At 40.9% G+C, this 112,083-nt stretch overlaps 2 protein-coding genes across 3 annotated transcripts; one reads left to right on the forward strand and one right to left on the reverse strand.

Moving 5' to 3' along the window:
• Positions 1 to 264: 264 nt before the first annotated feature.
• rtca (RNA 3'-terminal phosphate cyclase) lies at positions 265 to 32,917 on the reverse strand. Its single transcript, XM_072274108.1, has 11 exons — positions 32,766 to 32,917; positions 25,819 to 25,919; positions 20,574 to 20,717; positions 17,617 to 17,740; positions 15,200 to 15,258; positions 6,372 to 6,513; positions 3,985 to 4,109; positions 3,716 to 3,774; positions 3,276 to 3,370; positions 2,068 to 2,172; positions 265 to 909 (listed from the first exon to the last, which is right to left on the reverse strand). Exons 1-11 carry the CDS (start codon positions 32,805 to 32,807, stop codon positions 811 to 813), a joined length of 1,095 nt encoding a protein of 364 aa, XP_072130209.1. The 5' UTR covers positions 32,808 to 32,917; the 3' UTR covers positions 265 to 810.
• An 18,283-nt stretch (positions 32,918 to 51,200) lies between these two features.
• dbt (dihydrolipoamide branched chain transacylase E2) lies at positions 51,201 to 99,227 on the forward strand. Of its 2 annotated transcripts, none has more exons than XM_072274109.1 (11): positions 51,201 to 51,317; positions 66,224 to 66,344; positions 66,438 to 66,513; positions 79,267 to 79,448; positions 87,975 to 88,102; positions 89,644 to 89,872; positions 91,640 to 91,806; positions 92,551 to 92,628; positions 93,891 to 94,082; positions 97,752 to 97,823; positions 98,771 to 99,227. In XM_072274109.1, exons 1-11 carry the CDS (start codon positions 51,216 to 51,218, stop codon positions 98,936 to 98,938), a joined length of 1,515 nt encoding a protein of 504 aa, XP_072130210.1. In that variant the 5' UTR covers positions 51,201 to 51,215; the 3' UTR covers positions 98,939 to 99,227. The 2 variants fall into 2 exon arrangements, with proteins under 2 accessions (XP_072130210.1, XP_072130211.1); XM_072274110.1 differs by lacking the exon at positions 98,771 to 99,227 and adding an exon at positions 94,213 to 94,289 and having other exon boundaries at positions 97,752 to 97,825.
• The last annotated feature ends 12,856 nt before the right edge of the window (positions 99,228 to 112,083 follow it).

Here is a 112,083-nt window from a genome sequence, read left to right on the forward strand (position 1 = left end):
TCAACCTCACACACACATTATTAAAGGTACTTTAGTCCTACAATCAGTTCCCCAGAATTCTGCATTATTTTTAACTCTTTGTCCCACCATTGTCACCTTTGTTCTGACACCAGGACTTGGTATTCTACATTCACCCTAATGCCCTCCTGTCACAACAGACATCCTCTTCCCCACCTCCTCAGAATGATGTGGAAATCCTAAGGCCAGTTGTAGCAAGTTAAATAAAAGATCAATAGGTGGAAGCATAAAAATGAAATCAAATTACCAATCAATTGATCCAAATGATGACTGCTCATTTTTATTCCTTAGCAAATTTGACGTTATTACTTATTGCAAATGAAAAATATATACAATTTAAATATATTATCTTTCATTAAAGTGCATTTGCTGTATTACAGTAGAGCCATGCACAAAACCGTTGAGATTTTAAGCTGTAATAATTATCATTAAAGTAGAATTATTGTTTTAAAATGTTATTTTATATAACAACATTTCTCTTGCTGGATCAGCAAACTAAACACAGGATTTTTTAAATAATCGATTAAAATGCTTTAAGGAATTCAAATTCTTTTCGCTTCCAAAAATTATTCTGTATTTCCCCTTGGTTTTGAGATCTTTCAAGGTTGCTGTTACCCAGTTAACTTCTCTTCCTTATATCAGTATATCAACAAGAAACCCTTGTATAGTAATGCAATGTTTATTTCTGTAAATTCAAGTCTTACATGATGCAGTTATGAGGATTAAGAACATCCAAGGTACTGAAAAATATACAGCTTCCATAACTTTTGGATGGCACGTACATTCCAAATATCAGAAGTTGGGATTTGCCATTCCTATCCCCTCACATTCTATGACACACGTTCCCGATCCAGATTCTTGATCATTTATTTTATTTATTGTAAACTTAGCCTGAAAGAAAATACAAAACAAAATGAAAACCTGTTTTAACACCTTACTTGTAGTACAAGAGACTGTGTCATTATAGAAACATCATGCATTTCCTGGGACCTGAATACCAACACAAAATGTAACTTCAGAAAGAAAGTTCAAGGAAGCATTTTAATTAGGCTTACTTTATTCAAATGAAAAGAGCTAAATTAGGATACTCCAGTACAGATTACAGCAAAAACTCATACTATAGCCAACTTATAATGTCATTCTCTAACCACCATTTTATTTACCAAAAAGCCTTAATTAATAACTTTTGGCCCTACCCCAAATGCTTGCATGTCCATATCCAGAGCACAACATTCACATACAGTAGATGCAGTTCTGCCTTTGATCAAAGTCAAATTAGATATATTGTTTGGCAAAGAATTAAGTATCACATCATGTTATCTTATTCTAATTGAGGTGAAAAAGGCATCAGGTAAAAATTGTCCCAAATCAAACATAACTTTTTATTTGTTAGTAGTGTTTTACAGACTGAAAACACATTATTCAGTATGGAGACTAGATATTTTATGGATACTTTGCATCTTTATTTACAAAACACCTACAGCATGATAAACTGAATATATTTTATTCATTTTGAGCTATCAAATCCTTCTACACCATCCCTCAAAGATTACAAACAGAAACAGAGTCAGAAGTTAAAGTTTACTGCAGACTAACAAAATGGATGACATTTACCTTTTTCCCCGCTTCATCTGAAAGATTGCTGTCTGCAACAAAATTATACATTTGACACCCAAGGTATGATATCCACATGGAGGATAGCAACACACTTACTAGGATTTCTGTAAAGTACTGCCATGGGGAAGTATTATTTAAAATTGGAAATTGAAATGCTGCACTTCAATTTCAGTCTCCGGAGACAGATGGGGAACATTGTAGTACAAAATTGTAGTGTGTTTGGCCTGAAAATTATTTAAGGTTAGCATAAAACTGATTTGCACTTAACCCTTCGGTATGAGCTGGTGACCCGTGATGGTCTTCAGGCATTCCAAAAAAAGACAAAATATTTCCAAAGATTTCATTTTAACTGCAAGGAAAATACCATAAAATAACATTGATTTAAAAACAATCATATTGCCAGAAATGATAATGGATAACAAACAAACTGACCTTAGTTAACAATTCTGCAAAGTGCATAGCAGTCTGCGTGTGAAGGGTCAATGGGCCAGTTCTTAGTCTGGAGACACCATTAGCGAGAGCCATGAAAATAATGAGCTAAGCAAAGAGATAAAAGTTCACGGCTATGTTACACTATCATTTCACCACTGACTATGACAATTCTCTATGCCTTTATTCAAGGCTACTTACTTACTTACTGTTCGTTACGCTGCTGGCATTTAGTGCAGCAATGAAAGTCCTCCATCTCTGTTGTCCATACCCTCGCATACAGACAGAGAAAGATTCTTCATTGCTGTTTCCGTAACAATTTTGTTTCTAATCAGTCAGGGTTGTTAACCCTGAGCTGAACTCCTGAACCTGGGGGACTGGTGGATCACTCTTAGTCTGGCCTCTACCCTTTGACCTGTGTGGCACAGGTGACCCTACGAAGAGCCACAGCATGAAGCCCTGACTCCACCCAACATAGCTCTCTGGCTCATTGAGGCACACAAGCCTCCAAATCCTACGACAAGGTTGTGGTCCTCTTGGAGGACACAGGCTACACGTGGAAGGAATTTGATTTTTAGAACATAGTATAAAGCACTGCTGTTCAACAGAACCACATTTTTATTAAAAATAACAGATTTCAATGATTACAACTGGCTACCAGGTCAAAACAGGCATTAAAACATCCCCCTCTTAACCCTGACCAAGTGAAACAGCATAGATAAATAATACATTAAATCTAATGCAATATACAACACATGCCTTAGTGTTGTCTTTACACATTTAAGTTTATGACCACACCTCTATATGTCCAGGCAAAATTTTATTTCTAGGAATCCAAGAAATTTTTGTATAAATTTACAGAAATATAGATAGACACTTAAATTGGATATGTGCTAAACCAAATAGAAGTTATTATGCTTTTGGTGAAATTACATTTAACCGTATGTAATTTTTATAAAGTTCAGAACAAGATTAGTGCAATGAAATACTTGAGATATTATTGCAATTCACCCCACCCCATAGCATGTGGACTATTTGACTGTGTACTTAACTATCAACATACAGCCAGCGTTAGAGAAGCCAATCGTAGAGGCTGCACAACTGAAATAAGGCAGGAGGAAATAATTTCAGGATTATAATAGAGATCAATACATTTTTACAAAAATATTTAAATTTTATAAATTATTGAAGTATCTCTTTATGCACTATACCTGATCCTGCAAGTATTGGTCCACACATCCACCATGTCGAAGATTCATCAACAACATCTCAGCAGCTTCAATTCCAACTCTGTCTGCAGAAACCCCTGTGTTTCAGAAACAATCAAAATATTGAGACAGGGCGATCTGCAAACCTTGTTTCTTTCCAGCTTTCATAAATCCCACCGGCAATGGTCACCACTATTGGCTCTATCTTTAGTCTTTTAACTTTACTATTATTACTCTCACTATTCCTAGTGGCTTTTCATCATTTCCACTGCTGAAACTATTCTAGTTTGCCAGCAGATTGGAAGCTCCCGTGAAGAGTCTTGGGATATATGACCATATTATAAGATGACATATAAACAAGTAGTTGTTATGGATTAATAGCAGCTCAGTACATTTATTTGCTGTTTATTCTTTTCTAATTTTATACAACATTACAATCTTACCTCTTTTACCAAGGGCAGATCCCGCAAGTATACACCCTGTAGAAGTTTCAGCAAAGACACTGGATAAGAAATTAGATCCAGAAGTTAGAAATTGTTTTGCAGATTTTTCTAAGGATGACACACAAATTAGTATTAAACATGGTTAGGTTTTGAATTCACTTAGTGGGATGGGGAGGAAAACAAATACCAAAAACTGCAAGAATAGTTCATGCTTTTAAAATAGAAGAAAATCTTTCATTCAAGTGCAATGGTAGATTTTTGCTTCTTACATAATTCCATTTCCATTTCCAAAAGCCTTATCCTTGGGTTCCTGCACAGGTACGATGTTTATATAAATGTCACGCAGTTCTTTCCTGATGCACCGAATGGCTGCAGATGTCATCTCAGATGCAAGCTAATTAAAAGGAAAAACAACATTACTTCACAATTAATCTCAGCATAAACACTTGCTTTATAATGTATTAATACAGTGAATTATTTTTAATGCTCAGAAATTAACATTTGCCACCTATGGTGGCATGCAAAAGTTTAGGCACCCCGGTCAAAATTTCTGTTACTATGAATAGCTAAGTGAGTAAAAGATGAACTGATTTCCAAAAGGCATAAAGTTAAAGATGACACATTTCTTTAATATTTTAAGCAAGAAAACTTTTTTTATTGTTAACGTTATTGTTATTCAAAATAACAATAACGGAAAAGGGCCCAAAGCAAAAGTTTGGGCACCCTGCATGGCAGTACTTAGTAACACCCCCTTTGGCAAGTATCACAGCTTGTAAACGCTTTCTGTAGCCAGCTAAGAGTCTTTCAATTCTTGTTTGGGGGATTTTCGCCCATTCTTCCTTGCAAAAGGCTTCTAGTTCTGTGAGATTCTTGGGCCGTCTTGCATGCACTGCTCTTTTGAGGTCTATCCACAGATTCTTGACGATGTTTAGGTCAGGGGAATGTGAGGGCCATGGCAAAACCTTCAGCTTGCACCTCTTGAGGTAGTCCATTGTGGATTTTGAGGTGTATTAAGGATCACTATCCTGTTGTAGAAGCCATCCTCTTTTCATCTTCGTCTTTTTTTTTTAACAGATGGTGTGTTGTTTGCTTCCAGAATTTGCTGGTATTTAATTGAGTTCATTTTTCCCTCTAACAATAAATGTTCCCTGTGCCACTGGCTGCAACACAAGCCCAAAGCATGATCGATCCACCCCCATGCTTAACAGTTGGAGAGGTGTTCTTTTCATGAAATTCTGCACCCTTTTTTCTCCAAAAATACCTTTGCTCATTGCAGCCAAAAAGTTCAATTCAAAAGGTACGAAAGGACATCTAAACAAGCCTGATGCATTTTGGAAACAAGTCCTGTGGACTGATGAAATTAAAATACAACTTTTTGGTCGCCATGAGCAAAGGTATGTTTGGAGGAAAAAAAGAGGGAAGAATGAATTCAATTAAATACCAGCAAATTCTGAAAGCAAACATCACACCGTCTGTAAAAAAGCCGAAGATGAAAAGAGGATGGCTTCTACAACAGGATAATGATCCGAAACACACCTCAAAATCCACAGTGGACTACCTCAAGAGGTGCAAGCTGAAGGTTTTGCCATGGCCTTCACAGTCCCCCGACCTGAACATCATCGAGAATCTGTGGATAGACCTCAAAAGAACAGTGCATGCAAGACAGCCCAAGAATCTCACAGAACTAGAAGCCTTTTGCAAGGAAGTATGGGCGAAAATCCCCCAAACAAGAATTGAAAGACTCTTAGCTGGCTACAGAAAGCGTTTACAAGCTCTGATACTTGCCAAAGGGGGTGTTACTAAGTACTGCCATGCAGGGTGCCCAAACCTTTTGCTTCGGGCCCTTTTCTGTTATTGTTAATTTGAATAACAATAACGTTAACAATAAAAAAATTTTCTTGCTTAAAATATTAAAGAAATGTGTCATCTTTAACTTTATGCCTTTTGGAAATCAGTTTATCTTTTACTCGCTTAGCTATTCACAGTAACAGAAATTTTGACCAGGGGTGCCCAAACTTTTGCATGCCACTACATAGAACAGAAATGTGCAGTTTTCTGCAGGAAGTTGGGCTACATCCAATAAAATATAGTCATTTAAGCTGTCAAGTTATCAAATAAGTACTTGATAAAAGAATAAGACATAGGGCCACGGGGAATGAGGAGTGGAGAACATAAAAGATAATTCCAGATCAGATGCTGGTCTGGAATATGTGACTACAGTATTAATTCTCCACAGTTGACCAGCACTGTCACACTGCCACAAGAATATTTGCGAATCCTACAGTGCTTTCACTGTATTGCCTACAAGCTCAGCTAATGCTCTGATAAGCAAAGTGCAACCCCAACAAAATTTAGTGTTTGCCCTTCAGAACAATTTCCTGATCAGAAGCATTTTTAAAACGGACAGCACTGCAGGCTTAGCAGATACAACCAATATCAACTGTACCCAATTAAGACGGCATACTTCATTTGACCAGGGGTTAGACTCTCTAGCTTTCAATTCCGCACACACTTTCTCTTTCTGTAACCATTGGATACAATATCCAAAGCAAAACCAAAAATTAAAATGCTCCATTGGAAGCAAAATAGTGCAAATGAAAATAAAAAAGCTATAATTACATAACATTCAAATATAATTGCAAGATTTATTACATACTTTGAATGGTAGGACTCCAGCTACAAAGGCTCTCCCGTAGATCTTTTTAATGGTTCCTCTTTCTGTCATGTTTATTGGAGTAAGTAGTTTTATTGGAGACATCTTCACTCTCACCTCACCTCCACCCTTTGGATAGTAACCTCTGCAAAACAAAACATTTAATTCAAACATGCCAATCTTCATCCTACATCAGACAACCCCAATAGGCGGGCCGCGAGAAGCGAATGTCTGGACCGCACTGACCCATTGGCACTTACGTGAACACACTTGTCTTAACATGTAAATAAACCGCGCGCTGCTCTAATTTACTTTAACCTCATCCCACACCATACACTTGACCTACGCCCCCGTACAGCGCGAATTTGGCCCTTGTGGAAAACTAATTGGGGAACCCTGCCCTACATAATTAATCTGAGGTGTCAGATGAAGTGGAATGGTAAAGTGGGTAAATCACCACGAGTCCCCAGTACAGATCATTACTCTAGTAGAAAATGTACACATCTGGATAAGTAATCACAACTTGCCTTTGATGGCTTCTGACTGAAGAATACATCAATGTTTGGCATCCTGATTTACTTATTTATTTACAAGAATGGGCATTTGAGCAAGCATCAACAAGGTGTCGTGTTGTATAGCAAATGTCTCTGCAAAACATGGTAAGAGCCAAGTTCTCCATGGTGTTTTGGCCAACGCCTATTCCACAGATTTATAAATGGTATTTAATCATTCCTTGATGAACAAAAAAAACTATACATACTTGGAATTCAAAATAAAAAAAACAAAATATTCTAAAAGCATTCAGATACAATTGGCAAACATTCACTGCCCTTTCTCAGCAGGCACTGACACCATCTGCCATTGCTTCTCATGATCCAACCTATCACAATCTATCTCTTTGTTCTTAGCAGATATTTCTCTTCTCTGCATCTTAAAACATTGCATATTTTCTATCTTCTTCAGGTTCTCATGAAATATCATTGACCTGAAGCATGAACTGATATTTATTTACAAATGCTGCTGAACCTGCCAAGTACAAAAAAGCCATTTAATCCAATAAATGGATCAGTTTCCTACCAGGTTCAGGTACCTACAGTATTTGCTCCACATAATCTTTTGCAGCAGAGGATATCATAGCTAGATCTGAAGGAATTTTTAAGAAAAGGGGTACATCACAATTCACTTAAATACTGCAACTTTATAAAACTCTGGTTAGGCCACATCTGGAGTACTGCATACAGTTCTGGTCGCCCCACTACAGGAAGAATATTGAGGCTTTGGAGAGGGTACAGAAGAGGTTTACCAGGATGCTGCCTGGTTTAGAAGGCTAACACGAGAGGCTGGTTAAACTTGGGTTGTTTCCTCTGGACCGGCAGAGGCTGAGGGGAGATCTGACAGAGGGTTACACGATTATGAGAGGCATAGATAGAGTGGACAAAAAGTGTGTTTTCCAGAGTTGAATTGTCTAATATCAGAGGACATGCATTGAAAGTGAGAGGGAGAAGGTTCAAATGGGGATGTGAGAGGTAAGTTTTTTTTAAACTTAGAGAGTTGTGAATGCCTAGTATTCTGGTGGAGACAAATACACTGGAGGCTTTTAAGAGACATTTGAATAAGCACATGGATGTAAGGAAGATGGAGGAATATGGACATGGTGTAGGTAGGAGGGATTAGTGTTTGGGTGTTTTTTCATTTGCTTCTTTTCTTAGCTGGTTTGGCACAACACTGCAGGCCAGATAGCCTGTTCCTGTGCTGTACTGCTCTTTGTTCTAAGTTCTGATGACAATTCTTGGGTCTGCCACTGACAGAAAACCCCAGACCACCTTTTACTGGTGGTGCAAAGATCCCTCTGGATCATTCTGATATTATGCTTCATCCATATACAGAAATAAATACCTGTATCACTTGTAAAGCAAAAATAGAGTGCCACTGGAAATCTAAAATTTTTAAGAAAAAAAACTTATCAAGTAACTGGAGAAAGAAAAATTAAGGCTGTTTTAGTGATTTAGAGAACTTAGAAAGTGAGGTGTTGTTTCATCAGAAAAGTCCCCTTGGATATATGGACATCATATATCCAAGGGGACCTAAAGAGGTTTGTGATTATATATACAAAACCCTAACATGCATTTTTCAGAAGTCATTGAAGACTGGTGAAATCCCCAAGAACCAGAAATGGGCTAACATTGTCCCAGTATATTAGAAGGGTGACTGCACTGACTCTGGTAACTATAGACCGGTAAGCTTAATGTGTATCACAGGCAAGATAATGGAAACAATAATAAAGAATGAGCTGGAAAACCAGCTGATAAGAACAGGCATGTTAGCAGAAGGCCAGCAAGGGTTCAGAAAGAGGAAATCATGTTTGACTAATATGTTGGAGTTCTATGAAGAGGCAAATAAAATTTATGATAATAGTAAGGCTGATATTATTTACTCGGACTTTCAAAAGGCTTTTGACAAGATAGCCCACAAGAGGTGAATAATCAAATTACAGGAGGTAGGGATTTCAAGGTAAGGTGTAAGAATGGGTACAGAATTGGCTCAAGAACAGAAAACGAGTTAAGGTAAGAGGATCATTTTCACATTTTAAGGCTACTGCTGTTTTTAATTTACATTAACGATTAAGCACGTAACAAACTAGTAAAGTTTGTTGATACACAAAATTAGGGGGACAGGCTGATAACCTTCAGGCAACAGAATCAATAGTTAGATCCAAACAAAATCTAAGATGGATGATCTTGTTGCACTATGACAGATGGCTGAAGGATGGTTGTAGTTCAGAGCCAAATGTTCACGGTTACACGTTGTATCAGAGGGATAGGAAGGTAGGCAGAGGGGCTGGTATAGCTCTGCTGGTAGAGAATGGCATCAAATCAGTTGGCTAGATATGACATAGGATCAGGGGATGTTGAATCTTTGTGGCTTGAGTTAAGAAACTACAAGGGTAAAAGGATCCTAATGGCAGTTATATACAGGCCTCCCAACAATAGCTGGAATGGGGACCAGAGGTTACAATGGGAAATAGAAAAGACATATCAAAAGGGCAAAGTTATGATAGTCATGGGAGATTTCAACTTGCAGATCGATTGCAAAAATCAGGTTGGTAATGGATGTCAAGATAGTGAGTTTGTTAAATGCCTACAAAAGATATGTAGTGGTAATTGGGGATAGTATAATCAGGGGAATAGACAGAGTTCTCTTGCAAGGATAGAGCACACCAAAGGCTGTGTTGCCTGTCTGGTGCCTGGGTTTGAGACATCTTATCTGACCTGCAGAGGAATTTGCAGTGGGAGGGACAAGATCCAGTTGTTGTGGTCCATGTGGTTACCATCAACATAGGTAGAATGAGGAAAGAGGTTCTGCTGAGGGAATTTGAGCAGCTAGAGACTAAATTAAAAAGCAAAACCAAAAAGGTAGTAATCTCTGGATTACTAACTGAGCCACGTGCAAATTGGCATAGGGTCAAGAAGATTAGAGAGTTAAATACATGGCTCAAGGATTGGTGTGGGAGAAGGGGGTTTGAGTTCATGGGAAATTGGCAGCAGTATTGGGGAAGTGAGGGAGCTGTACCAATGTGATGGGCTCCACCTGAACTGTGATAGGACCGGGATCCTATCAAATCACATAACTCGGGCTGTGGATAGGGCCTCAAACTAAATAGTGGGGGGGGGGGGGGGGCGGGTTGGGTTCAACAGATTTAGTGGCCATTACAGAAACGTGGTTGCAGGGTGCAGAGGATTGGGAATTAAATATCCAAGGGTATCAGGTAATACAGAAGGATAGGCAGGAAGGTAAGGGAGGTGGAGTAGCACTCCTAATTAAAGATGAGATCAGGGTGACAGTGAGGGACGATATAAAATCCAAGGAGCAGGATGTTGAATCCATCTGGGTAGAGATTAGCAATAGTAAAGTGGGGGAAAAAAAAATGACTGGTAGGAGATCCCTATCAGCCACCGAATCACAACGGACTTCAGAAAGGCCTTTGACAAGGTCCCACATGGAAGGTTGATTAAGAAGGTTCAATCGTTAGGCGTTAATATTGAAGTAGTAAAATGGATTCAGCAGTGGCTGGATGGGAGACGCCAGAGAGTGGTAGTGGAAAACTGTTTGTCAGATTGGAGGCCGGTGACTAGTGGTGTGCCTCAGGGATCTGTACTGAGTCCAATGTTATTTGTCATATACATTAATGATCTGGATGATGGGGTGGTAAATTGGATGAGTAAGTATGCAGATGATACTAAGATAGGTGGAGTTGTGGATAATGAAGTAGGTTTTCAAAGCTTGCAGAGAGATTTAGGCCAGTTAGAAGAGTGGGCTGAAAGATGGCAGACAGAGTTTAATGCTGATAAATGTGAGGTGCTACACTTTGGTAGGACTAATCAAAATAGGACATACATAGTAAATGGTAGGGCATTGAAGAATGCAGTAGAATAGAGGGATCTAGGAATAATGGTGCCTAGTTCCCTGAAGGTGGAATCTCATGTGGATAGGGTGGTGAAGAAAGCTTTTGGTATGCTGGCCCTTATAAATCAGAGCATTGAGTATAGGAGTTGGGATGTAATGTTGAAATTGTACAAGGCATTGGTGAGGCCAAATTTGGAGTATTGTGTACAGTTTTGGTCACCAAATTATAGGAAAGATGTCAACAAAATAGAGTACAGAGAAGGTTTACTAGAATGTTACCTGGGTTTCATCACAAGTTACAGAGAAAGGTTGAACAAGTTGTGTCTTTATTCTTTGGAACGTAGAAGGCCGAGGGGGGACTTGATAGAGGTATTTAAGATTATGAGAGGATAGATAGAGTTAACATGGATAGGCTTTTTCCATTAAGAGTGGGGGAGATTCAAACAAGAGGACATGAGTTGAGAGTTAAAGGGCAAAAGTTTAGGGGTAACATGAGGGGGAACTTCTTTACTCAGAGAATGGTGGGTGTGTGGAATAAGCTTCCAGCAGAACTGGTTGAGGCAGGTTCGATGTTGTCGTTTAAAGTTAAACTGCACAGCTATATGGACAGGAGAGGAATGGAGGGTTATGGGGTGACTGCAGGTCGGTGGGGCTAGGTGAGAGTAAGAGTTCGGCACAGACTAGAAGGGCCGAGATGGCCTGTTCCGTGCTGTAATTGTTATATGGTTATAACTAACAGTGGCACAGGCAATAAACAGAAATATCTGAGGCATGCAAGAATGGAACAGCAGTTATCATGGGGGCCTTTAACTTGGACATAGATTGGCTGAATCAAGTTGGTCGAGGCAGTCTTGAGGAGGGCTTTATAGAATGCATCCGTGATGGCTTTCTTGAACAGCATGTTACTGAACCTACAAGGGAACGTGTTATCTTAGATCTGGTCCTGTGCAATGAGACAGGTAAAATTAGTGATCTTTTAGTTAGGGATCCTCTTAGAAAGAGTGATCACAGTATGATTGAATTTCTCATAAAAATGGAGGGTGCAATAGTTCAATCTAAAACCAGTATATTACACCTAAACAGTGGAGACTACAATGGGATGAGGGAGGATTTAGCTAGTGTAGACTGGGAACACAAGCTATATGGTGGAACAGTTGAGGAACAGTGGAAGACTTTCAAAGAGATCTTTCATGGTGCTCAACCAAAGAATATTCCAATTAAAAGCAAGGACAGTAAGGGTGGGGAGAGCCAGCCTCGGCTAACTAAGGAAATAAAGGAAGGCATCAAACTAAAAGCTCATGCGTACAAAGTCGCCAAGAGTAGTGGGAAACTGGAAGATTGGGAAAACTTTAAAAAGCAACAAAGTACCACTAAGCGAGCAATAAAAGGGAAGCTAGATTATGAAAATAAACTAGTACAAAATATAAAAATGGATAGTAAAAGTTTTTATAATTATATAAAGCGGAAAAGGGTGGCTGAAGTGAATGTAGGTCCCTTGGAGGATGAGGAGGGAGAATTAATATTGGGGTAATGAGGAAATGGCTGAGCATTTGAATGACTATTTTGTGTTGGTCTTCACGGTGGAGGACACGTCTAACATGCCAAAGAGAGATGTCATGGATGTAATGGGAGGCGAGGACCTTGATACAATAGCTATTACTAAAGAAGTAGTGCTCAGCAAACTTGTGGGCCTGAAGATAGATAAGTCCCCCGGTCCTAATGGAATGCATCCCAGGGTACTGAAAGAAATGGAAGAAATTATAGACTAGGTTTTGATGATGATTTACCAAAATTCTCTGGATTCTGGGCAGGTCCCGGCAGATTGGAAATGTCACGCCACTGTTCAAAAAAGGATGTAGTCAAAAGGCAGGTAACAATAGGCCAGTTAGTTTAACATCTGTAGTTGGGAAAATGCTTGAAGCTATCATTAAGGAAGAAATAGCGAGGCATCTGGAAAGAAATGGACTCATCAGGCAGACGCAGCATGGGTTCACCACAGGCAGGCCCTGTTTGACAAACTTACTAGAGTTCTTTGAGGATATAACCAGCGCAGTGGATAGAGGGGAATAGATGGACGTTATTTACTTGGTTTTCCAGAAGGCGTTCGATAAGGTGCCACATAAAAGACTAAAATAAGAATGCATAGAGTTGGGGGTGATGTATTATCATGGATAGGAGATTGGTTAACTAATAGAAAGCAGAGAGTTTGGATACATGGATGTAACTCTAGTTGGCAATCAGTGGTGAGTGGTGTGCTGTAGGGGTCGGTGCTGGGCCCGCAACTGTTCATGATACACATTAATGATCTGGAAGAGGGGATCAAGTGTAGTGTATCTAAGTATGCTGATGATACTAAATTGAGTGGAAAAGCAAATTGTGCAGAAGAAACGGAGAGTCTGCAGAGAGATACAGATAGGTTAAATGAGTGGGCGAGGGTCTGGCAGATGGAGTACCAATGTTGCTAAATGGGAGGTCATCCATTTTGGAAGGAAAAAAGAAAGAGAAGATTACTATTTAAATGGTAAAAAATTGTAGCATGCTGCTTTGCAGAAGATCTTGGGAATGATTGTGCATAAATCACAAAAGGTTGGTTTGCAAGTGCAGTAGGCCATCAAGGCGGCAAATGGAATGTTGGCCTTCATTGCTACAGGGATTAAATTTAAGAGTAGGGAGGTTTGCTACAACTGTATAGGGTACTGGTGAGGCCATAACTGGAGTATTGTGTGCACTTCTGATCTCCTTACTTGAGGAAGCATATACTAGCTTTAGAGGTGGTGCACAGGAGGTTTACCAGGTTGATTCCAGAGATGAGGGGGTTAGACTATGAAGAGAGATTGAATCGCCTTGGGACTGTACTCGCTGGAATTCAGAATGAGAGGAGATCTTATAGAAATATAAAATTATGAAAGGGATAGACAAGACAGAGACAGGAAAGTTGTTTCTACTGGTAGGTGAGACTGGAACTAGGGGGACATAGCCTCAAGATTCAGGGGAGTAAGTTTAGGACGGAGATGAGGAGGAACTGCTTTTCCCACAAAGTGATGAATCTGTGGAATTCTCTTCCCAATGAAGCAGTGAAGGCTACTTCAGTAAATATATTTAAGACAGGGTTCGATAGATCTTTTCATAGTAAGGACATTAAGGGTCATGGGGAAAAGGCAGGTAGGTGGAGGTGAGCCCATGGCCAAATCAGCCATGATCTTATTGAATGGCGGAGCAGGCTCGATGAGCCAGACAGCCTACTCCTGCTCCTACTTCTTATGGAGGCCAAGTTGTTGGGTGTATTTAAGGCAGAGCTTGAAAGGTTCCTGATTGGACACGGCATCAAAGGTTAAAGGGAGAAGGTCAGGGAGTGGGGCTGAGGAGAGGAAGAAGGATCAGCCATGGTTAAATGGCGAAGCAGTCTTGATGGGCCAAATGGCCTAATTCTACTCCTATATCTTATGGTTTATGGTCTAAAATCCAGAGTTGGGCAGATAAATGGCAGATGAAATTTAATGTAAATAAGTGTAAAGCATTACATATAGGAAGTAGAAATATATGATATAAATGGGAGGTGTTGAGTTAGAAAGTGCACTGTATAAGAAGGATTTAGGTGTCCTAGTAGACTCATCACTAGATAATGCACAGGAGCGATTAGGAAGGCTAATAGAATGTTGGGCTATATAATAAGCTCAGTGGAGTTCAAGTCGAGACATTCTGCTTAAGCTTCTCAAGCCACACCTTGAGCACTGTGTACAATTTTGGTCTCCATCTCATGTGAGGGATGGGAAGGCACTGGAGAGTTCAGAGAAGGGTGACTAGACGCATTGCAGGTCTGCAGGGTATGAGCTATGGAGGAAGATTGGAAGAATTAAATCTTTTTAGCCTAAATAAATGTAGAATGAGAGGCAACATGACAGAAGTGTTTAAGATCATTAAGGGAGTGAGTAAAGTGGTTGCCAGTTCATATTTCAAATCTAATTCATCATTAAGGACACAGGGCCAGATGTGGAGACTGGTTAAGGGGAGATTTTAGACCAACATCAGGATGCGTGTCTTTACACAGCGAGTTGTGGATACATGGAACAAACTACCGGGTTGCGTAGGTGAGAGTAGTACCTTACAGACTTCCAAATCTAAACTCGATAGTCATTTCAACACACTGTGTGAATAGGAATTTGGCAAGCTTTGTTAGGCCAAATGGCCTGTTCTTGTCAAAAACTTTCTAGCTTCCAGGTTGATAACTTTTCCTCAGAACTGAGAAAAGTTAGAAAACAAAGAGAACAAAGGAATGTTTCTAATACTGTGAACATTCATTATATCAGTCTAATGCTTCTGGTATTCAAATTTGCGCTTACACAGTGTTTAGAAATCTGGAAGTCAATCCTGGTCCAATTTTGTATTTTTATGTTAGATGCAACTTTTGAACAGGGCTTAATACCCACCTCATTAACAAATCACAGTGGAACTTAAATCCAAACTTTTCTACGATTGGCTGAAATAGCTGCAAAACAGGAAAAATACAATTATTGCTTCTGATTTTTAAGATGACAAAATTAAAATTGCATTAATATAGCTACTTTGTCTCAACACAACTGAACAAAATTAGGCTAATTTGGGTCTTTAGTGTTGCAAGTTAAAGTTTGCAGTCAGAATTTTGTTTCTGGGCATTATTCATTCAGCATCATACAAGTATCTTACTTGAAAGCATTTCAGTCAAGTCAACAGTTGTTTTAAAATCCTGCTCACTTTTGATGTCTTTCAGGACCAGATGTCCTCTGAAAATTCCAATTTTGAATCACAATGGAATTGAATATTATTGGCTACCATGCAATATTGCTATATTTAGCAAAATCATTTTGCTGGTTATTTTATGTAATCACATCTCCTTTCATTTGTCCCCTTACTGGCAAACTACACTCCCAAATTGTGTTTCATACCTGCAGCAATCCTCAGCTTTCCCATTCTCTAGTCACTGTCAGACTGTGCAACTTAGGCAAGCTTTCCTTGGAATGTCTTTGCAATCACTGAAGAGCCCACAGATTCAACCAAGTTGTCCCACTGGTGGAACTCTGCATCTCCCTCCAAAATGTCCATTTACTTGTGAACTAGACACTCACATACACTGGATTACTATGGATGAGTATATTATCACTGTCTGTAGATAGAAACCTGGGTGACAAGCAAGATCATCTTCCTCTCTTAGATAGGCATGTGGACAAATAAAAAATGGAGTGCCACACGAGAGGAATACATGTCACTTACAGACTTGGGTTACTTACAATTATCTGTGTGACTGTATTTTTACTTCCTATCTAACATGTGCTAAATGTGCCTTTGCTGTATATGACTGTTGGTACTGTGTTTTACATCTTGGCCCCTGAGGAACACTATTTCATTTGGCTGTATTAATGGGTATTTACGTATGGCTGAATAATAGTTAAACATGAACGAGGGAAGCAATCTTGGAGTAGGTTAAAAGGTCAGTGCCACATCACTGTGCTGTATTGTTCTATGTTCTGATTTCAATGAAGCCTCCCTGCCTGGCTCTGTCTTTGATCACATGCCACAGATGTTCATGGTGGCAGTGCACATTTTGTCACTGAAATCATTTGACCTGACACTTCCCCACACCTGACACTTTTCTCTCAAGGATCTCAATTCTGCTACTATTAACATTTTATTAAGATGTTCTTTATCATCCCAAACAGGTACCATAAAAAAATTCTAATGAAAATACTTCTACTGACTTCTTCCCTTCAGCTAGTGGATCCTCCATCATACTCATCACTGCCTTAAAACAACCCCCCTCCCCCACCCCAGAACAAATTTGCCAATTCCATATTCACAGCCTTGCCAACTCAAATAGTCTCACAGCCTCTATGATTGATAAAAGGAACTATATATTTTGTGCATACATCTGTACTTATATCCTCAGAAACCCTTTAAAATTCATGTTGGTTCAGATCCCTCACTCCTCCATATCTCTTTATGGTCCTCTAGCCAAAATCATATCACATTACGATTTGTCTGCCAATGGCAACTGAAAGCATGGCATTCCCTCAGTAAACCTTATCCATCTGTCTTTCCACACTTTAAAGTGCTCAATATCTTTTAGTTCCCTTTCCAAGCTTTTTTTAATGCTCCTATAAAGATTTTGCAATTTTCAACTGACAGTAAAAGATGTTATGTAAATATTACTGTTATTTGTTATGTACTTTGAGTGCACAACCAGTCCTCATTTGAATTTTGCACACACACAAACCCAAAAAGATTAATTCAGTAATTAGTAGCATTAAGGATTAATATATAGCAGAAAACATTTATGAATTCTGAACAACACTAAATGTTTTCATGCACTGCCCCATCAATTTCAATCAGCTGTTGAAAAGGTTTTAAAGAAAATAATATACGTCTCATGCAGTGGCTGTTAAGTCAAATGTCTAAACCACTGAAGAGTGAAGTAAATATATAGTGGAGAGGATAGTTGTGAAAGAATGACAAAGTGAGGGCACATCTTTGTAAAACAAGGCTCAAATCCCAATCACTTTTTAACAGACACTAAATGAAATCAAAGATACCGTAGGTAGAAATCACAGAAACAGCTGCAACTGACAGGTGGTGGGCCATTTTCAAATGTTCTTTTGAGTAAACTTCTGTTAACCTTATGTTCACTGAATAATGAATCCAAAGAAACTAATCAAAATGGGGGGAGTTATTTAAACACATTTCTCAACATGGACACATGCAAATAAATTGAAAAATCACAAATTATTAGTTAATTAAGATAAAATACCATCCCTAGGAAAGTATGCACACACTATTTCCCTTGCAAATCATCGAGCACTATGCTGGCTCTTACTTCTAAGGTATAATCAATCTGTGGAGCCATCTCAGCATTAGTGCCTCCTCGTAAAATCAGTTCAGATGGAGAAGCAGCAAAGAGTACACACGGAATGGAGACCTGCATTAGTAGACAGACGCTCCTGGTAAACAAAACACAATTGACCTTCTAAGTTAATGGCATATCAAAATGGAAATACTGTTCATAACAAATGTCTTTCTGACAAAAATAAATCAGCAAGTTTTGAAAATTCACAGAAGTGTCCCACAAGCACAGCAGAGAGGTAAATTGGCTTATCAGTAATGCAAAGGCTCATCTGAAAATCTTCTCAGGAAAACAATGCAATGCTGAGTGATAGACTCTTGGTGTTGCACGTTAAAATTACTTATAGGTTCACTTTACAAAACCAAGGAACCTCCATCAAATTGATTTCTCTCTGAAAATAATATTCCAGGTAATTCAAAATCTATTCACAATACTTTTATATTTAAACTTTACTCAATTCTGAATACAAGTCCTGATCTTTTAAGCTTAAGTTACAATTTCCTGCCCTCAAACACAGATTGCTGATCAGTCTCACTTCATGTCTAATTAAGCCCAATTTCTGCTTCTTGTGCCATTATCCAGTTCATTACTGAGACTATTTATTTTTAATTGAACTTTCCCTTGATCTGCTCTTCGCTCATTTCACTCCTTCTTCTGGGAAACCCTTATGGTCTTGTTACCTCCAACAGCAATCACTGCAATTTTTTTTCCTGGCCCACCTCATATTTTCTAACTACCACAAGGTTCAGCTAGCAAGAAATTCTGTTGCTGTACCCCAGTCTAAAATTGCATTCACCATTAGTCACTATATTGCATTCATTCCCAATCTCCCATTGTACCTATTAAAATGGATGCAACAGTGCAACACAAGAATAAGCAAACAAAGGTAAATCTTGTAATTGCCAGATAGGCAGCTGAGAACACTGATAACAAAAAACTGAGCTTAAAAGTGAGGAGATACTTAATCTGCAGATGGTTAAACAACCACTCACAAGGAAATGTTTTCACACGCAGATGGCAGCTTTGAATCTTTGTAGTAATAGAGAAATAGTCAGCATTACAACGTCCAGGGAAAGCAAGTAATTATTTTAAGGGAGATATATTTATTCTAAACACAGCTTTTAACAGTTAAGAAGTGATCGACAGTCTGGGATTTTGAAAGCATTCAATGGTGACTGAAGCCCAATTTTGTTAACGTGGCATAACTGCATTTGGAGGCCTAAATCTGATAAAGATGACTGCAGTATACTCTCTCACTTCAGCACAGAACTGTTTGAGCATTAAAAAACTGGTTTATATATTGCGTATTAACTATAATTCAAAGGTTCATTTATTATCCAAGTATATTACTTGAAATTCTTCTTCTCCGGGTAGCCATGAAACCAAGAAAGAAAGGCAGCACGATCATCAACCCCCAAAATCCCTGCTCCACGCACATAAAAAACAACAAAAATGGAACATGCACGTCAACCCCCAAATCCCTCCTCCCGCACAAACAAAAAACACAAACCAAACAGAACAGGTACATCAAAACTTACTTACGGGGACCAAAACTTACCATTCTTGAGCAGACTGGCCAGAATTACTCTCACAAAGGCAACAAAATGTCATAGCTACCAATAACTGACAAAGTGCTTTTGTCAAAAGTTCCCAGTACAGCAACAATTAAATACATTTGCAAACAATGGTATTGAAGGACAGAGTCATTCATTTCTATGTCAGAAGAGTTAAACATAATTTATGCCTAAATTGAACAGACTAGCCAATGCAGTTGAACTTGGTAGTTGAAAGGTGGTACTTTTACAAGCATCTTCAGTGGAAAACTGTACATCATTTGTCTAATAGAGGCAATTACCTCCAATAAGCATAGGAAAGTTCCTATTCTAAATATCTCAAATTTAGGTTTAAACCCTCTTCACAGTTTCTATCCTCTTACACAATTCCTCCATCACCACCTTCCCTTTCTTCAAATATGATGATCCATGCGTTCTGCCGCATTGGAACGTTCTCCAGTTACTTTCCCAATTACTTCTTCACCTCACTCCTTTGGGTTACCCCTCTCAGTACCTCCCATTTGAGCTCAGTGCCCATTTTTAGTTGGGAGGTTCTTCTATATCAGAAGCACTATTCTAACATTGGCAGCGAATACCCCAAAGAAAAAAGCCAAGAAAAAAAGGTGACTTGTGATGTAAACTTTAAAAAAAACTTAAAGATATTTTCATTTTCTGTAGTGTTAGTCATCCATAAAATACAATATACCATAATAGACTTTACAATATTAAATAAGGTTCACACAGATTTGTTGGAAGCTTCATGCAATCAATTTAGAGGAAGACAAAAAAAAATCGTTGTGATGCACTCTCATATAAAAATTGAATGTTGGGAAGCTCCATCACAGTTTACACTAGCTAAGGAAGCTAAAGACTAACACCCAACACCTGATGAAGGGTTCCGGCCCGAAACGTCAACCGATCTTTTCCACGGATGCTGCCCAACCTGCTGAGTTCCTCCAGCGTGTTGTGAGTGTTGCTTTGACCCCAGCATCTGCAGATTATTTTGTGTTTACCCAACACCTCCTCTGACCAAGATCCTTGCATTCCAGGGTGCCATGACAGAAGCTTTCTCACCACTTTCAGATGCTCAGTGAATCCTAACAATATCAAACATCGGAACTTCAAAGAGTGTCACCAGTTTGAGTTAAATATTTGGACCTTTCACAAACTTCTAAGCTAAGACTTATCAGAAGCCATGGAAATTAAAATAAAAATAAATTGTTTATTCATTTTCTTCTGATGAGCAAGATATAATGTTCAATATCAATTGCAGATGCTAAAAATTGGCTTCAAATTCAGGGATCCTAAAAGTGTAAAAGATAAAAGCAAGACATTTTTTCTCTTCATTAAAATGCAGCTTTGCCTATCTATGCTTACCCAGCTGTTTTTGTATCTGCCACGTGGTTACCTCCTTTGATTTTACCAGGAGAGAAACATATTTCCGTGGAACCGACTTTGGCTTCTTCAAGGCAACCATCACATAGATCACGAACCATCTCAAGTCCTGATAGATGCTGAGGCCTTAAAATTTTAAAAAATATATGTTTTAGCAGCTAACCAATAAAGAACTGTACTTTTTCAGGTCTTCCCATAGAAATGTGTGTGTTCATGAAGATTACATTGGTAATTAGAATCCAAATCAATCTTCAGAATAAGAGCCACAAATTAAGGCCATCATAGTTGGGTGCCTCTGACTAATACATGAAAATATCTCCATTTTTGTACCAATTTAAATGTTCACCAGTTTCCGATACCAGCCATTTGTGCTACAACCAAAGCTAGGACAAAATATTTTAAAGTTTCTCACCTAATGGGAATTGTTCACAAACCATCTGAGTGGCATTAAGTGAGCATAAATCATCAGAGAATGAAATGAAGAATAAAGTTTTTTCACCACCACCACTCAAACAGGTTATTAGAAAACTAAGAATGATTACAAAAAACAGAGATAAAAATTGTATTCATGGGAGACTTCTATCTACATAGAGACTGGATAAGTCACATCAGCAGCAAATAGAGGATGAATTCATAACATATATGCAAGATCATATTTTAAGATCAATAATCTGGTGACCACTTAGGGAAACCAGGGAGATTTTTTAGGTTATTTAGTGCATAAGAAAGAGCTAACTGATAATTTTGCTGCAAAGAGGCTTTATACAAGACAACATTCATAATGTGATAAAATTATTCTTGAGTTTGAAAGTGATGCAATTAATCTGAAAATACAGTCTTAAAGGTACGAGGGAACAATAATATCAGCCTGTAGGTTAATTGGGAAAACACAATGAAAGGTACAAAGGTGGGCAGGCAATTGCTTTCATTTAAAGAAATGAGGCAGAAGTTGCAGAAAATGTTATTCCTCCAAGGCACAAAAACCCACAGAAAATGTGGTCCACCTATTTCCGTGTGATCAACAAGTTTCTGAATCAGAATCAGAGTCAGGTTTATTATTACCGGAATGTGACGTGAAATTTGTTAACTTAGCAGCAATAGTTCAATGCAATACATAACCTAGCAGAGAGAAAAAAAATAAACAAAATAAAAATAATAATAATGAACAAGTAAGTCAATTATGTATATTGACTAGATTTTAAAAATGCACAAAAACAGAAATACTATTTTTTTTTTTTTTTTTTTATTAAAGTGAGGTAGTGTCCAAAGCTTCAATGTCCATTTAGGAATCGAACGACAGAGGGGAAGAAGCTGTTCCTGAATCGCTGAGTGTGTGACTTCAGGCTTCTGTACCTCCTACCTGATGGTGACAGTGAGAAAAGGGCATGCCCTGGGTACTGGACGTCCTTAATCATGGACGCTGCCTTTCCAAGACACCGCTCCCTAAAGATGTCCTGAGTACTTTGTAGGCTAGTACCCAAGATGGAGCTGACCAGATTCACAACCTTCTGCAGCTTATTTCGGTCCTGTGCAATAGCCCCTCCGTACCAGACAGTGATTCAGCCTGTCAGAATGCTTTCCACTGTACAACTATAGAAGTTTTAGTGTATTTGTTGACATGCCTAATCTCTTCAAACTCCTAATAAAATATAGCCACTGTCTTGCCTTCTTTCTAACTACATTGATATGTTGGGACCAAGTTAGATCCTCAGAGATCTTGACACCCAGGAACTTGAAGCTGCTCACACTCTCCACTTCTGATCCCTCTATGAGGATTGGTATATGTCCCTTCATCTTAACCTTCCTGAAATCCACAATCAGCTCTTTCGTCTTACTGACGTTGAGTGCCAGGTTGTTATCTCACTCCTATACGCCTTCTCGTCACTACCTGAGATTCTACCAGCGATGGTTGTGCTGTCAGCAAATTTATAGATGGTATTTGAGCTATACCTAGCCACATAGTCACGTGTATGTAGAGAATAGAGCAGTGGGCTAAGCACACACCCCTGAGGTGCACCAGTGTTGATCATTAGTGAGGAAGATATGTTATCACCAATCTGCACAGATTGTTGTCTTCGGGTTAGGAAGTCGAGGATCCAATTGTAGAGGGAGGTACAGAGGCCCAGGTTCTGCAACTTCTCAATCAAGATTGTGGGAATGATGGTATTAAGTGCTGAGCTATAGTCAGTGAACAGTATCCTGACGTAGATGTTAGTGTCGTCCAGGTGGTCTAAAGTCGTGTGAAGAGCCATTTAGATTGCGTCTGCCGTTGACCTATTGTAGCAATAGGCAAATCGCAATGGGTCCAGGTCCTTGCTGAGGTAAGAGTTCAGTCTAGTCATGACCAACCTCTCAAAGCATTTCATTACTGTCGACGTAGAAACATAGAAACATAGAAAATAGTGAGTGCTACCGGGCAAAGGTCATTAAGGCAGCCCACATTATTCTTCTTAAGCACTGGTATAATCGTTGCCTTTTTGAAGCAAGTGGGAACTTCTGTCCGTAGCAGTGAGAGATTGAAAATGTCCTTGAATACTCCCACTAGTTGGTTGGCACAGGTTTTCAGAGCCTTACCAGGTACTCCATCGGGATCTTCCGCCTTGCGAGGGTTCACTCTCTTTAAAGACAGTCTAACATCGGCCTCTGAAATGGAAATCACAGGGTCATCAGGTGCAGCAGGGATCTTCACAGCCATAGTTGTGTTCTCCCTTTCAAAGCATGCATAGGAGGCGTTGAGTTCATCTGGTAGTGAAGCATCGCTGCCATTCATACTATTGGGTTTTGCTTTGTAGGAAGTAATGTCTTGCAGACCCTGCCAGAGTTGCCAGGCATACCTTCTTGGTCCTCACTGCTGGTGCTGCAGTCTTCAGTCTCTGCCTATACTCAGGGAGTAGAAGTACAGCTAAATGATCAGACTTCCCGAAGTGAGGACATAGAATAGCATGGTAGGCATTTTATGGTGGTGTATCAATGGTCCAGTGTGTTGTTTCCTCTGGTATTGCAAGTGATCTGTTGATGGTAGTTGCTTAGTGATTTTTTTCCAGACTAGCCTGGTTAAAATCTCCCAAAACAATGGTGAAGGCGTTAGGGTGTACTGTTTTGTGCATATTGATCCCGTTACTCAGATCTTCTAAAGCCTGCTCGACATTGGCTACCAAAATGATCCCAGAGAACTGTCTTGGTAGGTAAAAAGGACGGCACTTTACTGCTGGATATTCCAGGTCTGGTGAGCAGAATTGAGACAGCACTGATATATTTGTGCACCAGGAACAGTTGATCATGAGGCATACTCCCCTACCTCTGCTTTTGAGAGACTCTATAGATCTATCCTGACGGTGTATAGTAAACCCGTCAATCTGGATCGCTGCATCAAGGATGGAAGGGGTTAACCAGGATTCCATGTAACAAAGGACACACGCGGTCCTAATTTCCCTCTGATTCAGCACCCTGGCTCTGAGATTATCGATTTTATTCATCAGAGACTGCATGTTCGCCAGCAAAATAGTCGGTATAGGGGGTTTAAAACCGTTTCCTTAAACGCACCTGTAACCCTGATCTACACCCACGCTTCCTCCGAGGTGTCCTATATGGGCACTTCCAACCCCAATCGGTGTTGATTGTTTGATGAATCAAGGGATAAGGCAGAAAGATGGTGTTAAATAGAAGACAACCATAAAATTCCGAGCAGGCTCAAGAAGCCAAGTGCCTACTTTATCTCCTAATGTAATTAAAAGTAAAGCAGAACTTGACTTTAGAAGATGGATGAGAGATAGTAACGGTCTGGTTATATTTTTAATGTCCTTTTTCAAGAAAAAGAATATTCCTCCCAAGGAGGGAAATATTCACTAGAATGGTTCACTGTGCCCATATTCTGTAAAGTTTAGAAATAATTAAAGGCAATTACATTGAAATTCACAGAATGCTTGACTGGCCGGATGCAGGGAGGATATTTTCCTGATTAAATTACTAGCAAGGAAAAGCAATAAGATGGGGCAAAATTTTTTTTCATGCAAAGGATGTTGAATCTTTGTAATTTTCCATGCAGATATTGAGTTTATTCAAAACAGATCAAAAGATTTCTTGACAGTATGTGAATCAAAGGTATGTTAATCATCTAGGAAAATTAGGAGAACAGCCATGATCTTGATGAATGGTGGAGCAAAGGACCAAATGACCTATCCTTAATAAGTCATAGCAGCAAAGATAACAATAATTTAAAGGGGAAATAGACAAGAAATTTAAGATGCAAATGGCTAATGGACATTAAAGACAAACAAAAGAGACTGCAGACGCTGGAATATGAAACAGAAAACTGAATGCTGTAAGAACTCAACAGGCAGCATCAGTGGTAGCACAAGATGCATATTGACTCCTATAGTTACCGTGACTTCCTCCCATCCTGTCTCTGAAAGATGCTATCCCTTTTCTAATTTCTCCATTTCAGCCACATCTTTTCTGAAGATGTGGTCTTTTTCTCCAGGCTTTCTGAAAAGTCCTCCTTCCAGAAATGTGGCAAACCCTGCACAATAGGGGATAGAGCCCTCACACACATTTCCACCATTTCCACACTTTTGCGCTCACTCATCCTCTCTAGGCAGAACAACAGAGATCCCTTCATTCTCATCTGTCACTCACCAATCTCCACATCCAATATATCATCCTCCAGCATTTTCAGCAGCTCCACAATTCCACCACCAGTCGCACCTCCCTCCCCACTCTTTGAACTTACCGCAGAGCACTCCCTTTCTGACCCCCTGGTCTATTCATCACTCCAGACTGTCCCTCCCCATGCCCTTGGCACTTTCCCAATACAACCATCTCCTCTCTTACGGACCTATGTAGTCTTCCAGAGAGGCAAAGAGTAAGTGAGACTAAAACTAGAGGTCATAGGTTAAGGGTGAAAGGTGAAATTTTTAAGCTGGAGGTGGGGGGTGGGGAGATTGTCTTCACTCAGAGAGTGACAAGAGTGTGAAACAAGCTGCCAGAAGTAGTGTTGGATGCAGGTTCAAATTAACACATCTAAGAGAAGTCTAGACAAGCAAGTGGATGGAAGGAGAATGGAAGACTCTGGTCCATGTGCAGGTCAATGGTACTTGGCAAAATAATAGTTCGGCACAGACTAGATGGGCCAGAAAGCCTGCTTCTGTGCTGCTCTATGACTCCATGGTCTTTTAAAAGAGTTTGATGGGGAGGCAAAAAACTGATCAAATAAGCTGTGAATACTTACCGTAGGCCAGGCGTGCTTCTCCCTGCTCGAATATTATGGATTTTTATCTTGGTTCCAAGAAGGCAACTTAGTGCTGTACAAACACGTAAAATCTGTCCTCCCTGGAAAAGGAAAGTGCCATAGTCATAATCATACTTTATTAATCCCGGGGGAAATTTGTTTTCATTACAGTTGCTCCATAAATAATAAATAGTAATAGAACCATAAATAGTTAAATAGTGATATGTAAATTATGCCAGTAAATTATGAAAATTAGTCCAGGACCAGCCTATTGGCTCAGGATGTCTGACCCTCCAAGGGAGGAGTTGTAAAGTTTGATGGCCACAGGCAGGAATGACTTCCTATGACGCTTAGTGCTGCATCTCGGTGGAAGGAGTCTCTGGTTGAATGTAATCCTGTGCCCACCCAGTACATTATGTAGTGGATGGGAGACATTGACCAAGATGGCATGCAACTTAGACAGCATCCTCTTTTCAGATACCACCGTGAGAGAGTCCAGTTCCATCCCCACAACATCACTGGCCTTACGAATGAGTTTGTTGATTCTGTTGGTGTCTGCCACCCTCAGCCTGCTGCCCCAGCACACAACAGCAAATATGATAGCACTGGCCACCACAGACTCGTAGAACATCCTCAGCATCGTCCGACAGATGTTAAAGGACCTCATTCTCCTCAGGAAATAGAGACGACTCTGGCCCTTCTTGTAGACAGCCTCAGTGTTCTTTGACCCGTCCAGTTTATTGTCAATTCATATCCCCAGGTATTTGTAATCCTCCATGTCCACACTGACCCCTGGATGGAAACAGGGGTCACCGGTACCTTAGCTCTCCTCAGGTCTACCACCAGCTCCTTAATCTTTTTCACATTAAGCTGCAGATAATTCTGCTCACACCCGTAGCCCCGTGCTCAGCCTCATCTCCCTTGCTGATGCATCCAACTATGGCAGAGTCATCAGAAAACTTCTGAAGATGACAAGACTCCATGCAGTAGTTGAAGTCCGAGGTGTAAATGGTGAAGAGAAAGGGAGACAAGACAGTCCCCTGTGGAGCCCCAGTGCTGCTGATCACTCTGTCGGACATTCATTCAACTACCTGCATTTATAGTACTATGTTAAAGTCTTAGGCACCCTAGATTTTTATATAAATTTTGCTTACTGCATTAGTGTGTCAGTAGGAAAGAACAAATGTTAGATTTTCAGGCATTCATTTTCCCAAAAACTACATGTTAGAGAACTTTTTGCATTTCATTAAAGAAAGTGACACATTAAGTAATAGGCTGCTTTTCAATTAAAAAGTTACTTTGTAAGTATAAAGCCCAGTGCATGATTATTCAGAAGAATGAGGGGTGATGTCATTGAAACCTATCAAATGGTGAAAGGCCTTGATGGAGTGGATTTGGTAAGGACATTTCCCTAGGTGGCAGTGTCTAAGACTAGAGGACAGAGCCTCTAAATAGAGTGGCGTCTTTTTGGAATGGAGATGCAGAATTCCTTTAGCCAGAGAGCCTAATTCTGCTCCTATATCTATGGTCGTATGGTAAACACAGGATGCTAATGATCAATAACAATGACTTGAATGAACTAAACAGATTAACTGAAACAGAAATGAGTGCAGATAAAATCAAACCACACTAAAAGGTGAAGGTGCGGCAGATGTGACAGTTTAACCTTCAAGCCGTCAATCCTTGCACCATGGCAATAGTAAGCTTAACAACATGACACAAGGTGGTCATCCTGCACCAGTTTTCTTATAAAACTGCAGAACAGTGCAACTAAGAGAATTGATGCAGTTTTAAAAGCAAATGATGGTCACACCAAATATTGATTTTATCTACGAACATTTGTAGTTCATGACTGTTTACTGCTCATTATAGTAACTTCTTGATATTTAGAAATTTTTCATTTCATAATTTTTGAAAGTAGTTTCACTTTACAGAATATTTTACATATACCCAAGATTTTTGCACAGTACGATATATTAAAAGTTCAATATACCAATATGATCTGATAGCACTGACAGAGACATGGTTGCAAGTGATATATAGACTGGGGCAGATACTACCATAAGGAATGCCTACCGTTCAATTCCTAGACTGCATTTTGGGAAATTGGATCATTTGGTTGCCCTCCTCCTACCTGTATACAGACAGACGCTGAAGAGCAATGCTCCAGAAGTAAGGACAATGAAGAGGTGGTCATAGGAGGCAAAGGAGCGGCTATGGGATTGTTGTGAGTCGGTGGACTGGGCCTTGTTCAAGGACTCATCAGAGGATCTGAACGAATACACCACAGTTGTCATAGATATTATACGAACAGTTGTAGATGAGTGTGTCTCCACAAAATTATTCTAGGTACAATTTCCAGAAAGCCATCTCACATGTGAAGTGGCAATAACAGACCACACTTGCATCACTGAAGGATACTCTACTTCTGTGGCAGGACATGAATGCCATCATCTCCTACAAAGAGAAACCAAGCAGCATAGGTGACAACAAGGGTTCACTCCCACATGAGCTCACACCTTCTATGCTCCCTTTGACCATCAAAACATGGAGGTATCTTTTTAAACTGCCACAGTCCCCCGATGACCTGAGATTTCTGTCTCAAAAGCCAATGTGAGAGCATCCTTCAGGAGTGTGAACCCACAAAAAGCATCCCGGCCAGCAAGGATTTCAGGTCGAGTACCAAAGACCTGTGCTGATCAAACGGCTAGCGTGTTCACTGATATCTTTAATGACTTGCTTCAGCAGTCTGAGGTACCACCTAAACAGGCTTCAATTATATCAGTGCCTAAGAAGAACACGGTTACCTGCCTTAATGACTATTGTCCAGTCGCACTTACTGTACATCCACTTTGAGATGTTGGTGATGAAACACATCAACTCCTGCCTGAGAGGTGACTTGGATCAGCTCTAATTAGCCTGTCATTATAACATATCAACAGCAGATGCCAGTTCATTGTCTCTTCCACTCAATCCTGAAACATCTGGACCGTGATGATGCTTATATCAGGATGCTCTTCATTGACTACAGTTCAGCGTTCAGTACTATTATCCCCTCAAAATTTACCAATAAGCTTCAAGACCTGAGCCTCAATACTTCCTTGTGCAACTGGATGCTCAATTTCCTCACTTGCAGACCCCAGTCAGCTCAGGTTAGCAACGACATCTCCTCTATGATCACTATCAGTGCAGGTGCAACACAAGGCTGTGAGCTTAGCCCCCTGCTCTACTCACTTTATACTTATGAGGCTAAGCACAGCTCCAATGCCATATTTAAGTTTGCTGTCAATGACCGAATCAAAGGTGGTAATGAATCAACATATAGGAGGGAGATTGAAAATCTGGCCAAGTGGTGCCACAACAACAACCTCTCACTCAATATCAGCAAGACCAAGGAGCAGATCAGTGACTTGAGGAGAAAATTCAGAGGTCAATGAGTCCCACCTCATTTGGGTTCAGAGGTGGAGAGTCAGCAACTTTAAATTCCTTGGTGTTATCATTTTAGACGATCCTTGGTGATTCCTTGGTGTTATCATCTTAGACGATCTGTCCTGGGTCCAGCACACGAGTGCCATTACAAAGAAAGCACGGCAGCACCTCTACTTCCTTAGGAGTTTGTGTTGATTTGGCATGACCTCTATAGATGTGTGGTGGAGAGTCCATTGACTGGCTGCATCACAGCCCGGTATGAAAACAGCAATGCCTTTGAACAGAATATCCTACAAAATGTAGTGGGTATAGTCCAGTCCATCATAAGTAAAGCCCTCCCCACTATTGAGCACATATGGAGTGCTGTCTCAGGAGAGCAGAAGCCAAAGGAACCCCCCCCCCCACCACCACCACCACTAACCACCCAGGCCATACACTTTTCTCGCTGCTACCTGGTAGGAGATCCAGGAGCCTCAGGACGTTACTCCACCAGGTTCAAGAACAGTCAACCATCAGCCTCTTGAACCAGAGGGGATAACTTTGCTCAACTTCACCTGTCCCATCACTGAGCTGTTCCCATAACCTATGGACTCAATTTCAAGAACTCTTCATCTCATGTTCTTCATATTTATTGTTTATTTTATTCTTTTCTTTTTGCATTCTGACAGTTTGTTGTCTTTTACATACTGGTTGTCTGTCCATCCTGTTGGGTGCGGTCTTTCATTGATTCTATTGTGTTTCTTGTATTTACTGTGATTCTTCACACAAAAATGAATCTCACAGTTGTATATGATAACATACATGTACTTTAGACAATAAATTTACTTTGAACTTTTAATATTGAAGGGTTTGGCACCTAAAGCGGAAAGGAAGCAAGAAAATGATACAGAAATTATTCTGTTAATTATTGATGGTCAAGTGTAACAAATTCAGGATGTAGAAATTGTTTGGGTACATTATACAGGCCCTATAACAATAACTACACAGTTGAACAGATTGTAAAAAAGTGATATTTGGGGAGTAGGGGAATTTTATTCTACAAATATCACATGTATTGATGTGTCTGCCATGATTCAGCATAGAAAAGATAACCTAAAACAGGAGCTCATTGAGCTTTTTTGGGATACTTTCCTTGAACTACACGTTCTGGAGACAAAGTGAGATCAGGTATTACTGTTCTATAAAGAGAATGGAATAATGAATACTCTCAGATGAAGGCATAACCATAGTAGCAACAACTATAATAAAATAAATGTAAAACTCAATTGCAAGGGAGAAATCTGCTGTGGGCCAATCCAGCCACCTTAATTGTAATAGAGTTCCTCTTCTTACCTAAAATCTGCATCTAAAACATCGTCCTCTGCAACTTCTGCCATCTCCAAAGGGATCCTACCACCAAACATCCACCCCTCTGCTTTCCACAGGGATCACTCCCTCTGTGACTCCTTTGTCCATTCATCTCTCCCCACTAATCTCCCTCCTGGCACTTATCCCTGCAAGCAGCCAAAGTGCTACACCTGCCCATTCACCTCCTCCTTCACTTCCATTCAGGGTCTCAAACAGTCCTTCCATGTGAGGCATCACTTCCCGTGAATCTGCTAGGGTCAGCTATTGTGTCCGATGCTCCCAATGCAGCCTCCTCTACATTGGTGAGACCTGTCATAAATTGGGGACTGCTTCATCGAGCACCCCCACTCCATCCACCAGAAGTGAAACTTCCCGGTGCCAAACATTTTAATTCCCATTCTGACCCCGACCTCCTCTTGTGCCATGAGGCCACCCTCAGGGTGGAGGAACAACACCTTTTATTCAGTCTGGGTAGCTTGCAACCTGATGGTATGAATATAGAATTCTCCTTCTGACAAAAAGAAATTCCCTCTCCCCTTCCTCTATTCCCAATTCAGGCCTTTACCATTCCTCACCTGCCTATCTCCTTCAACCTTGGTCCCCTCCTCCTTCCCTTTCTCCTAAGATCCACTCTCCTCTCCTATCAGATTCCTTTCTCTCCCCTTTCCTGCCAACATGGCTTCACCTATCACCTTCTAGGTATCCTCCTTTCCATTTCCTTATCTTTTTATTCTGACATCTTCCCCCTTCCTTTCCAGTCCTGAAGAAGAGTCTTGGTCCGAAATGTTGACTGTTTATTCATTTCCATAAATGATACCTGACCTGCTGATTTCCTCTAGAATCTTGTGTGTTGCTTAGTTCCAGGTTAAGTTTTTAAGCTTAAATAAAACCAATTAATTACACTATACTTTTGATATTTGGGAGTTGTTTCATGTCCTTGAACGTTCCAGGCAGTTGATCGACACAGGTCAAGTCAGTGTGCAAAATTTATCAACTGGAATATACCGTGGGACACTGTAAAACTGTTAGCGTTGGCAAGAAAGCAGACCAATGATGTTAATTGTGAGAGATTGTCAAGCCTTGTAATGACAAAGGGGTCTATGTGTCCTAGTGAAGATTTGCAAAAGGCTAGAATCTAAATATGCCAATTAATGAGGAAAGACAACAATGTGATCCTTTATTATATGTGGTATTAACCTTAAGAGGTTACACTTCAATTATAAAGAAATGTATAGCTTAATCTAGAGTAGATTAAAAAAAATCATAGGAATACTACACAAAACAGCTTCTTCAGCCCAAGCTTACACAAATGATCAAACACTAATCCTACTGCAAGCCATTCCATTCTCCCTTATTCCCATCAACTAACCCAAATTCTGTTGGGGGTTGGTGTTGGATGGTTAATATAAAATCAGTGGGTTGAACGACTTGTTTCTGCATGTATGATTTTATTACTCTATAACTAGATGTCAATGTAGACACATAAGTTGACTTCATGGGAGACTTCAGGAGAGCAAATCCACAATCCAATTCGAGTCAAAACTACCTCCTGAATCATGGCAGGCATATCAATACACGTGACATTTGTTAACAATCACTGATATATTCGCAAGCTACCCATAAACGATACGGATCTTTATTAGGTAAAAAGACCTGTGAAATACATTAAGAAACATCATAACAGGATTGGAGTTTCCTATTAGTCAATTCGTAACCACATGAAGTGCCCTAATAGCCACCCGACTCTCCTTTATGGTATTATTATCGATCTTGGGGGGGGGGCGGAGGATAAAGAATGGCAGCAATATTGAGATTTTTGCAAACAGGCAACGCAGAAGCCCCAAATCCAGAGTCCCTTCATCTCTCGAAACCCGGGCAGAAATACATATGCATGGCCGATCAGTACTAGGTTTATTTCCCGCTAGCTGTCAGACATCAAATTATCATTAATAGCTCTAATTGACCAATATCAAGCACACACTAAATTAATGGGTCGAGAATCGAGACGAGGTAATATTCCGCATGAGACTGACCGCTTTATTTCGGATTTGGGTTCAAACAATATTATCGGTAGATTTCCGCACTCGGGCCCAAAGCCATGCAGTCAGCGCGAAGCAGCACAGGCCCAACCGAGAGATTTACAGCGGAGACTAACTCCACGCATCACTCACCCCTTCCATTATCCCACCGTCAATTTCAGTGTATTCAGCCATTGTTGCCAAATGGAACCGTGAAAGTCTAGCACCCACGTAACACAGAGACCTGCACAAAAAAGCCAACCTGGCTCCTTTACGCAGTCGCCAATCAAATTCCGCCTCTCACATTAAACCCACCCCTCACACCATCACCGCTCAAACCCCGCCTCTTCAGTCAGTCCAGTCCTCTTCGTACAGATGCAACGTGACCTGCTAAACGCTGCTTGCATGTTCTGTTTTGTCTCTCATTGATACTCCTCGAACCCCGCCCCTTATCATCGGGACCACAGTGCTGGTGGAAGGAGGTTTACAATCATATTCTCAGTTAGTTAGTGATGGGCAATAAATGCCAGCCTTGCGAGTGATGGTCAGATTCCGTCAGTAATCAGTAGTCTCATGACTCACACCACCAGGTTCAGGAACAGTTATTAGCCATCAACCATTAAGCTCTTGAACTAGAAGGGATAACTTCACTTGACCTATCACTGTTCCCACAAGCTATGGACTCACTTTCAAGGGCTCTTTATCTTATATTCCCAAAATTTATTTCTTGTTTATTTATTATTTATTTTTTTTCTCTTGTATTTGCACAGTAGTTGCTTGTCCTGTTGGGTGTGGTCTTTCATTAATTCTTTTCCTTTTATCAATCTTTTTATCGATTGTAAAAAAAAGTGTGTATACAAACAGGAGGAGAATATCTCTGGTATATATGTCAGTAACAGTACATGCAGAAGGTAAAATAAACAATATCAGAATCACACAGTGTTGATCTTCAAAGTATAAATTTGATATAGAATGTACAATACAGAAAAAAATGTAATTCTCCTTTTATCAATTTATGAAGAAAGGAAGGACTAGTAGAAATTTTTATATATAAAAAAGAAGAAAAACCACTATTCTAAACAGAAAAAAAAGGACTGGGCAATCCATCCTGAGAGAAAAACCAAGAGAAACACTCTGATCAAATCCAAGGTTCTGAAAAAGTAGCTGGAAGAGAATCAGTACAAAAATCGGATCATATGAAAATATTGAATAAAAGGTCACCAGATCTCTTCAAATTTAAAGGATGTATCCAATGTCCGACTTCTTATTTTCTCTAGACTTAAACAGGACATGATAGAGGAAAGCCAATAAAAGGCGGTAGAAGGGTTAGAACATAGAAAATAGAATAGTACAGCACAGTACAGGCCCTTCGGCCCACAATGTTGTGCTGACCCTCAAACCCTGCCTCCCATATAAGCCCCCACCTTAAATTCCTCCATATACCTGTCTAGTAGTCTCTTAAACTTCACTAGTGTATCTGCCTCCACCACTGACTCAGGCAGTGCATTCCACGCACCAACCACTATCTGAGTAAAAAACCTTCCTCTAATATTCCCCTTGAACTTCCCACCCCTTACCTTAAAGCCATGTCCTCTTGTATTGAGCAGTGGTGCTCAGGGGAAGAGGCGCTGGCTATCCACTCTATCTATTCCTCTTGTTATCTTGTACACCTCTATCATGTCTCCTCTCATCCTCCTTCTCTCCAAAGAGTAAAGCCCTAGCTCCCTTAATCTCTGATCATAATGCATACTTTCTAAACCAGGCAGCATCCTGGTAAATCTCCTCTGTACCCTTTCCAATGCTTCCACAGCCTTCCTATAGTGAGGTGACCAGAACTGTACACAGTACTCCAAGTGTGGCCTAACCAGAGTTTTAGAGAGCTGCATTGTTACATCACAACTCTTAAACTCTATCCCTCGACTTATGAAAGCTAACACCCCATAAGCTTTCTTAACTACCCTATCCACCTGTGAGGCAACTTTCAGGGATCTGTGGACATGTACCCCGAGATCCCTCTGCTCCTCCACACTACCAAGTATCCTGCCATTTACTTTGTACTCTGCCTTGGAGTTTGTCCTTCCAAAGTGTACCACCTCACACTTCTCTGGGTTGAACTCCATCTGCCACTTCTCAGCCCACTTCTGCATCCTATCAATGTCTCTCTGCAACCTTTGACAATCCTCTACACTATCTACAACACCACCAACCTTTGTGTCGTCTGCAAACTTGCCAGCCCACCCTTCTACCCCCACATCCAGGTCGTTAATAAAAATCATGAAAAGTAGAGGTCCCAGAACAGATCCTTGTGGGACACCACTAGTCACAATCCTCCAATCTGAATGTACTCCCTCCACCACCACCCTCTGCCTTCTGCAGGCAAGCCCAATTCTGAATCCACCTGGGCAAACTTCCCTGGATCCCATGCCTTCTAAATTTCTGAATAAGCCTACCACGTGGAACCTTGTCAAATGCCTTACTAAAATCAATATAGGTCACATCCACTGCACTACCCTCATCTATATGCCTGGTCACCTCCTCAAAGAACTCTATCAGGCTTGTTAGACACGATCTGCCCTTCACAAAGCCATGCTGACTGTCCCTGATCAGACCATGATTCTCTAAATGCCTATAGATCCTATCTCTAAGAATCTTTTCCGACCGCTTTCCCACCACAGACCTAAGGCTCACTGGTCTATAATTACCCGGACTATCCCTATTACCTTTTTTGAACAAGGGAACAACATTCGCCTCCCTCCAATCCTCCGGTACCATTCCTGTGGACAACGAGGACGTAAAGATCCTAGCCAGAGGCTCAGCAATCTCTTCTCTCGCCTCGTGGAGCAGCCTGGGGAATATTCGTCGGGCCCTGGGGACTTATCCATCCTAATGTATTTTAACAACTCCAACACCTCCTCTCCCTTAATATCAACATGCTCCAGAACATCAACCTCACTCATATTGTCCTCACCATCATCAAGTTCCCTCTCATTGGTGAATACCGAAGAGAAGTATTCATTGAGGACCTCACTCACTTCCACAGATTCCAGGCACATCTTCCCACCTTTATCTCTAATCGGTCCTACCTTCACTCCTCTCATCCTTTTCTTCTTCACATAATTGAAGAATGCCTTGGGGTTTTCCTTTACCCTACTCGCCAAGGCCTTCTCATGCCTCCTTCTTGCTCTTCTCAGCCCCTTGTTAAGCTCCTTTCTTGCTTCCCTATATTCCTCAATAGCCCCATCTGATCCTTGCTTCCTAAACCTCATGTATGCTGCCTTCTTCCACCTGACTAGATTTTCCACCTCACTTGTCACCCATGGTTCCTTCACCCTACCATTCTTTATCTTCCTCACCGGGACAAATTTATCCCTAACATCCCGCAAGAAATCTCTAAATATCGACCACATGTCCATAGTACATTTCCCTGCAAAAACATCATCCCAATTCACACCCACAAGTTCTAGCCTTATAGCCTCATAATTTGCCTTTCCCCAATTAAAAATTTTCCTGTCCTCTCTGATTCTATCCTTTTCCATGATAATTATAAAGGCCAGGGAGCGGTGGTCACTGTCCCCCAGATGCTCACCCACTGAGAGATCTGTGACCTGACCCGGTTCATTACCTAGTACTAGATCTAGTATGGCATTCCCCCTGGTCGGCCTGTCCACAGCCGTCCTGGACACACTTAACAAACACTGCCCCATCTAAGCCCTTGGAACTAATCAGGTGCCAATCAATATTAGGGAAGTTAAAGTCACCCATGATAACAACCCTGTTATTTTTGCACCTTTCCAAAATCTGCCTCCCAATCTGCTCCTCTGTATCTCTGCTGCTACCAGGGGGCCTATAAAATACCCCCAACAGAGTAACTGCTCCCTTCCTGTTCCTGACTTCCACCCATATTGACTCAAAAGAGGATCCTGCTACATTACCCACCTTTTCTGTAGCTGTAATAGTATCCCTGACCAGTAATGCCACCCCTCCTCCCCTTTTTCCGCCCTCTCTATCTCTTTTAAAGCACTGAAATCCAGGAATAGAGAATCCATTCCTGCCCTGGTGCCAGCCAAGTCTCTGTAATGGCCACTACATCATAATTCCATGTATGTATCCAAGCTCTCAGTTCATCACCTTTGTTCCTGATGCTTCTTGCATTGAGGTACACACATTTCAGCCCTTCTACCTGTCTTTACACCATTTATTCTGCTTCTCTTTCCTCAAAGCCTCTCTGTATGTTAGATCTGGCTTTACTCCATGCACTTCTTTCACTGCTCTATCGCTCTGGGTCCCATCCCCCTTGCAAATTAGTTTAAACCCTCCCAAACCATGCTAGCAAACCTACCTGCAAGGGTATTTCTCCCCCTCGAGTTCAGGTGCAACCCATCCAATCTGTACAGGTCCCACCTTCCCTTGAAGAGATCCCAATGATCTAAAAACCTAAATCCCTGCTCTCTGCACCAACTCCTCAGCCACACATTCAACTGCCATCTCCTCCAATTCTTACCATCACTGTCACGTAGCAGTGGCAGCAATCCTGAGAATGCCACCCTTGAGGTCCTGTTCTTCAGCCTTCTGCCTAGTTCCCGAAACTCACACTTCAGGACCTCATCCCTCTTCCTGCCTATGTTGTTGGTCCCAACATGTATCATGACTTCTGGTTGCTTTCCCTCTCGTACCAGGATGTCGTGCACCCGGTCAGAGACATCCCAGACCCTGGCACCCGGGAGGCGACAAACAATGCGGGTGTCCTTTTCACGTCCACAAAATCTCCTGTCTGCTCCCCTGACTATAGAGTCTCCAATGACAACAGCTGTCCTCTTCTCCGTCCCACCCTTCTGCACCACAGGGTCAGACTCAGTGCCAGAGGACCTATCACCGTGGCTCACACCTGGTCGGTCGTCCCCGCCAACAGTATCCAGGACGGTAAACTTATTATTCAGGGGAATGGTTACAGGGGGCTCTGCACTACCTGTCTGCTCACCTTCGCTTCCCTCCCCCCGACTGTCACCCAAATGGATCCTTCCATTTAAGTAAAATGGCTTTCCTAGCCAATAGGGTTGAAAAGGCTATCATCTGCTGAGCAGAAGCAGGAGTACATCCTGCTTCCGATGGAATAATCCCAAAAATAGCTGTAAATAAGTTTGGTTGTAAATCCAGATCCAGCACTTTTGATAAGGTTTTAAAAACATCCTTCCAAAAATTCTCCAATTTTATGCAAGACCAAATCATGTGAGTTAAAGTGGCCACTTGAGTATTACATCTATCACAAATAGGATTAATATTGGGAAAAATACAGGTTAATTTATCCTTTGACATATGTGCCCAATGCACTACCCTGAACTGTATCAAGGAATGACAGGCACAAATAGATGAAGTATTTACCAGATGAAAAATTTTACTCCATTGATTATCTGAAAGTAACTCTTGAAATTCCAATTCCCACGCACCTTTAATTTTATCGTTAGATATAATTCATAAATTCAATAACCATTTATAAATTGTAGCTATTAATCCTTTTTGGAGTGGTTTAACCTGGAAGAGGGTATCTATTATATTAGATGGATAAGCGGAGGGATAATTTGGAAGCAAAGTACCTAGAAAAAAATTCCTAATTTGTAAATATCTAAAAAAATGTACATTGGATAAATCAAATTTATCCGCTAGCAGAGTAAAAGACATTAAGCAATCCCCTATAAACAAATCCAAAAAAGTTACTATTGCTTTGGTTTTCCAAATTTAAAAAGCCTGATCTAAAATTGATGGTTTAAAATATATTTTACGAGAAAGGACAAAATTACTTAATTCGAAAAATCTGCGAAACTGAAACCAAATTCTTAATGTATGTTTAATAATAGGATTAAGGTCTTGTTTACCAATTTTAGAGAACAGAAGAGGAAGAGTAGCTCCCAGTAAAGAGGCCAAGGAATACCCCTTCACTGAGTTTTTCTCCAAATCCACCCATAAAGGACAGTCATATATGTCTGAATAATGAATCCAACAGGTAATATATCGAATATTAATTGCCCAGTAGTACAGATTTGGCAAAGCCATACCACCGTCCTTTTTAAATTTCTGCAATAAAGGTTTACTCAATCTAGGATTTTTATTGTTCCAAATATAGGATAGAATTTTCAAGTCTATTCTGTCAAAAAACCGTTTAGGAGCAAATGAAGGAACTGATTGAAATGTATATAAAAATTTCGGTAGAACTATCATTTTAATAGTATTAATTCGACCAATTAATGATAGCGTCATAGGAGACCATTTAGAAAGTATTTGTTGGTATAATCAATTAATGGGAGAAAATTATATTTATACTGATCTTTAAAATTCTTAGTAACTTTAATACCAAGGTAAGTAAATTGATTTTTAGCAATACTAAAAGGTAATTGCTCATACTGGTCCAAATGATTATTAATGGGAAATAGCTCACTCTTGTATAAATTTAACTTATATTCAGAAAAACTACTAAATTTGTAGAATGTGGATAACATAGAAGGAATAGATTTCTTAGGATCTGAAATGTAGACTAACAAGTAGTCTGCATACAACGAAACCTTACGCATTTTATCCCCTCTCTTAATACCCTGAATAGTATTAGAATTCCGAAGAGTAATAGCTAGAGGTTCTGGAGCCAAGTTAAATAACAAAGAGGACAGCCCTACTGGGTACCTCTGTATAGTCTAAAATATGGAGATTTTTGATTGTTAGTTATAACCACAACCATAGGAGCTTAATAGATCAATTTGATCAAGGAAATAAAACCCGGACCAATGTTAAACCTTTCTAAAATTTCAAATAAATAAAACCACTCCACCCTATCAAAGGCTTTCTCTGCGTCAAGGGAAACAACACATTCACGTTCTTTGGATGGAGAGGAATAAATAATGTTCAATAGTCTCCGAGTGTTAAAGTGTGAATATGTATTCTTAATAAATCCAGTTTGATCGTTAGAGATAACTTTAGGTAAAATATTCTTGATCCTATTAGCCAAAATCTTAGAAAGAAATTTAGAATCCACATTTAGTAAAGAAATTGGTCTAGAAGAGGCACATTCAGATAAATCTTTATCTTTTTTAGGAATTAGTGAAATTAATGCCTCATAAAAAGTTTATTTCCTCTTGTTTAATAGGTGCATCTAATGTATTCATCATTAATTCTATTATGCTTATTGGAATTACTGTGTATACCTACAAGAAAACAAATCTCCGGGTTGTATATATGATGACATATATGTACTTTGTAATAAATTTACTTTGAACTTTGGACCTCTTTGTCATAACATGGAATCTAGAACTGAATTTGTACCCTAAAATGGCACAAGAGCCCATACAAGCTTTCTGTAATCCATCTGTTTTTCTAGTGAATCCTTCTGTTTTGTTATGTTATTATTGTAGCAGCCTTATTAATCTCAGATGAACATGGAGCACTATCCCACTGGATGGGCTCTAACTTGTGGAATATATGTACAGCAGAATTTAATTTTATGAGATGCACGTTGGATTCATTGGACACTGGTTTTGCAGGTGCCACGTATTGCATACTGAAATTGTTATAGCTGGGATGCTGACACACAATATGCACAGAATACTGGTGTTAGGGTGTCAACACATAACATGCAATGTTCTGGTGTTTGGGTGCTTCAAGTAACTAGGTGTAAATATCAACAAAAATTTGTCCTGGTCCAGCCACATGGATGTTTTGTCCAAGAAAAACACCAGTGTCTCCGGTTCCTCAGAGAGTGAAGAAAATTCAGCATGCCTCCAATACGCAGATACAATAGGGTCTTTTACGAGATTCTTGGATAGGTACATGGAGCTTAGAAAAATAGAGGGCTATAGGTAACCCTAGGTAATTTCAAAAGTAAGTACATGTTTGGCACAGCATTGTGGGCTGAAGGGCCTGTATTGTGCTGTAGGTTTTCTATGTTTCTATGAGCTTTAACAATTTTTACAGATGCACCTTGGAAAGCATCCTATTAGGATGCATCACAACTTGGTGTATCAACTGGTCTGCACGAGACCCCATTGATTCTGTCTACACTTCCCGCTGCCAAGGGAAAGAAGCCAAAAAAATCAAGGACCCCCACTCCCCCATCAATCCCTTCACTGCCCTTCCATCAGGTAGATGATATAGAGCTTCAAGATACAAGAAGGCTCAAGAGCAATTTCTCTCCCACTATTATCAGACTCTTGAAAGGATCTCTGAGACGATAAAGATGAACTTTTGATCTTTCAAACTTCCTCATCATAGCCTTTGCACTTTTTTTTGTCTACCTGCACTCCACTTTCCCCATAACTATAGCACTTTATTTGCTTTTTTTTGTGTGTGTACTACCTCAATACACTAGTGCATGAAATTATTTATCCAGCTGACATACAAAGAAAAGCCTTTCACTTTATCTTGGTATATCTGACAAACTATAAACCAATTACAATATCCTGGTGTTGATGCACTATCCTGCTAATTGCATTGTGATAGTGTTGGGATACGATCTTATCAGCAGTAGTGTGCTAGATTGTCATCCTGCTAGTACTAAGTGTTCTAACTTTCATGCACTATAGTACTGGGTACACAGTGTGCTGACACTGGACTGCCTTGCTGTCGGGTGCACAGTCTTCTGGTGTTAATTTGCTTTATTGTTGTCTTTGCAGTGCCCAAGTTGCAGTATGCAGTTCTCGAAATGATTACTGTCCTGCTGGGAGCATGAGATAGTGTGCTAAGATTGGGTGCATAGAGTGCTGCAGTAAGATGCCAGCCTCTTGAGGGGTTCTTCTGCTAAGTGCACAAGATGAATATTGGAATGCCATTTTGCCAGATGCAGAGCTTGAAGGTTTTTGCATTCTGTCCTGTTTAATGAACTCTCAGCTGGTGCTGGAGTGCCACAGAGTTGAGCGCATCATATTGGGGTCCTATTTGTGTTGTTGGGATTCCCTTCTGTTGGATGACCTTTGTCCTATCTACCCAGCAGATAGGACAAATTCAAGTTGAAGATTAGCTCCACTCCTGCAGGAAGGTTGTTGGAGGCAAAATGAAACACTGTAACAATAAAAATTGTCAAATATTTATGCAAATTATAACATGATATCAGTCCTCAATGACTTTAGCACTGTTAATAGATCTATTGGCTGGAATGTAGCTCACATATTATCATGAATCAAACATAAGTTGAAGGCAAGTTACAGTGGGCAACTGAATTTGAGGAGAGAACGTTTGGAGTACTGTGTACAATTTTGGTCACCTCATATATGTAAGGCATTGTCAAGCTGGAGAGGGGGTAGAAGAGGTGCTATCTGGACTAGAGGGCCTGAGTAATGAGGAGATTTTGGCCATGTTGGATTTTATAAAAGTAATAGTAGGCAGTTGTTGATCCCAGGGGATCATGAGTTTGCACCTCTGGTGGATTGTGTCCTCTCCGGGGCGCAAGCCTGGGTGAGAAGATCTGAAGAACCGGCTGTTGCCCACACGGCATGTTCACCCTCTCCACATCACAGATGTAGTCCAAGGGAAGGGCAAGTGCCAACACAGCTTGTTACCAGTGTCATTGCAGAATCTTTATATCTTGAAGCATAGAGTAAGAGGTGACCTCAGAAAAGTTTATAAAATCTTGAAAGGTATGAATAAGCTGAACTGTGACAGCCTTTCTTTCCCAGGACTGGGTGTCCAAAACTAGAGTCCATAACCACAAGAGAGTAGAGATTTGAGACCCGAGAGGTAACTTCTTTACACAGAGGATGATGTGTACTTGTAATGAGGTGCAGAGGAAACGATTGAGGTGGTATCACTATAACATTTAAGAGGCATTTGGACAGGTACATGGAAGGAAGGGCTTGGAGTTATGGGCTGAACCTTGGCAACTGGGACTAGCAGGGAGTTTGCTGTGGTCAGCATGGACCAGTTGGGCCAAAGGGCCCATTTACCATGCATTATTAATCTATGAATCTATGACTTTGTTGGATCTAAAAGATTTTAATAATTCAAAAAAAAGGGCATGAAAAGTCTCAAAACTGCATCCTGCATTTTCCTTGCAGTTGTCACACAGTGAAGTTTATATCCACTGTACTTCTAAATGGACAAAATTTGGGGAAGACCTCATTTGCCAATGCAGGGCTCTGGGAATTACTTCTGTATGGTAGAAAACAAGAAGACACCATGTCTTCTTACATTGATAATCAATATTTCGCTTTCTTGAATTATGTAATTTCTTATTTGTTGCTATCTCTTCCTTTTCCCAGATTTGGGACTTAGCTGGCCTTGGCAATACATTTGTGGACACTACTAGTCAAGATGCAGTATGTGGACAATTCTTATGTTTACACATGTGCAGAGGCCATGGTTGATTCAGTCTCTGAAGCACTGGAATGGGCCTTGCACTCAATATCCACGTGACAAAAGCCTTCTCCATAGCTGCTTCTGCTGCACACCACCACATTGTGACAATAAAGATTCATGGTGATACTCTGAAAAACCTGAACCACTTCTCATAGCTTGAGAGCTACCACTTTTTTTTTCTCTTTGATCACATATATACTCCCTTCGTGGATTTTATCTGTTATTAGTGGAGGTCGGGTTTGAGGACGTGATTGTTTAATCTGCTTAAGTCTACTATTTACCTAGTTAGCCCATTGCTTTGCTTTGTAGCTTAGTGGCACCGTAGTTTTTTTGGATTTTTTTTTCTTCGGGGTTCTTTTTCTCTTTACCGTTATATGGAAAACTAGTATACAATTATATTACCTTGTTATTTTTTAACTAACCTATGTTGTTTTCATTGGTTTTTTTGTATTAATATTTCTTGTATATCTATATCATAACAATGTATTGGTTGCTATATGTTTTACCCTGTGTGTACTAATTTTATAAAAAGATTTAAAAAGAAAGAAAGAGCCACCACTCAGTAAAAGCAGGGGTTGACAATGAAATTCACAATAGCCTTCAGTGTCTGACAAGACCTCAGATCTGGCACAAATTCATGGTATACTCAGCAGTTATCCCTGAACTCCTTTACACTTAAGCTACTCGTAGCAGGTACTCAAGGCACTAGGAATATATCCCTAATGTTGTCACAGTCATGGAGTTATACAACTTGGAAACAGCCCTTAAACCCAACTTGTTTGCACCGACTAAAATATCTACCTGAGCTTATACCTTTTGCCTGCCTTTATCTCCCTATGCCTTTTCTAACCATGTAAAATGCCTTAAGCATTTTAATTAGAGCATAGTGTAAGTCCATAAAACATAGGAGTAGAATTAGGCCACTTGGTCCAGAGTCTACTCCGCCATTCCATCATAGCTAATTTATTAACCCTCTCAATTTCATTCTCCTACTTCTCTCTGTAACCTTTGACACCCTGACTAATCAAGAACCTATTACCTTCACTTTAAATATACCAAATGACTTGGCCTCCACAGATGTCTGTGACAACGGATTCCACAGAATTCCCACCCTAGGGCTAAAAAAATTCCCCTTCATCTGTGTTTTAAATTGACATCCCTCTATTCTGAAACAGTGCTCTCTGGTCCTAGACTTGCCCACTAATGGAAACATCCTCCCCACACCCACTCTATTAAGGCCTTTCAATATTCTTTTGATTTCTATGACATCCCCCTCATTCCTCTAAACTCCAGCTAGTACAGGCCCTGAGCCATCAAATGCTCCTCATATGTTAACCCTTTCATTCCCAGAATCATTCTCATGACATCCTCTGGACCCTCTCCAATGGCACCACAACTTTTCCTAGACAAGAGGCCCAAAACTGCTCACAATAAGCGCAGCCTGACCAATGCCTTATAAAACCTCAACATTACGTCTTTATTTTTATATTCTAGTCTTCTTAAATGAGTGCTAACATTGCATTTGCCATCCTTACCTTCACTCAATCTGCAAGTTAACCTCTAGGGAATCCTGCACAAGGACATGCAAGTCCCTTTGCACCTCTGATTTCTGAATTTTCTTCCCATTTAGAAAATAGGCTACATTTTTATTCCTTCTACCAAACCGCATAACTATACACTTCCCAACACTATACTCCTTCTGCCACTTTTTGCTCATTCTCCTAATCAGTCTTTGTCGGCAGACTCTCTGCTTCCTCAACACTACCTGTCCCTCCACCTATTTTCATATCATCCGCACAATTCCATCATTCAAATCACTGACATATAACAGGAAAAGCAGTCCCAACACCGACCCCTGTGGAGCATCTCTAGTCAACGGCAGACAACCAGAAAAGTTACCCTTTATTCTCAGTCTTTGCCTCCTGACAGTCAGCTAATCTTCTATCCATGCTACATTTTTTCTGTAATACCATGGGTTCTTACCTTGTTTAGCAGCCCAGGTGCAGCAACTTGTCAAAGGCCTTCTGAAAATCCAAGTAAAAAATATTTACTGACTCTCATTTGTCTATCCTGCCCATTATTTCCTCAAAGAATTCCAAAAGACATGTCAGGCAAGATTTCCACTTTAGGGAAACCATGCTGACTTTCACCTATTTTATCATGCACCTCTAAGTACCTCAAAAACTCATCCTTAATCATGGACTCCAAGATTTTCCCAACCACTGAAGTCAGGCTAACTGGCCTATAATTTCCTGTCTTTTGTCTCCCTCCCTTCTTGAGGAAAGGAGTGACATTTCTAATTTTCTAGTGTTCCGGAACTATTCCAGAATCTAGTGGTTCTTGGGAAATAATTACTGATACCTCCACAATCTCTTTAGCTACCTCTTTCAAAGCCCTGGGGTGTGGTCTATCTAGTCCAGGTGACTTATCTGCCTTCAGATTTTTCAGCTTCCCAAGTACCTTCTCCTAATAGCAACCACACTCACTTCTGCCCCCGACACTCTTGAATTTCTGGCATACTGTTGGTGGCTTTCACAGTGCAGACTGACACAAAATACTTAAAAGTTCTTCCACCATTTCTTTGTCCTTCACTACTACCTCTCCATCATTATTTTCCAGCAGTTCAATATCCATTTTCACCTCTTTTTCACTCCTTCTGCAGTACTGTGCAAAAGTCTTAGGTACACGTAAAAATATTCTGTAAAGCGAAGATGGTTTCAAAAATAATGAAATGAAAAGTTTCTAAGTATCAAAAAATTACTATGAAGAACTGTAAACAGTAAAAAGCTAAAATCAATATTTGGTGTGATCACTCTTTGCCTTTAAAACTGCATCAATTCTCTTGGGTACACTGTCATGCAGTTTTATAAGAAAATCAGCTGTGAGATTACTCCAAGCATCTTGGAGAACTAGTCACAGTTTTTGCTAGACTTTGGCTGTCTCACTTGCTTCTGTCTCTCCAGGTAATCCCATCCAGCTTTGATTAAGGTTGAGATCAGGGCTCTGTGGAGGCCACACCATTTGAAACCATATGAAAAATCTAGGGTGCCTAAATGTTTTGCACAGTACCGTATATCTGAAAAAAAAAACTTCTGGTATCCTCTTTTTTATTATTGACTATCTTACCTTCATATTTCATATTTTCTCTCCTTATTGCTTTTCAGTTCCTTCTGTTGGCTTTTTAAAGCTTCCCATTCCGCTGACTTCCCACTAATATCTTGCAATATTATATGCCCTCTCTTTTGCTTTTATGCTGTCCTTGACTTCTTCAGTCAGCCACATTTAGAAGCCATAGAAACCATAGAAACTACAGCACAGAAACAGGCCCTTTGGCCCTTCTTGGCTGTGCCAAACCATTTTCTGCCTAGTCCCACTGACCTGCACACGGACCATATCCCTCCATACACCTCACATCCATGTATCTGTCCAATTTATTCTTAAATGTTAAAAAAGAACCCGCATTTACCACCTCGTCTGGCAGCTCATTCCATACTCCCACCACTCTCTGTGTGAAGAAGCCCCCCCAATGTTCCCTTTAAACTTTTCCCCCCTCACCCTTAACCCATGTCCTCTGGTTTTTTTCTCCCCTTGCCTCAGTGGAAAAAGCCTGCTTGCATTCACTCTATCTATACCCATCATAATTTTATATACCTCTATCAAATCTCCCCTCATTCTTCTACGCTCCAGGGAATAAAGTCCTAACCTATTCAACCTTTCTCTGTAACTGAGTTTCTCAAGTCCCGGCATCATCCTTGTAAACCTTCTCTGCACTCTTCAACCTTATTTATATCCTTCCTGTAATTTGGTGACCAAAACTGAACACAATACTCCAGATTCGGCCTCACCAATGCCTTATACAACCTGATCAAAACATTCCAGCTCTTATACTCAATACTTTGATTAATAAAGGCCAATGTACCAAAAGCTCTCTTTACGACCCTATCTACCTGTGACGACACTTTTAGGGAATTTTGTATCTGTATTCCCAGATCCCTCTGTTCCACTGCACTCCTCAGTGCCTTACCATTAACCCTGTATGTTCTACGTTGGTTTGTCCTTCCAACATGCAATACCTCACACTTGTCAGTATTAAACTCCATCTGCCATTTTTCAGCCCATTTTTCCAGCTGGTCCAAGTCCCTCTGCAGGCTCTGAAAACCTTCCTCACTGTCTACTACACCTCCAATCTTTGTATCATCAGCAAACTTGCTGATCCAATTTACCACATTATCATCCAGATCATTGATATAGATGACAAATAACAATGGACCCAGCACTGATCCCTGTGGCACACCACTAGTCACAGGCCTCCACTCAGAGAAGCAATTCTCTACCACCACTCTCTGGCTTCTTCCATTGAGCCAATGTCTAATCCAATTTACCACCTCTCCATGTATACCTAGCGACTGAATTTTCCTAACTAACCTCCCATGCAGGACCTTGTCAAAGGCCTTACTGAAGTCCATGTAGACAATATCCACTGCCTTCCCTTCATCCACTTTCCTGGTAACCTCCTCGAAAAACCCCAACAGATTGGTCAAACATGACCTACCACGCACAAAGCCATGTTGACTCTCCCTAATAAGCCCCTGTCTATCCAAATGCTTGTAGATTCTGTCTCTTAGTACTCCCTCCAATAACTTACCTACTACTGACGTTAAACTCACCGGCCTATAATTTCCCGGATTACTTTTCAATCCTTTTTTAAACAACGGAACAACATGAGCCACTCTCCAATCCTCCGGCACTTCACCCGTAGACAGCGACATTTTAAATATTTCTGCCAGGGCCCCCGCAATTTCAACACTAGTCTCCTTCAAGGTCTGAGAGAACACTCTGTCAGGTCCCGGGGATTTATCCACTTTAATTTTCCTCAAGACAGCAAGCACCTCCTCCTTTTCAATCTGTACAGTTTCCATGGTCTCACTACTTGATTCCCTCAATTCCATAGATTTCATGCCAGCTTCCTTAGTAAATACAGACACAAAAAACCTACTTAAGATCTCCCCCATTTCCTTTGGTTCCGCACAAAGCCGACCACTCTGATCTTCAAGAGGACCAATTTTATCCCTTACAATCCTTTTGCTCTTAATATACTTGTAAAAGCTCTTTGGATTATCCTTCATTTTGACTGCCAAGGCAACCTCATGTCTTCTTTTTGCCCTCCTGATTTCTTTCTTAAGTATTTTCTTGCACTTCTTATACTCCTCATCCTCCCATTAGAATACTTCTTCTTTATGGTATATCTATCCTGCAGCTTCTGAATTGCTCTCAAAAACTCCTGCCATTGCTGTTTTGCCATCATCCCTGCTAGTGTCCCATTCCAGCTTCTCTCTCATGTCAATGTGATTCCCTTTAAGTATGTATGCAGTATATAACCCTTAGATTTGTTTTTCTGCAGGCAGCCACGATACAAAGAAACACCTGTTCAAAGAAAACATTGAACACCCAACATATGATAAAAAGAACAAATCATGCAAATGGTAAAAAAATGAGTGAATAATACACAGAATATTAAATATAAAACTGCAGTGTCCTTGAAATGGTCTAGGAATGTTCTGTTCAGTTCAATTTAATGCTGTGTTGTTCGTTGACAATACTGTATATGTAACATGAACCGCAGAGTCCTCTAAAATGTGTCAACAGTCACAAACTGCACTGATTAAACCTTGCCCAAAACCCAAGACTCCTGCACCTTCCTCCAGCAGCAGTGAGTGAGCGGGAGAGGGACACCCATCAAACACAGGCAGACAAAGCTGAGCATCTGCTTGCCTTTTGCTTTCGTCCTCATCGATTTCAGCCTTGCTCGATGCTTTAATTGGCAAGATCAGTGAGCAATGGAGCTGATCAAGGGTTTGCGTTTTGCCATTAGGCCGCACCCTCTGTTCTCTACCTCACCAAATTCCTCGAGACAGCAAAAGTGCCAGTTTGCTCAGCTACTCCAAAAGCACATGATCAAATTATAAATTACAGGCTCCAATCACACACAGTTTAGTAGCAGAAGCATATTTAAAAAGAGAAGTAGTTTCATGATGCAAACACGAGGAAATCTGCAGATGCTGGAAATTCAAGCAACACACACAAAATGCTGGTGGAACGCAGCAGGCCAGGCAGTATCTATAGGAAGACGTACAGTCGACGTTTCGGGCCGAGACTCTTTGTCAGGACTAACTGAAAGAAGCGATAGTAAGAGATTTGAAAGGGGAAGGGGGAGATCCGAAATGATAGGAGAAGACAGGAGGAGGAGGGATGGAGCTAAGAGCTAGACAGTTGATTGGCAAAAGGGATACGAGACTGGAGAACGGAGAAGACATGGGGTGGGAGGCCTAGGGAGAAAGAAAGGTGGGGGGATGGGGACCCAGAGGATGGGCAAGGAGTTATAGTGAGAGGGACAGAGGGAGAAAAGAGAGAAAAAATATATAAAACAAATATATAAAAAAATATAAAAAGTAATTCCATGAACAGTCTGCAGGACGGCGTGTTTGGTTGCTGGTGCCATCTTCAAGTGGACTCCTCTATAATACTGACATATCTTAAGTTAACTTCTCCCCATCAAACTTCAGGGTGAATTCTATCAAATTTTGATCACTGCTTCCTAAGAGTTCCTTTATCTTATGTTCCCTAATCAAATCAGCTTCATTACACAACACCTAATCCAGAATTGCTTTTTCCCTAGCGGCTCAACACCAACTACTCAAAAAATCCAACTCGGAGGTATTCTCCAAATTCCTTCTCTTGGGATCCAGCACCAAACCAATTTTCCCAGTCTACCCGCATATTTAAATTCCCCAGGATTATCATAAAATTGACCTTCTTACATGCCTCTTTTATCTCTCATTGTAATTTGTACCCCACATCCTGGCTACTGTTCATAGGCTTGTGTAATACACCCATCAAGGTCTTTTTTACCCTTGCACTTTCTTAACTCTACCCACAATGATTTTCTGATTCTATATCACCTCTTTCTAAAGGTTTGATTTAATTTTTTTTACCAACGGAGCCACCCCACCACCTCCGTCTACCTGCCTGTCCTTTCGATACAATATGTATTCTTGGATGTTAAGCCCTATGTCTTGGATGTACCCGCCTCTACAGCTTCCTCTGGCAGCTCGTTCCATATAATCATCACCCCCTGTGTGAAAAAGTTTCCCTTTAAATCTTTCCACTCTCAGCTTAAGCATACATCCTCTCGTTTTAAACTCTAGTCTGGGAAAAAAAAGACTATGACGCCTTTTATGATTGTATATACTTCTGTAAGGTAACCCCTCAACCTCCTATCTTCCAAGGAGAAACATTCCACCCTCTCTTTTTCATCAAGCACTTCAGTTCTGGTAATATCCCCATAAATCTTTTTTGTACTCTTTCCTTTCTATGGCTGGATGACCAGAACTGCATACAATATTCCTACAGCTTGTCTCCACTTTATCTTTCAAATGGACTGCAAGATTTAGGGAATCAGAATCAACATTCTCTCCCATGCAAACAGCCTCAGATCCAGGTTCTATCACACTCAACACACATCAAAGTTGCTGGTGAACGCAGCAGGCCAAGCAGCATCTCTAGGAAGAGGTACAGTTGAAGTTTCAGGCCGAGACACTTCATCTGGACTACTCGGCCCAGAACTTTGACTGTACCTCTTCCTAGAGATGCTGCCTAGCCTGCTGTGTTCACCAGCAACTTTTATGTGTGTTGCTTGAAATTCCAACATCTGCAGATTTCCTCGTGTTTGTGTTCTATCACACTCAGTTGACTTCATCGCACAGGCCGACATGTTCTCCATGCCATGACATAGAAGCAACACAAAAAGCTGTGGAGGAACTCAGCGGGACAGACTACATCTGTTATGGGTAATAGACAGTCGACTGTAGTCCAGGTTGTGTTACGACCTGAAACGTCGACTGTCCATCTCCCTCCACAAACGCTGCACTTTTTGTGATATTCCTGATTCCAGCGCCTGCAGTCCCTTTTGGCTCTTGAAAGAGATATTCTGGCCTGAGCTTTGTCACAGAAAGAGATTACCAGCGGCGCAGAGGGGAAGTTCAACTATCGCGGTGAAATCCTCTCGGAAAATTTTGGAATATTCTCCCTGACCCTGAGAAATACCTAACGCGTGACCGCTCAAAGTGGAAGGTGTTGAGAGTTTTCAGTCCGCGTCAGGACGAGACCCTGCAGAAAGGGCCCGACAGCAGAGAAACAATCCACCCCACCGCGAAAGCGCGAAGCCCCTCCGATTGCCCCCAAACGAGCGGCACCGGAGCCCTCCAGGGTTGCGTGATGACGTCAGTTCCAGGTAAAATGGCGACCGTGCGGGCCGTTTTGGCTGTACTGCGGGGAGAAGGATTGAAGCTTTCCAGCAGACGGACGCCGTTCCGACAGGTATTTTGCGCGGCTGGTGAGAAGGTAGTGTTCATCAAGTGTGGAAGTCAGGTTGAGTGGAGGCGGGAGGCCCGTTAGTCGACGCCACGCTTGTCATCGGATCGAGCTTGCCCTCAGGCGGTTGTTGTACTAAGTAGGAATAAGTTGTACTAGTTGTCTCAGTAGGCAAACTCCACGTTTTACCTGGTTCCTTTTTGTGCAGCTTTCTCCGGTGTTTGTGGCGGCCTCGGTGGTGGTATGGCGGGTCTGAAACTGGCACTGTCACTGCACAGTAATTGGCTCCGTTTGTACATAAAAGTAAGAATGAGATAGGATTCGAGATTAAAAATGCCATTTCCAATACACAAGTGCAAGGGAGAATGAAAATAATTGTTACTTTGGATCGATGCAGCACAAATAAGATAAAGAACACAATAATCACAAAAATATAAGATAGCTTATCAACGTTAATTGTATGTCCAGGAAGTGGCGCTAGGCACAGGAGTGACTGTACGTTAGGTGATGGATAGGAAATGATAAAGTAGTGATGGTTGGTGGTGTAGAGGGTGGGTTAGTGCGTGGAGGTGTTGATCAGCCTTACTGCTTGGGGAAGGTAACTGTTTTTGAGTCTGGTGGTCCAGGCGTGGATGTTTTGAAGCCTCCTCCTTGGTGTGTGTGGGACAAACAGTACATGAGCAGGATGGGTAGGATTCTTCCTGGTGTTGCTTGCACCTTTCTGCAAAATTGTCCTTGATGGTGGGTAGGCTGGTGCCGGTGATGCATTGGGCAGTTTTGACTACCCATTGTAGAGCCTTCCTGTCTGCTGCAGTGCATTTTCCTTACTGTGCAGTGATGCATCTTATTAGGATGCTTCCCACTGTGCATCACTAGAAGGATGTGAGTATAGATGTGTATAGTCCAGCTCTCTTCAGCCTCCTCAGAAAATGGAGGTATTGGTGAGCTTTCCTGATTATATAGGGTGTGTTCTGGGACCAGGAAAGGTTGAGTGAGATGTGCACTCCCAGGAGTTTGAAACTGCTTGCAGTTTCCACTGTTGTGCTGCCAATGTAAAAGTTTAAAGTAAATTTGTATTCAAGTACGTACATGTGCGTCACCGTGTGCAACCCTGAGGTTCATTTCCTTGCATCCATTCACAGTAAATACAAATAAACACAATAGAGTCAATGAAAGACTGCAACCAACAAGATGGAAAAAACGCTAATGTTCAAAAGACAACAAAGTGTACAAATACAAAAAGAAATAATAAATGAGTAATAACTATTGAAAGCATGAGATGAAGAGTCCTTGAAAGTGGCCCATAGGTTGTGAGGACAGTTCAGTGATGGGGAGAGTGAAGTTATCCTCTCTGATTCAAGAGGCTGATTGTTGAGGGGTAATAACTGTTCCTGAATCTGGTGGTGTGGGTCTTGAGGCTCCTGTACCATCCTTCTGATGGCAGCAGTGAGGAGAGAGCATGACCTGAATTATGAGGTCCTTGATGATGTCCTGCAACAGCACCCCATGTAGATGTGCTCAATGGTCAAAGTACATTTATTATCAAAGTACGTACTTGTATGTCAGCATATACAACCTTGAGATTCATTTTCTTGTTGGCAATCACTTTAAATACAAGAAACACAGTAGAACCAACGAAAGACTATACACAAAAGGACGGACAGCTACCAATGTGCAAAATACAAAAAGAAAGAGAAAAAAGAAAATAAAGCAATAAATAGAGAACATGAGATGATGAGTGGTGCGAGTTCTTCTGAAATCAATAACCATTTCCTATGTCTTGTTGACATTGATGAAAAGTTCAAGTTCAGTTTATTGTCAGCTGTACACATCTATACCGCCAAATGGCACCAGGCCTTGAGCTCTTCCACCCGCTGTCTGTAAGTCACCTCTTTGTTGTGGTGATGAACACCACCACTGTTGTGTCATCGGCTAACCTTACGATGTGATTGCTCAGGTGTTTGGCCGTGCAGCCGTGTGAGCAGAGTGTACGGCAATGGGCTCAGCACACAGTCCGGGGGGGGGGGGGCGGTCAGCTGTGTAGAGGATGATGGGGAGAAAGGAGCAGTAGTACATCCTGGCTATCTGAGATCGGTCAGTTGGAAAGTTCAACACCCAGTTGCACAGTTCTGTATCTAGACTAAATATTAGAAATTTCTTCATAAAGGTCTTTGGACATTGGTGTTGAATGCCGAACTGAAATCCAGAAACAGCATTCTGCCATAAGTGTCATACAGCATAACTGAATCAACCAATGTCTCCAACTGGAAAGAACTCATTTTATCAAATCAGTAGTAGTTGACATTTTGTAAAGTTGTTAGTAATTTAATTCTATTATAACCCATCATACTGTGCAAATGATGGTCTCAACTTTGCCTTACTAACTACATTCCTTTCAGTTAATTTAAGTTAATCCATACAGTTTTTAAGATTTTCTTGGTAAGTATTGCATTTTCAGCATTTGGACAATTGCAGTGTTTTATATAGTGCAGATACAAAATTACTATATTCCTCCAGCCCCCATGTACTGATATATTATGACCTTTATAAAGTGAAGAACAAATAAAATATGGGGATGACAGTGTTTTTGAGGGAATGGAATTGTAATAATTGTAAAGACTGGTTAAATGATCAAAACAAAATATACAGAAAAATCGTCAAGCTGCAGAACTTTGATCTTGACATTCAAGCCAATGGAGATGATTAGTGATTGAATGTGGAGCTTTTCCTTTATAATTAATACTCAACATTGATTAGATTAAATTTCAAGGAAAGTATGTAATATTCAACCAGTTGCAAATAAAAAAAATGTAACATTTGCCCTTACTCTGCCATTAACTAACCATGTTTCACTGTTTGCACTACGGTATGTATAATTACACAATGGAACAGGGGCTATTGAATAACATTGAAGGTCAAATGATTTGGGGTCATGATTCAGCCTTTAAATATCTTTCCATTCTATGTTGTGCAAATAATGATGCAGGTAAATCATCAAAGCATTTAATTCAGATAATTTAAAAGTAGTAAAACCACAATTAACTTCCTGATGTGTTCTTTACTGGAGCAGGAGAAGTAATGTACATTTCCACCCTTCATATTATCTGTACATATGTGGTGGTGATATGAGGTTAAGACAATAGGTACAGGAGTAGGCCATTCGGCCCTTTGAGCCAGTACCACCATTCACTGTGATCATGGCTGATCATCCACAATCAGTACCCCGTTCCTGCCTTCTTCCCATATCCCTTGACTCTGCTATCATTAAGAGCTCCATCTGACTGTTTCTTGAAAGCACCCAGAGAATTGGTCTCCACTGCCTTCTGAGGCAGAGCATTCCACAGATGTTGGTAACTCTCTTGGGTAGATTGACAGCTTCAAATCACACAACCAAGAGTATGAAACCATCACAGTTCTTTGAGTATTAATAAAATATTGGCTCTCAAAGGTACTGGAAGTTGATATCTAAGACTTCATATCTTTAAGTTCAATCAGCCTTTTAACCTCATAAAATGTAATAAAGGAATATCTTAAATTTGATGAAATTCCCTTTATCCTTATCAAGAGGAAATCTGAAGATGCTGAAAATCTAAGCAAGATACACAAACAAAATGTTGGAGGAACTCACCAGGCCAAGCAGCATCTGTGGAAAAAAGTACAGTTGAGGTTTCCTCCAGCATTCTGTGTGTTGCTACCCTTATCCTTGTGTTGTTTGAAAAAAAATCTTACTCTGAATTTCCAAAGGTGATATTATGAATGCAAATAACAAGATTTTGGAAGTAAATGGATCTTTGAAATTCTGTACTTTTCTGCTGTGATTCCCTGAACCTCCCACAAGTACATCTAAATTATCAATCAAAGCTAAGAGTTGCCTAGAATCTCTTTTTAACTGTACAATTGGATTTTTGGCTACAATACTGCTTAAAATGTCACAGCCTCTGCTGTTTACTGATCCTTGCTGCACTAATTTCAGAAATGCTGGCCTTGAATTCATCTTGTAATTTGAAATGAGACTCAAGAGACTGAAGATACTGGTGTCTGGAACAAAAACAAACTGTGGTGGAACTAAATAGATTGGACAGCATCTGTGAGAGAAATGAGGTGTTGACATTTTGGTCAACGGTCTTAATCCAATTATATCTACTTTCAGTTTTCTTCCTCAGATGCTGCCTGATCCAGCAAGTTCCTCCAGCAACTTAGCTTGTTGTTTGTAATTTTACTAATTGTACACAATACTTATGCTGGCTGGTGGCATAGTGGCATCAGCACTGGACTTCGGAGTGAAGGCTCCCGAGTTTGAATCCAGCCAGCTCCCTTGCACGCTTTCCATCCCCCCCATCCTCTCCTCCCCCCTCCTCTCCCCTCCCCCACCTCCTCTCCCCTCCCCCACCTCCTCTCCCCTCCCCCACCTCCTCTCCCCTCCCCCACCTCCTCTCCCCTCCCCCACCTCCTCTCTCCTCCCCCCCTCCTCAATGCTTCAATGACTATCATCCATTAGCACTTACATCCATAGTGATGAAGCGTTTTGAGAGAATGGTGATGCAACCTATCAACTTCTACCTGAGAAGCAACTTGGATCCGCCTATCAGTTTGCCTATCGGAGCAACAGGTCCACAGCTGATGCCACTTGATTGGCTCTTCACTCAACCCTGGAACATCTGGACACCAAAGACAGTAAAAACATCAGGATGCTTTTTATTAGCTGCAGCTCAGCATTCAATATCATCCCTTCAAAGCTAACCAATAAGTTTTAAGACTCTAGCCTCAATACATCCTTGTGCAAATAGATCCTTGATTTCTTCACTTGCAGACCCCAGACAATTTGGATTCGTAACAACATCTGCTCTACAATCTCCGTCAGTATAGGTGCACCACAAGGCTGAGTGCTTCATCCCCTGCTCTACGCAGTTTACCTTTATGACTGTGTGGCTAAGCACATCTCCAATGCCATATTCAAGTTTGTTGATGACACCATTGTAGTAGGCCGAATCAAAGATGGTGATGAATCAGCATATAGGAGGAAGATTAGAAATCTGTCTGAGTGGTGCCACAGCAACAACCTCTTACTCAAAATCAGCAAGACCAAGGAGTTGATTATGCTTTGAGGAGGAGGAAATTGGAGACATTCCTTATCGGAGGATTAGAGGTGGGGAAGCTCAGCAACTGTTAATTCCAAGGTGTTACTATTTCAGAGGACCTATCTTGGCCCAGCAAGTAAGTGCAATTACGAAGAAAGCATGGCAGCGCTTGTACTTGGGAGTTTGCAAAGTTTTGCCATGACATCTAAAACTTTGACAAACTTCTATAGATGTGTAGTAGAGAGTATATTGACTGGCTGCATCATTGCTAGGTATGCATACACCAATGCCCTTGAGAGGAATATCATACAAAGTGTAGTGGATATGGCCCAGTCTGTTACAGGTAAAGCCCTCTCCGCCATTGACCACATTTACACAAAGTGTTGTCACAGGAAAGCAGCATCCATCATCAGGGATCCTCACCACCCAGGACATGCTCTATTTTTGCTGCTGCCATCAGGAAGAAGATACAGGAGCCTCAGGACTCTCACCACAGGTTCAGGAATAGTTGTTACTCTTCAACCATCAGGCTCTTGAACCAAAGGGGATAAATTCACTCAGCTTCACTTACCCCTTCATTGAAATGTTCCCACAACCAATAGACTCACTTTCAAGGATTCTTCGTCTTATGTTCTCAATATTTATTGCTTATTTATTTATTACTATTTCTTTCTTCCTGTATTTGCAGTTTGTTATACATTGGCTGAAAGCCCAGTCTTTCACTGATTCCATTATGGTTATTATTCAATAGTGGATTTATTGAGAATGCCCACAAGAAAATGAATATCAGGGTTGTATATGGTGACATATATGTATTATGAAAATAAATTTACTTTGAAGTTTGAATTTTGATATAAAGAAAGAAGCAATAAATCTTCATGAGGATTGGCAGGATTAACCATCCTTGGATGGTCTGTATCTGCTTCCACAGAACAGTGAAAGTTCTGCACTTGCACAGAGGTCATTTTAATAGTATGGGTCTAAGAGATGCAGGGTGGTGATGTATGCTGGAGTTGCTGTGAAATGGGAGTGCATGGTCTCAATTACTCCCAGTGCCATGTGCTGGTCAGGGCAAGAATAGGATGATAGTATAGATGAATGATTAGCCAAGGGAATGGTCCAGGGATCAGTGTTTCAGATTTCTGGATCATTAGGGTCTCTTCTGGGAAAAGCTATGTCTTGTACAGAATCAATGGGTTACACCTGTACCTTAGGGGGACCAATATCCTTGCAAGCAAGTTTACGTGAGCTGTTGGAGAGGATTTAAACTAATTCTAGCAGGAGGATGGAGAAAGAGGCTGGGATAATTGGTATACAAGTTGATGCATTGTATTGTGCGACTGTGAGGCAGATGGTAGGGCAAAATACAGCTACTGGAATGAGTTGAAGTGTAACATGAGGGTAAAATTGAAAAGAATGATGAACACAGGACTAAAGGTGTTATATTTGAATGCATGCAGTATATAGAATAAGTTAGAAGGTCTGTAGCACAGTTAGAAATAGGCAGTTATGACATGGGCATCACTGAGAAGTGGCTGAAAGAAGATCATAGTTGGAAGCTTAACATCCAAGGATACAAGTTGTTTTGAAATGACAGACAGGTAGGCAGAGGTGGTGGGCTGGTTCTGTTGGTAAAAAATGAAATCAAATTCTTAGTAAGAGGTGACATAGGAACAGAAGTTGTATAATCCTTGTGCATGGAGTTAAGGAATGGCAAGGGTAATAAGATCCTGATGGGAGCCGTATACAGGCCCCCAATACAGTAGCCAGGATGTCAGATATAAATTACAGCAAGAGATAGAAAAGGCATGTAATGAGGGCAATATTCCAATACAGGGGTCCCCTGCTTTTCGAGCATTTTTCTTTATGAAACCTCACTGTTACGAAAGACCTACATTAGTTCCCTGTTTTCGCTAACAGAAGGTGTTTTCACTGTTACGAAAAAAGGCAGCACGCGATAAAAGGCAACACACGCCCCGAGCAGCTGCTCTTCCCCGGATTCGGAACGGCATTCTCACCGGCATTGCTTAAACACGTGCCTGTGAGCAGCCGTTAGCAAGATGAGTTCTAAGGTATCGGAAAAGCCTAAAAGAGCTCGTAAGGCTGTTACACTTAGCGTAAAACTAGACATAATTAAGCGTTTCGATCGTGCTGAGGGAAGTAAGGACAAAGTGAGTTTGGCTTGTGGAAATTGACGAAGATGATGTTGAAGAGGTTTTGGAATCCCATGACCGAGAACTGATAGATGAAGAACTGATGCAATTGGAAGAGGAAAGGATAACAATCGAAACCGAATGAGTAATGATAAAGTACGACTTTAATTTTGAAAGGGTACGTCAGTTTCGAGCGTATTTGCAGGATGGTTTGAGTGCTTACAAAGATCTGTATGATAGAAAAATGCGCAAGGCTCAGCAGTCAAGCATACTGTTGTTTTTCAAGCCTTCCACATCAGCCACAGCAGACGACGAACCTCAACCTTCGACATTGAGGCAGGCAGAGATAGAAGATGATGAGCTGCCTGCCCTAATGGAAACAGACGACGATGAGATGACACCCCAGTGTCCCACCACCCCAACCCCCAGGCTGCGGACAGATACCGATTCGCGGAGAACGTAGCAGTAGCCGGGAGGCAGCCAGCACTCTTTAAGAAAAAAGCCAAAATAAACATGCTAATTAATTACCTGCCGGGTGGTACCTGATTAATTAGCATGTTTATTTCAGCTTTTTTCTTAAAGATCTGCTGTGTGCCTCCCGGATACCGCTGTACCACTGCATTCTTTGCAGATTGGTATCAGTTCGCTGCCCGGAGGGTGGGGGCCACTGCACCACCCCAACCTCCGACGACTCAGTCTAACACACCATCATCAGTGTGCTCAGCACTGTCCTAATTCTGGTAAGTGATACTACACTGTACATACATTATTTCTACTTTATATAGGCTGTGTATTTTTACGTGTTATTTGGTATGATTTGGCAGCTTCATAGCTTAAAAGTTACTGGAGAGTGCTTGCGCCGTGTTTTTGCCGAGAGCGGTTGTGTGGGATTTTCGCTACGGAGAACAGTTCAGGCAATGATTGTGGAAAAGTATTTCTACTTTATATAAGCTGCGTATTTATCATATCATTCCTGCTTTTACTATATGTTACTGTTATTTTAGGTTTTATGTGTTATTTGGCATGATTTGGTAGGTTATATTTGGGTCTGCGAACGTTCACAAAATTTTCCCATATAAATAAATGGTAATTGCTTCTTCACTTTACGACATTCCAGCTTACAAACCGTTTCATAGGAACGCTCTATCTTCAGATGGCGGGGGAAACCTGTAGTCATAGGGATGTCAGGTTGGTGCTAGATCCCAAAAGAGGGAATTTATAGAATGTCTACAAGATGGCTTTTTTTTTTAGTGCAGTGTGTGGTTGAGCCCACTAGGGGAAAAACAATTCTGGATCGGATGTTGTGTAATGAACCAGATTTGATGAGGGAACTTAAGGTAATGGAACCCTTAGAAGAAAGTGATCATAATATGATAGAATTCACCCTGCAATTTAAGAGGGAGAAACTAAAGTCAAATGTATCAGTATTGTAGTGGAGTATAAGGTATTACGGTGCCATGAGAGGGAAGCTGGCCAAGGTTTTTGGGAAAGAGACTCTAGCAGGGCTGATAGCAGAGCAGCCAAAGGAGAGAAAGGATGAAATAGCAACACACATCAAAGTTGCTGGTGAACGCAGCAGGCCAGGCAGCATCTCTAGGAGGAGGTACAGTCGACGTTTCAGGCCGAGACCCTTCATCAGGACTAACTGAAGGAAGAGTTAGTAAGAGATTTGAAACTGGGAGGGGGAGAGGAGATCCAAAATGATAGGAGAAGACAGGAGGGGGAGGGATGGAGCCAAGAGCTGGACAGGTGATTGGCAAAGGGGATATGAGAGGATCGTGGGACAGGAGGTCCGGGGAGAAAGACAAGGGGGTGGGAACCCAGGTGATGGGCAAGGGGTATAGTCAGAGGGACAGAGGAAGAAAAAGGAGAGTGAGAGAAAGAATGTGTGTATAAAAATAAATAACGGATGGGGTACGAGGGGGAGGTGGGGCATTAGCGGAAATTAGAAAAGTCGATGTTCATGCCATCAGGTTGGAGGCTACCCAGACGGAATATAAGGTGTTGTTCCTCCAACCTGAGTGTGGCTTCATCTTTACAGTAGAGGAGGCCGTGGATAGACATGTCAGAATGGGAATGGGATGTGGAATTAAAATGTGTGGCCACTGGGAGATCCTGCTTTCTCTGGTGGACAGAGTGTAGGTGTTCAGCAAGGCGGTCTCCCAGTCTGCGTCGGGTCTCGCCAATATATAGAAGACCACATCGGGAGCACCAGACGCAGTATATCACCCCAGCCGACTCACAGGTGAAGTGTCGCCTCACCTGGAAGGACTGTCTGGGGCCCTGAATGGTGGTAAGGGAGGAAGTGTAAGGGCATGTGTAGCACTTGTTTGCTTACAAGGATAAGTGCCAGGAGGGAGATCAGTGGGGAGGGATGGGGGGGCCGAATGGACAAGGGAGTCGCGTAGGGAGTGATCCCTGCGGAAAGCGGGGGGGGGGGGGAGGGAAAGATGTGGAATATGATGGTAAGCTAACCAATAATATAAAAGAAGATACAAAAGTTTTTCAGATATATAAAGGGTAAGAGAGAGGTGAGATTGGATTTTGGACTGCTGGAAAATGATGTTGGAGAGGTAATAATTGCTGGGGGGGTTGGAAATGGGGGATGTTTTTGTCAGTCTTCACTGTGGAAGGCACTACCTGGATACTGAAATTTGAGAATATCTAGGGGCAGAAGTGAGTGTAGTTGCTACTACTGAGGCAAAGGTGCTTTGGGAAGCCGCAAGGTCCGAATATAGATAAGTTACCTGGCCCAGGTGGTCTACGTGCCAGGGTTCTGAAAGAGGTAGCTAAAGAGGTTATGGAGGCAGAGTAATGGTCTTTCAAAAATCGCTAGATTCTGGAATGGTTCTGGAATGGTTCCAGAGTACAGAAAAATTACAAATATCTCTCCACTGTTTAAGAAGGAAGGGAGGCAGAAGAAAGGAAGTTGTAGGCCAATTGGCCTGACTTCAATGGTTGGGTAGATTTTGGAGTCCATTATTAAAGATGAAGTTTTGGGCTACTCGAGGCACATGGTAAAATAGGCCAGAGTCAGCATGGTTTCCTTCAGGGGAAATCTTGCCTAACAGATCTGTTGGAATTCTTTGAGGAAATAACAGGCAGGATAGACAAAGAGTTAATTGGATTTTGTTTACCTGGCTTTGACAAGGTGCCGCACATGAAGCTGCTTCAAAGTTCAAAGTAGATTTATTACTGAAGTACATATATGTCACCATATACAGGTTTCCCCCGCCATCCGAAGATAGAGCGTTCCTATGAAACGGTTCGTAAGCCGGAATGTCGTAAAGCGAAGAAGCAATTACCATTTATTTATATGGGAAAATTCTGTGAGCGTTCGCAGACCCAAAAATAACCTACCAAATCATGCCAAATAACACATAAAACCTAAAATAACTGTAACATATAGTAAAAGCAGGAATGATATGATAAATACGCAGCTTATATAAAGTAGAAATACTTTTCCACAGTCATTGCCTGAACTGTTCTCCGTAGCGAAAAACTCATGCAAGTGCCGTCAGCAAAATCACGGCGCAAGCGCTCTCCAGTAACCTTTAAGCTATGAAGCTGCCAAATCATACCAAATAACACGTAAAAATACACAGCCGATATAAAGTAGAAATAATGTATGTACAGTGTAGTATCACTTACCGGAATTGGGAAAGTGCGGAGCAGACTGATGATGGTGTGTTAGACTGAGTCGTTGCAGGCTGGGTGGTGCAGTGGCCCCCACCCTCTGGGCCACCAACCGATACCGATCCGCAAAGCATGCAGGGGTCCAGCGGTAGCCAGAAGGTACACAGCACATCTTTAAGAAAAAAGCCGAAATAAACATGCTAATTAATTAGGTGCCTCACGGCACGTAATTGTCGGCCCAGATCAGTGCTGATTGCCGATTGCATCACCTCTGATCTGGGCCGACAATTACGTGTTGGGCAGCACCTAATTAATTAGCATGTTTATTTCGGCTTTTTTCTTAAAGATGGGCTGTGTGCCTCCCAGCTACTGCTGCATTCTCCGCGAATCGGTATCTGTCTGAGGCCTTGGTGTTGGGGTGGTGGGACACTGGAATGTCGTCCCATAGTCGTCTGTTTCCAGTAGAGCAGGCAGCTCGTCGCCTATGACTGCCCGCTTCAATGTCGAAGGTCGAGGTTCGTCGTCTGCTGTGGCTGATGTGGAAGGTTTGCTTGACTGCTGAGCCTTGCGCATTTTTCTGTCATACAGTTCTTTGTAAACACTCAAACCATCCTGCAAATATGCCCTAAACTGACGTACCCTTTCAAAATTACTTTATCATTACTCATTCGGTTTCGATTGTTATCCTTTCCTCTTCCAATTGCATCAGCTGTTCATCTATCAGTTCTTGGTCATGGGATGCCAAAACCTCTTCAACATCATCCTCGTCAACTTCCACAAGCCAAGCTCATTTTGTCCTTACTTCATTCACCACGATCAAAACGCTTAATTATGTCTAGTTTTACGCTAAGTGTAACACCCTTATGAGCTCTTTCAGGCTTTTCCGATACCATAGAACTCATCTTGCAAATGACTGCTCACAGGCATGTGTTTAAGCAATGCCGGTGAGAACGCAGTTCCAAATCCGGGGGAAAGTGACTGCTCAGGGCGCGCGCTGACTTTTATCGTAACAGTGAAAACACCTTCTGTTTGCGAAAACAGGGTACTAATGTAGGTCTTTTGTAGCAGTGAGGTTTTGTAAAGCGATCGTTCGAAAAGCGGGGGACACCTGTACAACCCTGAGATTAATTTTCTTATGGGCATACTCAATAAATTCATATTGGCATAATTATCATAATAGCATTAATGAAAGCCTGCACCAATTTGGGCATTCAACCAGTATGTAAAAGACAATAAACTGCAGATACAAAAAGAAAGAATAATAATCGTAAATAAGCAAGAGGATGAAGAGTCTTTGAAAGTGAATCCATAGTTTGCGGGATCATTTCAATGATGGGGCAAGTGAAGTTGAGTGTTGGTTGAGGGATAGTAACTGTTCTTGAACATGGTGGTGTGAGTCCTGTGGCTCCTGAACTACCTTCCTGATGGCACTAGCGAGAAGAGAATATGCTCTAGGTGGTGGGGGTCCCTGATGATGAATGCTGCTTTCCTGTGACAACATTTTGTGCAGATGTGCTCAAGGCTGGGCAGGACTTTACCTGTGATGGATTGGACCGTATCCACTATGTTTAGAGAGATTTTCTGTTCATGGGCATTGGTGTTTCCATACCATGCTATATGGTGCTGAGGAATTATATGCAGAATTAAAAGGGCTAAAACCTAACTGACTTATTGGCAGCTTGACAAGTCGTGCTGTGGGAATAACGTATGAACAAAGAAGTGTTTGTTGCATGAGATAGCTACTGGGTACCCTTATCAGAGTATGTATGTGATAACAAATTGTTTAACAGCAGCCCCAGACAATATTCAGGTGCTCACTTGATTTGCAGGTTTTCCCAAGCTCTACGAGTGGAACTTTGTAGTTCAACTGAGTGAAACTTTGTAGTTCAACTGAGTGATATAAGCTTCCTAAGAAACAGTATATAATTTTAAGTAAACTGTGTTTGACAATTATTCCCTGGGTCTGAGCCTAAAGTCCTCTGATGGTGAGGCAGTACAACAATGCACCCAGTCAATATACTCTCTACTACACATCTATAGAAGTTTGTCAGAGTTTTCAGGTGTCAAGCCAAATGTTAGCAAATTCCTAAGGAGGTAGAGGTGCTGCCGTGCTTCCTTTGTAATTGCACTTGCATGTTGGGCCCAAGACAGGTCCTCCGAAATAATAACTTTGAGGAATTTAAGGTTGTTGAACCTCTCCACCTCTGCTTTCCTCATACTTCCCTCATACTTCTCTTTCCTGTAATACCATGAGCTGATACCTTGCTTAGCAGGAATTACAGGAAAGATACCTGCATGGATAGAAGATTGGCTGACTGGCAGGAGGTAAAGAGTGGGAATAAAGGGGGCCTTTACTGGTTGGCTGCCAGTAACTTGTGTTTGGTAGAGGTCGGTGTAGAGACTGCTTCCTTTTATATGTTAGCGATTTGGACGGTGGAATTGATGTCTTTGTGCCCGAGTTTGCAGACAGTAAAAGATCAATGGAGGGGCAGGTAGTGTTGAGGAAACAGTGAGTCTGCAGAAGGACTTGGACAGTTTGGAGAATGGGCAAAGAAGAGGCAGATGGAGTATAGTGCTGGGAATTGTACAGTCATGCACTTTGGTAGAAGGAATAAAGGAGTGGACTATTTTCTAAACAGGGAGAAAATTCCATAAATCAGAGATGCGAAAGAACTTGGGAGTCCTTGTGCATGATGGACTTGGAGTATTGTGAGCAGTTTTGGGCCTCTTTTCAAAGAAATGATGGCATTGGAGAGGGTTGAGAGGGAGTTCACGAGAATAATTCTGGGAATGAAATAGTTAACATATGAAGAGTGTTTGATGGCTCTGTCCTGTACGTGCTGGAGTTTAGAAGAATTGGGGGGGGGAGGTTCTCATTGAAACCCATCAAATATTGAAAGGCCTTGATCGCGTGGATGTGGAGAGGATGCTTTATATAGTGGGTAAGTCTAAGACCAGAGGGCATAGCCTCAGAATAGAGAGATGTCCATTTAGAACCGTGATGAGGAATTTCTTTAGCCAGAAGGTAGTGGAAGAACTCATTGACTTAATTATTTAACTGTTAAACAATTTTGGATAAATTCTCTGTATAGCAGAAGAAGGTTCACTTTAGTGAAAATCAAATTCAACGTAATGGAAAAATACAGTTAACCATAAACTATACTTGTTGCATTCTATGGTAATAGGGCATACAGGATGTTTAAAATTGTTTCACTGGTGTTTTCATCATTACTGTTTCATATTGCATAGTAAAAAAGGGGAATGGTTGGAGCTTCTAGCTGCTCTTACTCTTAAAAGCATTAACTTTTAAAATAACTTCTAAGAGCATCACACATAAAAGTTGCTGGTGAACGCAGCAGGCCAGGCAGCATCTATGGGAAGAGGTACAGTCGACGTTTCGGGCCGAGACCCTTCGTTAGTCCTGACAGAGGGTCTCAGCCCAAAACATCGACTGTACCTCTTCCTATAGATGCTGCCTGGCCTGCTGCATCTACCAGCAACTTTTGTGTGTGTGATGCTTGAAATTCCAGCATCTGCAGATTTCCTCCTGTTTGCGATTCTAAGAGCATATTTGTCAAAGTTTGTGATGGCATTGATTGGCCAGATAATTGATAATGAAGCTCAGAGGTAAGCAATATATCCCCATCATACACATAGAAATATGTCCTTGTGGGAAAATGACTTCTTTGCCCTTTGCACAGGATGTTTGGCCTTCTGCCAGTTTGAGGCAGAAGTTTCTCTTGTGGTTAAACCATAATTGATGCTGTCTTGGCAGACCAACAGCCAAGACCACTGACCACTGCTACTCAAGGTGATGGGTCCTTCCCAATAATGCTGTTTTTGTTTCCTGTTGTTCAGCAATAGCAGTAACAGAAGTTATGAATGATTGACCATTCTCTGTGAAGAGCATAGGAAGAGATTTTGAATTGCAAATGTCAAATTTCTCAATTTTCCCTTTCCTATTTCTTAGAGGTTGTTACAATTGCAATACTGCCATTGAAGTCTATATTGTTACATCTGTTAATTGTCTCTGTTTCTCTGCCAGGTATGTGTGCACCACTATAGATGTTGTAGTAATGGTCATTTTATGAAGCCACAATATCCTATATTTAACAAGTCATCTATTCAAGTCTGCGTACAGTCAAGATATTTAAGAACCTCTGCTGGTAATTGCAATGTTCACTAGTTTCTCTTTGAACTCATAATTTAACATGATCAGTTATGTCAACTGTTGACTTACCTTTTACTTACTTTTGCAGCTGTTAATGGTCAAGTTGTTCAGTTTAAACTTTCTGACATTGGAGAAGGGATTACAGAAGTTAATGTGAAGGAATGGTAAGTTGATTCCAAATGATGATTTTGTGTTCCAGAATTGCTATGGGCCCAGTCAACAAATCTTTTGTTCATAAAATTGATTTACTGGTTAATTTTTGTCTAGGACGTATTTTACAATGCAAGAGTGTACCTCTTCATTTGTCTTGTGTTTTGTATAAGAAAATTTCTAAGAGTACAACTTAATATTGACCATGTAATCTGGTGAATAATTTTTGTTTTAAAGACTATTGTGTTTGAATTGTGCCTCATCATTTCCTTCAAACATTGTTACAGCCCAGTGTACAGATGAGGTATCTGTACACAACAAAATCCCACAAATAGAAATGGGATGTATGGCTGGCTGCCCTGTGTCAAAGAAAGACAAACTTGTATTTTAGATAGCTTCTTTCATGGCTGAAGGTTGAATGAACTAATGTATCTCACCAATCATTGGGATGCTTTTGACATGCAGACACTAATGTTTTTAGGTTGAAGAAAGTATATTGGATCAACTATCAGAATAATTTGTTTTCCTTCTCAATAGAGTAACATATTAACATCTCAAGTTTGCTATTTATCCTAAAAAGCTATTACCTCATGAAATTCAGTGTTGTATTAGTATAAATCAAAATTATGTGTGAATTCTTGAGATGATTCCTCAGACCTGCAATATTGCCAAACAAACTAAGTAGCTTACAGTAACTTAACGACATTAATCTGTATGTAAAAAGAAAAGAATACTAGATGTTGTAAACCATTTTGAATGCTCTGTGCAGACAGCAGAAGCACTACTACATTTTTGACACAAGGCTCCTGGACAGGATACAAGTAATTCTTGACATGACTGGTTTTACTTGCTCTTACATACATTACAACTAGTTATTTTGAAAGCAACATTCAACACTGTTTTATTCTTTAGAGCTTCCCTTCTATTGTAATCTTGAAAATCTTAAAACACAGGCTTTGTTTTCCTCTTTACCAATTGTTAATATTTTTCATGTCCCCTGACTGTTTTCAACTTTAATCTACTGCATTATGGACTGTACTACTTAAAATTAATTTGGCATTTGCTTTTAAATTTCCTTGGAAGAGTTGATAAGTGATTGCATGGAAGACAAATAGGCAGAACCACATATGCAACTTCTGCTGTTAAAAAAGCGGCTCATAATGAGGACAAAAAAGGCAAGGAGTCACTGATACTTTATATATTGTTTTGTGTCTGTAACAATATAGTATGGAAAATACATACTTCAGTGTAAAACTTCTGCAGCTAGGCAGATACAGTCTACAATCATGAGGAAACTAATTGAATATTCCAATATGACTGCTTTCTTGAAACAGTAATAAAGAGAGTATTACATCATGAACTTGAGCTCGTTGTATGTTGTTTGTGAATTGCTAGTAGTTTGCTAGATGGGGCTACCTCCTAAAACTGTTCGAACTTTTGGGTAATCATGGTTATGGAACTTATTATTAGAGCTTTATCCATTTGAATGAATTTTGAATGAGAGCATTAGAAAATTACATCACTGAAACAGGCAAAAATTATTATGGGATCTGACAGACTAGATTTAGGTATGGTGTTCCCTCACATGAGGTGTTTAGAACCAGGAACCACAATTTCAAAACGGGGACAATGGTTCAGTAAAGAAATGCAGAGAAATGTTTTCAGATGGTGGTGACTCTATGGAATTCTGTAGCAGCTCTTGCTGGGTATATCCAATGTAGAGATCAATTATGATTTTATTAAATGACGTTGGTGTGAGTGACCAAATAGACCATTATTTTTAAATATTTTTGTCTCCGTGAGATTTTTTTTGCTCTGAATCCAATTAGAAAACATGGCTGATACGAATTTGTGCTACATTTTACGTTGTTAATTGTCAGAAGGTTTTTTTTAAAGTGTACATGCTAGAAATCTGAAATAAAAAAGAAAATGTTGGAAACACTTGGCATTAACTTGGACAAGCTCTTCTCTGTTTCTCTTCAATTGCTGCCTGAATGTTTCCAGCATTCTAACTGCACAATGGAAGCCTCCAAATTACATGGAAACAAAAATACAGGTTGAGCTCCCCTTATCCAAAATTCCAATGTCCGAAAACCTCTGAAAATTCCACAAGGTGCTGGGATAATTCCTAGACGATGCGCAGATCTCTGCACACCACAAACAGTTCTGTGAAGTGACCTCACATACATAATGAACAGAAGTGAATTCTGAGTGGATTCGTCAGCGTCAGTGAACATATGCTGATAATGAAACAATTAAAGATTCTTCATGAACATATGCTCATCATGAAAACAAGCAAAGATCCATCATGAACTGACAATTAAAGGTAATCATGAATATTCAGCAGGCTGGTTGCAGGAATTTGAGAAAAGGCACACCATGAAATTTTAAAAGATTTGTGTTGATAGAACACCTGATCATGACGCAGCAGAGAAATTTATTGATAAGTTTGCCAAGATTGTCGCCGATGAAATTCTAACATGCTGAATGGTTGCGTCAGGACATATGTGTGATGAACAAGTGTAAGACAAAAACTTTTGACCGGTAGCACATGAGTTCAGAGTCATGAATGGTGGAGCTGCCAAATAGTCACTGACTGTCCACCTGGGTGGTTGAGGTAGTGATAGCTTACCTTTCTGGTGGTTCAATGTATGCATTATTGTTTCATGTACAAAATTATTAAGTATATTATAAACTGTATATGTAAACGCAAAATAATCTGCAGATGCTGGGGTCAAAGCAACACTCACAACATGCTGGAGGAACTCAGCAGGTCAGGCAGCATCCGTGGAAAAGATCGGTTGATGTTTTGGGCCAGAACCCTTTGTCACAGTCCTGACGAAGGGTTCTGGCCCGAAGCATCAACCGATCTTTTCCACGGATGCTGCCCGACCTGCTGAGTTCTTCCGGCGTGTTGTGAGTTAAACTGTATATGTAATGTAAATGGATCTTGTGTTTAAAGTTGGGTTTCATTCCCAAGCTATCTCATTATATAGATGCAAGTATTCCAAAATCTGAAAGGCTTCCGGCCCCAGACACTTCAGATAAGGGGCAGTCAACCTTGTATTCATAATTGATATAATGACCAATGGTGTTCTCCAAACACTGACACTAATGGCTATTAAAATGGCTGTTCTAATTGTGAACTGGGTGAAACTGGTTTAAATGCAGTGTGAAAATTATATCTAAAACTAATTTAGTTTATATAGCCCAACATTACAAAGACAACCTGGATTTTTTTCTCTTTTTTCCTGTAGTATCTGTAGTAAGTCAGTTTACTGAAGGAAAAGTGTCTATTGAAATAGATAGGTGCTGGATGCAGTTGGGCTAAAAGGTTGAGAAAGTATTTTCAGGGAGAGTAAAAGAGGTGGTGTAGGGAGAGGGGTGGAGGAAGGAAGGTGTGTAAAATATGCCACGACATCTAACTAGGATAGCCAAAGGTTTTGTCAGTGAAGATCAAACAAAGTGCATAGGGAAGAGGTCTTTGTGGAAGCAGAGAATATGCAAGAGTGCATGGAATGATTTAGCACAGGACCAGGCCCCTCCGCGCACAATGTTGTGCCAGACTAATTCAGCTAATGGTGCTTACTTGTACTAATCTCTTCTGCCTGTACATGGATCTAAATCTGTTTAAATCATTTTATCATATCAGGGTGGGGGGGGGGTGTAAAGAATGGTGAATTCAGGTTATTGAATGATGGAGAAGCAATGCAGTTTTGCAAGGAGGTGTGGAAACCAACTAGGATTTAATGAAGGAAGAGGCATGACTGTGGGACATTGGATGAATTAATAATAAAAATGTAGATCATCAGAAAGAATATCAGTATACTTAGGACTAAAATATTGATAAAGATTCTGATTCTGGTAGAAATGAAGTAAGATAGAGCTGTTCTGCAACATTCATCATTTAGCGTAGGTAAATTTTGTTTCTCTCTGATCTATTTCTGTTTCTCTCTCACTTCACATCTTGCTCCCTAGTTTCAAAGCTCTTTCCCTAATTTTTTACTCCTCCTGTTTCTATCTAATAACTCCATGATTCTTCTTTGATCACTTTTTTTTCATTTAGAGTATGATGGACCAATTGGTGGGTTTTCATTAGGCATGTCAGAACTGCAGGGCCATCAGCCATAGAGAATATCATGAGTTAATGAAAGACCAAGCATTCCAGAGTTGCAGGCTGGTGGGATAGGTTGAAAGAGAGAAGGATCCAGTCAAAGCTACTGGCTATGATTACAGTTGCACGTAAAATATTATAGCATAGTGCTTTTAGACCTTGGTTGAAAAGTTAGTTTGAAGATTAGTTTTAAGCTTTGTTTTGATGACGGTGAAGAGTTGTGATTATAGGGTTTTAAGTTTCATAAAATGAAGTTCTGAGTGTGCAATTTCACTCTTGTTACAACTGTCTCATATTGTTTGATGGTCTCTCATTCTTCTTTCTATCATTGCTTTTTTTTGTTCTCTCCCTATCTTTTTCCAGTGACTGAGGCTAAATATTAGGTGGGTAAAAGATTGCATTTTCAGGTGGTTAATTTGATGGAAAAGGATTTGACAAGCTACAACCTGGCTGCATGTTGTGTATGATTAGCAGAGGCAGAAGGGGAGATTAGCCAGGGTTGGGCAGTTGTCTTAAATGTGAAGTGAACATATTTCCAACACTGCTGCATACCTGCTCCATACTCAAGCTCATTGCTTCTTTTATCCTAGCATCCATCAGATGTCCTCTGCCCCTTTCTCACTCTTTACTTTCTCACCTGGTTGTTTATCATCAGCAAGTGTATTTCTCAATCATTGTTATGGACTTTAAGCAGTAGTACAGTTTTGGTCACTCTGTTATAGTAATTATATGGTTAAATTAGAGTGCAGAAAAGATTTACAAGGCTGTTTCTAGGACTACAGCAGGGGTCCCCAACCTTTTTTGCACCGCGGACTGCTTTAATATTGACAATATTCTTGCGGACCGGCCAGGGGGGCGCGGGGGGAGGTGGCGGTGCTGGTGGTGGTGTTAATCACGACCTGAATATAGGTGATAAGTCAACTATAAGTCACTTATCAGTGGCTATACACCAATTTTGTTTCTAAAAGGGTTTATCTAATGAATTTAATATTAAACACACAGCGCATATTTTCCTCGCACGAATAAAGTGATAAGTCATAAGGGGGTTCCTTATGTCCAGTCTATTCCACAATTTAGTTTTCACTGCAGAAAACTCTGCTTCACAGAGGTATGATGTTGGAAAGGGAAGCAAAGTTTTCAATGCTTTTGTGCCTATCTCAGGATATTCAGCCTTGACTTTGATCCAGAATGCCAGCAGAGATGGTATGTCAAACATACTTTTCAGCCCACCGTCATTTGCAAGCTCGAGGAGTTGATCTTCTTCCTGCACTGACATGGATGGTTCACCGGGGACATTCACAAATGGGTCACGGACCCATTCCTTTGCACGTCTTGGGTCATTTGCAGTGAGGAAGTAACGCTCGAATTCTGTCGACAGTGAAGATAGGTGATCACGCACCAGCTGTGAGAAGGACGGTGCAGCCTCAGTCTCTCCCAACTCAGCTAATGTTGGGAACATCTCAAATATGCCCCTGTCTACTTGCCATCCCCACAGTTCCAGTTTGGCTGTGAAAACAGACACTTTATCTGCCAACTTGAAGACAGTTGTCATTCTCCCCTGAAGTGACAAATTGGGTTCATTGAGCAGGTTGAAGATGTCACACAGATAAGCAAGTTTTGCTATCCACTCCTCGTCACTGATGTGTGCTGCCAGTGGTGACTTTTTTCCTGAAAGGAATCTCTGTAGCTGCTCTCTTAACTCAAAAACCCTGGCCAGGGCTCTCCCCCTTGATAGCCACCTGACTTCAGTGTGTAAGAGAAGGCGTTTGTGCTCTGCATCCATTTCCTCGCAAAGCTGCTCAAACAGACGTGAGTTAAGGGCTTTGCTTTGATGTGATTGGTAACTTCAACAACGCCACTCAATACGCTGTTGAGATCAGGTGACATTTTTCAGCTAGCCAGCATTTCCCAGTGTGTGACACAGTGTGTAGACTGGCATTCAGGAGCAACCTCTTTGACTTGGATAGTGAAACCAGACTTGTTAAGCCGTTCCAAAAGTTGTGCTTCAATGTCCTCTGCTATGTCATCGATTCTCTTTGAAACTGTGGTAGCTGAAAGAGAAACCTGTGCCATCTTGTTAGCTGCAGTTTCTCCCAACAGTTCACAGCACGTCCTTGGCAGCAGGCAGACTCAATTCTTCACCAACAGTGAAAGGCTTCTTAGCCTTTGCAATACAGCTAGCCATTAAGTACAACGCTCTCAGAGCAGCAGCATTTGTGGAGGTGGTGGCTTTCAGCACTTGCTTCTGTCCCGCTTGATCACGTTTTTTCCCACTCAAAAAACTCAGTGGGTTTGTCTTTAAGTGCAGGGTGCTTGGACTTAAGGTTCCAAAATAGTTTTGAGGGCTCCATTGCCTCATTAGACTGCTTGTCTCCACATATCACATAAAGGGGGCTTGGAGCGTGCGAGTCATTGGTTGCAATAAAACCATGTTTTATGTACGACTCGTCATATTTTCTGTTGAAGGAAACCTTTTTTTTTTGCAGTCTCGGCCTCAGCTGTCTCTGCGTTATCATCATCGTTAGGCCTTTTATGTCCCCTACCACCTCTTCCAAAGAAACTCTGATCCGTCATTTGATTTTTACTCATCGAGTAGTTGTAGGGTAATGACCGACTGATGTCCTTGCGTGGGTAATGACCTCGCGTGCATTCAAGTTCAACAGTGGGCGTGACAGGGAATGAGGAAAGGTGCAGTTGACTCATATCGTTTCCTCGCAGCCTGGTAGCACATGCTTTGCGGCCCGGTGGTTGGAGACCACTGGACTACAGGGCCTGAGATATAGAGAGAGGTTTCCCAGGCTAGGTCTTTATTCCATTAATCTTAAAGAATTGTTTCATATGAGAGCCATACATAATGGGATAGGTAACAGTCTTTTCCACAGGGTAGGGGAGTCCAGAGATAGCAGGAATAGATTTGTGACTGAGAGGGTAAAGATATAAAAGGGAGTTGAAGGGCAGCATTTTGCATACAGTGTAATGAATAAATGGGATGAGCTGCCAGAGGAAGTGATTGAACAGGTACAAAAGTATAATTCAAGAATCACTTGGGTGCATGGAGAGACAGGCTTGGACATGTGGGCTGAATGCAGGAAATTGGGACGAGCTTGGCGTGGACTGATTAGATCAAAGGACCTGTATCCATGCTATATTGTTCTAAGACTAATTGAGGCTCAAGCTTTGTTCCTTGGAGTACTTGATGGTCTGCCAGCTGACGGAGATGTCCGTGACTGAATGCTGCCGACTGGCACACTCTCGTCTGCAGGAGTACGTTCTGAGGGATGCACTCAAACTTGGTGCAGCCACCGCGAAGGCCCGGTGGGGAAGGACCACAGTTTAACGTTCATCACCCGTAGGAGGGGGAGAGGTTGGGTGGGGAGGAGACCTACCCTCATCAGCGGTGTGGACAGATAATCAACATGGTGCCCAAGGAGTGGGTGGAATTGTTAATTTGGGAAAGTATTAGAGCCATTGCCTGCCTTTATTGTTGAAAATTTTGATTGTTAATAAGTCTTAACACTTGACCAAGAGTTGAGAGTAAACACATGATTTACTGTAAACATCTTTCATTTGTAAATGAACAGAGTCAACGCAAAATTTTATTGTTAATAACTGTATTGAATAAGGACTCACAGTCAACGAATGGTTTTCTTTTTCTGTATGTAATTATTTTTATTTTGTAATATTTCTGAATAAAGTATTTTTGGAAAAAAAAAAAATTAGTTCGCAGGTTGATTGGCACCAGGGTCAACCGCATGAAGAGCGAAACCATGCTCTTCGGCAACTGGCCCGACCGATCCAGCGTCCCCTTCACCATCAGGTCTGACCATGTGAAGGTGTTGGGGATCTGGTTCGGAGGGGCTGAGGCGTGCAACAAGAACTGGCAGGAGCGGACTGCCAAGGTGAAACAGAAACTGGGACTGTGGGGAGGGCGCTCCCTGTCGATAACGGGCAAGAACCTGGTCATCAGGTGTGAGGTGCTCTCAGGGCTGCTGTACTTGACGCAGGTCTGGCCCGTCCCCCGCTCCTACAGCTCGGAAATCACCCGGGCTGTCTTCAGATTCGTCTGGGGATCCAAGATGGAGCGGGTGAGACGGACCGTCATGCACAAGTCCCTGGACAACGGGGACAAGAACGTCCCCAATGTCGCCCTCACTCTGATGGCCAGCTTCGTATGTGGCTGCATCAGGTTGTGTGTAGAGCCCAGGTATGTGGGCACCAAGTACCACTATGTGCCCAGGTTCTACCTGTCACCCTGGCTACGAAGGATGGGTCTGGCCCCACTCCCGCGCGATGCCCCAGTCGGCTGGTCGTTGCCAGCATACCTGTCCTACATAGCAAAGTTCTTCCAGGAGAACGCCTTTGACCACAGGGCCATCAGGCAGTGGTCGGCACGTAGTGTCCTGCAGGCACTGCAGGAGAAGGACGTGATGGACACAGTGGGGTGGTTCCCTGAGCAGACTGTCCAGTTCATCTGGCAAAATGCCTCATCGCCAGATCTCATCAACAGGCACCAAGACCTCGCCTGGCTGGCGGTGAGAGGGGCCCTCCCAGTCAGAGCCCTCCTGTACGCCCGGAACGTCGTCTCCGCACCCCACTGCCCACGGGAGGACTGCGGGAGGACTGCAGTGAAGAGGAGTCTGTGACCCACCTCTTTGCACACTGCCAGTTCGCAAAGAGGGTGTGGAGGAGGATGGACGGGCTAGTGTCACGTTTTATCCCCAGCAGCTGCGTAACAGAGGACTCTCTGATCTACGGGCTGTTCCCGGAGACGTACATGGAGACCAACGTCCGGTGCTGCTGGCAGATCATCAACTCGGTGAAAGACGCTCTTTGGTCGGCCCGAAACTTGATGATCTACCAGCACATGGAGATGTTCGTGGGAGAATGCTGCCGACTGGCACATTCTCGGCTGCAGGAGTACGTGCTGAGGGACGCAGTGAAACTCGGTACAGCCACCGCAAGGGCCCGGTGGGGAAGGACCACAGTATAGGTTTCTCCACCCGTGGGAGTGGGAGGGGTCGGGGGGGGCGGGGAGTATACCCCTCAACAATGATATGGTAAACTGAACTACTGGAGTGCCACGTGGGTGGCTATAAATACGGATATGTACTGACTATAATGGAAACATATGTAAAGGATGAAAAGTTATTGAATGGTTTATTGTAAATATTTATTTTTGAATAAAGTATATTTTGAAATAAAAAAAATTCATATGTTATCAGCAAATATTACTCATTTTGTCTTTTGCCTTTGGTTCTGTTTTTCTCTCTAGCGATTCATTGGACAAATCTTGTCATATGCTTAAATCTTCCTAGTTCTTACACAATTTTTGGAAGCATTAGAAGCCTCCCCTTTATTAGACCTCACTTTCTGTCAGGTTGCTGCTTACTTATGTTCTGTGTGTAGATTTTTCTGGATCAGCCAATGTTGAATTGTTGACTCAAATCATCCAGATCCACCATCAGCAAAGATATGTGCAGTAGCCAGGTATTGGATAACATTAGGAGAGCAAATTAGAACAAGCCCTGCCCACAAAAATACTGAATAAGTCCTTGCCAACATGCTGTCAAAGTTGAGAATAATTAATAATTAATGTCTTAATACATTGAAATATTGAAGAAGCTAGAAATAATTTAAAAATTCAAAAATTAATGTTATAATGTATATAAAATTAAAATGCCAAATTTAATGACCTATAATTAATATAAAAACTCAATTAACTCAATTTATGTAAATTATACTTGTCTCTTCAGCCACTCCTCTCATTTCTGATGAATGAACTCTTGTTTGAGAAGGCGGGGGAGTGGAACTAAATGGGAGAATGGATCAGCTCATGATAAAATGGCGGAGCACACTCGACGGGCCGAATGGCTGGCTTCTGCTCCTTTGTCTTATGGTCTTGTGCAGCACAGACACCTCAGCACTTTACCAATTTCCTGCATTTGGGAAAATCACTAATAAAGCACTGCTGAAAAATATTTGAGCAACACACATCTAAGTTGCTGGTGAACACAGCAGGCCAGGCAGCATCTCTAGGAAGAGATACAGTCGACGTTTCAGGCTGAGACCCCTCGTCAGGACTAACTGAAGGAAGAGTTAGTAAGAGATTTGAAAGTGGGAGGGGGAGGGGGAGATCCAAAATGATAGGAGAAGACAGGAGGGGGAGGGATGGAGCCAAGAGCTGGACAGGTGATTGACAAAAAGGATATGAGAGGATCATGGGACAGGAGGTCCAGGGAGAAAGACAAGGGGCGGGGGGACCAGAGGATGGGCAAGGGGTATAGTCAGAGGGAGAAAAAGGAGAGTGAGAGAAAGAATGTGTGTATATAAATAAATAACAGAGGGGGTACAAGGGGGAGGTGGAACATTAGCGGAAGTTAGAAAAGTCGGTGTTCATGCCATCAGGTTGGAGGCTACCCAGATGGAATATAAGGTGTTGTTCTTCCAACCTGAGTGTGGCTTCATCTTTACAGTAGAGGAGGCCGTGGATAGACATGTCAGAATGGGAATGGGATGTGGAATTAAAATGTGTGGCCACTGGGAGATCCTGTTTTCTCTGGCGGACAGAGCATAGGTGTTCCACTCTGCGTCGGGTCTCATCAATATATAGAAGGCCACATCGGGAGCACCGGACGCAGTATATCACCCCAGCCAACTCACAGGTGAAGTGTTGCCTCACCTGGAAGGATTGTCTGGGGCCCTGATGTGTAGCACTTGTTCCGCTTACAAGGATGAGTGCCAGGAGGGAGATCAGTGGGGAGGGATGGGGGGGCCGAATGGACAAGGGAGTTGCGTAGGGAGCGATCCCTGCGGAAAGCGGGGGGGGGGGGAGGGAAAGATGTGCTTAGTGGTAGGATCCCGTTGGAGGTGCTGGAAGTTACGGAGAATAATATGTTGGACCCGGAGGTTGGTGGGGTGGTAGGTGAGGACCAGGGGAACCCTATTCCTAGTGGGGTGGTGGGAGGATGGAGTGAGAGCAGATGTGTGTGAAATGGGGGAGATGCATTTGAGAGCAGAGTTGATAGTGGAGGAAGGAAAGCCCCTTTCTTTGAAAAAGGAGGACATCTCCCTCGTCCTGGAATGAAAAGCCTCATCTTGAGAGCAGATGCAGCGGAGACGGAGGAATTGCGAGAAGGAGATGGCATTTTTGCAAGAGACGGTGAGAAGAGGAAAAGTCCAGATAGCTGTGAGAGTCAGTAGGCTTATAATAGACATCAGTGGATAAGCTGTCTCCAGAGACAGAGACAGAAAGATCTAGAAAGGGGAGGGAGGTGTCGGAAATGGACCAGGTAAACTTGAGGGCAGGGTGAAAGTTGGAGGCAAAGTTAATAAAGTCAACGAGCTCAGCATGCGTGCAGGAAGCAGCGCCAATGCAGTCATCGATGTAGCGAAGGAAAGGTGGGGGACAGATACCAGAATAGGCATAGAACATAGATTGTTCCACAAAACCAACAAAAAGACAGGCATAGCTAGGACCCATACGGGTGCCCATAGCTACACCTTTAGTTTGGAGGAAGTGGGAGGAGCCAACGGAGGAATTATTAAGAGTAAGGACTAATTCCGCTAGATGGAGCAGAGTGGTGGTAGAGGGGAACTGATTGGGTCTGGAATCCAAAAAGAAGCTGAGAGCTTTGAGACCTTCCTGATGGGGGATGGAAGTATATAGGGACTGGACATCCATGGTGAAAATAAAGCGGTGGGGGCCAGGGATCTTAAAATCATCGAAAAGTTTAAGAGCATGAGAAGTGTCACGAACATAGGTAGGAAGGGATTGAACAAGGGGGGATAAAACCGTGTCGAGGTATGCAGAAAGGAGTTCAGTGGGGCAGGAGCAAGCTGAGACAATAGGTCTGCCAGGACAAGCAGGTTTGTGGATCTTGGGTAGGAGGTAGAAACAGGAAGTGCGAGGTGTGGGAACTATGAGGTTGGTAGCAGTGGATGGGAGATCCGCTGAGCGGATAAAGTCGGTGATGGTGTGGGAGGCAATGGGCTGGTGCTCCTTAGTGGGGTCATGATCGAGGGGTAAATAGGAGGTATCCGCAAGTTGTCGATGTGCCTCGGCAAGGTAGAGGTCAGTATGCCAGGCTACAACAGCACCCCCCTTATTGGCGGGTTTAATAATGTTAGGATTAGTGCGGAGGGAGTGGAGAGCAAAGCGTTCCGAAGGAGTGAGGTTGGAATTGGAACAGGGTGCGGTGAAGTCGAGACGGTTGATGTCCCATCGGCAGTTAGCGATAAAGGGATCCAGAGCAGGCAGAAGACCAGAGCGGGGTGTCCATGAAGAGGAGGAGGGTTGAAGACGGGAGAAGGGGTCATTGGTGGGGGTGGGAGAGTCCTTGCCGAAGAAGTAGGCTCGGAGACGGAGACAGCGGAAGAAGAGTTCCGCATCATAGCGAACATGGAACTCGCTGAGGTGTGGGCGAAGGGCACAGCATCTGCACAATTCCTGTTTGTGTTTCTGAAAAATATTTGCTGGTACTGATTGAGAAATGGTAGTAGTTCTTCTTGACTATTTTCCAGCCTCATCTAATTCTGTCTTTGTAGCCAATTTGAACACATTTTCCATAAAGCCTTTATTCCTAAGTGATCACACGTTTGATATAGCTACGTGTTCCAATGTCTTGTAGTGACTTCCTTTCTCTGATCCTTACAGGTACGTAAAGGTGGGAGACACAGTATCACAGTTTGACAGCATCTGCGAAGTCCAGAGTGACAAAGCATCAGTTACAATAACCAGCCGATACGACGGTGTTGTTCGAAAAATTTATTACAATGTGGATGATACTGCTTATGTGGGCAAACCACTCATTGATATCGAAACAGAAGCTATAAAAGGTACATCAAACTTGGGACTAATTAGTGTAGGGGCGATGTTGATATAATTCAATATGAATTGGACCAATAGAAGTCAAACGCGCACGCTTATGTGTATATGTATTTATCTTTGAGAGTGTCAATGCATTTCAGAAAGTAAGACTTTCCAGAAACACATAGGGCCTTGGCTTGAAGTGTAAAATGCAAAGGCAAAGAACTTTTTTTCAACTTTATGTAAATAGCTGGTAAACCTCAGCCGAAGTACTGCCCAGTTATCATACTTTTTGTAAGAAACTTCTCATAGCTTTGGAGAGAATGCTCCAGATTTATTGGATTGATACTTGACGTGATAGTTTTGGTCATATTACTTGACTGAAGAAACTGATTGTCCTCCTTAGGTGGAGAAGGTTGTTTGTAGACATGTAATTTTTCAAATTCTGAAGTTTTAATTCCATCAATTTTAATATGAATAAGTCTTAGACCATAAGATATAGGAGGGGAATTAGGCCACTTGGCCTATTGAATTAGCTCTCAGATTCTCTCGCAATTGAAACATCACTCTTTTAAGGCCCTCAGAACCTATTTTGCTTTGATTAAGTTCCCTTCACTTTTCTAAACTCCGGTGGATACACATTTAGCTTTTCCATCATTTCTCATGGGATAACCTACCCAATCCGTAAGACTGTAAGACATACAACAGGAACAAAATTAGGTCATCTGAATGTTCTCTGCCATTCTATCATGGCTGATTTATTATCCCTCTCAGCCTCATTTTTCCACCTTCTCTCTGTAACTTTGGCACTCTTACTAATCAGAACATGTCATCCTCCACTTTAAATAAACCCAATGACAAGGCTTCCATAGCTGTCTTTGGCAATGAAATTCCACAGATTCATCCTCTGGCTAAAGAAATTCTTCCTCATACACGAAGAAATCTGCAGATACTGGAATTTCAAGCAACACACATAAAAGTGCTGGTGAACGCAACAGGACAGACAGCATCTCTAGGAAGAGGTACAGTTGACGTTCGGGCCGAGACCCTTCGTCAGGACTAACTGAAAGAAAAGCTAGTAAGAGATTTGAGAGGGGGAGGGGGAGATACAAAATGATAGGAGAAGACAGGAGGGGAGGGATGGAGCCAAGAGCTGGACAGTTGATTGGCAAAAGAGATACGAGAGAATCATGGGACGGGAGGCCTAGGGAGAAAGAAAGGGGGGGGGGAGCCCAGAGGATGGGCAAGGAGTATAGTCTCTGTTTTAAAGGGAAGTCCTTGTATACTGAGGCTGTACCCTCTGGTCCTAAAATTCCCTACTGCCTCTCCATGTCCACCCTGTTGAGGCCTTTCAAAATTGAATAGGTTTCAATGAGATTCCTCCCCCCCCCCCCCCAACTTTCTAAACTCTTGCAAGTGCAGGCCCAGATCCATCAAACACTTCTCGTATATTAGCTCTTTCATTCCCAGGATCATTCTTGTGAACCTTCTCTGTATCCTCTTCAATGCCAGCATATCCTTTTTTAGGTAAGTGGCCGAAAACTGCTTATGATACTCCAATTGCAGGCTGACCAATGCCTTATAAAGCCTTAGCATTACATCCTTGCTTATTCTAGTCCTCTGAAAATAAGTGCTAACATTGCATTTGCCTTCCTTCCCACCGACTCAACCTGTGTGTTAACCTTTAGGGAATACTGCACAATGACTGCCATGTTCCTTTGCACCTTTGATTTCTGAATTTGATCCCTGTTTAGAAAATTGTCTATATTTTTGTAAACAGGGAAGTGCCTTTTTTACTTCTGCCAAAGTGTATGACCATACATTTCCCTTCACTGTATTCCATCTGCCATTTCTTTGCCATTCTCTTAATCTGCCCAAGTCCTCTGCAGACTCCCTGCTTCCTCAACACTTCCTGCCCCTCCATCTATCTTTGTATTGTCAGCAAGCTCAGCCACAAAGCCATCAATTCCATCATGCAAATCACTGACATATAATATGAAAATAAATGGTCCTAACACTGAATCTTGCTTAACACCACTGCTCACTAGTGGACTTCAGTCATCGCAAAGCCCAATCCAGGTCTTAGTCTAGTTATCCACAAAAATATTCCCAATAAATTTTCATCTTTCCTTAAAAAAAGACTATGCACAGCACTCTAGATGTGATCTCACCAGTTCACCTCTCTACTTTTGTAATGGCTTGTCCAGCATTAAATAACAAAACTTTGTTAGCTGTACTGATTATTAGCTGTGCATTCATACTAGTCTTTTGTAAAAGGTGGAGTGGAATACTTGGATCGTGTTGCAACTCAAAGCTCTGCAAGTCTCATTATTTGGATAAAATCCTACTTTGTTATTTTTATACCAAATGGAGAATTTTACATATCCTGCATTATACTCCAAAGCCAGATCTTTGTCCACTATCTGAATTGACTTTAGCCTCTTCATAACCTCCTCACATTTTCCAACCTAACTTTATACCATCAGCAAATTTTGGAGCTATAACTTTGGTGCCTTCATCCAAGACATTGATATAAAAAAAGTAAAATGTTGAGGCCCAAGCACAGATCCTTGCTCCACAGTGCTTGTTCCATTTTGCCAACCGTTTTCTCTATTATCCAACTAATTTTCTAATTATGTAACTATGTTGTGCAATAACCAATGCAACATCTAATTAAATGCCTTCTGAAGATCAAAATATACCAGTTGCCCTTTATCCATAGCACGTTACAACTTTAATGAGCTCCAACAAATTGATCAGATATGATTTCTTTTTCACAAAGCCATGTTGACTTTGTGTGATTACTTTGAAGTTTTTTGTGTGTCTTATTATGAAATATTTGCTTTTAATGTTTATCCAGTAGCATATGTAAAATTGATGCCTGTAGTACTGTTGTTTTTTTCTCCTTCCCCTTTTAATGAAGGAGTTTCATTTAATATTTTTCCAGTCTAATGGGACCTTTCCTGAATCTAGGGAATTTTGGATAATTCGTACTAATGTGTCAGCCCTCTCATTAGTCACTTTATAGCAATCAAGGATGAAGTCCATCAGGACACCACTATTTATCAGCTTTCAGCTCCAACAATTTGCTCAGTATCACTTTCCTAGTGATTATAGGTGAGGTTTTCCAAGTTATTTGTATTCTCTATAGTGAAGGTACAAAATACCTGTTTATCGATTTTTCATTAATAAATCACTAGACTCACTTTTTATCAGGCCAACAACAAAGGAATATTTTATAAATATTATCGCCCATCATTATCTTCTTATTAAACAGATCTGAAAACAACATTATGCTGCAGTCTACCCAATCTGGTGTGAATAGGCCTTGTCCTGTCGTGTTCATTCACAGTACCAGAATGAGAAATATTTTTCTTTGCTTTGAATGTAATACACTGCCTTTGCTGTGGAATGCCACCAAAGGTTTGGCTGGCTCTGTGTCTTGAATACTTTTTGTGTGGTGGTAAAAGTCTGCAAAAGCTGAAGCTGCTTAAATAGTCCTTTAAATTGGATATTTTGTCAGTAAAGTGACTGTATCATAGCAACCTTCGCCCTAGTTCAGTAAGGGCTTTGGAAGGAGGATCCAAGCAGAGATTGAAAGCAGTAAAACATCTATTCCACTGAAGGTTTTTGAGACGCAACCGTTCTTTAATGGCTGTGATAAGTGGTTTCTATAATGTGTTCATTTCAGGTGATCTTGATCTGTCATGCACAACCAATCTTACTCGCCCACCAGAACTGCTATTGTGATTGTTGCCAGATTAATTGGACTGTGTAACCTGGTAAAAATGTTTTTGCTGAATATGATTGTAACTGTTGTCACAAACTGTTGCATTATTCAAGAGTGAAATGAGTAGTTTAGTTGAAGATTAATGAAGCTCCCATTATATCCACCATTTTGGTATTTCACTGCAACTTGTATTTTGTTGTTCCTGGCACCAGTACATTTCCAATTGACTGCCCTGAGAGTATTTGGTGTTACAACATTAATCTTTTTTAATTTGTATAAATTAGCAAATTTGATAAAAATTGAAAGCTGAAATCTACAAACGTAGATTTTGAAGTTTGGTTTTGTTTTGGATTTTATTTGATTTTGCATTGGCAGTTGTAGGAACCAGAACCCACACATTTTTTTCTATCTGTCGGTGGAAAAGGTTTTCCAGTCCAGCTATTAAATGCATTTTACATTCAGCAATGCTTCGTCAAGAATTCCTGGTTAGATAGAACAAACCTAAAACTTTGCTCTCTGTGGCTCAGTTAGGGAGAGAGCTCTTAGCAGAATTGAACTTAATTTTCTTTCTCTTTAGGTGAGGCCCACCATGAAGGATGGGGATACCCCAGTGTAACTTAATGGAAATATTTCATGGATTGTGCATGTCCTTGCAGTCTGCTTCTGGGTGGGTTCGGAGTGAGCCTTGTCTTCCACCCTGCACGTGAAAGGGAGCAGAGGAGCTTCATTCTCGTCTATCAGTGCCAGGCACTAATTTGCTCATTCTCCTATCCCTATTAAGTAATTGTTGACAGCAGCTGATTCTCAACAGAAGAAGCAAATTTACCTAAGTATTACTTTAAGCTTTCTCCCTGTTCTGCTAAAAAGATAAAGGAATGTGCCCACACATCAAAGTTGCTGGTGAACGCAGCAGGCCAGGCAGCATCTGTAGGAAGAGGTGCAGTCGACGTTTCAGGCCGAGACCCTTCGTCAGGACTAACAGGAATAATTAAGGAATGTGCCCACTGATTTTTACATATCTTGAAGCCTTATAGGGTCTTAATCACGGAGTGGATTAAGTCCCAAATCCTTGTTATGGTGTGCTGACCTATTGCATCACATAGTGATTATAAACACTTGCAAAAATCTTAATTTTTATGTCATTTCAAAGTAAATTTTATTATCAAAGTACATATATGTCATCATATTCAACCCTGAGATTTATTTTCTTGCAAGAATACTCAATAAATCCAATAACCATAATAGAATCAATAAGACATGCTACCAACAGGGAAGACAACCTGTGTGCAAATATAAAATCACAGTCAATATACTCTCCAACACACATCTATAGAAGTTGATCAAAGTTTTAGATGTCATGCAGAATCTTTGGAGACTCCTAAGGAAGTAGAGGTGCTGCCATGCTTTTTTTGTAATTGACTGGTCCTCTGAAATGTTAACACTGAGGAATTTTAAGTTGCTGACCCTCTCCACCTCTGATCCCCTGACGAAGACTGGCTCATGGACCTCTGATTTCCTCCCTGAAGTCAATAATTATTTGGGTATTTTGAGTTTTTTTTGCTTGTGATTTCAGTCACTGAAAGGTCACCATATGTTTTGAAAAAGCATTTCTTATCAATTGCATTTTTGGATCAACAATGAAGTAATTGCTCTTGCTGGTAACCTCATAGTTAGTTGTGTGTATCTCCCATTTCCTGTGTTGGTTACACTGAGCATTACTTTGCTCTAGGCACTTCTTGCTGTGATGCTGATGTTATGTACCAGACTGAATAATCAATGAAATTGGTGAGAAAAACTGGAAACAGAGTTGTTTTTAATTATTAAATTGGAAAGCATTTAAAATTCAATTGCACTTCATTCAAAAAGGCATAAAGGTTTCAGACTTGCATTTACTACGAGATTAGTTCATAATATTAAAATTCTTGTCTCTTGCTGGTTTGGTTTCTACTGAATATGGCAGGGTATACTGTAACAGTGCATGATGTGGAAGAGCAGGGAATGCGGTTCTAAAACTATCCCATGGAAAGCCCATTGTGGCCATGCCTGTAGAGCAGGGGTCCTTAACCTTTTTTGCACCACGGACAGTTTTAATATTGACAATATTGTTGCAGACCAGCTGACCGGGGGGGGGGGGGGGGGTTGTTAATCATGACCAGAATATAGGTGATAAGTCAACTATATGTTGTTTATAAATGGCTAATACACTCAATTTCATTTCTAAAAGGGTTTATCTAACGAATTTAATATTAAACACACAGCGCATATTTTCCTTGCATGAATATAGTGATAAGTCGATTATAAGTCACTTTATAAGTCAATAACATCATAACATTTTAAGTAATGTTCGGATATTAAACACACAGCGCATATTTTCCTCGTATGAACATATAAAATCATTGCAACACACCAATATTGCTGAATCAGTGGGAGCCCTGGGCTTGTTTCCCTGCAATAAGACAGTCCCATCGAGGGGTGATGGGAGACCAAAATCCCAGCTAATGTTGGGAACATGTCAAATATGCTCCTGTCCGCTCACCGTCCCCACAGTTCCAGTTTGGCTGTGAAAGCAGACACTTTATCTGCCAACTTGAAGACAGTTGTCATTCTCCCCTGAAGTGACAAATTGAGTTCATTGAGCAGGTTGAAGATGTCACACAGATAAGCGAATTTTGCTATCCACTCCTCGTCACTGAAGTGTGCTGCCAGTGGTGACTTTTTTCCTGAAAGAAATCTCTGTAGCTGCTCTCTTAACTCAAAAACCCTGGCCAGGGCTCTCCTCCTTGATAGCCACCTGACTTCAGTGTGTAAGAGAAGGCGTTTGTGCTCTGATCCATTTCCTCGCAAAGCTGTTCAAACAGACGTGAGTTATGGGCTTTTGCTTTGACGTGATTGATAACTTCATCAACGTCACTCCATCCACTGTTAAGATCAGGTGACGTTTTTCGGCTAGCTAGCATTTCTCTGTGTATGACACAGTGTGTAGACTGGCATTCAGGAGCAACCTCTTTGACTCGGGTAGTGAAACCAGACAGCTGTCCAGTCATAGTTGCAGCCCCATCTGCATATTCCAACACAGAATGACCAGTCCAGTTTGCCTGACATGTAGTCATTCAAAGACTTGAATAGTTCTGCCCCAATTGTGTTAGTTGGCAGCGGCAGTGCACACAACATATCCTCATGCACATCGTTTTGAAATATATATCACACATAAACCAGCAGCATTGCCTTGTTGTTGACCTGGATAGCATACCATGGTGACTCGTTAAGCCGTTCCAACAGCTGTGCTTTGATGTCCTCCGCTATGTCATCGATTCTTCTTGAAACACTGGTAGCTGAAAGAGAAACCTGTGCCATCTTGTTAGCTGCAGCTTCTCCCAACAGTCCACAGCACATGTCCTTGGCAGCAAGCGGAATCAATTCTTCACCAACCGTGGAAGGCTTCTTAGCCTTAGCAATACAGCTATCCACTCACTAAGTACGATGCTCTCAGAACAGCAGCATTTGTGGAGGTGGTGGCCCTCAGCACTTGCTTCTGTCCCGCTTGATCATGTTTTTTCCTGCTCAAAAAAACTCAATGGGTTTGTCTTTAAGTGCAGGGTGCTTGGACTCAAGGTGCTGAAGCAGTTTTGAGGGCTTCATTGCCTCATTAGACAGCTTGTCTCCACATAATCACACACAGGGGGCTTGGAGTCTGCAAGTCACCAGTTGCAATAAAGCCATATTTAAGTACGGCTCATCATATTTTCTATTGAAGGAAGCTTTTTTTTTTGCAGTCTCGGCCTCAGCTGTGTCTGCGTTATCATCATCATTAGGCCTTTTATGTCCCCTCCCACCTCTTCCAAAGAAACTCTCAAGCGATGTTTTTTTTACTCATTGAGTAGTTGTAGGTTAATGACCAAGTGATGACCTCGCATGTGTTCAAGTTCAACAGTGGGCGTGACGGGGAATGAGGAAAGGTGCAGCTGTCTCGTATTGTTTCATATCGCCAAATCATATCGTTTCCTCGCGGCCTGGTAGCACATACTTTGTGGCCCAGTACCGGTCTGTGGCTCGGTGGTTGGGGACCACTGCTGTAGACTAAGAGCAACTGTAGCTTCATTCAAGTTTACAACTCTTGGTCAATGATCCTGCAGCTTCTCGCACATCCAAGCACTTTTTAAATGTAAAGCTTTACGTGTCCACTATCCCTTCAGACACTCAGTTCCAGAACCCTCTCACCAACTACTTACAGTAGTTTAAAAAATCTTAATACCTCCTTTAATCTGAAGTAAATCTCCCCTCTGTCTCCTCTGTGCCCAAAAAAAACACCAGCTTTCTTATCTTTCTTCATTAATAAAATTCTTCAGTTCTGACCTTGTCTTCCTTTGTCTCCTGCCTAGTTCTGTTGTAATTTTCCTGTAAAGTGGCTACCTTAACTGCTGTTTTACTCTGCATAATATCCCCGCTCTATACTTTGTGCCTTGACTAATGAAAAAAGATAACTCAACCACTTTTTATAATGTTCATTGACTGTAACTTCTGGATTTAACTACTAGGTGATATCTGGCATTCATCCACAAAATGTGAGCCAGGCCAAGTAACCATAGATAGTGACAATGCTTCTTTCATCCTCCCATGTAATGATGGTAGACATTAAGAGCTTTGGTGTTGATAGAATTGTGAAATCAGATACAATATCTGCACAGGAAACTGAGTATTTTTAAAAAATATATGAATTAGGATTGCTCAGCTAGGTTCAGAACATAAAATGGCAAAAATTTTGAAGTTAATAGTCTGCAATTTAGCAAAAGTGAATATGGTTAACTTCCCTATGCTTCTGCCACAGCTGTTGTTCCAGAACAAGATGTTGTTGAAGCACCTGCGGTGCTGAATGAGGAACATACGCACCAAGAGATAAAAGGGCAGAAAATACTAGCAACACCTGCTGTGCGCCGACTTGCCATGGAAAACAACGTAAGTTACAATGTGTTCTGTTGATGGGTAGGTACTTGTTTATCTAACAGTCTCCATTTATCAGCCCCTGAAAGTCTGGTTTCCATTTGTTATTGAAATAAAACGACAAATCTGTTTTGAAAGGTTATCAGGTTCCTATGAAGCAACCAAAAGTTTTCATTTAATTTTGTATGTTATGTATATAAAGTTATTTGCCAGTAATGCTCAACTGCTACAAAAGAAAACTCACCCTACAGCTATACATCAACTTAATGCAAATGTTACCATGGGCACTGTAAGATTTGAAGTATTTGTGGTGTGACTGTTAGAGAAGATACTGCACATTCAACAAATTCAAACAATGCTCTTTGTGTTCTTGCTCAAATAGTCCAGCTTATCTGATTTTTTAATATAATGTAATTGATGTGATTTACAGGTTGTTATTGTTCTCAAATGGCTCTCAGGGCTTCTAAATCTCCTGGCTTCATTCAGCTTCCATTGCGTGGTGACAGATGCTTTGTGTTTCTTTGTAATTTCAACTGCATTTTAGCAGCCTTGGATAAATGCTCAGTCTACTTGCATTAGAGCAGTAAAAACGAAATGCTGGATTCGCAGACAGGTTAACCTAACCTCTGTCTGATTTTGCATCTGTGCACTCTTCAATTTATGTGATGGGGATACACCTTAAATGTCAAAGTTAGCTATTCTGTTTACAGATTCCAAGCCTGTGCATTTAGACTTTCTAATTTAATTATCATGTTTGTAGCACTTGCATTTAAAAAAATCATTGAAGCATATTCTAGTGTTTTATTTCCCAATTTTTATTCTACCTTTGAACATGATGGTTATATTTTTGGTCTGGGAGAGGAATATAGTTTGGCAGTTTTCTCTCTTGCTATCAGAATAAACTTACAGGGATTCATATTGAATCATCTGTTTTTGTATTAAATGAAGTATCTTGGCATCAGGTTATGTTTTTGAAGGATGTAAGTCTAGATGGTATTCTACACTATTGTATTTTTTCACTTTACCGAAAGGGTAGCAAAAAGCATTTCTCCCATCACCGCAGTTGGTCGTACTCATTGACTAATTGATGAGATGAGCTTATCCACATTAGGCTTGCACCGCTCTGGTTTTCCCTTTTAGCATTTTCCCAAAGAAAGTGTTTAAGTTTAGTTGTGGACCAAGAGCAGAATGCAACAGTTTAGACACCAGGAGTTTGAATGGTGAGAACTTTGTCACTCAGACTTTGCTGTAAAATGAGACAAACACTGTAGACTTGTTACATACAGAGATCTTGTCTGATGCACAATTACATCAAAGAGGTTTGAATGGTAGTCTGCTCCAATGTCACCATCAATCTCTCAGCTGTGGCAAGATGTATGAAAACAATCCAGTGAACATTTTGCATACAATTTATCTTTGGAACTAATGATGCTGAGGGGTTGGGGGTTCAAATTAATTTCCTCTGTGATTGAAACTTTTGGAATATACTGCCCACAAAGTAACTGATTCTGACTTTAATGTAACATTGTTCCTGAAACATTGTGTTCTTTATGCAGATTAAACTTAGTGAAGTGGTAGGAACTGGAAAAGATGAAAGAATTCTCAAAGAAGATATACTGAACTACTTGGCTAAGCAAACTGGTGCTATTTTACCACCTTCACCTGAGATTGTTCCACCTCCACCAGAGCCAACTTCACCCAAAGCTAAAGGGGCACCTCCTGTACCTAAACCAATAACTCCAAAAATAACATTTATGGATAAAGATAGAACTGAGCCAGTTAAAGGTAAACTACTTCAGATTGCTCAATATTCTGCATTTTTAAATGTTTAATATACAGAAAACATTGGAATATGAGCCCAAAGTGGTATGAAATAGTGAAGTATTCAAAATTTCATTTCTGGAGATTATTTTTATCTTAACAGATGCAATTATTGAAGGCTTGTGTTCTTTTTGAGGTACCTAAGAACACAAGGAAAAAGGTGCTGCAGAAGGCCAACAGACCCCTCTAGTTTGCCCTTCCATTCAGTATAATTATCACTAATCTATGCTGGCCTCAATTCTTCTTTGCCAGTTCCCCATGGCACTGAATTCCTCAATGTTTCAAATATTTATCTGCTTCCTCCTTAAATATGTCTAATGATCTGTCTACCAACACCCTTGGTGGCAAAGAATTCCAGAGGTTTACTATTCTCTCAGAGAAAATACCTTTAAAGCACCTCAGTTGTAAATGACTGGTCCTTTATTTTGTTGCTATGTCCCTTTGTGTTCTGTCTCCCACCAGTGGGAATGTCTCAACTAACCTGCCAACCTCGCTTAGGATCTTTGTATGTTTGAATAAGGTCACCCCTTATTCTTCTAAACTCTAAGGGATACAACTGTTATGTCCCAGGAATTAGCCTAGTAAATCTCCTTTGGACAGCCCTGAATTCTACCATATCCTTTAGGTAAAAAGACAAAAAAACTGTGAACAATATTTCAATTGTAGCCTTGACTATACTTGCAACTGTACCAAATGTATCTTTTCTTAACTCCAAGAAAGAACAACATGCTGTTTGCTTTCTTTACTACTTGCTAGTCCTAGCCGCTAACATTTTATAATTTAGGCATTAGAAAACTTAGATCCCACTGAACTTGCAGAATCTTTATTTAGATATTCACCTTTTGCATGACTTTGTACTCCCCAACATTAAATTCCATATGCCAGGGTTTCACCCACTAACTTGATCTGTATCCCAATACAGAATTACTATGTCTTTATCACACAATGCCCTTGAAATTTTATATTATTGGAAAGCTTGGGAACCTTGCAATTTGTTTCTTCCTCCAGGTCGTCAACGGAAATAGCAAACAACTGAGGGCCAGGAACCAATTTGCTAGAATGCTCTCCTAATTACATCAATCCAGCCTGAAAAGGACCCATTTATTACAACTCTTTATTTTCCATATAGCAACTTGTTTCAATTCATGCTAACACACTTCCTCCAATACTTTGGGCTCTTAATTGATGCACCAGCCTCTTGTGTGGCACCATGTTAATTAACTGCATTTTGGAAATCTAAGTATACTACATATCAATCAGTTCTCCAGGTGACATACTCATAATTAGATCATGTTTATCAAACATGATATTGCTTTCATAAAACCATGTTGACTAGGTTTGGTTATATTCAGTTTTAATAAATTATTACTTTTTTTTTAAAACTCTTTGAGGTATGTGCTCCCCAGTCCCCACTTCTTTCCGGAAAGGTTTTAAAAAAAAATCCATTCAAGGTAATGAGGTTTTCAAGCAGCCAGTTCCAAAACAATGTGATGTTCTCCCTGCTGACTGATAAGTGGGTCTGGAAAGATTGGAAAAGATAGAAGGGCAGAATGTGCAGAAGACTTCATGTAAACTGCAGCCAACAGTCAAACTAAGTGCATCCCATCTCCAAAAATCCATATCTTCCAGTTAAATTAGGATTCTTTTAAAAGCTTTGCACTTCTCAGTTGTATGCAGAATGTTGCAAAATTAAAGTGAACAAACACTTGGAATGTTTTTTTTAAATCACAGGGATCCGAAAGGCTATGGTAAAGACAATGTCTGTTGCACTGAAAATTCCTCATTTTGGCTACTGTGATGAAGTAGATTTAACTAACCTTGTAAAACTACGAAAAGAACTGAAAGCTGTAACTGAAGATAGAGGCATCAAACTTTCATTCATGCCATTCTTTATAAAGGTGAGCAAGATTATTTTGATCAAAATTAAAATATCTATTGGTTACTTCTTCAAAACTGCTACATAAATTAGGTGATGCCCTTCTGCTCTGTCATTTAAAGTTTAGTCATGTGGGGCTACTTAATGAAGCTGTTGGTCTTAACAACAGTTGGTAAATGATAGATGGTGCCATTAGTTTGTCAGGGATGCATCTTTATACTTACACTTTTTTAAATTTTTCTTGTTTTCCGGTGGCTAAAGTTTTTGATCTATCAAAAATGTTGATGTTCCTGTTCCCTTTTTGTTATCTGTAGTATGCTTCAGTGTTACTTAATTTCTCTGGATGAACAATTGTTTTCAATACTAAAAAATTGTTTAGAGAATAAATTAAAATATTTTGTTCACCCAATACCAGCCAGTGTCTGCAAGCATATTTTCACATTACTTGAATAAAAAATACTTCTACAGCAAATTTGAATGATAAATACTCAGAAAATTATAGGTCGCATGTCCTCCTATAGTATTTACAATTCAACAGGAGATCTCGTGTTTGGTTACATATTTCAAGTTATTTCAACCTAAGTAGTAAAATTGTTATTATACTATGTCATATAAAAAAGTTATGATACAAGTCCAAATACATGAAATTATGAAACCAGTGATAAAATAAAAGAAAATTTGAGGAGAGATCTTGTGAAATATAAAACATTTCATTAAGTTTTATTAGTGGAAAGTAACTTGTAAATTCTGTGTTTGATTCCAACAGGCAGCATCTTTGGGGTTGCTACAATATCCTGTCTTAAACGCTTTGTTGGATGAAAACTGCCAGTTTATAACTTATAAGGTATAACTGCATTATATGAAAGCTTAAAAATGAACATTGTAATGCAGAATGTTTTTCTGGATTATATAATTTCATTATTAACCCTGTATTGAGATGGTGATTGAGATGAACTGATGCTGTGGCCTGCAATTAATAGACTCCTGAATCAACTGCAGTGATAACTGGTTTCGTGGCTGTAGACTCACTCTTGTGAACTTCAGTTCTGAATGTTATTTGCTTACTTTTGTTGTTTGCATGATTTGGTTTTATTCTGCACAGTCTTTTTTTAATGGTTTTTATTGCATTTCTTTGTTTTGTGGCTGCCTGTATGGAGACTAATCTCAAGGTTATATATAGTATTCATACTTTGTACTTTGAAATATTAAGTCTATTGCAGCTATATCTGACTTTGTTAACGTGGCTTGATTAGGTGATTCCTTTCCAAAAAGATCTGCAGAATTAAACTACAGGTCGATTTCTGAATATCCTTTCCCTATGTATGTTGTGAAGTCTTGTGTAACCAATACTTTAAATTATAGATGAAAATGAGTGAGGCTGACATTGGAAGAGGGAGATCAAAAGCTTCATCTGGACAATGTGATTGTATTGAGACGTACAGCACTTACAGGGAAAAATACATTGCAAATTTGATGTTTGCATCAGATAGCATGTCCCTAAAATATTTTATCTAATTAAATGCTGCTGGTGTGCTTTATTTCAAGTTAATGGTTAAACAAGAGTTTAGTCATGCCTTTGTATCCATGGCTACCACATTTGACTCCAGCTTAATGTTCAGCTGCTATCACCTGACCAATTGTGGGTCCTTGAGAATTAATATGTTTGCAGATATCTTGAAATCTCATTGGAATATTACAGCTAATTGTGTTTTAAGTAGTTTTAGCCAGAATGTTACATAATTTAAAATCAGTGTATGTACTGTTTAATGTGAATAGATTTGCACTCAAATTCCAGTATGGCACATGAAGTACTTTTATACCATGTTTGACTTTTTGTTATTTTTATTACGGTAACCTTGTTACCCATGTAACTTTCTTTCTGAGCTCATAGATTTAGTTTCAGATTGTATACATAGTTTAGAAGAAGTGTTACCACACAGTACTTTCACTCAGCTGTTTCAACTATACTTGGCCATTAAACTTTATTTCACTAATATCTGTAAAGAAATGAATTTCCATCAGTGAAGAAAATGTAACATATTATATGTAGATAGTACTCCTAATTTTTGAAATGCTAATCCTAGTTGGTTTTGTCTTTCTGGACAGGCTTCACATAACATTGGCATTGCTATGGATACACAACAAGGTCTGATTGTTCCAGTAGTAAAGAATGTACAGATTCTCAGTGTCTTTGAGATTGCAGCAGAATTAAACCGGCTGCTTACTCTGGGTTCAGCAAATCAACTGGGAACAAACGATCTTACTGGAGGGACATTCACTCTCTCCAACATTGGCACGGTCAGTAAAGTGCAATCATGTTATCAGTATTTCCTAGTATGTCTTTGGGTATATTTTTTAATGATCCTCTACTCAAATTTAGAATCAGGATTATTAATGTGCACACATTATGAAACTTGTTGTTTTGCAGCTGCAGTACCTTGGAAAACATAAACTACCATCAGTTTATAAATTACAAAAATAACAATACAGAAGACAAATAATAAGGTAGTGTTCATGGACCATTCAGAAACTTGATGACAGAGAGGAAGGACCCCTTATTAACATGTTGAGTGTGGGTCTCCAGGCTCCTGTGCGTCTTCTGTGATGGTAGTAATGCAGAGAGGGCGTGTCTTAGTTGGTGAAGGTTGCAGTGATGAACGCTGCTTTCTTGGGGCACGCCTCTTGAAGATGTTCTCGATGGCAGGAAGGGCTGTACCAAAGACTGAGTCTACAACTCTCTGCAGCCTTTTGCGATGCATCGACTCAGAATGCTGTCCAAATTTGCAAGAGTCTTTGGCGACATTCAGAACCTCCTCAAACTCCTAATGAAGTAGATCTGCTGGTGTGCCACCTTTTGATTACATCAATGTCTTAGGCTGAGGATAGATCCTCTTTGATGTGGATGCCAGGAATTAGAAACTGCTCACCCTTTCTACCGCTGACCCCTACATGAGGACTGGTGTGTTTTCTCTTGACTTCCCTTCCTAAATTCAAAATCAATTCCTTGGTCTTGCTGACGTTGAGTATGAGATTGTTTTGTGACACCATTCAATCTCTTCATTATTGATTCTGAAGTATCAAAATTAGACTTTCTTCTTGTATGTCCTATAGTCAGAATTTTTCCTGCTTTGTGTCTATTCTGCCTTCATAGGAGACTTGTGCTTTGCAGAGTTGTCTCTGGCTACACTTGATAATTTCATCACATACATGAAGCAAGATTGGGTATTCTAATTCTAATTTAAATAAGGATTAACAAACGCTGAGTTATATTCTCTCAGTTACAGAGTAACACAATATTGATGTGCAGTGTGGCATACTAGTTTATAAAGCGTTCAGAGGGAAAATACAAAAGCTTAACTGCTTTATTATATTAAATAAATTGATTTTTGTAACTTTTAATTGAATTAAAACAAAATTTAGGACGTGCCAATACACTGTGACACCATTGAGTTCCAGACTTGCTTCAGTATTAATTTGAAGGTACCTCTTCAGAGCAAAGCAGTGTAAGTCAGCATCAGTTTTATTTCTAATCATCACTGCCCATCAGGAGCCCACTTTTTTCTGAAATATCAAAGGAACAAATTTCACTTTGGTTTCCATGTTCATTGGTCTGAAAAATAAAGTGTTATATTCATTAAAAGGGGTGTTCTGATTTGCATGTGACACATGTTTTGTCCTGTTCCTTGCCCCCTTCTGATTTACTTTGAATTGATTGGAAAATGTTCTTTTGTTTTATGCTAACAACACTCTTTTAAAAGAAAATTTTAAAATCACTGAAGATTGTTCATTCAAAACTTCGTATGACACAAAGCTATACCTAGAGGGCATTTCTTATGAAGGTTGGTTGAGCAAGCTAGGGCTTTTTTCTTGGAGCAAAGGGGGATGAGGGGTGACTTGAAAGAAGTGTACAAGATGATAAGAGGTATAGATCAAGTGGATAGCCAGAGACTTTTTCCCCAGGCAGAAATGGCTAATACAAAGGGGGATGCTTTTTGGAGATTGGATGAAAGCATAGGGGAGATGTTGGAGAGGTTTTTTACACAGAGAGTGGTGAGTGCACGGAATGCACTGCCGGGGTGGTGAGGAGGCCGATACATTAGGGACATTAAAGAGATTCTTAGATAGGTACATAGATAGTAGAAAAATGGAGGGCTATGGAGGAGAGAAGAGCTAGATTGATCTTAGACTAGGTTTAAAGGTTGGCACAACATCATGAGCCGAAGGGCTATACTGTGCTGTAATGTTCTATGTTCGTATATATTCTTAAAGGTGATTTATTGTTGCATGTTAAATATCAAACTTAAGTTTTACTCAGATACCATGATCACACATTGATTCTTCGTTATAGATGAAAAGGAAATGAGTGGGGTTTAAATTTTGTTGTTGTTGTTGTCCCAAGGAATGGCTCCCAGTGTATTATTGGACAGTTGGAATCTCTTAAAAGTTTTGCATCCTGATGTGCAAGAATAAAGGGACTTGATTAAGTAGTTGTTGGCCATATGTATTGCTTGTAGTTGCAATAAAATTTAGCTATGTTCTTTTATTTGTAACATAGAATTTTGAGTATTTCAAGATTTGTTCAGCCTGGTATGCATAAACATTGGGAAAGTATTAAATGAAATGTTTTTTGTACTCCTTATGAAAACACTGAATTACAACTCCAGTATAGGTGATGATCAACTGATGCTGACAATATCCAAGGGCAGATAAATACTGTAATATAATCTAATGATTAATTAAAACTGCTGACATCAATTCTTTTTGACTCTTTATAAATCTGATGCAGCATAAATACTTTACAAATTGTCATAGGACCTGTAACAGTAGAGCACAGGTCTTTGGTCCATGTCTGCTGGCCTTGATGCCAACTGAAACAAGTTTTTTTTGTTCTGATCAGTTCTTCCTTCACTGCTGATATGACTCCATTTGCCCTATAGAGTTACTTCCAGCAAATTGAGTATCTGCTTAATCACCATTCAAATTTGAACCAAGTTTGAAGCCCTGGTATTTGAATTCTTACAGAAATAGCATGATAACAGATCACTGGCCCAAAAATCCCACGCCACCCAATTACACCCATGTGACCAATTAACCTACTAACACATACACCTTTAGAATGTGTGAGGAAACCGGAGAACCTGGTGGAAAGCCATGTACAAACTCCTTACAGACTGCGGCAGGAATTGAACCCGCCTTGCTGACGCAGCGAAGTGTTGAGCTAATTGCTACACTACCATGCTGTGACTTATGTTGTGAGACAGTCTGGGCTCTTGTATGTTTACTTTTCATCTCTCAGACAGCTTGAGTTTTGGTGAAAAGAAATCAAAAATTGATGGAAATCTAAAATAAAAACAGAAAATGCTGGAAAGAACAAGTTAGGTGACATTTAGAGAAAGCGAAACAGAATTAATGTTCAGGTGAAATTGGGAAAAGGTGAAAACAAAGGTTTTAGTGATTGAGTTAATATAATGTACAGGATTTCATCAGCTTGATTAGAGTCATAATCAGAATTGGGGTTATCATCGTTGTCTTAAATGTGAAATTTGTTTTGTGGCAGCAGTACAGTGCAAAGGCAAAATTGCATATTACATACTTGTATTTATTGTATCACATTATGACTTTGTACAATGGCTGAGTTGCTGAAAAGCTAAAAATGTAATTACAGTGTCACAAGCTAACTAAATCAAGAACACAGATGTCTTGAGCAAATGAGTGTACACTACAGCATTGGCTTCTATACACAACCCACACAGAAGGTACTGTAGCCACATGCCTCGTGCTTCACCTTGCTCTTAATGATTACACAATTGGAAGCTTGTGTGTATCCAACATTTGCTTTTTGCTAGTTAGGAAAACAGTTAATATTGTGCAGTAGAACTGACAATTGAAATTTATTTTATTTAGCTGTTAAAGTAAGGCGCTGAGTGCACCAGAAATCATTAATGTATAGCATTTGTCTGTTTGTAGATTGGTGGCACCTATGCTAAACCTGTTATACTACCTCCAGAGGTAGCTATTGGAGCAATTGGAAAGATACAGGTGCGTATAAAAACAGTTATCATTGTTTCAGGTTCAAGCGGATCTTGGATGGGGCCCAAGAGGACCTGAAGGAGAGACTGTAGAATGGAACAAGTGGACAGTAGATTGGAGTTCAAACAGACCTGAAAGGCTAAATTACCTTGTTGGGTAAACTAGGCGCAGGAATGGACAGAAGGAAGAGGAAGCTAACCAATCAATGTACTGTTGAGTGATTGAAAATAGGCCACATGGCAGAGTGGTTGAAAATAGGCCACAAAATGTGAAGAAGTGCAAGGTGACTGCAAGTGAATCTGGCACACTGAGCAAACCTGGCAGAGTGAAGTTCAAGTGGACCTGAAGGGTTGATGACCTGGTGGCCTATGTAGGGTGAACCATGGGCATAGCAAAGGGGCAAATAACCAAGGAATACACAACAGTATTTGGCTACTGGGTGATTGGAAGTGGACCATGCAGTGTGAAGATGTGCAAGGTGACAGGCCCATGAACCAGGTAGGGTGAAGCTTAAAGAGATGTAAGAAAGCAGAGCAAAACATGAGTTGGACTAAGTAGGGCACAGAGATAGTAAGTATCAGGGAGAAACTCAGAGGCAGAAAGATGATCCTGAGTGGATCTGGCAAACTGTGTGCGGACCTGGCAGACTGGAGTTCAAGCAGACCTGGGAGGAGGCAGCCTAACAGAACATAAAGGGTGAGCGACATGCAGGGGATGGATGGAGTGAAGGGTGGATGTCCAAGGAATGCAAGGTGATTAACTGCAAGGTGATTGTAAAATTTTAAAGGCAATGCTGACTCAGGAGAGTGAAGCAGAAATGATATAGGGCATGGTGAGCCAAAGGGTCTTTTTCATTGCTGTATGATGCTGTGCCTCACAGGCAGTTTACAGGTAAGAAATCTTATTCACTTTTTCTGCCATCTTATCCAAATTTCTGACTTTGTGTTGCTCTTTAGGTTCTCCCCAGATTTAATGACAAAGGTGAAATAATCCAGGCTCAGATTATGAATGTTAGCTGGTCAGCTGATCACCGGATTATTGACGGAGCCACAATGGCTCGTTTTTCAAATCTTTGGAAATCTTACTTGGAGAACCCTGCGTCGATGCTGCTAGACCTAAAGTAACTAGAGGTGATTGATGCACAGCACTTACGACACGGCTTTAAGGAAAGGGCATTGGGTGTAATTTACATGTAATTAAGTGCTGTTGCAATCTTCTCTAATGTTTTGTATTCCAAACAGTGATATGTCTAAACCACATGGTGTTCTGTAGATGGTAGGTTAGAGTTATTTCATTAATACTAAATGGCGAAAGGAATACAATTTGCGGAAGGTAAGATTTATCATGAATACTGGTTACAGTTGCAGCCTCTTTGAAGTTCTCTACATACCTCTTCCCCTCCAAAGACTTGAACCCCAACAGAAAAAAAAATGAGTAAGTCATTGTGGAACTTTGACAATGTTTTAAGTGCATAAACAAAGACCATGATTCAGTAGAAACAATTTCTTGTCTAGTGATTGATTCTTGAGCACTGAAAACTTCTGTAAGCTTTCAGAATATGCTCTGTCTCCTGTTACATAATGGATGCAGAAGTTATCCACTGCACAGTTTTACAACAGATTATGAACTATTAGAAATGTACAGAACCATTTTCTTAATCATCTACATTACCGTATAAGTTAATAACTCTGCAGTTTTAAATTTTAGGAGGAAACATTTATATGGTACTCCAAGGGTTAATATAGTGTTATTAACCAGATTGTTTCCAGGTTCTTGTGACATGAAAAACACTAAATATATATTCCAACTTGAATTTTAAAAAGGTCCAAAGATCATGTGCATAATATCTATTTAAGTGTTCTCTATAGGGTTAGTTGCAATAAATATTTACTGTGAAATACCATTTGAAGGTACTTTTGTCATTTTCATTTGTAGTATTTTGTTTTGCACAAGACTAGAAGAACAAATATTCATAATTTTTACTGGTAATGATTGCCTTTTGAAAGGGAGATCATTGTTATAAATTTGGATTTCTTTCCATTGGGGCTTGGTTTCTGGTGGAGCCAACCTTCTACATTTCACTGGTTCAAATGAGTAGCAGCTCATGCACAGCGTGTTTGCATGTCGGCTTAAAAACTTGTCAGTAACTTGTTTTGATCTGTGTCCTGTTTGCAGTATTGAAGACAACTTATTATCATTTAATTGTACATAATTTCGGCTGAATAATAGATGTGTATGTTTTTTATGTGCCATGGTTCATGTTTAGCCACTGGGTTATGAATTCTGTAACTAAGTAATTTGATGCAATGTTCATAAATATAAAATTATCATTGCCATCTTACAGATAAAATGATGTAGATATTTACATTATCCAAATTCTGAATTTTCTGCGATTAACTGAATCTTTTTGCCAGTTAGACCCCATTTCCTCTTTGGCTGCCTTCTTTCCTGGTTTTATTTGATAATAACATCCATACTTTGAAGGAGAGCAGGGAAAGAATGAGAAACATTTTAAATCGTCATTTGGCTGCTTTGCATGCCTGAAACCCCATCGTTATGTTGAGCCCCTGAATCAACCAGCTAGAAAACCCTGCGGTTGGGCTCCATATGATTGTTGCAGTGTCCTTGGTCTGATCTGTTAGCATGGTGAAATGACAGCACAGGAGAAAACTGTTCAGTTTGTTACATCTGTGCGAGCTCTTTGAAAGAACTATAGTTAATATCAAAATACTGCAATATTCTTATTTTCGGGTATTTATCTAATTCCTTCTTGAAAGTTATTCTGTCCACCATCCTTAAGACAGTGCATTACAGGTCAATAAATCCACATTAGTAGAGTCAGAAACAGACTATTCAGCATTTTGAACCCTTTTTTCCCCTTATTAATATCATTTTTACCATATATTTATAATCCTGTTCAATACTTGTATTTCTTTAGTGTCCAATCAAAATGGTAATAGAATCTAAAGCAAAATACTGTAGATGTTGGACTTAAAAAATAAAAGCAAAGTGGTGGGAATACTCTACAGCTCAGATCGCATTAGTAGTGAGATGAACGGGATTTCAGCTCAATATTTTTTTCATTGGAACTTATAAAATATTTGCCTTTGCCTCAAGGATTTGGTGAACAAAGGGTAGAATCATCCTTCAGTTGTTAATAACAGATAACATTATTCACTTGAATATTAAAGAATGAGGGAAAGGTGATTGGAATGAAATAGTAATGTTAAAAGAATTGGGTATGGTTAATATTGTTAAACTGTATTCTAAGGAGATCTAAGAACAATGCACCAAATGAAAATATTATGAACAGGTGTAGGACATATAGCCTGATTGTGAGGCTGTAAGATTGTGAACACATACCACCCCTCCCACTCCCACTCCCCCCCCCCCCCCAATCTAGGGAGAAGAATAAACAGTCAACATTTTGGGCCAAAACCCTTTATCAAGACATCAAGACTGGAAAGGAAGGGGTGGGGGAGGGGAGTCCGGAATAAGGTGGTGGGTGGAGGGATAGGAGTTAGCAGGTGATAAGTGAAACCAGGTGAGGGGGAAGGTGGGGAGAGTCAGGGGCTGGGAGGTGATGGTAGGAATAGGAAAAGGGAAAGGGCTGAAGAAGAAAGAATCTGATAGGAGAGAAGAGTGGACCATGGGAGAAAGGAAAGGAGGGATACCAGAGGGAGGTAGTGGGCAGGTAAGGAGGAGAAAAGAGTAACAGGAGAGCCAGAATGGGATTTGCAAAAAGAGAGATGGGATGGGGTGGGGGGGGGGGAGAAATTACCAGAAGTTAGAAAAAACAATGTTCATTGTATCGGTTTGAAGCTACCCAGATGAATTATGAGGTGTTGCTCCTCCAACCTGAGTGTGGCCTCAGCATGGAAATAGAGGGCCATAAACTGACATGGTGAAATGGAAGTAGAATTAAAATGGGTGGCCACTGGGTTATCCCACCTGTTGTTGCAAATGGAGCGAAGATGCTCAACAAAACAGACCCCAATTTACGTCGAGTCTCACTGGATACAGTAGATGTTCCTGCCAAACTCGCAGGTGAAGTGTTGTCTCACCAGGAGTAATTATTTGGGTACTGAATGATGGTGAGGGAGGAGGTGAAAGGAAAGGTTTAGCACTTGTGCTGCCTATGGGGATAAATGCCAGGATGGAGGTAAGTGGGGAGGGGCGAGTGGACAAGGGAGTTACATGGAGACATGGATAATCTTGGATTCAGTTTCACTTTTGTGACTTTTCCCTGGTATCCCTTGCATTGTAATTTAAACGTTGAATACATTACATACCAACCTCCATGGTTCCCTGGTCTGGAGAATCGCTAAAAATTCACAACACGCACAGAAAAAAATCGCCATCCTAAATGGGAGCTCCTTCATTGTGGTATTCAGCCTGTGCTCTGTCCACTCTTCAAATTCTGGATCTCTCCGTGTGGGTACATCCTCTCAGCCTCTATCACATCAAGTTCAAAGTAAATTTATAATCAAAGTGTGTTAACCATACAAAACCTTGAGATTCATTTTCTTGCAGGGACCCACAGGAAAGCAAAGAAATGCAATAGAATTGACACAAAAAAAAACCAAATAAAACATGAATAACTGCACATAACAAGATTGACACAAACATCCAATGTGCAAAAAAGGACACATCAGGTAAATAATTTTTAAAATGTAAGCAAATAATTGAGAACATAAGCTGCAGAGTCCCCAAATCGGAATCATATGTTTCAATATGACTGTTTATCAAAACTCCATTGAGTATAGACTCAAATTTTCCTCTGGATAGACCCTTCATCTCAAGAGTCAACCTAGACAATCTTGCCTGAATTGCCTCCAATACAAGTATATTTTTTCTTAAGTAAGGGGACCAAAACTTTATGGTGTACACCACATGTGATGATGATTTTTATCAAAGTCTTGTGGAGGTGTAATAAGATCTCCACACTTTTCTACTCCAATGGCCATGTAATAAAGGGCAGCATTTAGTTTTCCATGGATTAGCTGCCTATGCTAACATTGTCATGTAATCTTATGATTAAACTAGAGCATTCATGAGTGAAATTACAAAGAGCTTTCCAGCATGGCAATCGAAATTTGGGACTTCTGCAACAAGCTCTGGTTGTTAATTGAAGCTTTGAAGATATTTGGTCAGAATATCTACTGATAATTATGCAGGCAGGACTTAAATGCAAATCAGTCAAAATCTAACTGATGGCTTATACATTCTGAGGTTCCAATAAAAGATCACAGATAGTGAAGTTACTGTTATCTGAATGCTGGCAGGTTTACATTTTGAAGATTGCTCAGTATGGCTGCATCTTTATATGGTTTCCTTGGATGCTGTGATCAAGGCCATTGGCTAGAGGGTCACTCTGCTCTTTAAAAATTGGCTTGATCGCAGTGGATGTTTTTGCCTTGATCATCGAATGATAACTTAAAATTTGTCATTGGAAATGTTAACACTTGTGTGAGTGTGTTTGAATGTTCTGATTTGGAAGTGTTATACTGAATCTCAGATTTCCATGCAACTTGTGATTAGTAGATATATTGTGGTCATGTGTCCTAATTTTTAGATGAGTTCTTTGCATAGATTTGCATCAAAATATTACTGATTTTCCTTCCCAATGAAACCCCAGTTTATGTTCAATAGTATGAATTTCTCGTCTACCACAATGATTAACAAGGTGAGTGCTTTTAAAATTGATTCATACTTCAGATAACGGCCTATTTCCGACACAGGAAAAGCTTCCATTGCTTAACTCCATGACAACTGTTATGCGAGGTCAAGAGGGGTTTTGACAGGGTAGATGCAGAAAATAGATATCCCGTTTTGGAGAACTTGGAATTGGTATTCATGTTTAAAAATGATGGGATTACCCATTGAAGGGGCAAGGTTTTTTCCCCTGAGTTTCGTATCTTTTTGAAACCGTTTGACAAGGGACAATAGAAGCAGAGACTGAATATTTATAAGCTTGTGACGGTGAGATCATCAGCACTGTTCCCTCTAAGCAGTGTGGGTGCTCGGCCGTGCAGTATCTGAAATGCTCCTGTGCATATAACCTTTGTTGCTGTGCAGATGGAATTTTGAAGATAATTTTGAAATCTATATTACTATAATTGTAAAATACCTTATTGTTAATAAATATAATCCATAAATTTTCTAAATAATAAATGTAACACTACCTTTGAAACATTTTAGAGAGTCAATGTATTTACATTGTCAATGTTTCAAGTTACAACACTGTGTAACACATTGTAACAATAAACACTGAATGGAAGTCAGTAGCTCATTATTAATAAACAATGCCAGCCCATTAAACACTGCACCATCCAGTCAAAACATTTTACTTTTGCTATTGTACCTGTCTTCCTGTTTTGACTGCTTGACATAGTTTTCTTGTGTTGTGAGTTATGGTGTTTGTTTGATGTGCACATAACAAAAAAAAACCTTTAAAGTGCCAAATTGTGTAAAAAGTTAATGCTCAGAGCGCTGGTTGATCTGGGCAGCTCTAAAAGTAATTAGAGGGAACATTGGCCATCAGGGTTAGGGGAAATGCAGAGTCAAGGTTACAACCAAATCAGCCATTATTTTATTGAATGGTGCAGCAGGCTTAAGAGGGCAAGTGGCTGGTTTGTGCCCCTAAATTATTTTTTTGTAAAACCTGACTACGTGTAGAAAATAATGTAGACTTGAGGTTTTGGACTGAATAATATATTGCTGAGGAAGTAAATTTTGTTAACATCATGTCCCTTCGAAGAACCAGTATTTCATGGAGAAATCCCTTGAGCCCAGGTAATAAATCAAAAAGGTAAATGAAAATAGTGTAAATCAAAATATGTTGATTAAGACTAATTACAAAATTATTAACATGGTTCTAGCTGTTCTCTAATAGTGTTTACATTTTGGACATGTGATGGTAAACCTGGTTTCCTTTGCTGACCTTTATTAATTTTCTAATCTAGAATGCAACAAGAAGAAAACAGGCAAACCACATTTTTGTGGCAGTCTGAGAAATTGTTCTAGAAATCAGTGTTTCCATTGCTGATTGAAGTGTCTAATACAAATAATTATTATTAATGTTATAGTGAAATTTTAACAATAAGTATTAATACACAAGTCACTATTTCGGCAATGCAAGTCCAACAAGGCATTACATCGTATTGTCAATTTATCCATTTTCTAAATATACCAAATGACAACTGAATGTATTCTTATTTGTGTTACAGTGTTCACTATGCAGATAACATCTGCTTAGTTGCAATGAATTGTATAAATATTTATACTGCGATGTTGTGTGGAAATTTCATTTTATTTTATTCTCCATTATCCTAAGGTGTTTTACTCATTTTTCAGACAATATATGTGAATGGCCAATGTTCAAATAGAAAAACCCTAACCCTGATACAAATAACTTTAATAATAGCATTGATTTTCCCAGTCATGGCTTTGTTGCCACCTACTGCAATCCAAATTTGGAAGTGCTTATATATGCCAGTACTTGTGATCTTCAAGATCAGCTAAATACAACTTTTGATCTCTTTTTACTCTTGGCTACCATGCGTAATTGCACTTAAGTGCTGAGCCCAGGACAGGTCCTTTGAAATGATAACACCAAGGAATTTAAAATTGCTGACCCTCTCCACCTCTGATCCTCTGATGAGGACTGGCTCATGGACCTCCGGTTTCTATCTCCTGAAGTCAATAATCAGCTCCTTGGTCTTGCTGGTACTGAGTGTGAGGTTGTTATGCACCACTTAGCGGGATCTATATGTTGATTCGTAACCACCTTTGATCCAGCCAATGACACGAGCCATTTTTAAATTGCCTGATGAGCTAATTTCAATTTACTAAAATGTGGCAATTTTATGTGTTTTTTTTTGTGTGCCTAGAGTTGGAAGAGGCAAGGGAGTTCCTTAATATTTTGCTTCAGTGTTCGCCAGTGAGAGGGACCTTGACGAATGGGGACAGCATAAAACATGCTGTTACGCAGGAACATGTCGACATTAAGAAACATGATGTGCTGGAACTTTTGAAAAACATTAAGAAACATAAATCCCCAGAGCCGGGCGGTCTGTAATCCAGGTTACTATGGGAAGTGAGGGAATAGATCACTGTGCCTTTGACAATAATCTTTGCTACAACCTGAACACAGGAGCAGTACCAGAAGATAGGAGATTGACAAATGTTATTGCTTGTTCAAGAAAGTTAATAGACATAATCCTGAGAATTATAGATCAGTGAGTCTTATTAAATGGTGGGTAAACTTGAAGAGGATTTTTATGTACAGAATTTATGAGCATTTGGAAACACATAGTCATCTTAAAGAGAGTCAACATGCCTTTGTGAGAGGCAAGTCATGCCTCACAAGCTTAATTGAGTTATTTGAAGAAGTGACAAAACAAGTTGAAGCTAGAGCAGTAAATGCGAGGTATATGGATTTTAGTAAGGTGTTTGATAAGGTTCCTCAGGGTAGACTCATTCAGAAAGTCAGGAAGCATGGGATCCAGGGAAATTTTGCTGCATGGATTTAGAATTGGCTAGACCATAAAAGACAGAGGGGTGTACTAGATGGAGCATATACTGCCTAAAGGTTGGTGACCTGTGATGTTCTACAGGGACCTGTTCTGGGACCCCTAATCTTTATGATTTTTATAATGACTTGGATCATGGTCAATCCATTTTTCTCTCAATCCCATTCTGCCTTCTCATAATCTTTCATGCCCTGACTTATCAAGAATCTCTTAACCTCTGCCTGGTCTCCACAGCCACCAGTGGCAATGAATTCCACAGATTTACCACCCTTGGGCTAAAGATTTCTGTTCTAAATGGACGTCCCTCTATTCTGAGTTTGGGCCCTCTGATCCTAGACCCACTCACTATAGGAAACAACCACTCCTCATCCCCTCTACCTAGGCCTTTCAACATTTGATAAGTTTCAATGAGATCCCCCACCGCCAATTCTTCTATATTCCAGCTACTACAGGCCTAGAGCAGCCAAACGCTCCTCATGTGATAAGCCTTTCATCCCAGATCATTTTCCTGAACCTGCGTGTTTGTGTTTCTGGTGCATGAACTGTATGGTTTTGCACTGTCAGTGATCGTGTTTCCAGGACTGTGGTAATGTTGCATCTTCTCAGTCCTCTTGGAAGTCTTTTTGTGTCATGATTCAGAACAGTGCCTGGTGTGGCTGTTGGGGTTGGACATGCAAACCACACAACCTGTCCAAGGCTGATCAGTGGTGCAGGAGTCAGTACAGGCAATTAGACTCTCCATCGACTTCAATAGCTGAGGAACTTCTGCAACCCAGCAGCAGCTGAGAACTAAGTGGAGGAGTTTAAACCCACCAGGCTTAAGTTGAGTTCAACGTGACTGGCAACTCCTGCGATGTTGCTAGTGCTAATCTGTACTGGTCTCTGCTGTTCCTTTAGATTCATCAACTGTGTGGAGAGGGGGAGCCTGCTGCATGGGCAACAGCTTGCTCTTGTTATCATACTGGCTTGCATTTTGACTATACGTAGACTGCTAGGACGTCAACTCCAACAAAAGGAGGGCCTCTCTATACATTTACACTTGTAACTGCACTATTCATAGAATAGAACCTTAACAGACTTTGCATCTAACTCTACACTGGTATGAGAAGCGTTAAACAGGTTTTTGGATTCATTTATTGTCATATGCATGAAATCCCTTACTCCCGTGAAGCTCACAGTCAGTATATGTGGTAATATTAGAAACATAAACCTACAGCACAATACAGGCCCTTTGGCCCACAAAGTTGTGCCAAACATGTCCTTACCTTAGAAATTACCTAGGGTTACCCATACTCCTCTATTTTTCTAAGCTCCGTGTACCTATCCAGGAGTCTCTTAAAAGACCCTATTGCTTCTGCCTCCACCACTGCCACTGGCAGCCCATTCCACGCACTCACCACTCTCTGTGTAGTAAAGAAAAACAAAAAAACAACAACAACTTACCCCTGACATCTCTGTACCTACTTCCAAGAACCTTAAAACTGTGTCCTCTCGTGCTAGCCATTTCAGCCCTGGGAAAAAGCCTCCGACTATCCACATGATCAGTGCCTCTCATCATCTTGTACACCTCTATCAGGTCACCTCTCATCCTCCGTTGCTCCAAGGAGAAAAGGCTGAGTTCATTCAACCTGTTCTCATAAGGCATGCTCCCCAATCCAGGCAACATCCTTGTAAATCTCCTCTGCCTCCTTTTTATGGTTTCTACATTCTTCCTGTAGTGAGGCGACCAGAACTGAGCACAGTACTCCAAGTGGTGTCTGACCAGGATCCTATACAGCTGCAACATTACCTCTCGGCTCTTAAACTCAATCCCACGATTGATGAAGGCCAATGCACTGTATGCCTTCTTAACCACAGAGTCAACCTGTGCAGCAGCTTTAAGTGTCCTATGGACTAGGAACCTAAGATCCCTCTGATCCTCCACACTGCCAAGAGTATTGCCATTAATGCTGTATTCTGCCATCATATTTGACCTACCAAACTGAACCACCTCACGTTTGTCTGGGTTGAACTTCATCTGCTACTTCTCAGCCCAGTTTTGCATCCTATCAATGTCCCGCTGTAACCTCTGACAGCCCTCCACACTTTCCACAACACCCCCCACCTTTTGCATCATGAGCAAATTTACTAACCCATCCCTGCACTTCCTCATCCAGGTCATTTATAAAAATCACGAAGAGTAGGGTTCCCAGAACAGATCCCTGAGGCACACCATTGGTCACTGACCTCCATGCAGAATATGACCTGTCTACAACCACTATTTGCCTTCTGTGGGCAAGCCAGTTCTGGATCCACAAAGCAATGTCCCCTGGGACCCCATGCCGGCTTACTTTCTCAACAAGCCTTGCATGGGGTACCTCATCAAATGCCTTACTGAAATCCATATGTACTACATTTACGGCTCTACCTTCATCAATGTGCTTAGTCACATCCTTAAAAAATTTGATCAGGCTCATAAGGCACGACCTGCCTTTGACAAAGCCATGCTAACTATTCCTATTAATATTATGCCTCTCCAAATGTTCATGAATCCTGCCTCTCAGGATCTTCTCCATCAATTTACCAACCACTGCAGTAAGACTGATTGGTCTATAATTTCCTGGGCTATCTCTACTCCCCTTCTTGAATAAAGGAACCACATCCGCAACCCTCCAATACTCCAGAACCTCTCCCATCCTCATTGATGATGCAAGGATTGTTGCCAGAGGCTCAGCAATCTCCTCCCTCGCTTCCCACAGTAGCCTGGGGTACATCCTGTCCAGTCCTGGTGACTTATCCAATTTGATGCTTTTCAAAAGCTCCAGCACATCCTCTTCCTTAATATCTACATGCGCAAGCTTTTCACTCCACTGTAAGTCATCTGTACAATCGCCAAGATCCTTTTCTGTAGTGAAGACTAAAGCATTCATTAAGTACCTCCACTATTTCTTTGGGTTCCATGCACACTTTTCCACTGTCACACTTGATTGGTCCTATTCTCTCACATCTTATCCTCTTGCTCTTTACATACTTATAGAATGCCTTGGGGTTTTCCTTAATCCTGTCTGCCAAGGCCTTCTCGTGGCCCATTCTGGCTCTCCTAATTTCATTTTTAAGCTCCTTCCTGCTAGCTTTATAATCTTCTAGGTCTCTATTATTACCTAGTTTTTTTAACCTTTCATAAGATTTTCTTTTCTTATTGACTAGATTAAAAACAGCCTTTGCAGACCACTGTTCCTGTACTCTACCATACTTTCCCTGTCTCATTGGAACATAAGTACGCAGAACTCCATGCAAATATCTCCCGAACATTTGCCACATTTCTTCTGTACGTTTCCCTCAGAACATGTTTCCAATTTATGCTTCCAAGTTCCTGCCTGATAACCGCATATTTCCCTTTACACCAATTAAACATTTCCCTAACTTGTCTGTTCGTATCCCGCTCCAAAGCTATGGTAAAGGAGATAGAATTGTGGTCACTGTCTCCAAAATGCTCTCCCACTGGGATACCTGACACCTGACCAGGTTCATTTCCCAATACTGTACCAGATCAAGTGCAGCCTCTCCTCTTGTAGGCTCACCTACATATTGTGTCAGGGAACCTTCTTGAACACACCTAACGAATTCCACCCCATCTAAACCCCTCACTCTAGGGAAATGCCTATCAATATTTGGGAAATTAAAATCTCCCACCACAACAACCTTGTTATTAGTACTCCTTTCCAGAATCTGTCTCCCTATCTGCTCCTTGATGTCCCTGTTACTATTGGGTGGTCTATATAGAGAAAAAAACACCCAGAAAAGTTATTGACCCCTTTCTATTCCTAACTTCCGCTGACAGAGACTCCATAGACAACCCCTCCATAACTTCCTCCTTTTCTGCAGCCGTGACACTATCTCTGATCAACAGGGCCACACCCCCACCTCTTTTGCCTCCCTCCCTGTCCTTTCTGAAACTTCTAAAGCCTGGCACTTGAAGTAGCCATTCCTGTCGCTGCGCCATCCAAGTCTCTGTAATGGCCACAACATCATACTCCAAGTGCTAATCCACGCTCTAAGCTCATCCGCTTTGTTCATAATACTCATTGCATTAAAATAGACACATCTCAAACCATCAGTCTGAGTGTATCCCTTCTCTATCACCTGCCTATCCTCCCTTTCGCACTGACTCCAAGCTTTCTCTATTTGTGAGCTAACCGCCCCTTCCTCTGTCACTTCAGTTCGGTTCCCACCCCTCAGCAATTCTAGTTTAAACTCTCAACAATAGCCTTTGCAAACTCATCCGCCAGGATATTGGTCCCCTTGGGATTCAAGTGCAACCAGTCCTTTTTGTACAGGTCATTCCTGCCCCAGAAGAGGTCCCAATGATCCAGAAATCTGAATCCCTGCCCCTGCTCCAATCCCTCAGTCACGCATTTATCCTCCATCTCATTCTATTCCTATACTCACTATCACGTGGCACAGGCAGTAATCCCGAGATTACTATCTTTGAGATCCTGCTTCTCAACTTCCTTCCTAACTATCTGCAGTCTGTTTTCAGGACCTCCTCCCTTCTCCTACCTATGTCGTTAGTACTAATATGTATCTGGTTGTTCTCCTTCCCACTTCAGGATATCGTGGACGCGATCAGAAACATCCCGGACCCTGGCACCTGGGAGGTAAACTCCCATCCGAGTTTCTTTCCTGCATCCACAGAATCGCCTGTCTGACCCTTAACTATAGAGTCCCCTATCACTGCTGCCATCCTCTTCCTTTCCCTACCCTTCTGAGCCTCTGTGCCAGAGGCGCGGTCACCGTTGCTTCCCCCAGGTAGGCCGTCTCCCCCAACAGTACCCAAACAGGAGTACTTATTGTTCAGGGGGACAGCCACTGGGGTACTCTCTAGCATCTGCCTCTTGCCCTTCCCTTTCCTGACTGTTACCCACTTTTCTGTCGCCTGTGGCCCCAGTGTGACTACCTGCGTATAGCTCCTCTGTATCACCTCCTCAGTCTCCCTGACCAGACGAAGGTCATCGAGCTGCATCTCCAGTTCCCTAACGCGGTCTCTAAGGAGCTGCATCTCGACACACCTGGTGCAGATGTGGCTGTCCGGGAGGCTGGGAGTCTCCAGGATCTCCCACATCTGACACCGAGCACAGAAAACCGGCTTCACACACAGTCTGTCTGTATTCTACAAAGATAACCTACCTCGCCTCGACCCCTTATCACCTAAGCCCTGTTGAGCCAAAGCCTTCCTACTCTGTCTCCCTCTCCTCTACTCCGTCGCCCCCTCTATAGAGCCGTCTTCTTTTTAAACTCTTCCCGCTGTTCTCAGCGGCTGACCTCCACGCGCTTGTGCGGTCGTGCCCCGATCAAACCCGTGAAGAAATAACCGTCACCTTTTAAACTCTTCTCGCTGTTAAACATCACTGCAGATGTTAAATATAAAATCTACAGTGATGTGTTTAAAACAACAGTATCCTGCCAAGTATGGTAGTGAAGTTTGACGTCGTGGTAAAAGAAAACCAAAGGGACACTAATCGAAGAGGAATTAAATGTTTGAGAACACACAGCAGTACCGGAAACGTGATGTGAAAGAGGGGGGATTGGTTGGGGGGGAGGGAGGAAACTGTTCCTCGGTCTAGTCATCCAGGCTTCCAAACTAATGTATCTTCTCCCAGAAGATAGAAGGAACAGAAAGGAATGACCAGGGTAACAGGTACCTTTGATGGTACTGTCAGCCTTCCAGATACAACGCACTGTGATGATGGGAGAAG

This window comes from Mobula birostris, chromosome 12 (genome assembly GCF_030028105.1).
Source record: "Mobula birostris isolate sMobBir1 chromosome 12, sMobBir1.hap1, whole genome shotgun sequence".
In the NCBI taxonomy this organism is placed as follows: Eukaryota; Metazoa; Chordata; class Chondrichthyes; order Myliobatiformes; family Myliobatidae; genus Mobula; species Mobula birostris.

Excerpts from the sequence above, each read along its gene's own strand:
- rtca (XM_072274108.1), bottom strand. The coding sequence starts at position 32,807 with ATGGCTGAATACACTGAAATTGACGGTGGGATAATGGAAGGG. Across the intron at positions 25,920-32,765 it reads ACGGTGGGATAATGGAAGGG|GGAGGACAGATTTTACGTGT; the intron begins GTGAGTGATGCG and ends TTCCTTTTCCAG. Across the intron at positions 2,173-3,275 it reads ACCAATACTTGCAGGATCAG|CTCATTATTTTCATGGCTCT; the intron begins GTATAGTGCATA and ends CTCTTTGCTTAG.
- dbt (XM_072274109.1), top strand. The coding sequence starts at position 51,216 with ATGACGTCAGTTCCAGGTAAAATGGCGACCGTGCGGGCCGTTTTGGCT. Across the intron at positions 91,807-92,550 it reads TCATGCCATTCTTTATAAAG|GCAGCATCTTTGGGGTTGCT; the intron begins GTGAGCAAGATT and ends TGATTCCAACAG. Across the intron at positions 94,083-97,751 it reads CTCTCTCCAACATTGGCACG|ATTGGTGGCACCTATGCTAA; the intron begins GTCAGTAAAGTG and ends GTCTGTTTGTAG.